The following is a 140165-nucleotide window of genomic DNA, read 5'->3' as shown; positions in this document are numbered from 1 at the left end:
GAATAAATGTGACTAAAATATGGGGAAAAATGCGAGCAGTAGTGATAAAACACGTAAAAGCAAAGGTCATGCTCGTATAAATACCAGAAAAAGTAAGAAAGAGAAAGCTATGTAAGTATAAATTTCAGGATTGAAACCTAGCAATGAAGTACAATGAGAAGTTGAAAAGGCTAAAGTTGAGTATAAGTAGGGATATTCTCCTCAGTTAACCTCTCATTAAGGGTAAAATTAGAAGATCGACTTGGAAATTTCGTTCTCAAAATTTCTTTAAAGAGAGGGAGAATTGTAACATCCTAAATTTGGACTCTAGAAGTACCACAATTAGCTTGAAATGGGCAAGCTACCAGACCCCCTTTTGGCAGAAGTCTCGGAGGTTCCCTAGAGGGACAGAGGGATTCCAAAGATTAAATTGCAAAGGAAAAGTTTCTGAGACTGAGAGAAAAGAGAAAGTTAGAGACTCTAGTAAAATCTCAAGGTCCAAGAATGAGAAATAAAGATAAATGTAGGCCAAAAGTTATGCTGGAGGCCTCAATGAGGTGAATTATGGGGTTAAGCCAAACCGGGCAAAAATGTAATTTTACAAACTTTTAGGCAGGTGAGGGTAAAAATGGAAATTATGCCCGAAAATTCTAGAAAATCCAAGAAAATGAGAAATGGCATATTAAGGCCTGTATGTGAAGGGGTCTAGTATAAGGAGTTGAGGTGATTAAGGATCAAAGGTTGTACCAGGAACCTCAATAAGAGGATTCCTGAGGCTAAACCCAAGCAGGGACCTAAAACACAAATTTAGAAAGTTTCAGGTCGAAAAGGGGTAGTGATGGAAAGTAGGCCTGAATACTTTAAAAAAATTTCAGAAAAATAGGAATGAGGTCCAGAGGCCTGTATAAGGCTAAAAATGACAAAAATACTCCTGGAAGGAATTTGTAGAATTCCCAGGGTTTTGACTAATTTTTAATATTAGGGAAATTGAATTATTTAAAATATAGGGAGGTCTCAGATAATTGGAAGAAAATGGAGAAAAAATTTGAGAACTTATCACAGGTTTTAAAAATAATTTCGTCCCTAGAAAGCAAAGAGGTTGACTTTAATAGAATTTAAAGCCTATTTATACACTATTCAGGAAAAGTCAAAGTAAACTATCTAGAGGTTAAATTTTGACTTAAGAAAAATTAGAGAAATTCCCTATGATGAATAAATAGTATTAGTACCTAGGTACAGATTCTCAGAATCGTGGACTGGTAGAAAGAATTTGGTTAAGTTTACTCTGAAATAAATATTATTAATTGTTTTAATGGAAGAACAAGGGAAGGGCATCACTTCCTATTTAGGCATATTATATAATGGCATATGAACTTATTTGAGGTGAGAAAATGGTCCCAGAACATGTCCCAGTGGTTCTGGAAATGTCAGGACCTAAAAAGGTACCCGATACAATGTAGAATAGCAAGTTAGGTAGAGGAATGCCTATGGGCTATATTTTGCACAAATTTCTTATTTATTTCCTCCCTATTTTAATACTAAAATGATCAAGGGACATGGAAGAGACAAGTGTATGGTTAGACGAAAGACACGTGGACGATTGGATGCAAGACACGTATACGGTTGGATTAAAGACATGTGGCTTGATGATGTAAGCATGATATCATCAAGATAATGTAAGCATGGTGTCATAAGGACACATGTCATCACAAGACAAAGAGGGAAAATGAACAATCAAGATTAAGCCACCTATCTACATGATCAAGGGCCAAGATTCAATCTTGTTTTGTGTATATACCCCTCCCCTCCCTTCCCCTAATTTCATCCAAGCCTATAGAAACCTTGGGAAAACTCTCCTATACTTAACAATTTCTTGCAGCATACCCCCTTAAGGTTTCAAGCTCCCAAAAACTATTAAAATCCATAACAGGCTTAATAACAACAAGGGTAATGAAAACTACATCAAACCATGAACATACCTTATTTTAGAGCTTGATCTTGTATGGGATCACTTGGTCTTTCTCTTCGCTTCTTCTTTCTCTCTCTATAATTCATTTTGCAAGAATGACGAGAAGAAGATAGAAATAAATATTACATAATGTTATGTAATATGTTATGATGGTATATTTATAAATATGTTATGGATGGTACGCATTTATGTATGATGATATTGACATGTATGACTAAATGAGATAATGTAGAGGAATGGCTAAGGCATGAATGGAATGATACTATGCATGGAAAGAATTAATCATGAATTGTTAATACAAGTTAGGGAGATAAAGTATCCTTAAAGGAGCCACAAAATGGTGACAGAGTGGAAGTGAGAAAAATGATTGATTCTACCAATGAAATTTTGGCATGGTTAAAGCACACGTCCTAAGCTTTAAAACAAGTAGTTGATCACTCAAAATAGATGTGTGTGCTAAAAGTTATGCTTGATCAAATTTGGGACAGAGAAATTAGAAAGTACAATTTTTACTAAATGAACAATAAACTTCAACGAATAAACTATATGAATTGGAAAGTGTTAAGTCTAGTTTTATATTTTTTTTCCCTATAGAGAACTCAAAGAGCTTCAAATAGGAAATTGAACCACCTCAATACGAGTTTCCTATAATTAGTTATGATTTTTCAAACTTGGACTGATAATATGAAATTTAACCAATGAACAGTAACCTGAGAATTAACTTTTAAATTTTTAATCCACGGGCTTATTTCATGATCTGCTTAAGCTGTAACACTTCCAAATTTATACTCTAAGGGGTTAAAGGAGGGATGTTTCAACCAGCATCATCTTTCATGCTTTTTTAGCATCTTTCTAGTGTTCTTTTATCCAGCTTTGCCTTTTGTCCTCACTCTATAATCTTTCTTCTTTCATCTACTTTTCAATTCCTTTTAGAAATCAAATTCCTTATTGTAGAAAAAAATAAAAAGATGGCACTCTGTTCACCAGAAATATGGATACGGTTTCTATGAAGGATAAGGTTTCTATCAATATCCTTTGTAGAATCGAATGCCTTTTCGAAATCAAATTCCTTCTTGGGTTTCCAAAGTCTTTGATTTCAAACAAGAAGCAAAATTTCTATGAAGGATAAGGTTTTTATCAATATCCTTGGTGATGTTACTCTATTCACCAGAAACGTTGCATATATGGCACATGCATAGCCAGACATGTTAGCCATTTTGGCAAGAATGCACTAAGTTTAGCAAATCATAGAAGATGAAAGTTAAGGAAGCTGTTAAGCTACCAAGTGCCCTAAGCAGTATGGTTTCAGACTAAGACCTGAGATTTACTTAAAGTTTTGGAGGTCCTTATGAAAGAATGGACACTACTCTCAACTTCAGTATAGCCTATCATCTTGAGACGGACGAGCAGACACAAAGAATGTTATGGATGTAGAAGACATGATATATGCATATGTGCTTGATTTCGGTGGTAACTAGGATATGCACTTACCATTAGCCGAATTTGCTTAAGATGACAGTTTCCATGTAAGTATCTGAGTGGCACTATAAGAAGCACTCTATGGGAGGAAGTGTAGATCTCCCTTGTGCTAGATAGAGTTCAATGAAAGAGGTAAGTATAGTCCTAATATAGTGGACCAGATTTCCCGGTAGACTAAAGTTATTTAGCAAAGACATCTAACGACTCAAAGTAGACAAAAGAGCTACTTAGATATTAAAGGAGACCGTCAAAGATTGAGGTTGGTGATTAAAGTGTAACCAATAACGGAAGTCGGTCGATCCCTAAAGCTTAAGAAGTTAAGTTCAAACTACGATGGACTGTCTCAAATTTTGTCCGGGACTGGACCAGTAGGTTATAAGTGACCAATCCCCCGAAGGTAAGTCAAATTCATGATGTCTTCCATGTCTCCCAATGAAAGAAGTACCATCTAGACCTGACATATGTCATAAGCTATGATGACATTGTGCTCTAAGACAACCTGTCTTTTAAGATCAGACTAGAGCGAATCATTGATCAGAAAGCCGAACAGCTGAGAAACAGGCAGTTTTAGCTGGTCGAGGTTGTCTAGAAAGGTCTTACATTGGAAAAAGCTATGAGAGAGATGGAGACTAAGATGGAGGAAAAGTATTCTGAACTTTTCCAATAAGATATGCTTTAAATTTCGAGGACGAAATTTATTTTAGAGAGGGAGAAATGTCACATCCAGAAATATGGCATTTAGGGAATAGGAATATTCCTAAATAATTAAGGGTCAAAATGACAAGGAGAAATAGAAGAATTTTGGTGGAAAATAATTATTATAATTTTCCAAGCCAATTATAGAAAGTTTGACTAAGTAAGGAAAATTGGTCAAAAGTAATTATGGAAAAATATTTCCAAGCCTTCAAAAATTAAGGAAAAATAAGGAAAATGTTCCTTGAGAATTATATGGGATTATAAAATTGGTTTTATGACCAATTTGCCCTTAGAGAAATTACAAAAGAATTTAAGGGCGATTTAAGCTAGTTTAAGGTCCTTTATTTGGAAAATTCCAAATAAATATTTTTAAGAAGGATAAAATCCCAAGAAAATTCCTATGATATCCCAAGAAATTATAAGAGATTATGAAATTAAAAGAAAACCCTCAAGTATCCAAGATTTTCCCCAATTCCTTTGGAAAGAGGAAAAATCACTAAAGAGAAGGAAAATAGTTTTCCTTTTTATTTAATTATTGGGAAATTAAATGTGAGACAAAGAGGGCAATTTGGGAAGATAAAAATGAGGAGAATAATTTATGGATCTGACAGAAAATAATTACAGAGGCCAGAGCACTGTAATTATAGAAAAGGAGTTAAACCCGGTGTAAAAGTGCACCGATAAAGTGTTAATCGGAGTCTTGCACTTTACTTGGCCTACAAGTTGCCACTTGTCAAGCCTTTAATGGGTGGTGATTAGAGCTTTCCAAGTGTCAAGTCACCATTGGAGAGGATCTTGACTTTTGAACTTAATTTCAATTGTCATTAAGTTAATTAAGAGGGAAAATTAAGAAGGAATAGGCACTTGACACTTGGCTCTTCATTAATTGTGGTAGATGGGATATTTTGAGAGCATTAATAAGCTTATCTCTCCCCCTAAATCAGATCTAAGGTTTGGCCAAAGGAGAAAGGTGGGAGAAAAGAGAGAACTTCAAGGAGGAATCATGAGAAAGGGAGCAACTTTGATCATTTAAGTGAGATTTAAGGTTAGTTGTTGGTTTCAAGTTGTTCCTTGTCTTGTTTTCATGCTTTTTATGGTTGAAAAATCTGTCTCCTCCTTCTCTTGTTGCTGGCTGAAATACTTTTCTTGGTGGGGAGGGAGTTTGGTTGTTAGATCTTGCTAAGACACAACAACACAAGTTAGATCCTAGTGTTTGCAAGTGATTATAGTTGGTTTTGAAGCATTTTTCATGGTTATTTCCTTAAGTGTTATTTTTGGCCAAAGCTAGATCTAGACCCTAGAATGATTTTTTCAAAGTTTTGAGGCTTCCATTGTGTTCAAAATGGAAAATAATGTAGGGTAAACCTAAAGAACAAGTGTTGGAAGCTATAGAATCAAAGTTGTAATTTTGGAAAATGAACCATAGTGGTTCGGCCAAGCTGAAACTGAAAGGGGGAAATTTATTTTGTTAAATCTAAGTAGATATTTGGAATCTACATGAAAAAATATGTAGGAAAAGGTCAAGAGGGAATTTTTAGGGTTTATGGAAAGTAACTCTAAAAATTCAAAAACAAAGATGGAAGCTTTAAGGGGTTAGAGGTTACTTGATTTATGTTGTTAATTTTTCATGAGGAATGGTTGATGATTCTTGCTGCCATTTTTGTGGATTGCCATGTTAGGATTTGGCTTTTGTGGAAGCAAGAGAGAAGAACAAGAAAATCAAAGAGCACTGGATTAAGGTAGTAAGATTTAATTAGCCTTAATGTTGATTGTTGCATTGATTGCTATGTAATTTCATGTGCTATTATGTGGTTGAACTAAATGATGAGGATGATGATGATTGTGTAGCTATACTCCTTGCTTTATGTGCCTTGGCTATTGCATGTTAGAGTGCTACATGTATGAGGTAAAGTAGTTCGCTATTAATAGCAAATGGTTGGAATGCTTGTAATTGATGCATGTTAATGTTTTGGTTGATTGATCTTGCTACTGGGATTTTCAAAAATCTCATCCCCCAAATATAATGTAACATTTTAGGGTCTGAAATTCTCAAGAGCAAGCTATAGATTGGAGGCTAAATTATGGTGATACACCATAAAAATTCGTGGACATTTGGTTATGTATAATTATCAATGGTTGGTACTGTAAACCCTAAGTAGGACGTTAGATTAGAGCCACGATTTATTTAGTTACTGAACGAATTTCTGCACAAGATTTGGCATGGTTAGATTTGACGTCTTGAGATTCAAATTGATAGGCAGCATGTTAAAAATGGCCAAGTATACAATTTTTAATGATTTTTCAAAGTTAAGGTTCAGAATCTGGAAAAAGGATTTTTGCCAAATAGATAGAGGTGAATTTCACAAAAACCTGATGCTTTTTCCAATGGAATTGCATCATGATATTATTTTTCATTGAAAGAGGACTTAAAGAGCTTTAAATATAATTTTGAACCACCCCATTTTGATTTTTTTAGAATAAGTTATCAATTTTTGAAGTTGGATCAGAAAACTGGATTTTTACCCGATGAACAGTAAAAATGTGAAACTCAGCGTTTTTTAAGAATTTTTGAGTCCAAGACCATCCAATGTGGTCTAAAATGGTTTTAATTAAACCCTAAGTAGATCCAATAGTAAGGTGTGACACTCATTCTCTATCCTTTAACTTCAATTTTTTCAAAGGCGTGTGAGGAAACATTCTAGTAGCAACGACTTTCTCCTTCTTTTGTATAATTTTTGCTTGGAGTGAAGTCTAGATCTCTTTGGATGATCAATGCTGCTCTCAACTTGTAATAAGCTTTATCTTAACTACTGCAAAAATCATTACTTGTTCCTTAAAGTGGTTGATGATCACCATATACATGTATCAAACGTTTAGGCACTTATTTATCACTATTGGCAAGCTAGGAATGTTGTTCGAGTTATTCAACAATTCTAGAGTTATTTTGTAGTGTTTTTTAAAGGTTCGCTTGATTGGCTAATGATTTTAAGACAAGGTACCTGGATACTTCAAGGCTTAACTCTTGTAGTTTTTCCATGGCAGCCAGATATGCCTTTAAGAAAGATTTCTTTTAATGTTATCCATGTCTAAGTGTAAATTTTTAGCCTTCCTATAAACTATTACTCCTTGAATGTTGCACAAAAGCTTGGTAATAACATGGGATTTTTCTTGGAATATGACTGGTCTAGCTCTTCTAAAATAGAAGCACTCTATATCAAAGTAGCAATTCCTGAACAAAATCCATCTTTTCATATTAAGTCCTTACAATTAGATTCTAGTATAAAGTTAAAGCTTTCAATTTTAATAGCATGTTGGTCATCTATGTTCCTATTGCTGGTTTGTTGGCCATATTAATAGATGTTGCACCAAGGTTGAAAGTTCTCTAATTTTATGGTTCAATGTTTTGGATCCAAATCAATTCCAATATTTTTGGATGGGAAAAGATATTTTTTAATAGAAAAGCAAGACTAATAGTCATTTTCAATTCAAGGCCATCATATTCTCCTCATAGGCACTTCGGTAGAAGAAGAACCTTTATTCTTGCTCAATCAGAACAAGGCTTGTTACATAATGATTTGTCTTTCTTAAGATTTGCCTTTAGAAAAAGAAAGTTTGTCACTATTGATTTGCCTACTCCGCCCAGAAAAAAGCCTAGAATATAGCATATTGACCCCCTTTTTTCCTTTAACTCTTCTTCAAATGGTTGCATTTCAGTTGGAAAGCTCATTACTTATTACCCTAATTAGTCTTTTTCTGATGTTAGGAAATGCAAATACGATTTGTAATCAAATACTACTACCTTGCTTTTTAAAAGGGTTAGAATTTCTCTAAAAGATGTTCAAGATTTTGAGGACATAATAATCTTATTAAGGTTTTAAATCGCAGTGTCATCTCCTTTTTCTTTCTTAGATCCAAAATTTCATCTTGAAAGTGATCTTGCTAAAATCTTTCTTCTCAAATCATCTAGTCGCAAGAGGCATCTAGAAGTGACTTTTATTTTTGAATCTATCAAGAAGAGAAAGAGGACTCTAGCATTTATTCGAGAAGCTGCCCTAGCAAAGCTTCCTGAGCAGCCATAAGGATTGTAAGCTAGAACTGTCATGGATTTAGGAAAACCACAGTAGCTAGTAGGTTATCATAGTTTTTTAGGTACTAATGCAATTAATCGTGGGAGTGGCACTTTTGTGCGATAGAAAAATTCATTTGCTGTTAATATTTTAGATATTTCTCCCTTTTTCTATTACTATTTGATTAGTAGCAATAGAATAGAAGTTCTATCTCTTACTACATTACCTTTGTTTATAGATCTCTTTATTCAAAGCTTAAGTATGTTTTGTGGGATTGGATTCAATTGACAAGTGAATCAATTAACCTTCGTTGGCTTCTCACTAAGGATTTTTTTTTTAACAAGATAAATCTAATTACGAGGGATCTTCATCTACAATAGATTTTTTTTTTTTGCTGTGCATAAATGAGGCTAATATGATCCAACTAACTCAAAATGGCCCTTCTTTCACTTAGACCAATAATAGAAAAGGAAGTGATAGTGTTATGGGAAAAATTGATATGGCTTTCTGTAGTCTTGAATGGATGTAAACCTTTCCATCTTTCTTTATCAATACCCTTCCACTAGCAACTTCAGATCATAATCTTTTATTTTTTTCCACTTTAAATAATGAAAAGGAAATCCAGGAAATTTGAAAACTTTTGGTCTAGTTTTGCTAATTGTTCTCTCATTATTCAAGAATACTGGTCACAACCTCTATCGAGATCTCTACTTTTAGAGTTCATGGGAAGCTTTATAGGATATTAATTAGAGAAAAAACAAAGATCAGTACCCTTGCTCATAGAATCCTATAAGCAAAAAAAAAAACTCCAAGATATCTCAAATTCTATTAATGTTAAAAAGAAAGCCAAGATTCTGCTATTTCTTCCTTCTTAGAGGCAAAACATACCATTGAATTTCTTTATGATTGTGAAGCTAGTTATTGGTCTCAAAGAGCTAAAATTTATTCGACATTAAAAAGGAAAAGGAATACAAGGCTTCTTTTTTTTCACGCCATAGTCAATAAAAGAGCAGTTATTAATCATATTTAGTGCCTTCAAACGAATGATGGCGAGTAGTGTTGTGATGAAAAAGGGCTATCAAATATGGCTCCAAGTTATTTCCAAGATATAGACAAGGATAGAGACACGATATGGACTAAGCATATTTATCAATGGCTTTTACATATTCCTATTTGTTCCTTATTGCAAGAGGATTGTAATCTAATCATGCATCCCATTTCTTTAGTTGAAATAGGAAATGCAGTCTTTAGACTTCCTAAAGATAGTACTCCAGGTCCTGATGGATATAATGCTAGTATTTTTTAGGAGTATTGGGATATAGTCAAGGATGATCTTTCTTATATGGTACTTCATTTTTGGCTCTAAGCATCTTTTAAGAAATTTAAATGCCACTCACATCATACTCATACCTAAATTAGATAGACCACAGAGTTTTAAAGATTTTAAGCCCATTAGTCTTTGTAATGTGGTCTATAAGATCATCTCTAAGGTACTGAGCAATAGACTCAAAAGAGTCCTTAACTTTGTCATTACACCAAATAAATGTGCTTTTCTTAAAGGAAGATTGATCTCAGATAACATTTTAATGGCAACAAATCTTCTTTCTTAAATTCATAATGCCAGAACAGGTAGAAAGAAGATTATTTTTTAAGGCTTTTGGTAAACTTTCATGAAATTTCATAGTTGCTGTCTTGAAAATCATGAAATTTACTAACAAGTGGGTCAATCTTATCATAGAGTGCATTTCAATAGTTTAATACCAGATTTTGCTTAATAGCAAGTTTACATACCTGATAAAGGCATCAAATAAGGTAGTCCTTTATCACCTTATATTTATATCCTCTCAGCCAATATATTGTCTTCCATGATCAATAAACTTCAGCTCTTAAGGCTCTAACATGATATAAAAGTTCGTCAAAAGGCACCAGAAATTTCTCGTCTTTTATATGCTAAAAATTCTCTACTTTTTCTTCAATGCTCTCAAATGAATTTCTATTCTACTCAGCTTGGTTTAAACACTTATGGTCTTTAGTATGGCCAGATTTACAGTAGATCTAAATCTTTCATTGTTTTTAGCCCTAATGTTCTCGGCCATGCAAAATATCATTTGTCTAAATTTCTGGAATTTCGATTTTCTTCACGATTAGGTAAAATAAATGAGAACTTGGATTGGTCTAGAAAGATGTAAAACCCCAATTTATCAATAGGTCATTGATTCTGTGGAAAGAAGAATTACTGCTTGGTAGTCTAAACTTCTCCCATAAGCATCTAGGTTAACTTTGATCAAATTTGTTCTTGCTTTGGTAATCATTCACATTCTCTCTTGCATAAAATTGCCTTGATATATCTATGATAGAATAGAGGAAAATTGCAAATAAAGACCCCCCACTATATAAAATAGTGATTAAGGACCTTGAATTTGGAAAATAGCTTCAGAGGACCCGGTCCCAAATTGCAAATATCAAATTATGGTGGAATATCCAAAATGCCCTTCTGTTTTTTCTCTTTCTTCCTCTCCAGATCTTCTTCCCTTTCCTTCTTCTTTTCCTCTCTCTCTTCATCTTTCTCTTTCCTCTGGTTCTATCATAATTATTTAACACACCACATGTGTTCTAAGCTTGTGATTGGGAAAAAAGTATGATGATTGTATTTCAATGGCTAAATCAATTAAGGTGTGGGATGTGAGGAACAAATGAGCTCTAAATACAGTTCTAAACAAATAAAGTTATCACCTTATATGTGGAATTTGATGGTTTCTTGTTCATATGATATGACAGTTTACATGTGGGATTTTATAATTGAGGATGCACTTGTGAGTAGATATGATCATCGTAGTGCATTTGTGGCTGGTGTTGATATGAGCAAGCTTCTTGAGGGGCTTATGATAGTTCTGATGCTATAGTTTTATACATTAGGAGGAAATGAGAGGTAAAGTTGATGATGAAAGATGTTAATTAGAAGTGGTTGCTATCAGAAATCTGCACATTGTTATTTCAATAGAGAAATTTACAATTGTTTGACAATGTTATGGGAACTTGTCATTTTACATACTTAACTTGTCATTCGCTATCATGGACTTGCCATTTACTATTTATCAGAAGTGGTTGCTATCAGAAATGTGCAACTTGTAATCCCAACAGAAAAAGTATAAAAAGGTATGAAAACCTTATGGGAACTTGTCATTGGCTATAGTGAACTTGTCATTTCATGTTTATCAGAAGTGGTTGCTGTCAGAAACGTGTAAATTGTAATTCCAGTAGAAAAAGTATGAAAACATATGAAAACCTTATCAGAACTTGTCATTAGCCGTAGTGAACTTGTCATTTCATGTTTATCAGAAGTGGTTGCTGTCAGAAATGTGTAAATTATAATTTCAATAGAAAACGTATGAAAACATATGAAAACCTGATGAAAACTTGTCATTGGCAATACTTAACTTGTCATTGGCTATAGTGAACTTGTCATTTACTGTTTATGAGAAATGGTTGCTGTCAGAGATAAAACCTAATGGGAACTTGTCATTGGCCATAGTGAACTTGTCATTTCGTGTTTATCAGAACTAGTTACTATCATAAATGTGCAAATTGTAATTTCAGCAGAAAAAGTATGAAAACGTATGAAAACCTGATGGGAACTTATCATTAGCCATACTTGTCATTTTGTGTTTATCAGAAGTGGTTACTGTAAAAAATGTGCAAATTCTAATTCCAGCAGAAAAAGTATGAAAACATATAAAAACCTAATGAGAACTTGTCATTGGCCATACTTAACTTGTCATGGCCATAGTGAACTTGTCATGTATTGTTTATCAGAAGTGGTTTCTGTCAGACATATGTAAATAGTAATTCCAGCAGAAAAAGTATGAAAATATACGAAAACATTATGGGAACTTATCATTTGTCATACTTGTCATTTTCTATTGTGAACTTGTCATTTCGTGTTTATCAGAAGTGGTTGCTATCAGAAATGTGCAAATTGTAATTCTAGCAGAAAAGGTATGAAAACATATGAAAACCTGATAGGAACTTGTCATTAGTCATACTTAACTTGTCATTGGCCATAGTGAACTTGTCATTTTGTGTTTATCAGAAGTGGTTACTGTCAGAAATGTGCAAATTGTAATTCACTATCGTGGATTTGTCATTTATAGGAACTTGTCATTTTACATACTTAACTTGTCATTCATTATCGTGGACTTGTCATTTACTATTTATCAAAAGTGGTTGCTATTAGAAATGTGCAACTTGTAATCCCAGCAGAAAAAGTATAAAAATGTATGAAAACCTTATGGAAACTTATCCGTGGCCATACTTAACTTGTCATTGGCTATAGTGAACTTGTCATTTACTGTTTATCAAAAGTGGTTACTGCCAGACATGTGCAAATTGTAATTCTAGCAGAAAAAATATGAAAATGTATGAAAACCTTATGGGAACTTGTTATTTGTCGTACTTGTCATTTTCTATTGTGAACTTGTCATTTTTTGTTATTGCTGTCAGAAATATATTCATATTGTAATTCCAGTAGAAAAAGTATGAAAATGTATGAAAACCTGATGGGAACTTGTCATTTTCTATTATAAACTTGTCATTTCGTAAATCAATATGGAAATTCAGTCATTTTAATAGAAAAAGTATGAAAACCTAATAGGAACCTATCATTTGCCATTAACGTCTTTCATCATCAACTTCACCTCTCATTTCCTCCTAATGTATAAAACAAGTTCCTATCAGGTTTTCATATGTTTTCATACTTTCTCTGCTAGAATTACAATTTACACATTTGTGACAGCAACCACTTCTTATAAACACGAAATGACAAGTTCATTATGGCCAATGACAAGTTAAGTATGGCCACGAACAAGTTTCCTTAAGGTTTTCATACATTTTTATACTTTTTCTGCTAGGATTATAGGTTGCGCATTTTTGATAGCAACCACTTCTGATAAATAGTAAATGACAAGTCCACGATAGTGAATGACAAGTTAAGTATGTAAAATGACAAGTTCCTATAAAGTTTTTATACAATTGTAAATTTCTCTGTTGAAATAACAATATGCAGATTTCTGACAGCAACCACTCCTAATTAATCAAATGAACTAAAATTGGGTTGCAAATAAACAATGTTGTCTTGTCCCTCCCAATTTGTAACTTGTTTATTTGAACATGGTACAAATTGAGTCTTTCTTCTCTACTCAATTCTCCTTTTTGTCTTGTGGCTTGTCGTGTGACCTTGGTTCTACCTTATCCTTTGTACTTGTTGAATATTCCCGTATCATCTCTAGTTCCGATGACGTTGTGGGGTTGTGATCTTTGAGGCTCTGCCCTTGCTTTGGTCACTCAATTCCCCTCCTCTTTGAAGAGATGAGTGCCACTAGGGATAAGAGTGTAGGAAGCAATAATCAGCTGGGGATTTACATCACTGATTGGGAGAAGCAAAGAGATGGATGATGTTAATGTTGTTATCCCAAGGTTCGGAGGGTGCACGACTCCTTGCTTGAAATCCTCCCTGAAAATCTTCCCCGTTCATTTCTTTGATGAGAATAACGGCCATGTGGATCTGAGGTACAAACCCATTCAGTCTTTACTCGGTAGTTTTTCCATTTGGATTTTTGAATTTTCTTCTTATACATTTCATCATTATCCTTCTGTTATTTTTACAAAAATATTTGAATATCTGAAAGAACTTGCAAATGACGTTTGAGTCATAATCTGCTCTTTATTTATCAATAATGATTCTTAGTTAAGGGGAGGTGTCCAATTCTTTGTATGTGCGATGGCAAGAAATAGGCTTGTTTGCTTCTTCATATGTGACTACGCACATTACCAATGGTAGCGAAACATTAAATCTGACATGTTGGTAGCTGAAATGTTTTGTAATAGATACAGGTTAGTCAAAATCACTTGTCTATCCTAATTATGTTTGAAGTAATTACATGTATATGAATCATTTGTAGTTCTTAATCAGTTATTGATTCTAATGGATTTCCTTTGCCTTAACTGTTAACATTTTGTATAATAATTTCAGTGACTAATTGTGTTACCAATCTTCTAAAAATTATTTGAAACTTCAAAGGAGAATTTTTGACAATAGTGTATAATTTTGAAGCGCATTTTGCTGCATAAAGGAGGGAGAGGGAGATAGCAACAACTAATCTTGGGTTCAAAAGGCCATTGAACAAGGAAGAAGAAATAATGAAAAGGAGATTGTTTTGGCCTAGGATTTGGAGAAGCTACTTTTTTTATTTTTTTTTTTCAAACAAGATTTTATTTTGGTTAACAAAGGTATCTGGCCCTACTGTGAAGAAATTCTATTGCTTAGCAGTAGCAGAAAAGTTTTCCTTTCTTTACAATCCTTCAATAAGCCACGGCATTGTAATTATGGATGAAAATAACATTGTTAGGAGGAACTAGAAAATGAAAAAAGCACTTGCAACATGATAAAAAAAGCAAGAACATGCACTAATTTAAATTATATTGTTATAAATGTGATTGCGTTGTCTATGTTTTTGATGATTTTATTTATATCTAGGTGTGAAAAGGCAGAAGAGACCTTTGAATCATCTCAAGAAGCCTTCAAATTTTCTTCATGATTTTGCATGGAAAGTGATCAAAGTTTCTACAAGAAGTTACAAGAAATTGCATTGATAGTTTAGTAATGTAATTACCCTAGGCCATTTAGATTAATAACCATAAGATTTATACATTTTTTCTTTTCAATTGAAGGCAATACCTTCAATTTTTTTGACTTTGATTTCAAATAGATATATTTCCTCACATTGATGTTTATGTCTCTGTTATAATTAGTTTTTCAATTCTTAGTTGCATTTTGGCATGTCTTCTAATGTTTATATTGAAAGTTGTTATATGAGATTTTGTACTCTTCTAGAGGCTAACATGTAATTTGATCTTGCCTCTAATGGTGAGTTTTGACATAAAGGGCGATTGAACTAATAATGATTGTGTATCATGTGCTAGGTGAAAGAGTAACCACTGGATTTAGAGTTTTCAAGAAGGAAAATTGCTGGTTTCACTTGATTGCAAAAATCATGCTTCATTTTATTGGATTTAAATAATGGGAAAAAAAAGTTCTCTATTTGTATCAAAAAGAAAAAAGAAAGAAAAGAAAAGCTCTCTATTTGAAATGAGTCATGGACGAAGAAAATATTCCTAAACTTGTACTTATAGCTATGCATTCTAATTGTACATTCAAAGTGAAAAGGCAAAAATATTATGAACTAATAACAGTTGAAATTGGAGAAAGGTGGGCAAAAATAAACTTTGGTGTTTGTTTGTGTGATTGATAATTATTATTAAGATTTATAACTTCATTTTGTAGTTTTTGAAGTTAAACTATTATGATCTATAGAGAATGGTTGGGGGTTGTAGCATGAAAGCTAGGAAGATTATTGAGTGGAAAAAAAAAACTTAGAGCATGTATAAGATTTGATTCAATACAAATTTGTTATTTATTTCTCTCAAGCAGTTTACTTTCTCAGGTTATGCATTTTTACTTAATAGTTTCTAAAAAGTGGCTTTTTTATCCATAATAAGAAGGTAAGCAACGCTTCAAAGTTGAATAAAGAAGAGAGAGGATTGTAATTTCAAGTTATAGGAAATAGGTAAGGCGTGAAAGAAAAAACTAGTTTTTTATGTAGTATTAAATTAAAGATTGCAGCTTTACAAGGGGGGCAAAAAGTAGTAGTTTGGATGAAAGGAAAGAGTAATAACTTTGGTCATTCATACCTCACAATTACCTAATATAAGAGCCTAAAATTGGGAAGATATATTATATATAGATGAAAAGAAAGTAGAAGAAGAATGCATTTGACCTTTATTTATTAATGAGAGAGGGATTATTTAAAGGAAAAATTTTCTTGGCGACAATAATTTCACAAGTATTTAGAAGGAAAGAAATTTCGTTAGGTTTATTCTATTGATGTTTCTCAATTTTGTATTCATATTATTATGCTTTTTTCTACTCAATACTTTAATAAACCCTCTTTATTTATCATTTATGTCCCAGGATAATGGGTAGGATGTGGTTTCTATATATTAAGTCAATTTTTGGTATAAAAAAAAAGAGTCAATTTATGAAAACATTTCAAATCATTGACTGATAGAAAAATGAATTGATCTCTCATATGAAATTTACTCAGAATACTTGAGTAGTACAAGGCAAGAAAAAAGAGAGTTTGGGCACTAAAAATATAAATTCCAGATTTATATGCTGCCTGTATAATGCACAAGAAGTACATGCTAGTTGATATTAATATTTATACTACTAAGGAAGGATTTTGAATTGAAAGGAGACCAAGATGAGTTTGATTAGAGGTGAGAGACTGAGAAGAGTTTGATTAGATGTGAGAGAAACTGATGCTTAGATAACCATCGAAAATATGCCCACACTACAACAAAATGTGTTATTTACCTCCCTTATTTATGTCTGTTTTAAAAAACAGAAAAGACTTCATGTCTGTTTTAAAGAAAATAGATGTGAATTCATGTTTATTTACGTCAACCAGACGTGAAGTCACGTCTGTTGATAAAAAAACAGACGTGAATTCACGTCTGTTTACTCAAAACAGACATGAATTCACGTCTGTTACTTAAAAACAGACGTTAACTAACGTCTGTTTCTTCATAAAAGACGTTAGTTCACGTCTGTTTAGAAGAAACAGATATTACTTCACGTCTGTTTTTAAGTAAACAAACGTGAAGTGGCTTGATTTAAAAAAAAAATTTGCTTGCAGCTAGCATCAGCTTCATATCAAATCAGTACCGCGAACCTCCAACCTACAGCTATCTTGCGTGGCAACTCTGATTTTTCGGTCTCTCCCTCTCATTTTTGTCTTCTATGTGCGGCAGTTGTGAGCTACTCTAAGATTTTTTGATCTCTCCTTCTGAGTTCAGCTCTCTCAAGGCCGTAGCCCTCCCTCTGTTTCCGTCACGTATTCTGCATCAGCTCACCATCAATTACCAACTTGAATCCGTGAATTCACACGCACAACAGCTCACTGTCCTCGTCCTCTCTCCAGGCTGTGATAGTCTTTGATTCGAAGGCATGCCAGAAGTAAGTTCATTCAACCGTTGCATTGTGGGTTTAGTATGTTGTACGTGGGTTTGAGTAGCTTAAGGAGTTTTGAATTGGTTTCTAAGGTTGCTGTTTAAATTTTTATTAAAGAATTGTGTTTAGATAGTTTTAAATTTGTACATATTGATTGGGTAGAAAATTTAAAGATTTCAAGCCTTGTTAATACTTGTTAGAAAAATAATGCATACAAGGTGTTTGTCAAAATGCCTAAGAGGGATTGCATTTAGATAGTTTCCTATATGTATTGAATTTAGATTAAGGATTGGGTATACATTAAATTATTAATGAAAAAATTGCATTTAGATAGGTTAAAATTTGTTTACATTGATTGGGTAATGGATTTGAAGTTTGAAATCCTTATTAACTAACATGTTTGAAAATTAATATATAAAAAGTGTTTGTCAAAATGTCTAAAAGAAAATTTTCCCATATGTATTGAATTAGATGTTGATTACATTCAAGAGGAAGCTTTAAAAATTGGATGTTTATTAATTGGATAATGGATTTGAAGATTAAAAAGATTGTTATGCATTAATTAGTTGTCAATGGAAAGCTTTGTTCTCATAATGTTTGGATTTTTGTTATGTAATATGTAAAATCTCCACTACTTGTAAAAGTAATTTTTATGTCTTTTTAAATTTTAGGAATTGGCATGATGATATAGTTATTATGAGATGTTTTATGTTGTAATTGGAATGAATCAGATTCAATTGATATCATTAGTTTTGAATTTGGTTAATGTTTATTGGGACTGTGCTGAATGGAATTAAATTGTTTAAAATTCCTTAGGTAGTAACGGAATGGATCATAGTTGGATGAATGCTTTGAGAACAAGTGATGAATATGAGAACGGAGTAGAACGATTTATTGAATTTGCTAAACAGAATGCTCCTAGCAATAGCGGAATGTATTTTTGCCCCTATGTCAAGTGTTTAAATGAGAGGTGACTAAGTGTTGATGATATTAGGGATCGCCTACTTTGTGATGGTATAAATCTTCGATATACAAGATGGATATGGCATGGTGAAGTAGGAACAAGTTCAATACTCGAAGAAGAGGAAGTTATGGATGATGTAAATGATAGAATGAGCGATATGATTCGTGATGTAGGGGTAGAGTTCTTTGTGCGATCACATGCAAATGATAACTTGAAGAGTGATACAGAGATGCCTTTGTGCCCTGGGTGTTCTAAGTATACACGATTGACAGCTGTATTGAAATTGTTCAGTTTAAAAGCAAATAATGGGTGGACTGACAAAAGTTTCACAGAGTTGCTTCAATTGATTAGTGATATGCTTCCAATTGATAACGTTCTTCCAAATTGTGTGTATGAGGCAAAGAAAATCTTGTCTCGGATGGGTATGGGCTATGAAAAGATACACGCTTATCCTAATGACTGTGTTATATAGAAAAGAGTATGCTGGTCTATGTGAGTGCCCAAAATGTAAAACTTCACGATATAAAGTGAAAAAGAACATGGACTGTGCTGGTAACTATGATGGTGATGAGACAAGTGAAGGGCAACCTTTGAAGGTGTTATACCACGATTTAAGCGCTTATTTGCTAATGCAACAGAAGCGAAGAAGTTAAGATGGCATTTTGATGAGAGAATATCAGATGGAAGATATCTTCGGCACCCTACTGATTCTCCTCAATGGCAGAAAATAGATGAAATGTTTCCAGAATTTGGTCTTGAACCAAGAAATCTTCGCCTTGGGCTTTGTACAGATGGAATCAACCCTTACGGTACTCTTAATAGCACACATAGTGCATGGCCAGTACTGTTGGTGATTTACAACCTACCTCGCTCGTTATGTATGAAGCGCAAGTACATGCTGCTTTCTATGATGATTTCAGGACCGAAACAACCAAGAAACAATATCGATATCTACTTGGCACCTTTAATTGAAGATTTGAAGATGTTGTGGGAAGAAGGCGTGGATGTGTTTGATGCATACAAGCAGGAGTCCTTTAAGTTGCGTGCTATGATCTTTACAACGATAAATGACTTTCCTGTATATGGAAATCTATCAGGATACAGTGTGAAGGGGCATAAAGCATGTCCTATATGTGAAGCAGACACATACTTCCATCAACTTAAGCACGGAAGGAAGACAGTTTACCTCAGTCACAGGAGGTTTCTTGATCGGTTCCACCCATATCGGAGATTGAAAAAGGTTTTTAATGGCTCACCAGAGCATGACATGGCTCCGAAGGCATTAACTAGAGAGGAAGTTTACCGGCGAGTAGAAAGAATGAATGTCATTTTCGGTAAGACTCAAAAAGCTGCAAGTGAGAAAAACATATGGAAGAAGAGGTCTATTTTCTTTGATCTTCCATATTGGCGCAGTCTTGATGTAAGACACAGTATTGATGTGATGCATGTGGAAAAAATGTGTGTGATAGTCTTATCGGTACTCTTTTGCACATACCTGGAAAAACTAAAGACGGAATTAATGCAAGACTTGATCTAGCTGAAATGGGAATACGAGAGCACTTACATCCACAATTGAAAGAGGGTGGTAAGCAAGCTTATATGGAACCTGCGGCCCACACATTGTCTAATATCGAAAAGACAAGCTTGTGTCGATGTTTGCATGACATCAAGGTGCCCCAGGGATATTCTTCTAATGTGAAAAGGCTTGTGAGGAGCACTATAACTAGATTATGTATCTTCTTCAATGCTATTTGTAGCAAAGTCATTGACATAGAGAAATTGGATGAATTGGAAAATGAGGGTTATGTTATTTTGTCTCAACTAGAAATGCACTTTCCTCCAGCATTTTTTGATATCATGGTGCATTTGATCATTCATTTAGTGAGGGAGATAAAGCTTTGCGGCCTTGTTTTTCTAAGATGGATGTATCTATTTGAGAGATACATGAAAGTCTTAAAAGATTATTCCAAGAATCCTTATCGACCTGAAGCATCAATTGTTGAAAGGTACAAGTAAAGGAATAAGGGGGCTGAAGGTAAAGAGTATGGGTCGTGAAGAAGTGTTACAAGCGCACTTATACATATTGAATAATATGGAAGAAGTGCAGTCGTATTTAGATGATCAAAAAAAAGTTTAAAAGAAAAATATCCAAAGAAAAGTGATATGCAGATAGCTAATGAGCATAACAAAACATTTATAACATGGTTCAATGAAAAAGTTTTGAGAGAGACCAATGTGTCTAATACAATAAAATGGTTAGCTTGGGGTCCTTGTTTTGAAGTTTTTACTTGAAGTGGATACGACATAAATGGATATTCCTTCTACACAAAAGCTCAAGATGACAAAAGTACTGTGCAGAATAGTAGGATAATGGTAGTTGCTGAAGTGATGCATTTTTCGAGTTCGAAAGATAAAAACCCCAAATTGGCATCTATGGATTATTATGGAGTTATTAAAGAGATATGGGAGGTAAACCACACCAATTTCAAGAGTCCTGTCTTCAAATATAAATGGGTCAACAACAATGGTATTGAAATAGATCAACAATTTGGATTTACATTAATTGATCTTGGTAGGGTTGGTTATACAGATGAGCCCTTCATTTTAGCAAGCCAGGCAAAACAAGTATTTTATGTTACTGATCCAGCGAATAAAAAATTGTCTATTGTCCTTCAAAGTAAAAAGCAGAAGGACAGTGATCCAACCATGAATCTTGAGGAGGCACCACCTTTTGCTTCAAATCCGCCTAGACCAAGTGAAGTTGAATTGGTAGATAATGATGAATATGCTGCAAGAGATGATTATTGCGAAGGGATATGGGACAATGCGTAGAGTCAGATTAAGTAATGTAATTTTGCAATGTACCTTGTGTTATTTTCTTTCATTTATTTCATTACAATGTACTTAATATTATTTATGTTAATGCATCTCATTATAATTTACTTATTTATCTAATTTTGGTTTTTCAACAGGCACATGGAGGACGATTCTAATAGAAATATGGAGGAGGATTGTGATAGAGATATGGAGGAGGATTGTGGCAGCGATGATGTCAATGAGCCGGAAGGAAGGAAGGGTAGAGGTAGTACAAGGCTACCGAAGTTAGCAGTACGTCATGGTCGTATTCAGAAGAGGCATGTGGATTTTGATGTCAATATAAATCCAATTGGTGAAGAGAAGGACAGATTCATTAGCTATATAGGCTCTGTAGCCCGAAGCAAAGTTAACATTCTATGGCCTAATTGAAAGTCCATTTCTAAGGAAACAAAGGATATGATTTGGGAATATATTTTGGTATGTCACTTTCTAATTTTATTTGATTTATTTTTTTTAGTAAATACTGTTATAACTGAGATCTTTAACTCAAACATATATATTTTTTTTTACAGCAAACGTATGACATCCCTCGTACTAAGCAAATGAAAAAGTATTTGATGCAGCAAGTTCGTCAGCGCTGGAAAGATTTCAAGCACACACTCACGAGTCAGTATGTGCGAGGGCCTAAGAAAGATGATGACCCGTGCCAAAAATACTCCTTCCTTGATCCAGATGATTGGAGGAGGTTTGTGGCATCATGGCATGATCCTAAATTTCAGGTACCTTGCCTTATAAAACATTTAATTTTGATTTAATTTACTTCACTTACTCAATTTACTTTGTTTTCTTTTCCACAGGAATTAAGTGCGATGAATAAAGAAAGGCAAGCTAAAAATTTATATCCGCACTATTTATCTCGTGGAGGTTACAAGATGCTTGAGGAGAGGATCATGCAGAATGACTTGAAGGCGATGCAAGACGTTGCAAAATCTGATCCTAGCATTGTTGTTCAGACCCCACCTCCTTCTCCACATCATAGAAAATGGAAGGAAGCAAGGATGAAGAAGGGTCAGTATATTAATCCAGCAGTTGCTGAGATTGCTAAAAAAATTGTAAGTTCTATAATTCAAATAACTTTAACTTATGGTAATAGTCCTTATACTTTGTCATTAATTTTTTATCATACTTAAAATGTTATAGGAGATACTTGAAGAGCAAAGTAGTGAAGGTTCATTTAGTCCAAGTGGAAGGATGGATATTTTAGTGACGGCGATTGGGAAGCCTGATCACCCTGGATGTGTTAGAGGAGAAGGGAGGACAATTGGTCTTACCCAATATTTTGGACAAACTTCACGAGCTTGCCTACGAAGTCAACGCACTGATGAGATGATAGCTAAACTTTGAGACCAAGTTCGTGATGAGCTCCAATCTGAGCTAGAGGTCAAGATTGAGGCCCAGTTACGCCAGTCACTTCGACAAGAGCTTATGGCTGAGCTTCGTGATGAGATGAAATCTATGGTCTCTAGCATGCAACTTGGGACAGCTCAACAACAATGCACACCTTAGGTTTGTAATCAATTTCACTTAAATTAATATTGAGTTTTACCAACGTTTTTCATATTTAATTTACTACTTGCATTTCTCTCATTTAGGATTCCCTCGTCTTTTCTAGCACTAAAGACAGTTGTAATCCACCGGGGGCATTAGGAGAGCATGATCCTAGTAGTCCCATGCCGGACTTTGGACAACCTTATTGTCTTCATTTAGAGGTCCCAAGGATGTGTGTTGTTGCTAACGCTCTCCTCTACAATCATGGGAGCACTATCCATCACCAACAAATTCCAGAGGACCAGGTGAGGTTACAGTTACCTAAATCGATCATTGATCCAATTTGAGTACCTCTTATTGAGAAATCGATGTCTTACTCCATGACATTGCTCGAGAGGGAAAGACAGGAGCAGATGTGCCATTCCTAACTACTGAAGTTGTGAAGTTAGGTCAGGCAATTGGAACTTTCATTCTTTGGCCTAGACACCTTGTCGATGAGGAGATAATACCTTTGATGGTAAGAAAATGTCATGTTGTATTGTGTGACTTTTTTTTAACATAATACTTATAATACTTATTATGTTTATCTGATGTTTCATTAGGACCAGAAAGATGTTGATAGATATCCTTGCTTGGCACAATTATATGAGGAATATAAAACAATTAACAAGGTGGACATAAAGATGCCTGTAGAGATTGTGGGTGAAGAAAAATCATATTTCTTTGAACTTGACAACAACGATATTAGGGAATTCTTATCTTTGAAGGAGTTGGACATAGCATGGCTTCAATTAGCAATTATGTAAGTTTATTTTTTTATTTCTAACTTAAACTTCTAATTTCTTACTTTGCACATGCTAATAATTACCTTATTCAATGATAGCTTTTTCCTTAACAAATGCATGTCATCAATGGAGAAGAGAAATTTGTATGGATATTTATGCCCTGCAAGTGTCCAGAAGAAGTACAACCCACTAGATAGGAGAATCAGATATGTGGGCAATACGATTAGAGACACTAAATTACCTTGTTATTTGGCACCAATTATTGAAGGGCAAGTAGCTTAATTATATTTTTTTTAGACATACTTAAATTGCTAAGAATTATTGTGATATCCAATAATGTATAAGTCTTATTCTATGATGCAGTCATCATTGGAGTTTGTGTGTTTCTTGTCCTATCGACAATGTCATCTACTGGTTTGATCCCTTGGGTCATTGTCCAAGCACTGAGATGAGGGGCGTTTTCAACACGTAAGTACCTTAATGTAGATCAATAATTTTGTTTTTACTATAAATTATTTAACTTGTGTTTTCATTTGCTTATAGGGCTTTAAAGACTTATTATATAACCAGTGGGAAGCGTTCTGGCAAAAATGGCCCAACAACTTAGGTCTATCCCAACGTGAGTACTTTGAATTGAAGTTTTTTCATTGATGAGTTATTTTATATATGAATTTAGATTATCATTTCCTTGTGATTTGCAGTGTGCTAAGCAAGAGGGTCAACAAAGTGCGAATATTACATTATCTGTTATATGTTTGAAATTATTGAGAGTGGATGTACTACAAAATTTGATGAGGTAAGTAAATATAATTTTAGTTTTGTAATAGTTGTTGAATTTTTAAATTGAATTGTTATTTATTTTATTTTCTTCATATGTTTAAATTTGTTCATTTGTCAATTTACAGATTTTTGATAATGACTGCTCTTATATTGTTGATGATATTGACTTCATTGAGACCTTTTGGCACAGTAACTGCTTCAAGAATGGTGGTCTAGGGATTGATCAAGTTTATGTTTATAGACATAATAGGTTATCAATTTTGACTTTTGCAATTTGTTCTTCTTTTTTGACTAGTTAGTTAATGTGTCAATATATTGATGAAGTTGTGATGTTGATATGTCTTGGCTGAAAATATTGACTGGTTTATTCTATTTCAACGTGTTGGAAAGTGGCTATTATGGCTATTGTGGCTGTAGGGAAGTGGTACATACGAAGTGAATTTTTTTTTTAAAAAAACGAGCACATTCACGTCTGTTTTAGGAAACAGAAGTAAAAAATCATAATATTAATCTCTGTTTTACACCAAAACAAACGTCAATTTACGTCTATTCTAACAAAATAGATGTAAATTCGCGTCTGTTTTAAAAAGACCAACGTGAATTCACGTATGTTTTTGCGTATGTTTTTGCAGACGTAGATAATACCATTATTCGCTTCTGTTCAAAACAGAAGTAAAAAGGGGGTACTTTTTATGTCCCTTCTTTTCATGTCCCCTGCAAAACAGAAGTGAAAAGTCATGCAAAACAGAAGTAAAAAGTCTTCATTGTAGTAGTGCCAGAAAATATAAAAAATTTGCTTTGGACGAAGCAAAATATTGATGTTAAAATATTGGAAGCTAGAATAAAATCCAAGGAAAATCCCATATAAATACCTATTGAATTCTAAAATCCTAAATAAGTTACTCTAATTTCACAAAAGACAAATAAGTCTACAGGTATTAAATTGGAATTTACAACTTTTGGCAAATTATCTCGATGCCCTTTTTCTCATTTTCTTATCTTTTCTCTCTTCATCGTCTTTTTCAGGGTAGAGACACAGCTTGTATGGGAAATTGCTTCATGCCGTGGCTGCATCATTCTTTCAATGGGTTTTGTTAGACATTGGAGACGCAGTTGAAATATTTTAGGGTAGAGAAGAGACATCACCATTGATTTTGGGAGCACACCATTCTACAACAGATCATCTTCTTTTTCAAATAGCGGCCATTGCGAAGCTTTGTTGCTTATATTTATGAATCAAAAGAAGCCATGGGAACCAAAGTATAACAATTATGAGTCATCTTCTTTAGAGAGAGAGAGAGAGAGAAGACACGACTAGATCTTCTTTTTCCTTAGTCATGGGTAGCACTAAATGTAGTTACTGTCATAGAACATTCTGGTTTTTGGTAAATGTTATTAGTGCAGTTGTCAAACCCATTATAAATGTTGTCAATCATATTATTTTGCAATAAATTGACTTTTGTAGTCTAAATGACAAGAAAATATCATAGATACTAATTTAATCTTAACATTAACTTGTTATTTGAATATATTTAATGTAGCATCTGTCATAAGCTTATTGGTTTTTCATAAATATTGTCGTTTTAATTGTCAATTCCATTACACATGAAGTAAATTATGAAAGTTATTGATATCATGTTTATTATGATGTTTTTCTAGTGTACTTGTATACTAATTTGTTAACACATTTTGACCCTCGTTTTATTCCCCTAAAGGCTAGACTTAAAACAGGTTGCAAAAATTGCTATGCATTTAGTAATTTTCATTATGCAAGTTATCATTCCCATTACATGTTTAATAAAATAAAGTTGTTCACAAATAAACTAAAATTGGATTGCAAATAATCAAGTTACAAGTCACTTGATGGAAATGGTAATTTGCATTATGCAAGTTGTCATTTTCGTTACTTGTTTTGTAAAATAATATGTAAATGACTTAAAACAGGTTGCAAAAAGCATTATGCAATAGGTATCTTTCATTTATGCTCTTCCTAAAATAAAATAGGAAAAATCTCATATAAATACCTATTGAATTCTAAAATTTTAAGTAAGTCATTCTAATTTCATAAAGAACAAATAACTATAGGTATTAAATTGAGATTTGTAAATTTTGACAAATTACCTCCATGCCTTTTCTTTCACTCAACTAGGGATTCATACAACTTGTGTAATGAAAATTATCAGTTGCATAACAATTTTTGCAATCTGTTTAAAGTTTTACAAAACAAGTGACATAAATAACAACTTACGTAAGGCAAGTTACCATTTCTATTAGAGATCTGCAACCTGTTTATTTGTAACCCAATTTTAGTCCATTTAAAAACAATTTTATCAAACATATAACACGAATGACAACTTATTATGTAATGAAATATACCAATTACATAATGATTTTTACAACCTATTTTAAGTCATTTACATATTATTTTACAAAACAAGTAATGAAAATGACAACTTGCATAATGCAAGTTACCATTTCCATCAAGCGACTTGTAACTTGATTATTTGCAACCCAATTTTAGTTCATTTGTAGACAACTTTATTAAAGATGTAATGGGAATGATAACTTGCGTAATGAAAATTACTAAATGCATAGCAATTTTTACAACCTGTTCTAAGTCTAGCCTTTGGGGGAATTAAACGAGGGTCAAAATGTTTTGACAAATTAGTATACAAGTAAGTTAGAAAAACATCATAATAAACATGATATCAATAACTTTCATAATTTACTACATATGTAATAGAATTGACTACTAAAATGACAATATTTACAAAAAACTAATAAGCCTATGACAGACGCTACATTAAATACATTCAAATAATAAGTTAACATTAAGATCAAATATTATCTATGATATTTTCTTGTCATTCAGACCACAAAAGTCAATCTCTTGCAAAATAATATGATTAACAACATTTATAATGGGTTTGACAACTAAACTAATAACATTTACTAAAAACCAGAATGTTCTATGACAGTAACTACATTTAGTGCTACCATGACTGAGAAAAAAGAAGATCTAGCCGTATCTTCTCTCTCTCTCTCTCTAAAGAAGATGACTCATAGTTGTTATACTTCAGTTTCCATTGCTTCTTTTGATTCATAAATATAAGCAACAAAGCTTCGCAATGGCCGCTATTTGAAAAAGAAGAGAATCTGTTGTAGAATGGTGTGCTCCCAAAATCAATAGCGATTTCTCTTCTCTACCCTAAAATATCTCAACCGTGTCTCCAATGTCTAACAAAACCCATTGAAAGAATGATGCAGCCACGACATAAAGTAATTTCCCATAAAAGCTGTGTCTTTACCCTAAAAAAGATGACGAAGAGAGAGAAGATAAGGAAATGAGAAAAAGGGCATGGAGGTAATTTGTCAAAATTCACAAATTCCAATTTAATACCTCTAAGCTTATTTGTCTTTTGTAAAATTAGAGTGACTTATTTGGGATTTTAGAATTCAATAGGTATTTATATGGGATTTTTCCTGAAATCTATTTCTTTAACCATACAGTATTATTTAACTAAAAATTTTATGTATTGTGGTGTGGTATTTTTTTACCAGCTGGTATGATGTTATTATTTTGATATAATATATTTGAATACTATTATATCTTATTAAATTTTTATTTAGCTATTATATTACCTGACCAATTCACTGTGACTCTAATCTTTTCTGACTTGTATGTCTAATTTAAAAACGCGCAGCCATTCAAAAACCAAAAAATAAAAATAAAAGAAAAACGCGTTACCTTATTAAACATTAAAATAGTGAACTGAAAAAGAGTCAAACCAAAAATTGGTTGTTGTGGGGAAAGGAAAATTTGGAAGACTGGAAAATTCCCAATCCATGTGATCGAACTTCGAAGAAGTCGAGTTGCACAGACTAATGCTTGTTTAAAGACTTGGGGGACACGCTTTCGTTGCCGGAACAGCACAGGTGGATTTCCGTGTTTCTTCTTGTGGAAAGTGTCTCATTTCAATCACAGCTAACAGACAGAGATTAATTGGCCCTAAAAAAGAATTACAGAGATAAAGAGACAACAATCGTATTTGTCCCTTTCATATTCTCGTCGGTTCGGCATCGATTTTTCCTTTGCGGAAGACGTTGTAGGATAATCTCCTTTCTGAATTGGCGAGTTTTAGGGTTCAATTGGGCCATCTTTTGTTTCTTTGATTTATCTGGTAGATTTTTCTTAACTTGTCTGGTGAATCGAGTAGGGGGTTGGAATCTAACTGCCGCAGGTATTCTTCGACCTCGGAGTCTATCCATGGTTACGCAAGTAGTTGATTTTGGATTGATGATGTGGGGGGTATTTTTCTGGTGTGTTTCAGAAGAAAACAAGCTGCGCTTTTTCTTTCTTTCCTTTTGTTTTTGGGCCTGCTGGGTACGCTTGTTCGATTTCGAGGACACGTGTTAAAAGTTTCGAATGCTCTTGCTATTTAAGATAATAAGATAGAATTTCCAAATTGTCGAAATTTGCCTGGCTTGCAAACTAATATTTTTTTTGTTGACATAGAAATTGGAATTTTTGGCAGCATTATAGTACTCAGTTCCTGTTCTATTTGCCCAATAAAATTCATTGGAATTTAGCGGCAAATTCTTTGCTTGTATTGTATTTGTTTTCTAGGTGAGTCTCACTGCAGTGCTTTTTATAAGGATTTTGAGGGTTTTATTAAATTTAATCTCAGTGCAACTAGGATTAGATCATCTGTAGAGTGAAGGGTTATATCCTTATTTCTTTCTTTAGGTTGGACCTCCTGATGATTGTCAAGGTCTGTAACTTGCAGCTATGCAGAGTCAGCTTGTGTGTAGTGGGTGCAGGAGCGTTTTGCTTTACCCTAGGGGAGCCACTAATGTTTGTTGTGCATTGTGCAACACAATTACCTCTGTTCCTTCACCTGGTAAGCTTCTTTTCTGTAGTCTCGCTATATGCCCGATAGATTGAATTAGGTGATAACATTGTTGATTTAATTTCTAGTACTCACAGTGATATTTTGTTTTGGACTTCGGAGACTAATAATTTTAGGGATAGGAAAATGCATTACTGGATATGGAAGTGCATGATGGAAAAATGTGTTTTTTTAAATTGATTGTTCTAATTGATTACTAATGCTAGTGTGATGAGGGGACTAAGAATATTGAAAATAAATTCTTTTTTATCAAAATGATTTGCATGTGAAAGGTTTTCAGAGATTGTTGGGGCAAATGTTTTTTATTATTGCCATTGTTTTATGTCTTTATATTTGTGAGTAAATATGAGATTATAGTTTAAACCAGAAATAGGTTCATATCATACATGTCTCACTTTCTAAGAAATTGACATCAGTATTTGAATTGATCTTTGGCATTATAGCACTGAGTTAAAATAGTTAAATTAGTACAGTGCTGCATTGTGAAACTTAAAATCCTCGTAGGCCTTCAGGTGTGAAAACTCTGAATAAAAAATGTCGATGGTAGCAGTGACTCAAAAAAAACAAAAAAAATGATAGTAGCATGTCTTTTACAAAAGAACTTCAGCTCAATCTTTTGGCTGAGTTTATTGATGATAAATGTTGCAACACCACCTATCTACATTTTTTTGGGGTAGCTTGTAAAGTATATTTTGTCCCTAAGAACTAATTAATTGAAACAAAGCAACTGAGTAACTAGAACCCGAAAATGAAACCAACTTGGGAACTTGTCTTTTCACTATTCTATTGAACAAATATTATGCTTTATGATCATACAAGATCCAACCCAACATCTCTATCACACCCAAAATGCAGAAGTATAACAGCAAATACAGAATAATGCAAAGGCTATTGGTAAAGCTCTGCTGCAAAATACTGAACAGCTCAAAACATTATGATAGGTTTGATAGAGAATAAGGCTGGAAAAATACTGGATAATGTAGAACTGTGATTATAATCAAAAGAGACTCCCCTATTATGATAAGGGAACACTGAGCTAATACTCAAAATCAACAACAATGCAGCTGGCTCTCCTGAGGCCAGTGCCCTCACTTCCTCTCACTCAAAATACAAAAATGATCCGTGGTCCAAAACCTAGAAACAGCACGCCTATAAGTATTTCAAAAGGTATATCACAGTAAATAAAACAACTACAGGAACTCTAATATGACCTAAACTTACCCCAAAGTAGCAGGAGATTCTAAGTTAACCCTCTGACACACCAAGAGGTGCTTTACGATTCCCATATATGTGTCTAGGCCCCCTTTTGTATTGTCTAGCAGCAAAGTGAATGTACCACATCACAAATGACCCTTGCAAATATGAATAAATAGACCATGGTTGCAGAACAGTAGAATGTCAGATGAACAGAAGGGTTAAACACACACTACAAGCACAAGCACATAGCAAGTTTGTTGATAGGATAGAATAAGAAAAGAGAAGATAGAAGAGAGTTCAGGGAAGAAGAAAGATGGGAAAGATAGAGATTAGGAGAAGAGAGTTAGAGAAGAGAAGAGATGAGCAAGAGAAAACAGAGAGAAGACACAAGTCATATCTGAATAGTGCACTGTATATTCTTGGAAATCAAAAACTGCACAATGGGGTACCCTGGTTATGTCTATTTATAGGCCTAATTACAGAACTAATTACTACCTAAATACCTCTCTTAACGGTTAGTGATTGTTGCTTCTCCTAATATTTAAAAATAATTATAATAATACATCAATACCCCCCCTAAAGATCCTTGTCCTCAAGGATCTGGAATAGCAAAATCTGGAAATTGCTGCTGAAAGCTATAGAGGGGCATCCAGGAGGCTTTTTCGTCCGGTAATCCTTGCCACTGAACAAGTATATCAGCTATTAACTTCCTTCTTTTTTTGGCATTCCTTTTCCCCAAAATCTTCTTTGGAACTAGTGCTGGTGGGACTTCAGGAAAATTAGGAGGTGGATGTCTAGGTTTGATAGAAGGATTTGGGCACAATTTTAATAGAGAGACATGAAAAGTAGGATGAATTCTTGAGTCAGGAGGTAGGTCTAATTTGTAAGCAACAGCCCCTACCTTGCGAATCACCTTGTAGGGTCCAAAGTGCCTAGGAGCCAATTTCTGAGAACTCCTAGAAGCAGTAGAGATCTGTCTATAGGGCTGCAATTTTAAGAAAAACCCATTGCCCAATAGCAAATTCTCGATCAGTTCTGTGATGATCAGCCCTTTGCTTCATTATATTTGCTGTCCTGTGGAGATGATGTTTTAAAGGTCCCATTATTTCCTCTCTTGCTATAAAACTCTTGTCCACAGTATCTAAAACTAAACTATGAGGTAAATAGGGAGAATGGATTGGAGGTTTCTGTCCATAAAGCGATTCAACACCTCTGATTGACCATCTATTTGGGGATGATAGGCAGAAGAAAGCTTTTGATCAACTTCCAATACCCTTAAAAACTCCTTTTAGAAATTGCTCACAAGCAAAGGGTCACGATCACTTATGATTTCAGTAGGCGCTCCATGTAATTTATAAATTTGATCCATAAAAACTTGAGCTAATGTGGCAGCAGCAAATGGGTGAGAAAGAGGAATAAAATGAGTATATTTGCTCAAACGATCTATAACAACCCAAAGGGTGTCCTTGTCAAATGATTTAGGAAGTCCCTCTACAAAATCCATAGTCACACTCTCCCAAACTCTACTTGGAATAGGTAAAGGTTGTAGTAGTCCAGAAGGTGCAATAGCTTCATATTTGCATCTTGCACGTGTCACAAGCTTTGACAAATTCTGTCACATCATTAATCAACTTTTTCCACCAAAACAAAGCTTTAATGCGTTTGTAGGTAGCTTGTATTTCTAAGTGGCCTCCTTGAGGACTAGAGTGGAGCCACTGTAGAATTTGTGTCCTAAGGGACTGATCCTTGCTAATGACTAGCTTCCTCTTTCTTCTTAGTAATTCACCATCCCAGGTGAAATGCCCCCAAGTTCCATCATGCTGCTGCATCTTATTGAGGAGAGTGGCAGCAAAATCATTGTCCTTCCAACTTGTTTTTATTTTCTGCAATAACACAGGAGAGGATGTATCAAAAGCCATCTGCATGAGTTGTTGTCTAGGCATTCTGGACAGAGAATCAACTACAGAATTTTCATTCCCCTTTTTATATTGAATCTCATAGTCAAATCCAGCTAGTTTTGTCACCTAAAACCGTTGAAAAGAAGTGTTTAGGTTCTGCCCCAAAAGGTATTTTTATACTTTGCTGGTCTGTTTTAATGAGAAACTTCTGCCTCTCTCGATATTGATGCTAAGCCAACACAACCAGCACTACTGCCATAAGTTCTTTTCCATAAACTGAAAGTTGTTGGTGTCTTGGAGCTAATCCTTTGCTGAAAAAAGCTATGGGCTGCCCTTCTTGCATTAATACAAATCCCAATTCCAGTCCCACGTGCATCTGTCTCCGCTATAAATTACTTAGAGAAATTTGGAAGTCTAAGGACAAGGGCTGAAGTAAGAGCACTTTTGAGTGTTTGGAAGGTTTGAGTTGCTGAATTTGACCACTGGAAGGCATTCTTTCGTGATAATAGGGTCAGAGGCCTACCCAAGTTACCATATCCCTTGATGAACCTTCTATAGACCCCAAGAAGCCCCTTAATTGTTTAATGTAGCTAGGGATAGGCCAATTGACTACAGCTTCTATCTTTTGTGGATCTGTAGAGACTGTGCCATGCTTGATAATGTGTTTTAAGTATTCTACAGCAGTTGCAACAAACGTACATTTGCTCCTCTTAACAAAGCAGCAATTCTCTTGCAAGATTTTGAATGCTATCCATAAGTGTTTTTGATGGTTTGCAAGAGAAGAACTATAGACCAATATGTCATCAAAGAAAACTAAAATAAATTTTCTAAAAAAAGGTCTAAAAATGTTATTCATAGCTCTTTGAAAAGTGGCTGGTGCAGTAGTTAAGCCAAAACACATGATCATCCACTCATAGTGCCCAGAATGGGTTTTGGAGGTTGTTTTATGGGTATCCTTTGGTTCCATACGAATTTGAGGGTATCCAGCCCAAAGATCCAACTTAGTAAACCACCTACTTAATTCATCAAAAAGATCTTCTACTAAAAGAATGGGGTACTGATTTTTGACAGTGTACTTATTGAGCTCTCTATAGTCCACACACATCCTCCGTGTCCCATCCTTTTTCTTCACTAAAACTATAGGGGCTGAAAAGGGTGAACAACTATCTTAAATTACCCCATTCTCCTACAATTCATGTACAATCTTTTCAATAACATCTTTTTGGGCTGCTGGGTATCTATAAGGTTTCAAACTAATAGGATTTGTTCCTTTTTTGAGAAGAATAGGATGATTATGGCCATTTCTTAAAGGAGATAATCCCTTAGGATCCCCAAAAACTCCTTGAAAATCGTTGAGGACCCCTTGAATTTTAGAAGGAGTACTGTTGTCCACATCTGAAACAGCAAAACATTGGACTTTTGTTCCTTTTCTGGTGACCAACTAGAGCAGGAAGAGCTGTTCTTCCTTTAAATGGGCAGTTTCAATCCTTGTTGGTTGCACCATTTGGTAGGTGTTTGGAATGTTGGCTTGCAACTTCTGCAACTTCCCTTCATACCAGAGAAACATAGTGAAAGTTTCTTGATCCCAAAAAGCATTTTTAATACTTTTAAGCCATTTTAGACCAAGAACTAAATCATAGGTTTTAAGATCTAAAATTCTAAAATCAAAGGCAAACTCTAGGCCTTGTATTTTCCAATGGAGTCCTTCCAAAGTCCATGAACTTTGAGTTTCTTGCCACCCGCAACTGATACAAAGGATGCTTCTTTTGTATTAGTTTCCTATCCTAACTTCTTGGCAAGCCCAAGGTCCATGAAATCATGCGTGCTACCACTGTCAATAAGGATTTGAATGGCACACTTTTAATAGTTTCTTGGACCCTCATGGCATCTACACTGTTTGTCCCTTCAATGGCATGTAAAGGGATACAGGGAGTGGTCTCAGCTTCATCCACTTCCTCGGTCTCTAGGTTTTCATCTACAACATTGTCTTCTTCCAAACGGACAAAATAGAGTTGCATTTTTTGACTTTGTGGGCATTTGTGATCTTTGAAAAATTTCTGGTGGCAGAAAAAACAGAGATTCTTCGCCTTGTGTTCTGCTTCCTCGTCTGCAAATAAAAGCTTCAACGGCTTCAATGGTTTCTTTAAGAAAGAAGAGGAATTTTTTATTAAAGGAAGGAAAACTTATCTCTCTAGTGGGACCCACTACTCATAGGAACACTCTTAGGGTAAGACACAGTGTGAGAAGCAGAAGGCGCCACCTAAGTTGCAACATACACATGCGATGTCAATTTAGAAGACACGGTTTTTATATTTTGCTTCGCTAGAGCTATTTATTGGATTCTTGCTAAGCGTTGAGCCTCCTGCAATGACCTAGGGTTGAACATCCAAATAGAGACCTCAGTGTCCGGTTTAAGAGCAGAGACGTAGGCATCCACTAAGTAGTCTTCGGAAAGATCGAGCTTTGTAGTAATGGCGTTGAACTCTACGTTGAATTCCGCGAGAGACCCAGTTTGACGCAGGTGAGTAAATTCGGCCATGGGGGTGTCGAGCAAGGGGTCGAAAGTGTCACTGAGTAGGTCGACATACTCCTCCCATCCTATTGTTCGTCCCCTACGCCGTTTTTCTACTGCAAGATGCCACTTGAAGGTCTTATTATCCAAATACAGAGATGCGACCTTCCCTTTTGACGCCTTTGGAGTTTCGTCAAATTTGAAAAATCGCTCACATCATGCAATCCATGTGAGAACGTTGATACCGTTGAATTTGGGAACTCCATTTTCGTCAGTTGGGTCAGTCGTTGATACCGATTTTGGTTTCCCCTTTGATCTTGGTCATTGCGTCGCTTGTGGTCGTGGTTTTGGGCTACGATGGTACCCTCACGAAAATCCCGAACAAGATTTTGCAATTACATATTGAATCCCAAGACTGTTTCTTGGAGATTTTGCAATTACGTATTGAATCCCAAGACTGTTTTTTGGAGTTCATTGATTGTGCCCAGGCGTTGTTCAATCTGGTTCAAGTGTTCCTCCATAATTCTTGTTTGGCCGCGGGTAAGTACCATGCACCGAGTAAGAATTTGTGAATCATGCCGAGGAAAACCTGACTCTGATACCACTGATAGGATAGAATAAGAAAAGAGAAGATAGAAGAGAGATCAGGGAAGAAGAAAGATGGGAAAGATAGAGATTAGGAGAAGAGAGTTAGAGAAGAGCGAGAGAAAACAGAGAGAAGACACAAGTCATGTCAGAATAGTGCACCATATATTCCTAGAAATCAAAAACTGTCCAATGGGGCACCTGATCATGTCCATTTATAGGCCTAATTACAGAACTAATTACTACTTAAATACCTCTCTTAATGGTTAGTGACTGTTGCTTCTCCTAATATTTAAAAATAATTATAATAATACATCATTTGTCAACTTTGGAGAGGCATGGACCAGGGTTGGCTCTTTCCACCAAAACCTGGACCAATGTTCTCCTACTGCTTGCTCCTCAGTTTTTGTCACTTTATATACTCCCATCAACAACTCTTTGATTGCTCAGTGCTATCTCTTAGTCATGACTACCTTGATCTACTCCTCTACTTTTCTGTCTAGTCTGCTTCTTAACTTTTGTGCTTTCTTTTGGACCAGTAGTCCCCTATTTTTGTCCTTTGGATGCTCCTATATATCCTTCTATTTGCTTTAGTGGGTTGGGGCCCATCAGAAATTTTAGAGAGTTGTGAACTCATCATAATCGTTATGATGTTCAATATTTTTAGCACTTATTGCTCCTATTTGCCCTATTTTTTCAATGTGGAACTGGAGATCTTTAAGCACTATGCTCTGGTGGGTAAAATGGTTACGGCAGTTTCCCTTGGAGCATGATTGACTTTTGTACAATGGAATTTGTTTGAACGTTTTCCATCAGAATGCTTGGGACGATATGGTTCATAATTAATTCATTGCATGAGACCCCAGAAATTCACATCGTTGTCAGTGATGCTTGTGGCGTTTTTGTTTATGAGGAACTATTTGATAGTTGCTTCTCTTGTTTCTCACGTTTTCCTTGTCTTAGATGGCTTTAATGCTCATTATCCTTCCATTTTGGACTTTTTGGTCAGAAGAATAATTTGTTCTATGGAAGTCTATTGCTGTCTTCGGTGAATTTGCAATTTTTATGGCATGAGAATGATCTTTAATTTTTTAAGCTGATATTTCTGCAATCACTACTGTTATGAACTCGGGGCTGTTTTCTTGGATTCCCATGATGGGTGCACATGGATTCTTTGCTGATGCTTTCCTTGTTGATTTGGTTGAGGTTTGAAGAATTCTATTGCATTAATTATATCTATTTTTCCTCTTTTAGACGTTGGATTTCTTATTCTACTTCTATGCATTTCTCACATCCTCCATGATAGATTTCCTTTTATAAAAGATACCAAAGAAGTCTTATTCATGCCATTATTCCAAAGATTATTTAAGAGACAGAGGAAAAGGAAAAAGAATGGTATTGAATATGAATAGCGTACTGCACTTTAGTATGTTTACATTTACCTGTGTCTTTAGCTGGGAAGTGGGGCTGTTTTCATGCGGCACATGCTAACATGTCATAGATATGGTTGATGTAAGGATACATCTCATGGAATTACCTTTGCAAATAAATTGCCATACAAAACACCTGGGATTTTTACTTGTCATGCATCATTGTTACTTCTCCGCTCCTCTGGTCTTTAATATAAGATTTACTTAATTAATTTGAGTAAATTGAGGAAGTTAAATAGATTACTTAATTCTAACAAATGTAACCTGGTAATATCCTTGTATAACATTAGATTGTGTATGAGCTTATAAGTTAGATAAATTAGTTTGGGGAAAAATAATAAATATGAGAGAAAAAAATGAATTAAGGTCTTACACTTAGGTTCAAAATCAACTCTTTAATTAGCTCTTACATTTAGGACCAAAGAGTATTTTAAAAAGAAAAAAAAAAAAAAGTCCTCTAATTACTTGTATTACTTTCTGTTGCCAAGGTAAATTAGATTCTTGTCTAATCAGTGATTGGTTTGTGTTACGCTAAATCTTATTTCGTTTGAAACATGTATCTCCCTGTTCACATTTCAGGACTTATTTATAACATGTCCACAACTCTAGGTATCTGTATAAAAGACGTTGAGTTAAACCTACTTTTGGTCTCTATACTTTTAGTAAGTTTTTGGTTTTGGTCTCTATACTTTGTTTTTGTTGTTTTTCGGTCCAATATTATTCTGTCTAAAAAGTTAGTCCCTATAGCTTTACAAGGACTGACAACTTAGTTTAATGGCATTAACTTCATTAGCACCATGAATGAAGTATATGGACTAAAACAAAAACTCGTTAGAAATATAGGAACAAAAGATAAAACTTGTTAAAAGTATATGTTCCAAAAGTAGGTTCAACCCAAAGATTTTTTTATAAATTTGGATTCATAAGTCACAAAAGACAAAACTAGTAAGTTCTGTGCAATTAAAAAACTTTGTCCTATAAAATACAAGTTTGATATTTGTGCTGTGAGATTTTGAGTGATATTATTGATTTGCATCCTATGCCCATGCGTTATATGATTGTTGACTCTGTGCATGTTAGAGACTTGGTAGAAACTAAAAGCTAACTTTTCTGAGGGCAAGATAAGAATATTCACGTGACCAGACTCTAATTGGATGCTTTCTTCTTAACACTATTTTCCCATGATCCTAGGGATGGAAATGTCTCAACTTTATTGTGGAGGATGTAGGACATTGCTGATGTACACACGTGGAGCTACAAGTGTTAGATGCTCTTGCTGTCATACGGTGAACCTTGCACCAGGTGCTGTAGATTTGTATTTTACTGGATATGTCTTAGTATGTCTTTATGAATTTTAAATCATTATGTTTTGATAATTTGATTTGCTAGATAATGTTGCTGATATTTTGATATTTCAACTATGGTGTTGGTTTTAGTTGTATGCTTGATCATTGAGTATTTTGAATTCTGTTGACCCTCTACATATCTCTATACTTGTCTTCCGTCTACAATCTGGAAAATAGTTTAATCTTAGGCTGTGTTTGGTACATGAAAAACGATTTGGTGAAACGAAAAAGGTGAGGGAAACTGCTTTGATTGTGTGTGGTTGATGGTAAAATAACTTTATCGGAAAGAGAACTTCCCGTGTTTATGGGAGAGATCTTTCCCATTTCTATTCCCTTTTTTTTTTCCCATTTTGTGCCAAACGGGCTGTGATGTTGTCCTTTTTTATGTTTGAATGGTTGCCGTGGGACTTAAAATAGGGTGGGATAATAGATTGAGAAGTAAGTTGGCTATTACTTTGTAATAATCCACTTTTAAATCTGCACCCTGTTTAATTTTTTACATTTTGTTTTGCCTTAGCTATGGAAGTCTATTTATTACCTATCAATATATTTGAATTGCAAATGAAAATAATGCTGATCATTTTCTTTGAATTGCTTTACTTTTGCTACAATATATGTTGCTTATGGAATGTTGGTTTTGTTGGCTCCCCCATATTCACCTTATGTCATTCAATTATTATTTCCTTGGGATATTTAATAAATTGATGACTATCCGTCATTTACTTGTGTCCGGATTTTAACTGATATTCTGTTGTTGTTTTGTCTGCATCAAAAGCATCTAGCCACTTTGCCCATATACACTGTGGGAACTGTCGGACAACTTTAATGTATCCATATGGAGCTCCATCAGTCAAATGCGCAATTTGCCAGTATATCACAGATACCAGTGTAAGTACACAGCAAGTAAAGCCTAAGAATGTTTACATACAGATGCTTGAGAAATTCTGAAACCAAAAAAAAAAAAAAAAAGATCTATTGCTATGTTTCCGAGATAGCTAGATATGATCAACTCTATGCGCCTTGATTATGTGATATTTTCTCAGCTTAATATTCAGGTGATTTCCTGTGGTCAAGTGCATGTGGCAAGTTTCCACAATTGATTTTTTCTGTGTTAAATCACTCTTTCATTTATTTATTTTTATTCTTTTCCATAGCAACTACTTGTTCCCTCGTCCTCATGTAATGGATCTGGATGATTGATTGTAAGTGTATGTTAGACTTTAGGATTTGTATTTCATGGTCTGCTTATTTTAGTATTCATAGTTTGGTGCTCATCTAAAATGACCAATAGGGATGAAAATTTAAGCTACAAAAATCATGCTTCTCATCAATACATCTCAGTTTCTATTAGGGGAAGAATAGAATCATGTGTATAAATGCTGTGAAAATTTACTTTTCTTGACTGAGTCTTTTAATGGAAGTTGATAATCTTCCGGTATTAGACTCAAGCATACAATGTTGAATAAGGAAATTTGGCACTACATAGTTATTTCTTTTACTAGTTTTGTCCATATAAGGTTGAATAAGGAAATTTGGCACTTCATAGTTATTTCTTTTACTAGTTTTGTCCATATAAAGAGATAGTGCATTGTATTTCTTTATGGTTTCAGCTCTACTCGGTTGGTATTAAGAAATTTCTAGGTTCTACAATCATGAAGACCACATTTAATTCTTTTCTGAACAACCATTTTCTACTATATAATTTTTTTAATTAGATTCTCATGATCATGATCATCATTATTATTTGCTTTCTCACTAAGATCACAGAAATAAAGGATTGTGTCTTTTGATTTTACGCTCTCTCTACTCTTCATTGCTTGCTTATTATACTCATAACCTCTCTGAGAGCTCATAGGTAGGGGAAAATAGGCCAATATAGAGAAGGGACTGGAGGGATAAAATATTCACTACGAGTTCCCATTTGTTTATCTTATTGTAATGGCCACAAAATTGCCTTTTTTTGGAGATGTTTAAAAATAATGCAAAGCCTCATTTTGGCAGTTTCAGGGGACATGGGCATTTACCACGTAGTTTATATTGTGTGCGCTTTAGCTGATCGTACCTGTTCTGCTTGTCTTTTTCAGAGGACCAATGGAAGAGTTCCCAATACTGTCCACAGACCACATGGAACAACCAACTCTGGAACAGTACCTTCTACTTCAACAGTAAGTTGTTTTCTTTTGTGATTATTCATACTTGGAACCTTTCAGAAGTTTTCTGTGCTTGTATCAATCTAACATTCATCTTATTGTGTTTATTATCCCAGTCAATGCTCCCTTCTCAAGGCCAAACTGTTGTGGTCGAAAATCCTATGTCTGTTGATGCAAGTGGGAAATTGGTAACTATATTTTCCTTTCATTTTGTTCCATGTGTCTTACCTAATGAATTTGACAATTTCTTCCAGTACTTGTGATTAATGCAAGATTTTATGGACTTTGAAAAATGCCCCAGGTAAGCAATGTTGTTGTTGGCGTAACAACAGACAGGAAGTAATGTCCAATTGTCCATCCCATTATTATGTGGTATTAAACGGTACGCTGTTTGAGGCATCGTCATTCTGTCTGGCACCTGATGATGGATATTTTATGTATATGAATTTATTGTTTTTCAATTGTGTATGTATATCTGCAGGTCAAGTGGGAACGGCAAGGAATCCTCCATGTGTGTGATTATGGGATTCCTCTTTTAACCAGATCAGTTGGTTCATTCAGATTATTTCTTGACTTCTGGGGTTTGTGATGACTTGATCAGCTTGTGGTTTTTCTTGATGATTTTTTGGTTTGTACAAGTTTGGTCGTGTATTGTTTGTACGGATGTGTTTATGGTGACTATACAGCCTAGCATTGCGTGGTAGACTTTTCTCCAATATAGTGAAATCTTCGGGATAAAGCCCAGGTTTATTTAGCCAGAGGAAATACTCAGCGTGTAGCCGCCAGGCATTAGCATCTTTACACCACTAGACTACAAAGTCATTAGTTGAAAATAGTGTTTAGCTATGTACTAATATATTATCTTGTTGAGCGCATGTGCCCAAGTTTAGATTCCTGAAAATGGTTGATGTTACGATTTAAGCTAGTATTCAGTAAACCCAACAAAATCTGATTTGAAGGTGACTTCTCGAGTTCACTGGGGCAAGGCTGATGGGCATATAGTAAGAAAAATGTATAGCTTTTCGTGGCCTTCTCTGCCATTGTTTACTCGTTAACAGTTTTAATTGAAAATGCCATTTCAGATCAATGTTTATGGACATTATTTTGAGCTGTGAATAGGTGTGTATCTTTTAGGGTTGGAAACAAGTCAGGTCAGGCCTCACCCATAACAGGCCCAGCCTGTGGTGAGGCCTGTTGGCCTAGGCCTGGCCTGTAGCTTGTGAAAGGCTTTTTAATTGGCCTGAACCTGACCTGTAATCAAGGCTGGCTTGGCCTGTAGCCTGTTAAGAGGCTGTTTTTTTTAACAAATTTTAAATACACATAAATCAATTCAAAATTACAATAATTCAACCCAATTTATCTAAAATACAAATAGAAAATATGAAATTATCAAATTAACACAATTTGTAAAACATGTTCCCTTAGACCCAAAAAAAAATCAAATATGAAAAATTATTGGAGAAGATAATTTCACTCTAGTATAAAAATATCACTTCATTCTATCTCTAGTATAAAAATTAATTAATGACTAGATTTGGTTTAAAATATGAAACATCCTTAATCTCTTTTATATTTTAAATTTATCATTTGTTCAAACTAATTTACTAACAAAATGATATCTGATCTTGTTGTTACACATGGTTGTTTTAAAAAATATATATTACATTTGTTATAATTTATTTATTTATTTAAATTAATTAAGTAACTATTATAATAAGAATTGGATTAAGCACAAATATATACGGTTTAAAATATATATATTCTCTATGAAAAGCATGGATCAAATAAATGAATGATGCTTTTATTTTTTTTAATACACTTATGTTTTCTTTTTTTGTTCAAATATGTGTTATTATACATCCATCAATTATTTTTAGTATAGAGAATGGAAATGAAATGAAGCATACAATAAGCTCTGGATAACATGTTTATGTGGGTGGAATTTTCTTAATTAACCAATCAAAATAACATATTCCCTCCTGTCCATTTACAATTTTAACCTCAAAAAAAAAAAAAGATAACAGGCCCAGGTCGCCTGATAGGCCTAACAGGTTTATTATCAGGCCTGAACCTGACCTAATAAAGTAAACAGGCCTTTTACAGGCCTGAGCCTGTTCTGATATTTAAATAGGCCAGGCCACAGGCCCCTGACAGGCCTCCTGGCCTATTTTCACCTCTAGTATCCTTTTAAAAAGCATTTGAATTTGAGTACGATTTTCTTTACTATTTCAAATATTATTATTAAAAATGAAATGAAAAATTAACTTTCAAGTCCTTATATTTTACATCAATTTTGAGTTAGATCTTAGCCCATTTTTCATTCTGCCAAATAGGGAGACAAATCACAACCTTGGTAGAGCTACCAACTCATCAATATAGGTCGATTAACATTAATGATGTTAGATGTTTAATAAGTTGAAATGCAAGGTGTAACATCCAAACTTTTAGGCCTAGAAGTACCAGAAATAGCCTGAATTGGATAGGCTACCAAACTCCTTTTGAGCAGAAGTCCCAAAGATAAGAAAGAAAGTCAAAGCAGTTTTAGGGACTAAACTGCAAAGTGAAAGTTTTAAGGGGCTAAAGTGTAATTAAAGTTAGAGGTTCCAGTAAAGTCTCAAAGGTCCAGAGAGAGAAAAGAGGCTAGATACAGGCCAAGGGTTAAGTTAGAAACCTAGAAGAGAGGATTATATGAAGTTAAGTCCAAGCAGGGACTAAACCATAAATTTAGAAAGTTATGATTAATAGGGGTAAAAATGGAAGAGTATACAGAGAATTCAAGAAAATCCAAAAAAATGGGAAATAATATTCTAAGGCTCTTCTGTAAAGAAAAAGACGAAAATACCCCTAAGACAGCTTAAATGGAATTTTTCAGGTTATGACCGGTAAAAAGTATACCGTTTGAGGTAATTATTTGAGATAGCAAGAGACCTCAAAAATGTATACAAAAATGAGATTAAATGGTTAAAAGATTGTACTAATTTATAAAATTAGTCCCGCAACCAAAAGGCCAGCAGAATGGCTTTAATAAATTAAAAGTCGTTTATGCCGATAAAAGGGTATTTTAGTAAATAAATTTTTATGTAAGGCTTAAAGGAAGTGTTATGGCCTAAGAAAATTCATAGATATTCTCTAGAATTAAAAGGAATTTATGAAGTACACAGAAGAATTTTTTGAGCTTCGGAAGGCCATAAAGAAAGCTGGAGAAATGTGGGCCAAGTAAATTCGGAGGAAATTTAGGAAACAAGTTTGATCCAATGGTTAGGATATAATCTCCCTTCTCCTCCACCACATTTGTGACACTTGGCATCTTCTAGAAGGTTGAGGTAAGCATGATGTAAGAAGATGATGCAATGATGATGCAAAAGTCAACTTGAAGTTCCAAGATTGCCCTTACCCTTTCTATTAGCCACCAAAGGGCATTTTGGTCATTTCAAGCCAAAATTTTGGCTATAAATAGGCACTCCTCCCCTCACATTTTCGGCCAAGCAAGGAACCATAGGGGAAACTTTTCCGCTCTTGCATTTAGAGAGAGAAAGAGCTATTTCTAGTGAGAGAAAGTCCATCTAAGTTCAAGCTTCAAGATCAAGGTATGTGGTGGTTATAGCATCTGATTTGATGCCTGTTTCGAATTAGTTTCTCTTTGAATCTGATTCTGAAATTTTGCATGATTAAAGTACACTCTGTGACCTTTAAATCCGTGGGTAGAACACTTCATTTGGATATGTGTACAATTTATGGTGATTTTTCAAATTTAGGGTTTGAAATCTGGAAATAGTATTGAACTTTTGGAAGAGTGTCGAGTTCCGTACAATTCCGGTATTGTTCATCATAGAATTGGTTCCTGAAACTATTTTTCGTGTAAATTTAATGTAAGGATATTTCAGTGAGACTTGGAACCACTCAATTTTGATTTTTCTAGAATTAATTATGAATTTTCAAAGTTGAGCAAAAATTCTGAAATTCCTGCGTGAACAGTACCCACGAGGCAAATTTTCCAGATTTGATCTTCTTGAATCTAAGGCCATCTAAAGTGGTCCTAATTGACAAGAAATGGATCTTAAGGATGGGAAATGATGAGATTTATGTTAGAAAGGCTAGAAAGAAAACCCTAAAAGCAAGAGAAGGGGTTGAGGTTCAAGAGAGCTAGTCTTGAACTTTATATAATCTAGTGGTCCTAATGGATTGTATGATCAATGTGACTATGTTTAGGACCTTTGGAACATCCAAGAGGATGTTTGGTGATGTTCATCCGAATGCCCACATGGTTGGAAAGTCAAGGGAGTCATAGGAAAAGTAAGAGGAAAGCTTGATGTGCAAGGTAGTGAACTTATCTATTGTCATTGCTTGATGTTGTATGCTTGTGTGTTGCCGTGTACATGTTATTGAATATTATTGTGACATGTTTTAGCTTCTGTAATTGCTATTCATGATGAGTAGATTATATCTCTATGGCCATGCATCAAGAAGTTAGCTTTGAGCATGCTAATATGTCACTAATTAACAAGAAAATAAACAAGTTGCGTGTAGTGCATTAACATCCATCTAGCATAATTAATATGGTATTGTTTGCTACTGAGATTTCTCCGAATCTCACCCCTCCCTAACCAACCATTTAGGTCAATCATCAATGGGCAATAATGGCATGAGAAGCAAGGAGAAGAAAGTAGAGAATTGTTCATGTTAATGAATGATATTATCATTCAATGTGTAATTCTCCTATTATGTAATTTATGTTATGGATGCCTATGATGCCATGTAATTAATTACAAAGCTTACGGCATGTATAGAAATGTATGAGCATGAATGGGAAAGAGTAAGCCCATGTCATGTATGCCAAAGAAATAAAAAGAATTAAAGTAAAGAGATGTTAAGGGATAAAACGTAGGGCTTAGAGCAGTGAGATTGTAGCTCCAGTTTGACCTATCAAACGAATGAGTTAGGTGATGAGATTTGGCAGACTCATAGTACACATCCCAAGCTTTAAAATGAGAGATAGATCATCTCAATTGGATGTGTACACAAAGAGATATGAATTTCCAAAGTTGAAGCATAGAATCTGGAAGTTCTAGATTTTACGAAATAAACAGTAACATTTATTAATTAAACTGTACGAATTGGGCAAGGATAAGTCTAATTGGATATTTTTCTCTCCAAGAGAATCAAAATAGCTTTTTGGAGAATTTTAGAACACCTCAATACGATTTTTATGGATTTAGTTATGAATTTTTGAAGTTGGACCTGTAGTCTGGAAATTAAACAGTGAATAGTAACCCGAGCAGTTATGTTGGAATCTTTAAATCCACGGGCTTGTATTGTGATCTGCTTCAACTATAACGCTTATGAATACGTACTCTGAGGGGTTAAAGGCAGGACGTTTCACAAGGTTTAGGGACTACTCTCACAAAATAGACTATAAGAGTCTAATTCAAAATTGATGTGAGTTGCTTGAGATTTGTTTTCCCAAACTGAAGCAAGGGTGAATATATGTTGATTTGATAGAGTACGGTTCTTAATATGGAGTTAGGTAACTAATTTAGGAATATTAAAAAACTTAGTTAAATTGGTTATTTGTCATAAATGTGTGTTGATTTCTCTAAATTATATTCTTTTTAATTATATGCTTTGAATAATTAGAATTATCCCTTCGTATCAACTTATAATTAATAGGGATATTTCGGGAAAGGATGAGAGACAAAATGAATTGATGTTTTATATCTATGACTAAATGTAATCCTAACTAGCTCTTATATTAAGGACAAGAAGAGATACATAAAATCTGAATTTTTAAAATTTTGGGATATGATATTGGCATGTGTATAAATATATATGGCTATAAAATAAAAAAATGTTAGATATGCCAGAAAATTACAGGATCCATGTTAAAGCAAATCACATGCATGAATATAATACAACAACAACAATAACAACAAGCCTTATCCCACTAGGTGGGGTCGGCTACATGAATCACACGATGCCATCGTGCTCTGTCAACAACCCAATCCTTAGATATGTTGTTGACTAGGAGGTCTCGTTCAATGACCTCATTCAACGTTCTTCTCGGTCTTCCCCTGCCTCTTTTTATGGGACTCCATCTCGTTTGATCCACCCTCCTCACCGGGGCCTCCAAAGGCCTTCTCTGCACATGTCCAAACCATCTTAAGCAATTTTCAACCATTTTCTCTTGGATAGGTGCCACACCGACTCTTGTCCTGATTTTTTCATTTCGAATCCTATCTTTTCTTGTATGACCACACATCCATCTCAACATCCTCATTTTTGTTACTCCGACTTTATGCTCTTGTTTTCCCTTTATTGCCCAACATTCACTACCATACATCATAGCTGGTCTTATAGCAGTTCGATAAAATTTTCCTTTAAGTTTCTCAGGTACCTTCTTATCGCAAATAACTCCGGTAGCTTTCCTCCACTTTAACCAGCCAGCTTGTATTCTATGAGAAATGTCTCAATCAATTTCCCCATTCTCCTGTATAATGGATCCTAGGTATTTAAACTTTGATACTTGAGGTATAATTTGCTCTCCCATCCTCACCTCCAAATCCCCATTACCTTGCCTCCCTCCAAAATCACAATGCATATATTCTGTTTTGTTCCTGCTCAAACGGAAACCTTTTGACTCCAAAGTCCTTCTCCATAACTCCAAACTAGTGTTAATCTCTTCTTTTGATTCCGCCATAAGGACTATATCATCCGCGAAGAGCATGGACTTGGGGATTCTTTCTTGAATAGGTTCAGTTAGAACATCCAGAATAATATTGAACAAGTACGGACTCAGAGAGGATCCCTGATGTAGGCCAATCTTAATAGGGAAGTCCTTTGTCTCCCCCCCAGGCGTCCTTACACTGGTAGTTACCGCCTCATACATATCTTGTATGGCTTTGATATAAGCAACCCGTACACCTTTCTTTTCCAAAGCCTTCCACAAAACTTCTCTTGGCACACGATCATAAGCCTTTTCCAAGTCAATAAAAACCATATGTAAATCTCTTCTTTTACTTCTATATCTCTCCATTAACCCCCTTAGTAAATAGATTGCTTCCGATGTGGATCTCCCTGGCATAAAACCAAATTTGTTTTCTGAAATAGAAGTCTCCAACCTCAACCTATATTCCATTACTTTTTCCCATAACTTCATTGTATGACTCATAAGTTTTATCCCTCTGTAGCTTGCACAGTTTTGAATGTCTCCTTTATTCTTGTAAATAGGAACTAAAATGCTTCTCCTCCAATCATCCGGCATATTTTTAGAGCGTAGAATTTTATTAAAAAGCTTGGTTAGCCACACCTCCCCCTCATCGCCCAAACACTTCCAGACTTCAATAGGGATACCATCAGGCTCAACGGCTTTTCCATTGTCCATTTTCTTGAGAGCCGCCTTAACCTCTCCGATACGTATCCTGCGGTAGAAAGCCAAATTCCGATCATCTTCGTTAATTAACAAGTCCTGCAAGTCCTGAGTCGCATAATTGCTTCCCTTATTAAACAACTTGTAAAAGTAAGCTTCCCATCTGTCCTTAATATCACCATCAGTAACCAACACTTTACCATCTGCATCCTTTATACACTTTACTTGGTCCAGATCTCTCTTTTTCCTCTCCTTTTGCTTCGCGATCTTGTAAATATTTCTTTCTCCCGTCTTTGTTCCTAACTCCTGATAAAACCCTTCATAAGCTTTAGTACGTGCTTCGCTCACTGCTCTCTTTGTCTCTTTTTTAGCCAACTGATACTTTTCCCGGTTCTCTACACTATTGCACAAGTGTATGGCCTTAAAACAATCTCTTTTCTGTTTGACTTTCTCCTGCACACTCTTATTCCACCACCAAGTCTCCTTATCTCTTTGACCAGGACCTTTAGATTCTCCCAAAATTGCTTTAGCTACCAAATGAACCCTTGTAGCTATCTCTTCCCACATCATGTTTGCGTTTCCCTACAACTCCCAAATCCCTTCCTTCAAAAAAGTCCTTTTGAATAACTCCCGCTTTTCCCCTTTTAACTGCCACCACTTAATCCTGGGTTTTGCCACTTGATGGTACTTTTCCTTGGTACTCTTAAAACGCACATCAAGGATAAGTACTCTATGTTGGGCAGTCACCCCGTCTCCTGGAATCACTTTGCAATTAGTACACAATCTTCTGTCCAGATTCTTAACCAAAAAGAAATCAATCTGTGATTTCGAGACACCACTTTTGTACGTGATTAAATGCTCCTCTCGCTTCTTAAAACAAGTGTTGACAATCTTAAGATCGTATGCAAGAGAAAAATCGAGAATAGATTGTCCTCCACTATTAAGCTCCCCAAAACCAAAACCACCATGGGCCCCACTGAATTGTCCTACTTCCTTACCAACATGTCCATTAAGGTCCCCACCGATAAAATTTTTTTCTTCAAGTGGTATGCTTTGAACCAAACCCTCCATATCTTCCCAAAACTTATCTTTAAGATGTGTCTCTGCTCCAACCTGAGGTGCATAGGCACTAATGATATTGATAGTATCCTTCCCAACAATTACTCTTAACGATATTATTCTGTCCTCAAACCTTTTAACCTCTACCACATTCTTTTTCCATGTCCCATCAACGATGATACCAACCCCATTCCTTGCGCTCACCTTTCCTGTGTACCAAAGTTTATACTCTCCAAGTTCCTTGGCAGCTTCTCCAGTCTATTTGGTTTCTTGGAGGCATAAGATATTAATCCTTCTGTCCCTCATAACTCCTGCTACTTCCATAGATTTCTCATTCAATGTCCCAATATTCCAAGTGCCAAATATAATCTCAGTCTCATGAACTAACTTCTTTAGCCGCCTCCGTCCAAGAGAGTGTGGTAGCCCTTGCTCATTTAACACTACATCCGGGCGACGATGCAGCGGCTCTAGCTCATTTCTCACTGTACTCGAGCCATACAGCGCGTCACTTCTGGGCAACGACCTAGCATTAGCATAATTACTTCGTTGATCCATGTTCATGAGATTCGACGGGTTTTTACGTTGGCTGTCAAGGGCCTAACACAACCCTCCTCCTTTATCCGGGCTTGGAACCGGCTATACAATACATGCATGAATACAATGTTTATATTCACAAATAAAAAATCACGCTTAGATTAAAAAGTAATGCAAAAATATTATTGCAAACAAACGGAACAACAATGAGATTATGTTTTTTATTTTATATTAAAAGCTCAAGAAAGGTCATACTTTATTATTAAAATTTGAATATAAATGCAAAACTTTATGGATATGCAAATAATGTTTACTTTTTGAAGTATCAATACAATAAATTGCAAGAGACTGTAATTTTTAATTTACATCCATTTGTAAACTTAGCTGTATGGATGTCTCCCAAGTTTTTTACTCAAGGAGTATTTCAAGTTTAGTCACATGTTTTCTTAGTCCAAACAAATAGACACCTTTTTTTCAAGAAAGTATTAAGCCAAAAATGCACTTTTATTCTTTTAACTTGATACAGTGCTTCATGTTCATCTCTTTTTTTTTTTTTGGATACACTGGAAATCTAAACAAAACAGTAGAGCACAGCGTAAAACACTAATCCTCCGTGTCCAACAGCAGGAGAATCCATGGCATCGGGTCCAAACAGCTGCAGGCCTTTGCCAGCGGCTAGGCCGTGTTTAGCTAGTAGATCGGCTCTTCTATTCATATCTCTCTCGATGTACTGGAGCGTTACCTTCCAGTTCTGTTGCATCATGTTCTTGATCTCAGAAATCAGTGCGAATTCCTCATGCAAGTCAGTGTTCTCCATCTGCACCAAGCTAAGGGCTTCTTGAGAGTCACTTTTAAGCACGATACTTCGGAAACCACATTCCCATGCTCTTTTGAGGCCTAAGAGGCAGCCCCATAACTCTGCCGTAAGAGCATCCCCCGTCGGCATGTTGAACTGGAAACCTTCAGTGACTGTTCCATCTTTGTTTAACAGTACACCACATAAGCCTCATATTCTGTAGACCTAGAGTTAGACATGAGACTAGTCTGATTGCTGTTGCTAAGGTTGGTTCCCCTCAGTTTGTCTTGTGCACTTCTCATGCTTCTTAGTATGGCCGTAGCTCTCGCATAGGTTGAATTCAGGTTCGAGGCCGAGTATGAATGGGTAATCTCATTTCGATCTCTCCATATTAACTAGCAAAGTATGATAAAGAGATCCTTCCAGTGGTCGTGGGTAGGGCCCACTTTCTTCCTCATATTGAGTTTGAACCAATCCGACATGGAGCTGGAGAAGAAACTAGTATGATAATGGGGCTTGATGATCTTTTCCCAGTTCTTCTTGACATCTTCGCAGTCTCTTAGTGCATGCATTTCATCTTCTGACTCTGCCTTGCATCTGTCACAAATTCCTGAAACATGCAGGTTTCGTTTATGCTTTGTCACGTTAGTAGTGAGCCGTTCATGCATATCATAAGCCAGGCAAAGGTTTTGCAACGTTGCGGGACTTTGAGACGCCAGATTTCCTTCCATCTAGTCGTGGGGGTCTCCTGAGTCGTGTTCAAAGTGTGATAAGCGGACCTTATCGTGAACTTGCCACTTTTTTCCCATTTCCACCTTTTACATAGGTTGCCATTTCTATCCGGGACTTGTTGGATGCCTTCATAGACCGTTCCCCAATTCCGTTTGATGCCATTCCCTATGTTGGACCCAGGTTTATTTGGGTTGATAGCTGGAATTAAATCGTTTCCACACCCATATTTTGCTCTCACCCCCATAACCCAGAGAGAGTTTCGATCATTTACCAGCCCCCATCCAAGTTTCATCATGAAAGCTTTCTTTTGTTGTTTGATATGTCTCATGCCAAGTCCACCAAACTTTTTCTCACTACAAACTTTATCCCAAGAAACAAGGTGCATCTTCCTCCTCTCATCAGAGGAGCCCCATAGGAAGTTCTGAGCTTTCTTTTCAATGTTATTATAGATAGAGACAGGGATATTAGCTGTCTGCACAGCATAGATCGGCATTGCTGCTATCACCGATTTCACAAGGGTATCACGGCCAGCAAAGGAAATTCTAAAAGTATGCTAGTTGCTCAATCTAGCTCGAACCTTATCAAGGACAAAGTTGTAAGTCTCTGATTTGACACGATCATGGTGTAGCGGCACTCCTAGATATTTTCCTAATCTTTTGATCTCTTTAGTATATATAGAATTTTTCTAATCTTTTGATCTTAACATCGTTAACAAAAATATAGACATTAAAAATTTAAATGTTAACAAAACATTTTTAAATACTACTCTTTTCAGTTCTTATTATAATCTTCAAATAACTAATTCATGACTAACAAACAATTAGTTAAAATTACTTAAAAGCAATAAATATATTAGAAATATATTTTTGTTTTCAAATATGCCCTTATAATAATAAAAAAGAAAAAATGTGTAGGAAAATGTGATAAGAGAAATTATGACAAAACAGAGAATGAATAATTATAGGTAAAATTGAAAAAAATATATTAAATGTTAAGACAAACCAAATTGAAACTTATAAATAAGACCAGAGGAAGTAATATATTAAGTTTAATTTTTAAAATAATGATAATTGTTAAAAAAATCATCATTTGAGTAACAATGTTCAGAGAACTGAAAAGATAATTTATAAATTTTAAGGGATCAAACTAAAAGTTTCTATGAAGTCAGAGGATTAAGGTGTACCTTTTGCCAAGTATAAAAGATAAAGAGGGCAATTTTTTATTATATGAATATTATTATGACGCAGGACAAATTCAATAATTCATGCGACAGCCACAAAAAGCCTAACTGAACATAGATACAACGGAACATACATTTCTAGTAGGTGAACAAACAACTACCAGACCACTACTATGCTAAAGTTCAGCTCCTGCTTTCACTCACAAACACTATAAACAATCTAGAGAGATATATCTTTATAACCATTTTATGAAGGTAAAATCAGCATTTAATGGGACAATTTTCATCATAGCACGCATAATATTTTATAGACGTTTTGCAAGGATACTAGTATAGCACTATTTTATACATTCCTTAGCAGTTCAAGATTATCTCATATTCGACGAAGCGAAGCAAGCCTCTTTTCAAGTTCCTCCACATCTTGGGTTTCAGATCTGCATGCGTTCAGAGAAAAGCCACAGGAATCAGCAGCAAAAAAGGGCCCCATTTCTTCAGCTTATTTTATGAAATATACCTTCTTTTTTTGAAAAGTACTTGTTATAAATTTTAGGGAGTTTGTATAAAAATAAGGGCATTTGCCGAAAAATTATCAGAATATTAAAAAAAAAAAAAATCATATTTCCAATTATTTTGGAAAGCTACTCAGAAAAGATTTGAGTATTTTGTTAAACACTTTCAAGACCAGCTGTCCAATGTTTAATTATTTCAATTATATCAAATGACTTTGACGTTGATAATGCATCCATACACTTGTAACAATGCACTTATGAACAAACAAAAACACCCAACAAAATTTTGGTGGGGACAACTAAGAGGCCTTCTCAAAAAGGAATATTAAAATTATTTACCCTGTAGCAACATTTTCAACATTCCTTGAAGCAATATGACCTTTTGGAGCAGAAGATAACTGCCATCAGAAAAAGTCAGAATCAATACCAACTGTTTAAGAAATACGTAGGACGGGAAAAAGTATGAAAGAAAACAGAAGACTATAATTATTCATGAATTTAAAAACCAACCTGTGATGCAATGTCCACTCCAATCTCATCAAGAACCTGCCAGGGATGAATAAAAAGTAAATATCGCGAAGCAAACAAGGACCTGGACTATCAAAGCTAACTACCGTCTATTCAGAGTTATATTTACCTGGTTGGTGAGCTCTTCTGTTTCCTCCTCAGCTTCGTCTTTGTCTAAAGTTTCATCAATAGCTTCTGACATCATCTCAATCTGCATTAAACATAAAATAATATGAATATCATAATGTCGAACCACAAACCCAAAAAAAAAAAAAAAAGTATTAAAAGGACATTCGTAGAAATTGCTCTAATCAGGCAGGAAGGCAACTGCTTGTTCATTACTTGTAAATGCTTCTTACTTTGCGGATGGGAAAGGAGGAGGGTCAATAAAACCATAAGACAATCAATCAACAAATAAGACAAAGAACAACTTGATCAGCAAACTTTTGCACTCAACAAAGTCATAGTAATCCTGTTCTGCCTCCTTTTTTAATTAGATGTTTGTATTTTTTCTTCTGAACACACACGCAAGATTGCCCAAGTCACAAGCTCTTGCATCACTCCATAACTCTCTGGTGCATCCCTTTGTTCAAGCCTTCTTTCATCCATTTTACCCTTCATTCACACAACAGCATAACTGCATGGGACAACATCAGAAGAACACATGCTAAAAAGAAAAAATATTACCGTCATGTCCATTTGTGCTGACTGCTTTTGGAATTCTTTGATCACCTTTGCCTGTTTTGCAGGTTCCATTTGCTGAAAAGACAAGTAGGATAATGATTACTGAATAATTGAGGTATTAGCAAGTCTGGGAAAGCACTCAGACGGTAACCCACTAGCAACATGAAAATTTTCTCTTTGGGTTGAATCACCAGCATATGATAATCACAAACATTTTGCATATTAGGTGAATATACTATTGATTTATGAATAATTCAGTCCTTCCTACCCTCATTCTCATAATTAGAATAAACTTTAAGGTTTAGTTGGCACGTACTTTCTTCATGCTTAAAGCATGAGGCTGAATAGAAGATAAAAATAAAAAGAATGATTTCGTCTACCAATAATTATGCTATAAGGAAGGTTGTGTCTCGGCAAGTATAAAGAAAGGTTGAGTATCTGAAACATTACAGTATTCCTTCAAAATCACTAACTATGAGCTAAGTAATGGAAATTATCGACTACATATAAGATCCATATTTTGTTTGACTCTCTTCATGCAGGCCTTGCATATGACATTGTCAAAAAAGCAGGGGAGGCTGAAGGTGTATATTTCAAGAGTTTTAATAAATCCAATGACGAATCAGATATGAAACATACCTTGTTCATTGCTGCCATTGCCTTAGATGCACCTTTCATCCCAGTAGACATAGACGTGCTTGCATATAATGCCTGAAGAAGACGTATTGTCAATCTAAAAATTAGAAAAGAAGCAGTTTATTATCATCATAAGAACAAGGCTCCGTTCTAACCTGAGTATGAGTTGCAACACCCCTGATCTGAGCACGACTTCCCTGTAAATTAGTTATCTGCTGGCGTAACCGAACAAGCTGACGAGCCAAGATCCTTGTAGCTGCCTGTAAGCAGACACTTGTTCAATCAAGGTTGTCGTATGGTTAATATCGTACACAATCAAGCATGCTCTATTGACCTCATATCAAGTGAAAGAAAACAAAAGAGGAAAGCTATAATTAGAGTTTCAAAGAAAGAAGAAAACAAGGTTACATTCACAAATGATTCAAGTAGGGCAGCTCCTAAAATAGTAAAGCATCTTTACATTAGGCATGCATTGAACTGCCCTGCCCCTAAAAAATAAAAACCAGTTAGCATTCTTCAAATATCTTTACTTCTACATTGCCAAACGCTTAAGAATTTCTTCTACATTATTATGATCCTGACCTTGTCTCTCACATCCATGTTATCTTGACAGTGTTTGGAAAGCTGTTATGTGTGGGTGGCATCTGAGATATCAGCTTAAAGCAAAAAGGGTTGGATGGTTTGATTTCTCCGATTTCTACTGCTTTAAGCCACTTCAGAATTTCTTCTGCATTATTATGATCTTGACCTTCTATCTCACACGCATGTTATCTTAAAAGTGTTTGGAAACCTATTAAGTGTTGTTTAATAAGGTGATGTCTGAGACACACCTTGACATCACATTTTAGGGAAAAATGAGTTACTGGATGAAAGCAAAAGGGGTTGAATGGGTTAATTTTTTCCCCATTGCTACCACTTTAAACCTTGTCTTTCTTTGGTAAGTGACTCCGCAACAAAAATTATGTGAACAGTTGTAAGGATGTAAAGTATAAAACATAAATTAGAAAATTTTTTACATGAAGAGGGAATAAATTACATTTGAATTTCAAAATTTTCACTTTCTCTGAATTATATTTCCATTAATAAATCGTAAAACTAATCCAGAAATTTGAGATGTAAGTTATCTAAGCATAATCAGGAAGGTTGAGGCCTCTCAAAATTTTTAATTCCTCTGGATTATATTTCCATTAATAAATAGTAAAACTAATACAGAAATTTGAGATGTAAATTATCTAAGCATAATCAGGAAGGTTTCTTATGAGTCCATTTGCAGGTCTCATATGTGGAATACGATCTCTGTTTTCTCAAGTCATAGAATTCCTCAGTGTTATGCCAGTTGGACTTCTGTTGTTCTCTGCCTAGATTAGCTGAGACAATAACAAGTTTTTCCTTTAGGCATTTCTCACCTGCAAGCTCCTTAGAGCTCAGGAACTTTTTAACTCTCAGCACATCCTTTTGGAAATAATAGTTACAAGACACGATGATAGATTACCATTGTGCCAATCTTACAACCACTGGGCATCATAATATCGATACTTTAGGATGCAAAGTGCACTTGTACTGTTTAGCAACATCATAAGTAGAATTATAGAGAAAGAAGGGCTTTTAGAAGGAAGTTATGGAGAACACACGCACTTTTATTGGCATCGATGTAAAACAAAGAAGGAATCCCTTATTGTAAAAGCAAGAGAGGTGAAATACAACAGGACACATGCTCGACTAATACAAGATGACTTTTACATTGGCACACTTAAGCATGATTTCTAATGAAGTCATAGGCGTACCTTTGAACCATTCATCGTCATGAGCATGCATGCCTTTAAAGGATAATTGCTAAGTTGGCATAAAAGTCTTATTATCAGGATCTAGGTCATTTGAAGGTGACATGCTGAAAATAGACTCTTAATAGGATTAATAGAAGATCTTGTTTTTCTCAGTCAAGTTTTATTGTGCCCTTAAATAAACCTGCTATCATAAATTGAGGTACTACTTTATGAATATGTTGAATTATAAGTTGTCTAGTAGGACAACACCTCAACCCTCATAGTTTCCTCTTTTTTGTACCAAGCATCTTTTGTTTTATAAAATTATTTGGTATTTGGTATTAACAAGTCAAATTCGCATCAAGCACATTGTCATGAGCGCCAAAAAAACTATATGCCAAAAACTAGTAGAGGACCCAATGTTTTCTTTTATGCAAATATAAATCACATTTGTTATGATGTCTCTAAGTCCTTTCTTTTCACTTACTTCAAAGTTCAAATCATCCTCCATTGATAACAAGCTAATCATTGTGTAGAATTGCAAACATAGTACAAGCAAAGATATTCTATCTCTAGTGCATCACACAAACTATTTGAACTAAAGATAGTTTTCTCCCACTTTGAAGTTCCCAATAGACCAAATTTGGTACGGAGAATACGTCTACTGCGATTCTTCTTGGAGGACAGCTTCTGGATTCTCCAGGTGGGCTTCTTTGTTCTCATAAGAAAGAGGGACCAGAAATGAAATGCTCCGAGAGGAACTTAAAGCACTTACGCATAGACCAAAACTATTACTGATTAGCATAATCTTCACGTTAAATTAACTTGCCATATTCTTCCACGACTTACTGATAAATCACATCTATCTAAGTGAAAAGAAACTTGCCTCATTTCCCGTTTTAGCTTCTTTTTTAATCTCTGCCACCAACTTCTTCTCCTGTAATTAACAATGCAGTTAAGGTTTGAGAAAGTAGTAAAGAAGAGGGCCATCTTGATTCTAGTAAAGAGAAAATGTATCTGTTGACAGTACATACCTCCATTTGAAGAGATGCTATCTCTCGTTCAATGCCTACACAGAACATATAACAAGATGGAATTAAATAAATTAGAATAATGTCAGCACATAAAAACAAAAGAGAATGGAAAGTGCCACAGAGAGGATAAAAATATATATTTTTCATCAATTTACAAAGAAATAAGAAAAAACCATCAATATAAACAATTCATAATTGCTTATAAGCTTTATTTCGTTGCCAGGAAAAAATCTAAACAACCCAAATAAAATTGATAAAATAACTTTCTAATTGAATCTGGATGCAAGTGCAATACCGTTAAATCAGTAACCTCTCTTACTCTTTAACTATCCAGATGGGAATTTGGAAAGCTCGCAATTCTAGTCTGTCTATCAAAAGGATAATTTTAGGTACAAAATTTGTGACTTAGATGATCAATTTAAAATTCTCTCAAATAATAAAGATGATGAATTTAAAATTCTTAATTACTAATCGGACCCGAAAATTCTCAATTGCTATTAAAGTAAGAAGGAATCTTGCAGCCAAGTATATACCTCTAGTTGCAACAGCCATTTCTCTCTTACTTGTTCGCAGAGCTTCTGTTGAACAAACAGATGTCAATGAGTACCTCAAATAAGCGGATAATCTATACCAGAAATTTCATTTCATTTTTCACAAAGATTAGCCATAACTGATATCTAAACACCGAGCTAGCACAAAAGCTCCAATTTTGCCTATGAACCATAAAAAATGATTTTTTTTTTCCGCTAAAGAAAAACCAGATCGGGTTAGCGTCAATAAAAAAAATAAAAACAGAAGGTTTGATTCGACTGGAGCGGGAAAAAACACTGATGCCGCTGCTACCCACAATTTTCCCCGGAAAATACCCAAAGTCTGAAAATTTCCCAGAAGCAAACCCTAGTGTCAAGGTTGGAGAAACAATTAGGGCAATGCATCGGCCTAATTGAAACTGGTTAGGACGAAGAATCAAAGATAAGGAACGGAATGCACCTTTCGGAGAGGTTTTCCTCTTGAAAACGTTCTTCAAGTTCATGTTTGTATCTACAAGAGAAGATTAGACGCAATGGAAGCAGCTGAGGCGAGAGTATTTGCGATTTCTTCTTTAGTTCTCGAACCTCCCGAGATCTTTTCTCTCAGAAAGAAAGAAAATCACAACTGGAAGCAAAGCCTCAAGGAGCGTGCAGCGTCTCCACGTCTGAGCCAGTGATGATCGTCCAAGTAGTTGTTCCATGTGGCCCAACAAAGTAGCCGTTACTACTTTCTTTAATTTTTTTTTTTTCAATTAATAGTAGTTTTATTCTATTCTTCTAACGTTCAAATGAACTCCCAAGTCATAGCAGCGACTCTTCTTTTTTTTAAACAAAAATGATTACTTTGATTTCTTTTCCATTTAGATTTTAAATTTAAATTTTTATTGATAAAATTAAATTAAAAAATAAGGCAAAAGGTGTGCTTTTGATTTTTTTTTTTTTGCATATAAGTATTTCTGATTCTTTAATTTTATATAAAACTTTAATTCTTTCCCTTCATTTTATAGAGTAAAATACTCTAACCAGCGTTTAAAAATATAAACTCAAATCCATACTGTTATCCCCATAAAAAAAATCTAAAAAGATACTTTTTTATTAAATTTTTTATTTAAATGATTTATATTTATTAATTTACCCTTCATAATACTGAATCCCTAAATTTTAGTCAAAAAATTTTGCAAAATATTATTTATTCAATTTTTTTATGATATTGGGATATAAAATTAATAATTTAGTTAATGTGGACATAAAAAAACTTGAATGGAAAACTTAATTAATTTTTAAATAAGTTATAAATGTTTCTAACAAAATATTTATCTAAAAATTTATAATTATAAATTTAAATGATTTTTATAATCTCTCAAAACTAGATAATCTATGTTATATAATGAAAAAATTATGTATTCAATATATTTTATAGCTATTTAAAAGAAACTTAAATAAATAAGTTTCAATATATATGATGAAAAATTAATATTATAATATTTTATAATATAAAAAATTAATAAATTTGATTACATTTTAAAATTTTTGAAAACGCTTGTATTAAAATTAATTTTTTCTGTATCAAAAAATTATATTTTTTTACAAATATAAATGTTTAAATAGGTTTTATATTAAGGAGTGATATTTTGGTAAAACAAAAGTATAAAAGTCAATTTTAACAATTTATTAACGGTTAGGTGGATGAAAATAGAATATCAAATATATAAGAAAGGTTTATGAAACATATATTTTAGTTTCAATGGAGGTTTATATACATTTTCAAAATGATAAAAAGATTTCTGTAATTTAGATAAAATAGAGAGATAATTAATATATTTTACTCTTTTATAAAACATCTTTTCAATCTAGATGTGAATAGTATTCTTTAATAATAATTATTGTTATTCTAAAACTTAAAGTTGATAGTTGGAAAAAATAAATTAAAGTTGATATATCAGCATTTAAAAATACTTTGTTAGTATTTAAAATTTAGATATTAGTATTTCTTGTTAACAATATTAGTATTAAAATACTGAAAATGCTTCAATAAATTAAAAGATCAAAATAAAAATTTTATGTGCTTAAAAGACCCGAAGTGTAATTTTGCAATATAACTAAAAGAAATAAGATGGTGGAAAATAAAAATAAGGATGAACTGTGAATTCCTCCAAATAACTTATGGGAAGAATCGCAGAAAAAGACCCTTGAAATAAAAAAAATTGTAAAAAATGACATTTGAATTAATAAAATTACAGTAAGAGAATATGAATTTTGAAATATTAGTGAAAAGAATAAAATACCCTCATTTGTTAAAAAAAAATCAAAAATACCAAAATGACATTCTCCTCTTCCTCTCTCATGTCATTAATTTTTTTCTCTTCCCTTCCTGTTTTCTTTCCCGTCTCATTTTCTCTCTATTTCCTCCTTCTCATCCCCTTCCCCTTCCCCTTCCTTCCCCTTCTCCTTCTCCCTAAACCCCCTTCCTCCTCTCCCCTACCGCCTCTTCCCCCCTCAACTCCTATCACAAATAGTGTTGGCAGAATCTAAAGAGCAAGTTTTTAAAACCAAGTAGAAATATGCTATCTTAGTTAAGTTCTGGAACATTCTTCCTCTTAGTAAGTACCTTCAACCATAAATTATAAAAATATTCTTTTGCATAATTAATGGAAGAGAAGCAATGTCACTCCTTTGACATTTTGACTAAATAAAAATATTTTGAAATCATAGCATTATTTGCTTTGTTTTATTTTTTGATGCCCCTAAGATGACTAGTGAATCCCATTAAAGGGTTGGGTTTTACCTTTTCCTGAATTTCTCTTTCAAATTTCAGTTCTCACTTCTCACTATTGTTAGATGGAATGTTGTGCTACTGCTATTCTCTCTTTGCAGAAAATTCTTGTACAGGGATCTTGCACAAATAAGGCATATACTTCCTAAAGCCCATACATATAGAGAAGGTATTATTTTAGATCTGTAATTTTTTTATTGCAGACTTGCATTTCTATATTTTAGACTTGTAATTTTCTCTCTTAACTTATAATTTTCTATTTCAAACTTGCAATTTCTTATTTTAGACTTATAATGTCCTATTTCAAATTTATAATTTTATTCTTTCAAACATGTTATTTCTTATTGTATACTTGTAATTTTCTATTTCAAACTTGTAATTCCTATTACAGACTTTTATTACTTATTTCAAACTTGTAATTTTTTCTTTTAGACTTGTAATTTTCTATTTCGGACTAGTTATTTCCTATTGCAGATTTGTAGTTTCCTATTACATGGTAATATGAAATTGTTAAAATAATGTCAATTTCTGCTAACTTATAACCTCTTTTTCGTAATTAATTATATATCTAATTGCAATTTTTCTAAGTGATATTCCCTACGTTCTTCATTATAGTGTCATTTTAACTACTACTTAAAGATTGAGAAATGTAATTATTTGAATTAAAAGTAATAAACCTGCCAATAATTTAGATCATCTTATAAAATTGAGTTGTGTATCACAAACAAATGACCTTAAGTTGATTTACTAATGCCTATTAGAGTTAATATTTTTCCATCAAATCTTGTCATATGTAATGTTCATTATTAATAAAGGTCCAGGAGAATTTTAAATTTTTATTAGTATTAATTTTTTTATTAGGAAATGCCCATATGCTCAGATTTAATTAGGAAATTGAATCTAATAAATAAAAGTACATGGGCTTAAATTTTGTCCATGAAGAAATGGTCAATTTTCAAGTCGCCTGAACATTTCATACCCTATTGGTCATTTTAGTGTATGGATGGTAAAGTTGAAGGCAAGATTCATAATTCATCTAGTAAGTGTAAATAATTAGCATGTGTGGGACATAGGGTGGCAAAAAAAAAAATTATTGAAATAATACTAATTTTTGCATACATTTAAATTTGATGTGAATTGTTTTCAGTTTTGCAATTTTTCATACTAGATTTATTATTGGCAACTAAATTGTTGAAATAATGCGAATTTCTACTGAAACTTAAGTTATTATGAACAACTTATTAACACTTGTTATTTCCCACACTATACTTGTCATTGGTAACTAAATTGTGAAAATAATATCAATTTCTACTCTATATTAAATTATTGTGAATAACTTTTTAATATTTATCATTTTTCATATTAAACTTGTCATTGGCAACACTGTGATCAAAGAAGTGAGAAATTCTTAGGTACTCCCAATATGCCAACTCATCTGAACTCTGTCCAATATAATGAAAATGTTCCGGCTTAAATAATTTTAATCCACCTATCACCTCACTCATTTCCATTATTTTATTGTTTTAAAAAAATAAAAATGCCTAGAGTCTTGTTATTCCTTTACTACCCCTCTTCTCTCCTTTTCAGTTTCTCAATCTTCCCCATTTCAAACTCCATTCCTTCCTCCCTTCATCTCTTTATTCTCTTCTCACTCTCAGACACCAGTGGCATCTTCCACCAGTGCTGGTGGAAGCATCTTCTCCTCCTACGATATGCAACAGTAGTGAGACTCTCTACCAGTGATAATGGCAACAATCCACTCTACAAATCTAAATCAACAACAGTGAGATTTTCCACACAACTTCCTCTCAATCCTCTCCACTAACAGCGACAGTGGGATTCTTTCTACTCTGTAGATCTAAATCGATGAAGTTGCTATTTCTTTATCCTCACCTCCGCAACTTGTGATGTCAATCTGAACCTGCTGTAAGATTTTTTTTTCTTGTTAATTTTGTTGGGTTCTTCAGAGTTTATCGTGCTCGAAAATGGCTTCTTATCTGTATTTGCTTTTTGATTTTTTATTCTTCCTATAATTAGATTTCTGGGCTGAAATAAGACCTATTCTCGCTTACACCTTGGGGTTAAATTCAAAATTAAAACCAAGGATTGCACTATAGGCACAATCTCGGGTCGTCTCACTTGTTAGAACCTTAATCATTGATACTAAATTACCTAAATGCCATAAAAATACAAATTGACTAGGAAAAAGTTAGGGGGTTTTTATTAAAACTATTAATTGAGATGGAATGCAATATAAATATCTTTTTTTAGATTTTTAGGAAATTAGAATGGAATGGATGGAAAACAATTTGAAAACAATTGATGAAACCTCTTGAAAATAGATCTTTGTTGGCAATCATCATCCAAAATGATTTTAGGAGTAGAAATCACTAAGTTTTCTAAATAAAAAAAAAACCTTAAAGGACCCTTTAAGTCTAGGATCTTAATCAATGGCTACCTATCTCATAAAATTCTATTAAGCTTACTTAGTGGGTGTATTAGGATTAATTAATACACTTGGTTCAATGCAAATCTAGATTAACTCAACAATCAAACAATAACATGCAAGAAAGAGAGTATCAAAAGAATTGCATAGAAACATATATGTAACCATATATATATTGAAGCTTAAATTTAGCAAACAAGATAATAGTCCAAAATTGATTACAACCATAATTAAAATAGTTCGACAATAATTTACAAACCCTAAGACTTAGGAATTCATAAACAAACAACTAGAACTATGGATGAAGCTAATGCCTCTTTGAAGCTCTTGGAATTAATGCCAATCAACACATCTTCAAGAGAACAGATGCTTAGCCACACATTGGAGCAAGAAGCACTACAACTAGTAGTAATTTTGAGCTACCCTTTGTGGAAAATGAAGGAGAAATGGAAGAAGATGGAGATTTGTTGAAGGAGAGTGAAGAAGATGAGAGAAAATGAATGCGAGAGGTTGTGAGTGAGTGAATATGGCTAAGTTTTCAAAAATGCCTTAGTCTTGGCCTCTTAGGGTGTTCTGGCTGGGTCTAGGTCAGATTTTGAGTGTGTAAACTGTTTAGAGTCAGATCTCATAAGTAAAAAGCATAACTACAAAATCATGGCAGGTGCCGTATAGATTTTACAGAACCACTCTTCTTGTATTTGGTGTTATGTTGTTCTTTGGTCTTTGATCTTGGCTTCATTTTTTGTGTGTCCTGCAATCAAAATTAGTCTAAATAAAGTACCAATTGTTCTAAAAATTAATTAATAATAAATTCTTTTCATGATTATTATCATTCCATATATGCACTAACCAAACAATACATCATCACAGCCAATTATACATGCCATCATCATTATTTAACATCACATCACATTAGTGGCATGTTCATAACATACATTGATATACAAATTACACAATGTAATATAATACATTTCATTAATTCTTTTCACTTTTCCCTTGCCTCCACTTCATGTATTCTTTGCTTGATCATTATTATCATACCTTACTTTTAGACCTCATTTTTACTTCTATTAGGACCATTTAGAATCATTTCTTATGACCTTTAGTTGGAAAAATTTGAACTTTAAAATTTCATAAATTCATATTACTGTTCATTGTAATCCTAACAAATGTCAAACTTTGAAAGTTCATAACTAATTCTAGAAAAATCAAAATGAATTGGTTCTAAGTTCTATTTAAAGCTCTTAATGTAATCTTTAAGGAAAAAAATACTCATTGATATCTAGAATTCACCAATAACTCCCAAAATCAACGAAAAGTGATACTATTCGTATAATCATTTTTTAATTTTTTAGAATTTATGTCCAACTTTGGAATGACATAACTTTTTGTACAAAACTACAAATTTAATGAAGTACCAGTTGTTTTAAAACTAAAATACATCTATAAGTCTATCAAATTTTAGCCAAATTCTCAAAACAATTGTATAGAATCTCATTGGTCAAACGTTAGTCTTAAAAAGTCAACTTTAACCCTTTTAATTTCCATTCTTGGTTATTCTTCCCTTTTCAATCCATATAATCATTCAAGTCACATAATCCATGCCAAAACATGATTTCTTAATAAAACATTAATATGCATACCACTCTTTGATCATTAATACAAATATTCAATATAATCTACAATAATCCATAACAATTCATAATAATTACAAATATAGTTTCAAGAGGCATAACAACTATCTCCCAAAATGGTCTCCTTTCCCTTATCCTTGCTTGATTCAATCCCTAGTTGGTGAATATTAAATATGAAAGAATGGGTTTCATAAGAAATCTTAGTAGCAATGAATCATAATAATCATGCTATATAAGAATGTACTATGTTATCAGAAAAATAACATTATTATGCAACATTTCATATGCATATCATTTGCCATGGAAAAGAGAGCAATAGATCAAGCCATTATACCATTCATCATAACATATTGCCAAGGCATATTTAACATAGAATTCCATACATAATCACCTCATTTGCTCAATCACATCATGGCACATAAATCAAATAATACAAACACATTTAAACAAGCAAGAAATCATTTAAATTATGAGTTTAATGCTACCTCTTGTTTACTTATTCAATTCGGCCTCTTTGGTATAATTGTGCTCCTCTTTGATTTCTTGCAAAATGCCTATCAACTCAGGCATAAACACATTCTAAATTACCAATAATTCAAGTATAAACACCAATGCTTGACATTAAACTCAATTAAACCCCTTTTCCTTTATTTTTGACATAATTATTTTCTCTTTGTTTCAATCAATCTCTTCAAACATTCCTACACAATTTTTCATGTAGAATCCAAATATCAAATTAGATTTAACAAAATCACACACTTTGCCCTTCAAACTACTTTGGCCGGATAGAGTAGGTTAAGTTCCAAAATTTTTATTTTTGATTTCAATGATTTTAAACACTTTTCCTTAGTGTTTCCCTACACAAAAATACATTTTAAACTCACTGAAATTATCAAATCACATTGAAACAATCTCTAACATCAAAATTATATAGTGGCCGAAATACCTCATATAAACCTTAACTTTGGTTTTCTTCCAAAATTTAATCTAAACATCAATTAAACATGCAATTCCAAGCACATATTCATGGTTTCTATCCTTCCCTAAAGCTTCCTCATGGTGACCGAAAATGGGCAGCACCACACTTGAGGATTTGTCATGAAATTTCAATCAAAACAACCCTTAAATCTAACCAAAATCAAGCTTAGACATACCTTGATGGATCCTTGCCTAAAACTTGATGATTTTCCCTTGATTTGAAGGGTTTTAGGTGCTATTTAGAGGTGAGTTTTCAATTTGACAGAATTTTTCTAATTTTTCTATTTTGGCCAACTTTAGTGTATTTAGGGGGTATTTATAGAGGTCCAAATCTGACCCCAAGCCCTCCAAAATGGCACCATCTCCTGCTACCTAAGGGGCCATGTGTCTCTCATCATATGCTCTAAAATATATATCAAACCAAAAGTCTCTTTTTCTTTATCTTTCTTTTGAATTTTAGGCTTAAATTAGGCTTAAACTCTTTGGCAAGAGGAGGTGTGGGCTGCATGAAATTTTTAGGCCCTCTTTGGCCAATATGAAGCCCAAAATTGATTTAAAAAGGGAGAAGTGTGGCCTAATCATAAATATTAATTTCTAATCAAAACTCACTATTTCGGTTACTATTTTCAAAAATAGTTCTGGGCCTCCAAAAATTCATTTCTCTCCATAAAAAATCCTCTTTTAATCTAGGAAAGCCCCCTGAAAAATTTCAAAATTTATCTCAACCAATAAGATTTCGGTGATAAATATTCTAAAATTAATTCCTACACTTCCAAGGCCTGGAATTATTGAGGCCTCTACATAATTAAAATAATCATTTTTGCTTAATTTTCACTATTTTTCTTAAAAAACCTCTATTTTTAGAAAATTCTGTAGTAAGTTATTTTCTTGCCAATTCTACCTTCAGGGTCTCAATTAAGGTTCTAAAACCTTTAATTTATGTTTTTACTATTTTTTGAGAATTTTTAAGAATTTTTCTAAAAAATTTCCTATTTTGCCATTCCTGGATCGATAATTTCAAAAATATCAGTCTGGGCCTTATTTGGGTTTTATATCATGTCTGGCTTCGTTGGCCAATCTACTTTTCCTATTGACCCTTAACTTAATTTTTCACACCTATTGTCAGGTTAAATTTTACCGGACATGACATTTCCTCCCCCTTAATAAATTTCATCCTCAAAATTTAAAACATACCTCATTTGAAGAGCTCCGAATAATTGTTCTTCATATTGTCTTCCTTCTCCCATGTTGCTTCTTCTTATGTTAAGCCTTTTTAGATCTCCTTGAATGTTGGGATAGTCTTATTTTGCAGCTGCTTGATCTGCCGATCTACAATCTTTGACGGCTTTACCTTGAATGTCAAATTATCTTGCAGTGTGATATCTTCATATTCTAAGATATGAAAGGGATCTGGCCGATACTTTTTCAATTAAGAAATATAGAAGACATCATATATCTGACTGAGATTAGGGGGTAGGGCCAACTTGTAAGCTACGGGTCCTATTTTTGAGAGAATATGGAAGGGTTCAATGACCTTCATACTCCTGTCATTGGAGATACTTTTAAGAATACATGATGTCTAACTTTGAATTCCAGAGGCTTTCGCTGAACATCAGCATAACTCTTGTGTCTACTTTGGGCTGTAAGTAGACTCTGTCTAATTATCTTGGTTTGCTGTGTCGTTTGTTCCAGCATGTCTGGTCCATAAATTTTTCTTTCCCCTAACTCTGTCCAACATAGTGGGGATCTGTACTTACGCCATACAACATTTCATACAGAGCCATCTGTATACTGGAATGATAACTATTGTTGTACACAAATTCAGCTAACAGTAGGTACTTATCCCAGTTTTTTTTTGAAATCCAATACACATGTTCTCTGCATATCTTCTAGTGTTTGTATTGTTCGCTCCGTTTGCCTATCCTTTTATGGATGATTAGCTGTATTGAAACTTAACTTTGTGCTCATTGCCTATTGTAACGCTCTCCAAAATCTAGAGAGGAATTGTGGATCTCTATTTGACACAATCGTTTCTGGTACCCTATGTAATTTTACAATCTCTTTAATATATAACCTTACAAGCTTTTTTAGTTGGTAGTCCTCTTTTATTGCCTAAAAGTAAGCCACTTTCATCAGTCAGTCAACTATCATCCAAATCCATGGAGATATTGTTCCATTTCTATTTGGAAATACTCAAAGGTTATAGAGGTCCTAACGGTCTCAGATGTTTCCTCTTGATTTTCTAGTAAATGAGGCACTTAGATACACATTCTGTTATGTCTCTCTTCATACCAAGTCACCAAAATAACTCTCTGATGTCTCAGTATATCTTTGTCATGCTTGGATGCATCATGTACTTGCTTTTGTGTGCCTCCTCTAGAATTTGCTCTTTAATACTAGTCATAGAAGGAATGTACACTCTCCCTTTGTATTTCAGTATTCCTTCTGGAGAGATCTCAAAATCTCGAATTTCATTCCACAATACTTTAGCTTTCAAAGTATCTGCTTAATGATCTCTCTTCTGGGCTTCTTCTATCTATTTGATCAATTGTGCCTCTGCTTTTATCATTTCAACCTTTCCTATCATCAACTGTATCTCACAGATGGGGTTCCAATCTCTAATGCTTTCAATGAGTTTCTTTTCTTTGATCATTAATGATGGTACTTGCACTACCTTCCGGTTCAATGCATTAGCTACTACATTAACTTTCCCTGGATGGTACTTTATTTGATAGTCATAATCCCTGAGTAGCTCCATCCATCTCCTCTGTCTCATGTTTAGTTCTTTCTGATCTTGCACGTACTTGAGAATTTTATGGTCATAGTACATTCAATAGTTGCCCCATATAAGTAATGCCTCCAAATCTTCAAGGCATAAACAATTGCTACCAGCTCTAGGTCGTGTGTGGGGTAATTCTCTTCATGAGTTTTAAGTTGTCATGAGGCATAAGTAACTACTCTACCTTGTTGCATCAACGCACATCCTAATCCTTATTTACTTGCATTAGTATACACTACAAACAGTAGCATAGGATTGGGGATAATCAGTATGGGAGTAGAGGTCAGCTTTTGCTTTAATTCCTAAAAGCTAGCCTTGTACTTTCCATCCCACACGAGCAGTTGATTCTTCCTAGTGAGCTTAGTCAGCAAAAGGGCAATTTTGAAAAAGTCTTGAATAAATCTTCTATAGTAACCTGCTAGTCCCAGAAAGCTTTAAACTCCTGTCACCATCTTCGGTTGTTACCAATTCAGTATCACTTTAACTTTACTTAGGTCTATCACTACTCCTTCTTATAAGAATGGCTGATCACCTAAGAGGGGGGTGAATTGGGTGTTAATTAAAATCAAAAATCTTTTCACAATATAATAAAATTCATAATAAATTTTGTGTATAAAAACAATGAATTGACATAAGCATAATCACATTAGTAAAATGGTTTAGCTGGAAATATAAAGTGGGAAGGTAAGAGAAGATGCAAACTGTGATTTATCCTGGTTCGGTCCTCACTAACCTACGTTCAGTCCCCAGGCCCCTCCTGAGATTTTCAATCCACTATCTCCTTCAAGTTTAACACGAGTACTTGAGAACACTACAATCACAAGTTTGATCCGGGCACTTGTGACGCCACTTACAATCCTTAGACTAACCAGTCTATTCAACAGCAACCTCACACTAATTAAGGTAAACACTCCCCCTTACACACCGTAAGGATACAATCTGATAATGATAATGAAGATTGAATATTTCTTCTCTTAAAGAAGTGATAGATGAATCCTAAGCACGTTTAGGAAACTCTCATCTCTATCTTACGAATACATATGTAGTCTTTGAAGTACAGAGAAAGGGAATTTTCTCTCGGAGCTCTAAATAAGAATATGTTGAATCAGCATTTTCGCATTTTATGTTGTAAGCTCAGACTCTTCTCTTTTTTTTCTGAATGCTCTTCTATTTATAGATGATGTTGGGTACTTGACCGTTGAGCATTTTCTTCCCGTTTGGCTCGAAGAATATGACCCTTGAAACTAACTGTTGGAAGCTTCTGACAAAAGTTGATTCTTCACATCATAAATTCATTGTGGCTCTTTACCTGAAATAATCCTTCTCAAATCAAGTGATAAGTATCTGATAATCTTAGAAACAATAAGTTGGAAAACCTAGAATCAATCATCAGATATTCAAATATTCAGAAAGTAAGATGAACTTACTTGATCGATGTCTTGATCGATAAAGCTTCGATCGATCAAGTTATCAATTAATTATATGAAGAAAAGATATAGTAGATATATGCAATTATCGAATAGATTATGGATCATATGATGCTCGAACAAATGATCGATAAATGATGAAGCATGAACATAGTGAACTCCAAATGAAATATGCAAGGTTAATCCCTTTTAAGTTTTGTTTGCCTTTGTGTCTTTTCAATAGAGAGTTATGTGTTAAAGGAAGGCTGAGAAAAACTTGAAGGTAAAGATTCAAAAGAATTTGAAGATCACCGTGAATAGTTGTTACGAAATGAGCTGGATCAATGATCGAAAATGTGATCGAAAACTGTTTGATCAATTAGGTTATCGATGAAGCTAGGTATGAGAGAAATAGATTTTTAAAGAGTATTGATTGAATACTTTATTGATAAAGGGATGACAGAAAATTTGATCGATAAAATGAAGTTTAACAAAGATATTCATAAAGAGCACTAATCCTAAGATGATCATGTAAGTGATCAATTAAAGATTAAACGATTAAGTGATCGATAAAATATCATTGAAATCTCTTTTTCAGAAAAGACCAGGAAAGACTTTGATTGATCATGTTATGAGAAAACAGAAGATTTAGGGATTTGAATGATTGATCATTTTATCAATAAATGAGTGATCAATTAGGTGATCTGAAAATGGCTTAAAACAAGTAAGTGCAGTGAAGGTAATAATGATCGGTCATTTGATCGAGAAACAATTGATTGATCAATTGATCGATTAAAGACCTTGAAAGAAAATTTTGACAGAACACATTATCGATTAATTAGAAGTAAATTACCATACAATGTTCGAACAAGTTATTGGTAAAATAATAATCGATAAATTGATTGATAACAAGCGAACTGTTCAATATAGTAAATAAGTGAAGGAAGCTTACCAGATTATCTGAGTCCTGATCGATAATGACTTGATTGATCAGGTGATCGATATTCCTATTATTACACAAAATGAAGTTTATTCCTTTTTCTTGATAGCTTATCAATCAACCGATTATTGATTAAATGATTGATAATTTACTGCAAAATCTTACACTTAAACAATTCTATCAGTGATCGAATATTTGATCGATTAACCTTTAATCGATAATGTTATCGATTACTTGTGCTTTCATATTTTCAAAGATGGATTATAGCTTGAGCACCTTAGAAATGTATGTGAAGATATAAGAGAAGAATTGAAGAGATAGTACCAAGAACTCGATAAAGTGATTGCGTATGTAGTTGCTTGATCATCAACTCGAACATCAGTTTACTTGATAACTGGCTTCGAGTAACATCTAATAATGGCTTTTTATTTCTTCATTTCTTCTAATGGTTTTACTCAATAACATGTTTGAGTAGCATGTAGCTCGAGAGCATAATTGGTCAATGTAGAACTTCTGGTCTTTGCCTCAATAAATTCGAATTCTGATTCAAGCAAAATGAAGGTTAACTTTGACTGATCATAAATCTTCCAATTCAACTCCAAATTTTGCAAATGACCTATGCCCATAAAGCTCTTTGAGTTTACTTTCTAATGCAACAAGGACAACCCTAAAATTCATTGTATTCACAAAGTTATCTTCATCATAGTAACTAAAGGTCAGAATAAAGGTGTTAAACCCAACTGTAATGTTTTGAGCAATATATCTCCCTCATATGAAACTCTTTGAAGTTGATTTTGATGTCCATAAACCGTGTTCTGAGTCTAGTTTCATACAAATCAAGTTTTACCTTAAATAGATTTGTGGTTTAGGAGATATTAGAGAAATATCGAACCTATGTCAGAGCTGAATGAAGAATAGAGCATAACAGAGTATGTGTTTTATCGATAAATTGATCGATAAGTGGCTAATTGAGTTATTGATAGATAAATGCCCTTGAAAATCACCTTTGAAGCTTATTTTCAATGTTTATATGAAGGGTGACTCAATATATGATGATATAACTTCTGGTTTGTGCATTTTAGCTTCCGATTGAGCCATACAAACTTCTAATTGAGCATAGCAACTTCCAAGATCAAATCTATGAATTTGAATCTTGATATTTCCATTTGATTTTACAAGTTCTTCTTTTCTCAATCTCTCTTCTTCTTCTTCTTCCTCTTGGTCATTTTTCATAACTCAAAGTTTAACATAATAACTTATACAAAGTATGAGACAAATAATTTTGGCAAACTTTTTTCCGTATTATTTGACATCATCAAAACTAATCATATCTACCACTTCTCAGGTAATCACATGACCTAAGATCCTTACTTTATTCAGCCAAAATTCACATTTATTAAGTTTAGTATACAACTACTTTGCTTTCAAGATATTCAAAATAATCCATAAATGTTACTCATATTCTTTTGGTGACCTTGAGTACACCAGGATATCATCAATAAAGACTACGACAAATAGATCTAGGTACAACCAAAAGAATCTATTCATATAGTCCATAAAAATTGCAAATACGTTCGTCAATTCAAAAGGCATCACTAAAAACTTGTAATACCCATATCAAGTTGAGAAAGCAGTCTTCGATATATCTTCTACTTTTATTCTTAGCTAGTGATAGCCTGATCTCAGGTCAATCTTAGAAAACATAGCAACACCAGCCAATTAATCTAGCAAATCATCAATCCAGGTTAATGGGTATTTATTCTTGATCGTTACTTTGTTCAATTCCTGGTAGTCAATGCATAATTGCAAGTTACCATCTTCCTCCTTCACGAGCAATATCGATATGCCCCATGGAGATACATTGGGTCGAATGAAACCCTTCTTTAATAATTCTTCTAGCTGCTTCTTTAGCTCCGCCCTCTCATTTAGAGCCATTTGATACGAAGCATTAGAAATTGGTCATGTTCCTGATACTAGATCAATGGCAAATTCCACTTCTCTTTCTGGTGGTAATCTACTAATCTCTGGAGGAAAGACTTTCAAAAAATAACATACAACTGTTACTTCTGCAATCCCTTCTTCCACTTCTACTTTCACAGAGAAGAATACTATGTACCCTTGGCAACCCTGTCTCAGGTATCTACTCGCCTGAGCCTCCATAATCAAATTCAACTTTACTTCTGTGTAAGGAGTTAATTCTTGGGTAGGAAAGATTAATGTTTTATTCTTATAGTTGAGGAGTCTATTATGCAAGGATAACCAGTTCAAGCTAAGGATAACATCAATATCATAGAAAGGCATGCATATAAGGTCCAACATAGTGCAACAATAGGCATACCAGACAATGCAGTTTATACAAACATTGAAAGTTAAAACTTTAGCACTAGTAGAAGTGGAAATGCAAAGATCATATAGCAATATGTTAACATTGATGTTAGGATTATGGTTTTGATGATAACAAAGTTAGATTAAAATGATTAAGTATGTTGATCGATCAGCTGATCGATCAAATGATTATCGATAAGCTGTCAGATAATTGTTCAGTATAAATCAGATTTATATTAACTATTTTAATTGATGAGATGTTCGATAATTCATCGATCGGTAAAATGATCGATCATCGCTAACGTAAAAGCAATAGAAGGTAATTGTCGGTTATCGATAGTTTAATCGATAATCCCAGATGATCGAACAAGTGACAGATAAAAAGAAGTGAATCTGGATTGATCTTATCGATCAAATGATCGATAAATGAGTTATCGATAATGACATCGATAAATGGTAAGACACTCTACCTGTTTTAATAATGATTCTGGCATTGTTTATCGATCACATTGTCGATCTTTTTATTATCGATAATATGATCGAACATTGAGCTCTAACCTTCTTAAATGCAAGTACTGATTATAGACTATTGATCGATAACTTTATCCATCATCAAATTATCGATAACATGATCGATAATCTATGTGCCAGTTGCTTCTACTTAGTTTTCTTTAGAACTAAATTATCGATAACCTTATTGATAATTAAGCTTTTCTACTTAATATTTTTTCAGATAACATGATCGATAAACAACTTTAAAACAAACTTTTCATTTCACCGTTTATCGATAATTTGATCGAACATGCCTTGATCGATCACCCATTCGATAATCCTTGAAATCCCTGTTTCTCACTGAAAGTTTCACACTTGACTCTTATCGATAACATTATCGATCACAATCTTATCGATAATGTGTTCGATCAACATGCACTAAAGTTTCAATTCGGTAACACTTGAATTATCGATAAATTGATCGATCAACCTTTACTCGGTAAACTAATCGATCATTTGATTTCTGTCAGTTTAACTTCAGCAAGCTATAACATTTCTCATACTCACTTCCAAGATTTTTTTGCTTGCACAATCCTCATGATTACTTTACCAAGTGGTGTATATTCAAAGGAACTCTGATTTACATATTAACCTAAGATTTCCTGTTGCACTTTATCGATCACTTGATCGATAAACCATTGTTCCATCATCTGATCGATAAACTTCTTCTACTAATCGAAAATTTCTCTTTCTGTTTTTCGATAACCAAATCGATCAACCAGTAATCGATCACCACTTCGATCAACCATGTCCAGAGTATCTTTCTGTACCTTTTACGGATGATTCATTCTATCTAGAATCATTGAGTAATCAATTAGTTATTCCTCCTGATCCATGACTAAAGCTTACACCGCTTTATTCTTACTTATTTAAGTTTAAAATATGGATGCAGATTACTAAGAGAAATTACAACGGCTCTTCAACAGGATTACGTAACCTGTAACCTACAGTGTCAGAAAGCTCAGACGCATTAATGGCAGAACTGTTGGAACTGACTAAACACTCAAACGGAGTCACAACGGCTAGAAGCTCTTCCGTCTAACGGTTACTTAACGATCTCAACTATAAAAGGCGCGAAGAAGCATTAATGAGGAGATTGAATACCGGAGCTACCATATGTGATTATTAAGTCTAGCATTCAATACTCTGTTTCTTCAATACTACTGAGCGTCAGTGTTCATCATTAAATTTCACTCTGTAAGAGAGTCGATTTCTATCCTTTATTAATCACTATTGAGTGATACTCAAGAGTTTGGACTCTTGAGCGGGTTTGTATCCTTACGGGAGTAAGGGGGAGTGATTGAGTGATTCAATTACTGTACTGAGGCACCAAGAGCCCGATGAATCTTGGAAGATAGTGAAATACTCAGAGGTGTTCTGAGGGCTGGACGTAGGTCAAGTGGTTAAGACCGAACCAGTATAAATCCTGTGTCTTCCCTTCTACGGTGAAATCCCTCTTAACTCTAACTATTTGTTTACGATATTGTCTCGTTTTAATTCAGCAATTTTTTTATCTTACCCAATTCACTCCCCTCTTGGGTGAGATTGCTTCTAACATTTGGTATCAGAGCAGGTCTCTTCATTAAAGATTTAACAGTTCGAAGAGAGATCTAATGGCAAGATTCGGAGATAGCGTGCTACTGGAAGGATGCTCAACGTCCAAACCGCCAGGCTTCAGTGGAGAGAATTACACCTTCTGGAAAATAAGGATGAAGATCTTCATCAAGGCCGCAGAGTATGGATTGTGGGACGTAATAGAGCACGACAACTATGTCCCAATGAAAACAGTAGGTGGACAGCAAGTACGCAAGAGTCCCAGGGAGTTCGATGAGGAAGACAAGAAGCTAGTGACCCTAAATGACAAAGCTATCAACATACTCATATGTGCACTTAGCCAGAGGGAATATTTCAGAGTTTCAAGTCTGGAAACTGCAAAGAAGATGTGGGAAGCCCTGGAGATAGCTCACGAAGGAACCACCGGTGTAAAACAGAGCAGAATCAACACTCTGCACTTGGAAAGAAATATAGTCAAGAAGATCAAGTGAGGAAAATACTGAGCGGTCTCACAAAAGAATGGGAACCAAAAGTAACAGCAATTGAAGAAACTAAAGGAGAGTCCATTGGTTCTATTGCAGCGCTGTTCGGAAACCTTGCTGAATACGAGAGCAAGCAAAAATACAAAAAGGAGATGAACGAGAAGAACCGGAAAAGCATCGCTCTTAAAACTCAAGAGAGCGAAGATGACAATGAAGATGATCTTGAAGATGATGAAATGGGCCTGATAGTCAGAAGGTTCAAGAAATTCTACAAGAACAGAACTGGAAAGAAGTTCCAGCCGAAACGCAGAATCTCAACATATCAGAATGAATCAAAGGATCCAATCATTTGCTTCGAATGCAAGAAGCCAGGACATATCAAGGCAGAATGTCCCCAACTATCCAGAATGAAGGATAAAGAAAAGAAGAAAGAAAGATTTAGAAAGAAGAAAGCCTTCGTTACATCAATCTGGGGAGATAGTTCTTCAGAGGAAGAAGAAGAAAGCGATGATGAAGAAACCGCTAACATTTGTCTAGTGGCCCAAGAAAACGAAGAATCAGAGACAAATGAGGTAATAATTTCTGAACCATCTTATGATGAATTACAATCCGAATACAATGCATTACATTTAGAATTAGTAAGAATTGCAAAGGAGTTGGTAAGCTCCAAGAAAAGAATAAAGTTCTTAGAAGAACAACAATCAAAGGTTGAAGACAATGTAGATTCGCTCTTAGCTTGCAAAGATTGCAAAATAAACAAAAAGAAGATTAAGGATCTTACCAAACTTTAGAAAAATTTACTAAAGGTAGTGAAATGCTTAAAGTAATCCTAGGAGCTCAACGATGTTCAATGGATAAAACCGGTATAGGATACGATCCAACTCAGGATAAGTTAAAGGGAAAGAAAAAGAGTAGTGATAGATCATATCTTACATATTTTAGAAATTCTGTGCATTCTTCCAATCCATTTGCACTATGTTCTTACTGCAACCGTAAAGGTCATTTAACTTCTTCTTGTTACCATAAGAAGAAGGGGACCTACGGAACATTAAAATGGGTGCCCAAAGGTACTTATGTACTAAAGACAACTCATACTAACCAAAAAGGACACAAGAAGGTATGGGTACCTAAAACATGATTGTGATTTTGCAGGTATGTCTCAATGCATCCATAACAAACAAATGGTATATTGACAGCGGGTGCTCCAGACACATGACGGGTGACACTGGGAAGTTTACATCACTCATACCAAAAGAAGGAGGAAAAGTAAGTTTCGGAGGAAACCAATCGGGAAAAATTGCTGGAATTGGAGAAGTCGGAAGTAACATGGGTATGAGGGTCAAAGACGTATACTACGTGGAAGGTCTATGTCATAATCTCCTCAGCATCAGTCAAAGTGTGGACAAAAACAACTGGGTGATTTTTGATTCTGAAGAATGCTTAATCATAAGCAAAGATGATCTACCTCTGAAGAAAGAAGAATTGAATACAAAGCTGAGAGCTCCGAGGGACGGTAACTGTTATACACTTCAAATTGATTCTAAAACCTCTGAAAACTGTTTTATTAGTAAAAAGGAGGAAATTTGGATTTGGCACAAACGACTTGCACATGTTAACATGAATCAACTTTCAAAATTAACAAAAAGGGAATTAGTTGTCGGTTTACCAAAAATTCAGTATGAACGTGATATTATTTGTGATGCATGTCAAAAGGGTAAACAAACAAAGTCTTCGTTTAAATCAAAGAAGACAGTCCCAACTAAAAGACCACTTCAAATGATTCACATGGATTTGGTTGGTCCATCAAGAGTAAAAAGCTTCGGTGGAAATTTGTATACTCTTGTGATAGTTGACGACTATTCGAGATTTACCTGGACTTTGTTTCTTTCCTCTAAAGATGAAACGTTTAATGCATTCATTGTTTTTGCCAAAAAGGTCCAAAATGAGAAAGGTATATCTACTATGTCAATCAGGTCCAATCACGGAGGAGAATTTGAAAACAACGAATTTACAGATTACTGTGAGGAGCATGGAATTGACCACAACTTCTCTGCACCAAGAACTCCTCAACAAAACGGAGTAGTTGAACGAAAGAATAGAGTACTCACGGAAATGGCTAGAGCAATGTTGAATGAGAAGGGAGTCTCACAAGTATTCTGGGCAGAGGCAATGAGCACAGCTTGCTACATATCCAATAGAGCCTACATCAGAATGCTGCTCGGAAAGACGCCATATGAATTGTATAAGGGGAGAAAACCGAACCTGACTCATCTAAGGATCTTCGGGAGCAAATGCTATATTCACAACAACAACAAGGAAAATTTGGGTAAATTCGATCCTAAAGCTGATGAGGGTTTGTTTCTCGGTTATTCTAATCGTAGTAAAGCTTACAGAATTTTCAATAAACGAACCTTTACAATAGAAGAATCAATTCATGTTGTGTTTGCTGAAATTGAACCAATTTCAAAACCTCTAGATGATGATGCTGAGGTCGTTCAAAACTTTCAAAAATTGGATATGAACGAAAATTCAAACAAATTAACTTCAGAAACCGTTTTAGAAACAGAGATGATTTAAGTGATCCTTCTTCACAAGAAAATCTAGAACAGCCAAAGGCTTGGAGACATAACCGAGATCATCCACTGGAACAAGTCATTGGTAAAGTCAATGAAGGAGTCAAAACCCGGAGACAAGTGTTCAATGAAGTTTATTTTTCTGCATTTTTATCTCACATTGAACCCACCAATATTGACGAAGCACTATCCGATGAATTCTGGATAGTTGCAATGCAGGAAGAGCTTAACCAATTTGAGAGAAATCAGGTTTGGGAATTGGTACCCAGACCAGATGATCATCCGGTCATTGGCACCAAATGGGTATTCAAAAACAAGCTCGATGAATGCATACAAATCGTCAAAAATAAAGCTAGATTGGTAGCTAAAGGTTATAATCAAGAAGAAGGTATCAATTATGAAGAAACGTATGCTCCAGTAGCCAGATTGGAAGCCATACGAGTTCTTTTGGCATTTGCCTACATCAAAGATTTCAAACTATATCAAATGGATGTCAAAAGTGCATGTCTGAATGGTTATATCTTAGAAGAGGTCTTTATCGAACAACCTCCTGGTTTTGAAAACTCAAATTTTCCTAATCACGTTTACAAACTTAAAAAGGCATTATACGGTTTAAAGCAAGCTCCTAGAGCCTGGTATGAACGTCTTAGCAACTTCCTAATAGAAAAAGGATTTGAAAGAGGTAAAGTGGATGCCACACTCTTTATTAAAAGAAATAAGAAAGATCTTTTGATTGTTCAAATTTATGTGGATGACATTATTTTCGGTGCTACTAACGAAGATCTTTGTCAAGAATTTGCTAAGCTTATGCAGGGAGAATTCGAGATGTCCATAATGGGAGAGCTAAATTTCTTTCTAGGATTACAAATCAAACAAAAGAAAAACATCATATTTATATCCCAGATGAAATATCTGAAGGAGTTACTGAAGAAATTTAGAATGGAGAATGCCAAAAATGTAAAGACTCCTATGAGCTCAACCTGTTCGCTTGATGTAGATGAAGACGGCAAAAACATAAATCTAACAAGATACAGAATGATTGGCTCATTACTATACCTCACTGCTAGTAGACCAGATATTCAATTCAGTGTGGGAATGTGTGCAAGATATCAATCAGCTTCAAAAGAATCACACGAAGAAGCTGTCAAGAGGATACTCAGATATCTTGTAGGAACTCAAAATTTAGGAATCTGGTATCCAAAAAGGGGAACTAAATATCTAATGGGATACTCAGATGCAGATCATGGTGGATATAAGACGGACAGAAAAAGCACCAGTGGACAATGTCAATTTTTCGAAGGATGTCTTGTCTCATGGTCAAGTAAAAAGCAGAATACCGTGGCCATCTCCTCAACGGAATCAGAATATGTAGCCACTGCCTACTGTTGCGCTCAGATCTTATGGATAAAGCAACAAATACAGGATTTAGGAATCAACTTACGAGAGATTCCAATCCTATGTGATAATACGAGCACGATAAGTCTGTCCAAGAATCCAGTCCATCATGCCCGAACCAAACACATCGATGTCTGACATCACTTCATTTGGGACCATGTTTAAAAGAAGGATGTAAAGGTTGAGTTCATTCCCACTGAATATCAAATAGCCGACATCTTCACAAAACCTCTAGATCAACAGAAGTTCAACTTCTTTCAAAGAGAATTGGGAATGGTAAATCCCAATGAATTGTAAGAAATCTCTTGTTATTTATTAAGATTAATTGTTTAAATTTAATGTTTTGTTGATAAAATAACTGACTTAAGCATCGGAGTATGTAGAAATTTGTTTTGCAGGAAGCTCTGTTTTGATGAAGAAAAATAGAGGTAAACAGAGTATGAGATTATCGATCACTTGATCGATAATCATGAAGGCGAAAAGAAAGTAATTTATCGATCACCTGATCGATAAATCCAAGTCGTAAGAAAGGAAGGCACTCCTACACAAAAATTATCGATGACTTGATCGATAAATGCCTTATCGATCAAAACATCGATCAGGTGCTTCAAGGTTTCGAGTCCTCTCCTTCAGTATTGGTAAGCATTAATCGATAAGCCGATCGACAAATAGATTATCGATTAAATGATCGATAAACAAGACCAGGTATGCATCTCTTTTACTGATTTTATCGATAACATGTTCGATAATTGTATGATCGATAACGTGATCGATAATTCTGTTCTGTGTTCATGTGTGTTCTTCATATTTATCGAACACGTGATCGATCAAGAGTTGATCGATAACTTGATCGATAAATTCTAAAGATTATAATGGTATTTTTTGAAACCCCTCTGTCAGTTATCGAACCCTAGCTCGAATACTACCCGTCCCCTGTTTTCTCGCAACGGTCAAAAATCACTGTTCTATTAAATTTCCAACCTCTCTTCCACTCGAATCCATCACTACTACCTTTTCGACCTTCACCGAGCTCAAAACACACTGTTTCAACCGTTCGATTTCTCAGAAATTTCTCAATATCTCGTAAATGGCGCGAGTAAAACAACCAAGTGCGGAAGGGGAAGAAGGGTCGGAGAAGCAAATCCAATCGAGTGACACAACTCCTTCGGGCACTCGGAAACGATATAGACCGAAAGTAAGGGAGGAACCATCAAGGAAGAAGGGTGTTCTAAAAATTCATGAAAGTCGAGCCGAAGAGCAACCGGTCTCTCTAAGAAAATCTCCCCGGTCCAAATCAAAATTACCGATAGTCACTGAAGAATCAGAAACCGAGTCGGATGATGGTGCTTCAGTTCAGAAAGCTGTGGAGACCGCATTGAACATATCCATCCACAAGCAACCGAGAAAGAAAAAGCAAAGGGCAAGTGAAGGAGTCGCATGGGAAATTCCTCCTGAAGGTGTATCAACTGAGTTCTCTGAGTTATTAACTGGCAATCTTGATAGTGAAGTTAATCTAGCAAAGTATAAAGCTGATTTTGCCAATAGAAAATTCTGTCCTGTGGTATCTGTGGACTTAGAGGGTCGGAAGAAAAACAAACAGATTGCTCTTGACTTAAGTGACCCAATGCAGCATTATTCAAACTGGTTAATCATTGGTGGTGAATATTGTCCTGAGGTAGTTAAAAGAGTCTACTATAATATGGAATCCGTAGAAGAGTATGATGATCAAGATAATCTTATAGAGAACTACTTAAAGGTCACACTGAGAGGCAGATCTTTCAAACTCACAAGTATCAAGTTAAATGAATTACTTGGGACTCAAGAATTTGTGAGAGGTAGCAACATGAATGAGGTAAAAGCCTATAAAATTTTAATGCAGAGTGATGACTACCCTGGAGAGCTGAATTTCCCTCCTATGCAGATGTGTGATTACTATCGGATCATACATTACATCTACTCTAGGAGTATGATAAATAAGTCTGGAAGCTTCTCACACCTCACTCAGGATGACTATTTGCTCTTAGCAAGAATTATCAGTGGAGAGAAGCTCAATATTGGGGACCTTATCTACACTGAGATGAAGGACTTCGTCCTTAACAAATCCAAATACACCCCAATTCCCTACCCTCAGCTGGTCACCTACCTTCTTCAGGCATATAGTATTGCCCCATTTGAGCCCAGAGAACTCAAGACCAAGGTACCAGCTTTTGGTCTCACACAGCTCCACAAGATGCGGATCTCTGTTCCCTTCAAACCATCACAGAAGACTTCTCAGAAGGATAAAGGGAAGCAACCAGCTGTCAGTACCTCTCGCACTCAGGATGAGGCTGAATCCACAGCTGCTCCATCTCATGCTCCTGGTCCATCTTTTATGGAGAGATCACTCAGGGAAATGTTTCAGGCTGAGCTTCAAGCATTTGAAAATCGAGTATACATCACTGCCAGAGAATATGGGGAAATTTCTGATAGAAAGTTTGATGGTATTTCCAAAATCTTGGATCTTCACCGATAAGCCATGATGGTTCTGGAAAAAGAAGTCTCAGAGCGATTTGATTCAGTGGACAAAGAACTTAGAGAGCTCAAAGGGATGGTTACTTCTCTTTGCAACAACTTCACTGCCCCCAGCACAAGTTTCAACTATGAGGATCTCTTATCTCATCCACCCTCTTCTCCTTACCCTGAGCCTGCACCTACTTCCTCTCCCTTACCCACTTCTCCTATTTCCACTTCTCCTTCTGTCCCATCTACCTCTGTCACTCTCCCTACCACTCTTGCTCTTATCACAGTCCCTCAACCAGTTCCCTCCTTCCATTTTCCACTTTCTCGCCTTCCTCCTCTTCCTATTCCCTTGACCATTCCCTCTGTTCCTACTCCTTCACCCTCATCTGATGTTGACAAAAAGGGGGAGAAGAAAAATGATGGTTCTTAGTTGTTTTTATTCTATTTCCTGTCACTTCTTAGATTGTTTTTATTTTGTCACTTTTGTACTTTGACTGATATATACGTTGGCTACTAATGTTTAGAGTTTACAGTTTGCATTCTCACTGGTTATCTACGGCTGTGAATCTATTTAATATTTTGATTATTGTTGATTCTAATGCTATCTGGTTTATATCTCTTACTTATGTTTTGTCATCATCAAAAAGGGGGAGAATGTTAAGATTATGGTTTTGATGATAACAAAGTTAGATTAAAATGGTTAAGTATGTTGATCGATCAGCTGATTGATCAAATGATTATCGATAAGCTGTCAGATAATTGTTCAGTATAAATCAGATTTATATTAACTATTTTAATTGATGAGATGTTCGATAATTCATCGATCGGTAAAATGATCGATCATCGCTAACGTAAAAGCAATAGAAGGTAATTGTCGGTTATCGATAGTTTAATCGATAATCCCAGATGATCGAACAAGTGACAGATAAAAAGAAGTGAATCTGGACTGATCTTATCGATCAAATGATCGATAAATGAGTTATCGATAACGACATCGATAAATGGTAAGACACTCTACCTGTTTTAATAATGATTCTGGCATTGTTTATCGATCACATTGTCGATCTTTTTATTATCGATAATATGATCGAACATTGAGCTCTAACCTTCTTAAATGCAAGTACTGATTATAGACTATTGATCGATAACTTTATCCATCATCAAATTATCGATAACATGATCGATAATCTATGTGCCAGTTGCTTCTACTTAGTTTTCTTTAGAACTAAATTATCGATAACCTTATTGATAATTAAGCTTTTCTACTTAACATTTTTTCAGATAACATGATCGATAAACAGCTTTAGAACAAACTTTTCATTTCACCGTTTATCGATAATTTGATTGAACATGCCTTGATCGATCACCCATTCGATAATCCTTGAAATCCCTGTTTCTCATTGAAAGTTTCACACTTGACTCTTATCGATAACATTATCGATCACAATCTTATCGATAATGTGTTCGATCAACATGCACTAAAGTTTCAATTCGGTAACACTTGAATTATTGATAAATTGATCGATCAACCTTTACTCGGTAAACTAATCGATCATTTGATTTCTGTCAGTTTAACTTCAGCAAGCTATAACATTTCTCATACTCACTTCCAAGATTTTTTTGCTTGCACAATTCTCATGATTACTTTACCAAGTGGTGTATATTCAAAGGAACTCTGATTTACATATCAACCTAAGATTTCCTGTTGCACTTTATCGATCACTTGATCGACAAACCATTGTTCCATCATCTGATCGATAAACTTCTTCTACTAATCGAAAATTTCTCTTTCTGTTTTTCGATAACCAAATCGATCAACCAGTAATCGATCACCACTTCGATCAACCATGTCCAGAGTATCTTTCTGTACCTTTTACGGATGATTCATTCTATCTAGAATCATTGAGTAATCAATTAGTTATTCCTCCTGATCCATGACTAAAGCTTACACCGCTTTATTCTTACTTATTTAAGTTTAAAATATGGATGCAGATTACTAAGAGAAATTACAACGGCTCTTCAACAAGATTACGTAACCTGTAACCTACAGTGTCAGAAAGCTCAGACGCATTAATGGCGGAATCGTTGGAACTGACTAAACACTCAAACGGAGTCACAACGGCTAGAAGCTCTTCCGTCTAACGGTTACTTAACGATCTCAACTATAAAAGGCGCGAAGAAGCATTAATGAGGAGATTGAATACCGGAGCTACCATATGTGATTATTAAGTCTAGCATTCAATACTCTGTTTCTTCAATACTACTGAGCGTCAGTGTTCATCATTAAATTTCACTCTGTAAGAGAGTCGATTTCTATCCTTTATTAATCACTATTGAGTGATACTCAAGAGTGTGGACTCTTGAGCGGGTTTGTATCCTTACGGGAGTAAGGGGGAGTGATTGAGTGATTCAATTACTGTACTGAGGCACCAAGAGCCCGATGAATCTTGGAAGATAGTGAAATACTCAGAGGTGTTCTGAGGGCTGGACGTAGGTCAAGTGGTTAAGACCGAACCAGTATAAATCCTGTGTCTTCCCTTCTGCGGTGAAATCCCTCTTAACTCTAACTATTTGTTTCCGATATTGTCTCGTTTTAATTCAGCAATTTTTTTATCTCACCCAATTCACCCCCCTCTTGGGTGAGATTGCTTCTAACAATTGAGGCCTATAAGCTTAGCGCAATCATACTATATAAAGGAGTGGCTGGTACCCAAGTCAAATAGTGTATGCACAAGGTAATTATTTGCACTGATTATACCTTGGATCATTTCAGGTGACTTAATTGCCTCTTTCTTGTTGAGGGTGAACATTCTATCTTAAGCCTGGGGCCTCGAACTATCTACATTTTGTGGGCACTCCCTGCTAAAATATCTCACCTTCCCGTATTTGAAGCACACATTTTGACCTATCAAGCATGGCCAATCTCCATGATTCTTATCGCAGATTTCACATTCTTTTCCTTGGCAAGTGTTGTCAAATCCTCCTCGCCTTGCTCCCCTTCTCATTGAGGCCTTCTTGAAAAATTGGGTCTTCTCCTCTTCTTACTACCACCATAGAGGCTCCTTCTTGACCCGACTTCATTGTGGGTTTTTCAGTTCTCAGGGATTGCCCTAGCCAAATAGTTATGATTTTGGCTGCTCTCCGTGATACGACAAACTTCCACTACCTTATTAAACAGCTCAAGATGTCACGGGGCTACCTTCTCTCTCAGCTTGGGTCTCAACCCCTTAACCATTATCTCAATAAACCAGTGTTCGTCATTCATATGCTGGGGATATGTGGAATAACGAGACAACTTGATATATTTGGCAAAGTACTCATCAAAAGATTTATTGGCCGGTTGCTTTATGGTGAGGAACTCAGCTTCTTTCTCATCCCTCACAGATTGAGGAAAGTACTTTAAGAAAGATTGCTCCTTAAACACTTCCTAGTTGACAGGGGTCTCATTAGCCTGGAGGACTAGCTCCATGTTCCCCTACCATCGGTTTGGCTCCCTCTCTAGCTTATATATAGCCATCTGAGCCTTTCTCTCTGATGAGTATTTGAGAATCTTAAAAATCTTCTCAAGCTGAGTTATCCAATCCTTGGCCACTTGTACATCCAGGGTTCCTTCAAAAGATGGGGGATGGTGCTTGCTAAAACACACTATCCATTGCTACAGACTATTAGGTTCTGTAGCAGGTTGTGCCTGTTTAATAATCCCTGCCTGAGGTTGCTAGGGCTGTTGGATTGGTTGGGTTGCCCCAGTTGTTCGTTGCCTGGGTTATTGTAATTGTGCTATTGCTGTTACTGCTACTATATGTCACATCCCGAGAAATTTCATATGGACATAGAGAATTAAAAGTTAGGATGAGGGCCAATATGAAAACTAGACGGGGAGATAAAATAACTTTTGATGTGAAACCCTAATAAGGTCCGGGCTGGCATTTTTGTAATTATTGGTCTAGGAAGGGTAAAACGAAAAAATTTGAGAAAATTCTCAAAAAATAGGAAAAATACAAATTAGAGGTTTTGAAAACTCAATTGAGACCTGAAAGGTGGAATTATTATGAAAATGAATTATTATGAAATTTCCCGTAAACAGAGGTTTTTCAGGAAAATATTAGAAAATTAGAGGAAAATAATTACTTTAATTAGTTAGAGGCCTCAATAATTTTAAAAAAATATAAAAAAATTATATAAATATTTTTTTGAATTTTTAAAATTATTTTTAGGCCTTGGAAGCTTAGGAATTAATTATAGAAAAATTATTTTCCCGCAGTGACACTAATAAAGGCCTAATCAGGAAAAATTCAAAATAAATACCTAGAGGTGGAGAAAAATACTAAAAATTTTCAGATCACATCCTTATATGAAAAAGGGATTTTTCATGAAGAGAAATAAATTTTTGGAGGTATAAAATAATTATAAAATGTTACTAGTGAATAGTAACTGATAAAGTTTCGGAATGTGATTGTGATTTGGTTTGTGAGCCATCTTTTTGGGCCATCCTAAACTATTTATGGGACCCACTTTGAGCCTAATTCAGGCCCAATTTTGTCTAGCCTCTGGACCTTACTATTTTAATAAAATAAAACCCATTTTTCATGTGATAATTTGAAATAATCTAGTAAAAAGGACACTTGGACAAATCTGAAGCTATCTTGCATTTGATGGCTGCCAACTCACCCCATTATGTGGCATTTTAGGTGTCTAAAATAGGGAGAAAATGGCAGATTTATTTACTTATAAATACCCCCTTGAAATACAAGAAAATGGTAGAAAATTGGAAAAGCAAGAGGAGGTGCTGCCACTTTTAATTCCAGACCACTTGACTGAATTTTGTGAGGAGTTTGGGCAGGAAGTTGTCTAGCTTTTATCAAAGAAACATCAATGTATGTCTAAGCCTTGCTATACCTAAGATTTAAGCTAGTTTAGTTAGGGTTTTGGCATGAAAATTTAAGGGAACATGCTGTCCATTTTCGGTTGGAGCATGCAACTATTAAGGAAGGATAGAAACTTTAAATATCAAGTGGAATAAGCTTGTTTAAGTGATGTATGGAGTGGTTTTTGAAAGAAAATCAACCTAGGGTCCTATGCGTTCAATTCAGCCAAGGATTGTTTATGGTGCAGGAATTTGTTTTGTATTGATTTGATGATTCCAATGAGTTTAAAATGTATTTTTGTGTAGGGATATACTAAAGGGAATTGTACAAAAATCATTGGAATCAAAAATGAAATTTTTGGAAAGTCATATACTCCTGTTCGACTAATGTGATTTGATAAGGAAGGAGTTGGAATTTTATAAATCTAATTGGATATTTGAATTCCACATGAAAGATTGTGTAGGATTGAGCCAAGAGATTATTAATTCCAAAGGAGGAACAATATTGTTAAAATCAAAGAAAAAGGGAAAAATGCATAGGTTGAAATTAAAGTGTTATGTGTAAGTTGTTTAGTTGTTAATATAGTTTGCATTTATGCTTGAATCAATAGGTTTTGTGAGGAGGAATCAAGGAAGATCATAACTCCCTTGAGGAGACTAAAATTGTCAAGTGTTAAAAGGTAGCAGTGAATTATAATTTGATTGTTTATCTTACTTGTATGTGATTATGTTGTTTTCTTGGATTGAGGAACTTGTGTTGTGGTTAATGTTGATTGGATGATCTTGATTTCTGCTTTGGCCAAATACATGGAATTATGTCAATGTGGAAGTGTTGATGTTCCTCTCCTAGTATGATGTTAAATATGATTTTCATGCGACTTGAGGATATCTTCAAGTTCTAAAACATGTCACATTATAACTTGCTCGATTTGCATAAGAATTATAGTTCATTACTAGGAATTCTATGAAATCTCATTCCTCCTATATCAATTTATGTACTAAATAGGGAGTGGCTCATCCATGGATAAGGGCAAGGAATGGATATTGGGATGAAGGAACATTATGGATTATGAAATGTTATATGATGTTATGTAATATTTTGTCAAACTATATGATGATGTTGTAATGGATTATGAATGATATTATGTTATGTCTATATTTGTATAATGTGCTTGGATGCTGGAAAATATGGATCATGGAATGCTTAAATGGATTAGCACATGAACAAGGGAAAGGAAATCCAAGAAATAAAGAGTTAGGGGATAAAATTGCCTAAAATAGGGACAAATTATGTCACATAAAATAATTGGTAGATAGTTGAATGTGGATATGAAACTTGGCATTTTTATAGAGCTTATTTTTAGCTTTAAAACAAGTGGTAGATCACTAAATTTGTGCTAAGAGTTATGCCCTTCCAAAGTTAGGCAAAAATACTGAAAATTAAAAAATTTACCAAATGAACAGTGCAATTTGTTGAATTTTCTGGCTTTGTTTTGGATGGATACGAGTCCAATGATATTTTTCCCTTATAGAGGGCACGACAAGCTTTAAATAAAAATTAGAACCACTCTGTTTTGATTTTTCTATATTTAATTATGAATTTTCAAAATTGGCCCAGAAAGTTATGAACAGTGTACAGACGCACGTAAGTGGAAAATTTTAAACTTGAAATTTTCATTCTTGAGCTATGGAAAGTGGATTATAATGGTTCCCATTAATGTATAATATGGTAACAAAAGAGGTGTGACATTGTAGCTATAGCAGCATTTCGACCCTGTTCCTGGAAAACTTGTGCAGCTTGCATCCCTTACATAGTCTGCTATTCTTCCTCGAAGCTATTCATTATAGTTTGAATAGGGTCAGTAGGGGGTCTAGTAGATGCTTCCCTTGCATGGAATCCATGTCTTGTTCTTGCTATTTTATTTTATCTTATTTAACTGCAAAAAGAAATAGGGACATTGTTGATATGCAAAAGACACTTTATATATTTATGCAACTATTTACAATCTTTGCATAGTCAGCATAGTAATTATAGTCAACCAATCACAACCAAGTCATATACAATCATCCAAGTCAAGGCACAAAAGAAAAAGGAAAAATGTAGAGGTAATAAAGATCTCTAGGTTGTCCAGTAGCTGATCGAAGGTGCTGAGATCTAGACTATCACAAATCCTGTGGACCTCAATCTGTAACATACAGGTCTTGGGTAGTGATTCTATCAGTGCCTGCCCCTATAAGGTCTCATCAGTGTTCAGGGGGTCCTCCTCAACTACCTCATTATGCAGTAGTTTGACGTAATAGAAGTAGTCCAGATAGATAAATGCATACTAATTCTATAACCTATCAATGTGCCTCCCTAGCTCTATTAGCTCCCTGAATATGTCATCATAACTCTTAAACTCCTTTTTCACTAGCAGTTGCCTCTTCTTAATAGGTAAGTCCCTTGTCTTGATATTGCTGGGGCCTGCTTCATCTTTGGGTTTGGCCTTAACCCCGCTTGGACTTGCCTCATCAGGATTGGGTCTAGGTCCCATAGTACTCTGAGCATTATCTTGTAACTCTCCCTCTCTGATCTTGTTAGAGGCTATATTGGACTTTGCCCTATCTTTAGGCCTGTTATAGTATCTAGGAGGAGTTGTAGGATCCTTCTTTGATACTAGCCATCTGAGGAACCACCAATTAGGAAAATGTTCTTCTAGCATTCTTTGGTTTACGGTACCCCCTGACTTGTTGTCTTCACAACATGACATCACTATTCCTATACTTAAATTATTTCATAATACACAATCCACAAATATGTATATATATCACACAATCAAGTTTAGGATGCACAGCAAACAGTAACATAATGCAACAAGTAGCAGTCCAGAACCTTTACTCTAATACCAAAAATGTCACATCTTAGTTTTAAATCTCATTTTTACTTCTATCAAACACACAAGAAAGATAAGTTTACTACCTTTTATTTCTTAAGCTTTCTTCTTGTTCCTTTTACTTTCCAACTGTCACACCTCCTTATTTACCTCATTATATATTAATTGGAACCATTTGAAGTCATTTCCCAAGGCTTAAGGATGGAAAAATTTCAACCTAAAAATTTTATTTTTCGGATTTAAGTACACTGTTCACAACATTTTGAGCTAACTTTGAAAATTCATAACTAAATATAGAAAAAAAACAAAACTGAGTGGTTCTAATTTCTATTTAAAGCTTTTCATACCCTCTATAAAGGAAAAATACCCATTGGACTCACATCCATCTGAAACAGAGCCAGTAAATTCGACAAGTTGTACTGTTCCTTTGGTCAACTTTTGAATTTCTAGTGTTTTTGCCCAAATTTAGAAGGCCATAACTCTTAACACAAAACTCCAAATTTAGTGATCTACCACTTTTTTTAAAGCTAAAAATAAGATCTATTAGCCTGTCAAATTTTAGATCCAAATTTGTCTATTTGCTCATTATTCTATGTAGTACAAAATTACCCTTGTTTTAGGCATTTTTATCCCCTAATTCTTTATTTCTTGAATTTCTTTTTCTTTTTCTATGTGCTATTCCATTTGAACATTCCATGATCCATATTTTCCAGCGTTAAGCACATTATATAAACATGGATTCAAGGCAATACAATCCATAATTCATTACAACATCATTATAAAGTTTGTTAAAATATTACATAACATTATGCAAGCATTACATCATTCATATTAATCCTTTAACCCAACACCAATTCCTTGCCTTTGTCCATAGATGAGCCACTTGCCCACTTCCTATTTGAGACCTAAATGGCATAGGATGAATGAGATTTTATAGAATCTTTGTAGCAATGAACTATAATTCTCATGCAAATCAAGCAAGTTATAATTTGACATGCTTTAGAACTTCAAGACATCCTCAAGTTATATAAAATCATACTTTGCATCATAACAAGAGAGGAACATCAACACTTTTAGATTAACTGTCACATCCAGTAATATGGCAATTAGGAATAAGAATATCTCTAAATATTTAAAGGCCAAAAATAACAAGGAGAAATAGAAGAATTTTGGTGGAAAATAATTATTATAATTTTCCAAGCCAATTATAAAAGTTTGACTAATTAAGGAAAATTGGTTAAGAATAATTATAGAAAAATAATTTCGAGTCTCAAAAAATTAAGAAAGAATAAGGAAAATGTTCCTTGAGAATTATATGGGATTATAAAATTGGTTTTATGACCAATTTGCCCTTAGAGAAATTACAAAGGAATTTAAGGGCAATTTAAGCTAGTTTAAGGTCTTTATTTGGAGAATTCCAAATAAATATTTTTAAGAAGAATAAAGTCCCAAGAAAATTTCTATGGTATCCCAAAGAATTATAAGAGATTATAGAATTAAAATAAGACCCTCAAGTGTCCAAGATTTTTCCCAATTCCTCTGAAAAGTGGAAAAATCACTAAAGAGAAGGAAATTAGTTTTTCATTTTATTTAATTATTGGGAAATTAATTTTGAGATGAAGAGGGAAATTTGGGAAGATAAAAATGAGGAGAATAATTTATGGATCTGACAAAAAATAATTACAGAGGCCAGAGTACTGTAATTATAGAAAAGAAGTTAAACCCGAGTAAAAGTGCACCGATAAAGCAAGACGTAGAATCTTGCACTTTGCTTGGCCCACAAGTTGCCACTTGTCAAGCCTTTAATAGATGGTAATTAAAGCTTTCCAAGTGTCAAGCTACCAATGGAGAGGATCTTGACTTTGGAATTGAATTACATTATGATTTAAGTTAATTAAGAGAGAGGATTAAGACTAATTAGGCTCTTGACACATGGCATATCATTAATGATGGTTGGTGGGATATTTTGTGAGCATTAATGAGCTTTTCCTCCCCTATAATCAGACCTCATTTTGTGCTAAAGGGAAAAGAGAGAGAGCAAGAGTGATTTTGTGAAGAAATCAAGCAAAAGCAAGCATATTTGACCTTCCAACTAAGATCCAAGCTTGGTAAGTTGTCTTCAGATGTTGCTTGCTTTGTTTTATTGATTTGTATGGTTGGAAAAATCACTTCTTTTCCCTTCTTGTTGCTGGCCAAAATGGGTATAGTGTAGGGAAGGAGGTTTTGTTGTTAAACATAGTTAGAACACTATGATTTAAGATGGTTTCAAGTGGTTTAGTGTTGTTTTGAAAAGATTTTCATGGTTGAACTTCAAGAGGTTTGGTTCGGCCAAGACCAAAACTGAACCCTAGGATGTGTTTTCCAAAGTTTTGAGGCTTCCATTGTGTTCAAAAGGAAAAATGGTGTAGGGCAAACCTAAAGAACAAGTGTTGGAAGCCATAGAATCAAAGTTGCAATTTTTGGGTTTTGAACCCTAATGGTTCGGCCAAGCTAAAACTGAAGAAAGGAAATTTATTTTGTTAAATCCAAGTAGATATTTAGAATCTACATAAAAAATCATGTAGGGTTGAGCCAAGAGGAAATTTTTAGGGTTTATGGAAACCAACTCTAAAAATTTAAGAACAAAGATGGAAGCTTTAAGGGGTTTAGGAGTTACTTGAGTTATGTTATTGATTTTATGAGGAATGGTTGATGATTCTTGCTTCCCTTTTTGTGGATTGCCATGTTAGGGTTTGGCACTTGTGGAAGCAAGAAGGAACAACAAGAAAAACAAAAAAGCATTGGATCAAGGTAATGGGATCTAATTAGTCATTAATGTTAACTTTGCATTGTTATTTATGGCATGTATGCTTGCTATTATATGGTTGAACTATGATGTTGTGATATGGTTGCTCCTTGCATTTGTTGCCATGGCCTTGCATGTTGAGGTTGCCTATTTATAAAAAGATTAGTTCTCCTATGATAGCTAATGTTGAAATGCTTTATAATGATGCATGTTAATGTTTTGGTTGATTGATCATGCTACTGGGATTTCTTAAAATCTCATCCCCCAAATATAATCTAACAGTTTAGGCCTGAAACTCCTATGAGCAAGCTGCAGATTGGAGACTAAAGTATGGTGTCTTGCCATAAAATTCGTGGACCCTTTTTGGTTATGTATATATTAAGCTAATAGTGTTGTAAGCACACTAACACTGCCATGTTCATGTGACTTTTTGATTATGCTCCTGAACGCTTTTAATCACAAATTTTGGTATGATTATAGATAACATCCTAAGTTTCAATTTAATATCTAATACGTTAAAAATGGCCAAGTATACAAATTTTAATGATTTTTCAAAGTTAAAGGTCAGAATCTTGGAAAAAGGGTTTTTGGCAAATGGATAGTGTTGCATTTCACAAAAACCTGATGCTTTTTCATAAGGAATTAGATCATGAGATTATTTGTCCTTGAAAGAGGACTTAAATAGCTTTAAATATAATTTTGAACCACCCCGTTTGGATTTTTGTGGAATAAGTTATGAATTTTTGAAGTTGGGCCAGAAAAACTGGATTTTTACCCGATGAACAGTAAAAATCCGAAATTTAGCGTTTTTAAGGTGAAAATTGAGCCCAAGACCATCCAATGTGATTTAAAATGGTTTTAAATGAAACCTAAGTGAATATAATAGTAAGGTGTGACATTAACACATTTCCATGCATTTGGCCAAAGCACAATCCAATGTCATCAAACCAACAATAATCACAACACAAGTCCCTCAATCAAGCAATCAACATAATCACATTAAACAACCATGATAAATACTCAAATTATAATTCAATGCTACCTTTCTTTGCTTGAATCAATTTGGTCTCCTTAAGGTAATATGCTTCTCCTTGTTTCTTTTTCTCTAAAGCCTATCAATTCAAGTATAATTGCAATCCACATTAGCAATTATACAACTTAAACACATTATATAACCATAAACCTACTTAATTCCCTCCTTTTTCTTTGATTTTTGACAAAATTATCCCTTCTTCACATTCCCTAATCTCTTGACTCAATCCCACACAATTTTTCATGAGAAATTCAAATATCCAATGAGCTTTTTAAGAATCAAACTCCTTCCCTCTCAATCTTCCATCACCGAATAGGGGTATATAGTTTTTCAAAAATTTTATTTTTGATTCCAATGATTTTAAACACTTCCATTTAGCATACCCCTACACAAAAATACATTTTAAACCCATTGAAATCATCAAATTATAGCAAAACAAGCTGCTGCATCAAGTTCTCCCATTGGCCGAATTTATACACTTTGAGACCAAAATTGATTTTCTTCCAAAAATCAATCAATACACCACTTAAACAAGCTTATTCCACTTCATTATTGAAGGTTTCTATCCTCCCTAATGGTCACATGTTCAAGGCGAACAGGTACAGTAATTTCCCTTAGGTTTTCATGCCAAAAATCTAACCAAAACTAGCTTGAATCTTAACTATACCAAGGTTTGAACATACCTTGGTGTATTCCTGATGAAAGCTAGATGATTTCTTGCCCAAACAATCTCAAGAAAATCAGTTTACAGGTCTGGAATAAAAATGGCCGAACCTCCCCTTAATTTTCCAATTTTCCTACCATTTTCTTGTATTTTGGGGGGTATTTATAGGCAAATAAATCTACCACCTCTCCCCCATTTTGGATGACCAAATGCCACCTAAAGGGGGGGTTATTTGGTAGCCATCAAGTGTAAGAAGCCTTCAGATCTGTCCATGTGTACATTTACTAGAATTTTTCAATATTATCACATGAAAAATAGGATTTATTTCCATTAAATTGAAGGGTCCAGAGTAGTAATGAAATTGGGCTTCATTCTAGGCCTAATATGGGTCACACACATCATTTAGGATGGCCCACAAACAAAAATCACAATCCCAAACCATTCCAAAACTTCATCAGTTACTATTCACTAGTAATATTTCATAATTTTTCTAGACTTCCATAAATTCATTTCTCTTCATGAAAAATTCGTTTTTCATATACGGATATGATTTGAAAATTTTCAGAATTTTTCTCCACATCTATCTATTTATTTTGAATTTTCTCTGATTAGGCATTTATTAGTGTAACTGCGGGAAAATAAATTCCCTAAAATAAATTCTCTAAAATTAATTTCTAGCTTCCAAGGGCTAAAACTAGTTTTATAAATTTAAAAAATATTTATATGATTTTTTTCGGCATTATTGAGGCCTCTAACTAATTAAAATAATTATTTTCTCCTGATTTTCTAATATTTTCCTAAAAATTCTTCGTTGACGAAAAATTCTATAACAATTTATTTTCACAATAATTTTACCTTTCATGCCTTAATTGAGATTCCAAAACCTCTAAATTTTTTTATTTTTTTGTATTTTCTATAATTTTTCTCAAATTTTTCTTTTTTGCCCTTCCTAGATCGATAATTACGGAAATGCCTGCCCGGACCTTATTGGGGTTTCACATCAAAAGTTGTTTCATCTCCCCGCCTAGTTTCTACATTAGCCCTTATGCCAATTTTTCACTTCCTATGTCTAGATGAAATTTTCTCAAGATATGACAATTCTTTCCCCTTCTAATAAATTTCATCCTCGAAATTTAGAAACATACCTTATTTAAATAGTTATGGGTATTTAGCCTTCATGTTGTCTTCATTCTCCCACGTAGCTCTTTCCTGAGTTAGATCCCTCCAGATGACTTTAACCATCAGAATAGTTTTATTCCGTAACTGGTTGATCTGTCGATCTACCACTCTTAATGGATTCACCTTAAAGGTGAGGTTATCTTGCAACTCTATATCTTTGTATTTTAAGATGTGAGAGGGATCTGGCTGGTACCTTTTCAGTTGAGAGATGTGGAAGACATCATGAATTTGGCTCCAATTAGGGGATAGGGCTAATCTGTATAAGCCACTGGGCCAACTCTTGGTAAGATTTAGAAGGGTCTGATGATCTTAGGTGTCAGTTTACAGGCTTTGATTGACCTTCCTGCACCAGTAATTGGAAATACTTTTAGGAAAACATGATCTCCACAATTTTAGAGAGAAACCGTGGGTCCCTATCAGATATGATCGTTTTGGGTACTCCGTGCAACCTCACAATTTCCCCAGTGTATATCCGTGCCAATTTCTTTGGTTGGTACTCTTTCCTTATGGCCAAGAAATGAGCTAATTTCATCAGGTGATCTACAATCACCCACATCGCATTTTAACCTGATCTGTATGAGGTAGTGCCATTACAAAATCCATGGAAATGTTGTCCTGTTTCCATTCTGGAATACTCAATGGCTATAGGGGTCCTGATGACTTTTGGTGTTCTGTCTTTACCTTTTGACAAGTGATGCACCTTGACACATGGTCTGTCATGTCTTTCTTCATACCAGGCTACCAGAATGATTCTCTAAAATCTGGATAAATCTTAGTCATGCCTGGATGTATGGTATATCAGCTCTTGTGTGCCTCTTCTAGGATTTGTCCCTTAACTTCTAATTTTGGGGGAATATAAGTTCTTCTCTTGTATTTCAGGATCCCTTCCAGAGTTATCTCATGGTCTTGTGTTTCATTTCTTAGCACTTTAACTTTAAGGATATTGGCCAGTTGGTCTCTTTGTTGGGCCTCTTTTATTTGTTTCATAATTCGTGCTTCAGCTTTCACAATTCCAACTTGGCCCGTCATTAATTGTATTTGACCGATGAGATTCTAATCTCAAATATTTTCAATTAGTTCTTTTTCCTTGATCATTAAAGGCACCACTTGCACTGTCTTTCGGCTTAACGCATCTGCTACTACATTTGCCTTTCCTAGATGGTACTTTGTCTGATAATCACAATCTTTAAGCAATTCCATCCATCTTCTCTGTCTCATATTAACTTCTTTCTACTCGTGTAGGTACTTAAGACTTTTATGATCACAATATAGTTTAATGGTTGCCCCATAGAAATAATGCCTCCAAATTTTTAAGGCATATACAATCGCTGCCAGCTTGAGGTTGTGCGTGGGATAGTTCTCTTCATGAGTTTTTAACTGTCATGAGGCATAAGCAATTGCTTGACCCTACTGCATCAGTACACATCCCAATCCCTACCTACTTGCATCTGTATATACCACATATGGCCACGTAGGATTAGGGATTATCAGCACGGGAGTCGAGGTGAATTTCTGCTTCAACTCTTAGAAGCTAGCCTTACACTTAGCATCCTAATTGAATGATTAATTCTTCCAAGTAAGCTTGGTCAATGGTAGGGCAATCCTAGAGAAATCCTATATAAACCTCTGATAGTTCCCTGCTAGTCCCAGAAAGCTTCTCACCTCAGTCACTGTCCTGGGTCGTTCCTAGCTCAACACGGCTTCTACCTTACTTGGGTCCACAACTACTCTGTCTCGGGTAATTACATGACCCAAGAATTTTACTTCATTTAGCTAGAACTCACATTTGCTCAACTTAGCGTATAGTTGCTTTTCTCGTAACATGCTTAACATGATCTGCAGATGCCCTCCTCTGATGATTTAGAATACACCAGGATATCATCTATGAATACTACTACAAACTGATCCAGGTATGGCCGGAAGGTTCTATTCATGTAATTCATGAATGTCGCAGGTGTGTTTGTCAGTCCAAATGACATTACCAGAAATTCATAATGTCCGTACCTCGTTTGGAAGGCATTCTTCAGAATATTTTCTGCCTTGATCCTCAATTGATGGTAACCTAACCTCAAGTCAATTTTTGAGAATACAGTGGCTCCTGCTAACTGATATAACAAATCATCAATCCAAGGTAACATATACTTGTTCTTAATATTCACTTTATTCAGTTCCCAGTAGTCTATGTATAATCTCAGGCTATCGTCCTTCTTCTTCACAAATAATACTGGTGCACCCCATGGAGACATGCTAGGGTGTATGAACCCTTTTTTAAATAGCTCCTCTAGTTGCTTTTTTCAGTTCTACCATTTCATTTTGAACCATTTAGTAAGGAGCTTTTAAAATCAGATTTGTTCCTGGGACTAGGTCAATAGCAAATTCAATTTCTCTTTCAGGTGGTAACCTGCTAATTTCTATTGGGAAGACTTTGGGGTAATCACGTACCATCAGCATATCTAAAATTCCTTCTTCAATCTCTGCCTTCACCAAGAAGAACACCATGTAACCTTGGCAACCATGTCTTAACCATTTATCCGCTTGAGCTGCCATAATCATACTCAATTTCACTTCTGTCTGAGGGGTTAACTGTCACACCTCCCTTTTAAACCCCATTATACATCATTTGGAATCATTCGGAATTGTTACATGATGCTTAAAGTAGGTAAAAACCAAGATTTAAAATTTTGATTTCGATTACTAATCATGTAACCCCTAAAAATCAGGTCAACTTTGAGAAATCATAACTAAATGTAGAAAAATCAAAACAAAGTGGTTCTAAGTCTCACGTGAAGCTTATGAAATGCTCTACATAGGAAAAATATTCATAGGTATCATTTTCTCACAGATCAATGCCAGTTTCCACAAAATTATGTACAGTTCATTTGGTAAATTCTGGAATTTCAGTATTTTTGCCCCACTTTGGAAGGGCATAACTCTTTCCACAAATTTCCAAATTTAATGATCTACCATTTGATTTAAAGCTAAAAATATGATCTACAAGTCTGCCAAATTTCAAATTCAGATTCGAACATTTACTATTTATTTCATATGTACCAAGTTTGGTCTTTTTTAGTCAAAGGTTATCACCTAATTACCTTTGTTTTGGCTCTTTCTTAACCTTTTACCCATCCTTAATCATTTGGGGCTTAACACAAGCTTGAACATACATTCTACTATATTTTCACATGTTTAAATATAGACATACATGCTTGGCTTCCCTTAGGAGCTATTATCCAACAAACATTTCTAAAGTCATAATATTACATAACAAGTTCCAAAATTTACACTAGGGTACATTAATTGTTCATTAGGCCTCCAGGACAATTTCTTTGCCTTTCCCTTGCTTGAACTCCCTCCTAGGTGGTGTTAAAAATAAGAGTGAGATTTCAAAGAAATCCCAGTAGCACAGAATCGCAATTATCATGCATTCCTGCAAACACTACGTGCAATGCTTTTGTGTATTTACTTGTTTATGTGTTCATGCTTTTATGCCATGGAAATTAAGCTATCATATACATATTCAATGGACATAATGCCAAGGCAACATAATTCAAACATTGCAATCAACATTTGCAAAAAGCTTAGTCACATCATGGCACACATTGCACACATACACATTGACACATCAATGTAAGCAAGAAAGCAATCAAATGTAATTCAATGCTACCTTTTGGTACTTGGTCCTTGATTTCCTTTAAGTTCAAGATGTTTTCTTGAGGATTTGGCAAGGTGCCTATTAAATCAACATCAATGCCAATCATTCAACAATTATTCAAACACATTCTCCATTACTTAAACATTAAACCCTTTTTCTTGGGATTCTTGGCCTAATTGTTTTTCCTTTGATTTAAGAAACCTCTTTGGCCATTCCTACATGGTTTTTCATGTAGAATTCAAATATCAAATCAAATTTTACAAAATCAAATCCATTCCTTAAGTTCTGATCAAAACAGAAATAAACTTTTATAAGGGAAGATGTCAAAATTTCCAACTTTGATTTTTAATGCTTCCAAATTCAATTCCTCCACATAACCCTACACAAAAATGCCCAAGGAGTTCAATGGAAGTATCAAAACCATTAAAATCCAATCATAAGTCCATGAATTCAAGATGGCCGAACACCTCCCCTTAGGTTCATAAATTTCCACATTTGATTCCAATGAATTTAAACATACTTCCATAGCATAATCCTACACAAAATCACATATTCCATAGCATAATCCTACACAAAATCACATTTTAAATCCATTGGAACCATTAGAACTTATTGAAACAATTCCTACCCTTAAGTTCTTGAGTTGGCCGAAATGAATACTCATAGGTCCTAGGGTAATTTCTTCCATAACCCATTCAAAACCGTACCAAACATCAACAACACAAGCTCATACTCAATTTGCTAACCTTTCCTAACACTTCTAGCATAACAGAAATGGAGCAACACTTCCCCCTCAAATTAAGTCACGATTTGGCCATTTAAAATGCATCAAATTAAAGCCTAAACATACCTTAAGGAGTCTTGGATTAAAGCTTGCTGATTAGCCTTGGGTTGGGAGTGATTTGAAGGGTGTTTGGAAGTCCAGAAAAATTTGTGCAGAACCTCCCCTATTTTTCCAAATTTTTGCACGAATTTTTACTGAATTATGGGGGAATTTATAGACCTTATTTGCTGCCCCAAAACCTACCCTTGAGCAGCTATTTCTACCCTTAACTTAAGTGTGTAAGTCGGCCAAAATGAGGGAGTAATCTCAGCCACACATCCTTTGACTCAAGTTTCAAGAGAGTTGATCCAATGGTTAAAAATTTGCCCAGCACACAAGCCAGCTATTCTAATCATGATGAGGACAAATTTGGGCCTTGTTGGATGCTAACTAAATGGTAAAAACTAATTAGGAAGCAATGGAATTGGTTAGGGTAATTTTAAAAATTATTTGGTCACATAATACCCCATTTCTTGCCCCTTATTAGAGAAAAATAGCTAAGGGCTTCCAAAATTCCATATATTTTCATGAAAAATCCCCATTTATTCCAAAAGTGTGATCTGAAAGTTTTGGGAATTTTTCAAGACCTCTAGGTTTTTTTTTCTCACATTTTCTCCAAAATCGGGTCTTTATCGATAGGAATTTGGGAGTAAATTCCCCATAAATTATTTCCTACATTTCCAATACTTGGAAACAATTTTATAAATTCATAAATATTCCTAGGGAGTGTATCCATATTTTTTCTTAAATTTTTGGAGTCCTTAGGTAATTAAAATAATTATATCACTTTAATTCCCCTTTATTTTTCCCTATTTTCCCAAAAATTATTATTTTTCTGGGAATTTTCACCAAAATTTATTTTGGGCCATTCTCACTCCCAAAACATCATAGGTGACTCAAAAATCCCTAATTCCACATTTTTCTATTTTTAGGGAATCTTTTAGAACTTTTCTAAAAATTACTGTTTTGCCCCTAGGGACCTGATAAAGTCAGTTTCATCCATTTTGGGTTTCCATGCTTTACTCATACCTTATGCTTATCAATCATATCTCATTTCTCATATTCCCATTTCTAGGGTTTCAAATTTTGGGATGTTACATTAACTCTTAGGTAGGAAGGATTAATGTTTTGTTTTTACAATTAAGGAGGATATTTTGTGAAGATAACAATTCAAGCCAAGGATAATATCAATATCACAGAAAATAGGGTCTGGCATAGTGTAACAATGGGCATACTAGACAATGCAGTTTAAACAAACAACAGAAGTTAAAATTTTCACTCTGGTGGGAGTGGAAACACATAAATCATACAGTAATATGTCAGTATCAAGACCTAAGCACCTAGCACAATCATACGATATAAACAAGTGGTTGGTACCCTAGTCAAACAATGCCTCCACAAGGTAACCATTCGTAGTAACCGTACCTTGGATCATCTCGGGCGACTTACGAGCCTCCTCTCTATTGAGGGCAAACAACCTGCCCTGAGCCTGAGGTCTACCCATGTTGTTGGCACTATGCAAGAACTCCCTAGTAAAATGTTCGGGGCTTCTGCATCTGTAGCACACATTTTGACCTATAGTGCACAGTCTACCTCTGTGATTTTGACCACAACGCTTGTACTCTCGTCCTTAGTGAACGCTCTCTGCACCTCCTTGTCGGGTTCCTCGCCTCGACTTCTTGTTCCATTTGAACCTTCTACTTTTCTAGCTACCACCAAGTGAGGTACCTTCCTAACTCATCTTTGCCCTGACTGCTCAGCTCGCGGGGTTACCTGAGCCTGTTTTGTATGATTCTGGCTGTTCTCGGTGATATAGCAGACTTCCACTGCCTTGTTAAACACTTCCAACTACCACGGGCCACCTTTTCTCTCAATTCATGCTTTAGCCCCTTGATCATTTTCTCTATGAACCAGCGCTCGTCATTCATATGCTGGAAGTAAGTGGAGTACTTGGGTAACTTGATGTACCTGGCCAAGTACTCATCAAAGGGTTCATTTATTGCTTGCTTAACTGTGAGGAATTCTGCTTCTTTCTTATCCCTCACAGATTGAGGAAAGTACTTAGGAAAAACTACTCCTTAAACACTTCGCATGTAATAAGGGTTTCGTTGGCTTAGAGGACCAGCTTGGTGTTCCTCCACCATCTATCCGCTTCGCCTTCCAGTTTGTATATTGCCACCTGAGCCTTCCTCTCAGATGGGCACTCTAGTACGGCAAAGATCTTTTCTAGCTGAGTTATTCGATCTTCAGCCACTTACACATCAAACGTCCCCTCAAATACAGGAGGGTGGTGTTTCCTAAATTTAACAATCCACTACTACAATGTATTAGGTTCTATAGTAGTTTAAGGTCTTATAGGAGCCATGTCCTGTTGTTGTTGTTGTGGTTGTGGTGTGGACTAGGCTACCCCAGCTATACCTTGCCTGAGTTGCTGTAATTGTACCAGCACTACTACTACTACTGTAGCTATTACAGTGTCTCTTTCTTATTCTTGTCTAGCCTAATTAGCTTGTATCTTAGCCATAGTTCTCTGCTATTCCTCTAATCTTTCCATAATCCTTTTGATGGGATCGACAGGGGGTCTTGGCGATTCTCTCCTCGCTCTAGATCCTCATCTTGTTCTTACCATATTGTTGTTTCTTCTTAACTACAAGAGGAACATGATTGTCATTTTACTGAAAAGATACCTTATATTACTTTTCTATTCACATATATAGATATGGCATAGTGAGTAAAACATTATTCAGGGTTTTATACAGCCCACCACAGCCACATAGCATAATATAATATAGTCATCCTAGATTTACATCACAGAAGCAGAAAAGGGAAACAAGGTAGCCATAAAAAGTTCCTAATCATCTAGCAGTTGATCAAAGGTATGTGACATAGAGGATCTGCTAAGCTGCCAAAGCTGTTATTGCTAAACCCAGGTAGTCGGTAATGTTTCTATTAGTACCCAGCACTAGAGAGCATCATCTATGTATTGACCTTCCACAAATACCTCATTGTGCAGTAACCTTAGATAATAGAAGTAGTCTAGGTATATAGAAGCATACTGAGTCTGGGTTTGGTCTATAGGCCTTCCCAACTCAACAAACTCCCAGAAGATGCTATTACGCTCTTTAAACTCTTTCTTTACCAGTAAAGGTCTCTTCTTGATCGGAGGTCCATAGCTTTGATTTGCTCCGGTTTTACAGTCCTAATAGGTACCGCCCTAATTGCACTAGGGCCCGCCTTATTTGTATGTGACCTAGGCCTTGTGCTACTCTGTGCATCACCCTTATATAGCTGTATAATCTCATTCGAGTCTTCTTAAAATAGATATCCTCTATCTCACTTAAGAGCTGGTAATACCCTGATGGTAGAGTTGGATCATCAGGGTTTGAGATATGTAGGCGGTACTACTCCAGGTACGACTCCCTTGGCATCCTTTGATTTATTATCTCCCTAGTATCACTGCTTTCACTGGAGGCTATACTTTGCCCTGCACTTAACTCAATCTATAATATCCAACCTAACCAGAGCAGTCTAATTTGCAAGCCATAAATCACAACCAACATAAACATTTTATCACATTTCACAACATATAACAGTCAAAACAATGCAACTATACAGAGCCAGAACCTTTGCTCTGATACCAAAAAGTATCACACCTCCTTATTTACCTCATTATATATCAATTGGAACCATTTAAAGTCATTTCCCAAGGCTTAAAGATGGAAAAATTTTCAACTTCAAAATTTTATTTTTTAGATTTCTATACACTATTCACAACATTTTATGTTAAATTTAAAAATTCATAACTAAATGTAGAAAAATTGAATCTAAGTGGTTCTAATTTCTATATAAAGCTTGTCATACCCTCTATAAAGAAAAAATACCATTGGACTCAGATCCATCTGAAATAGTGCCAGTAAATTTGACAAGTTGCACTGTTCATTTGGTCAACTTTTGAATTTCCAGTGTTTTAGCCCGACTTTGGAAGGGCATATCTCTTAACACAAAACTCCAAATTTATTGATGTATAACCTGTTTTAAAGCTAAAAATAAGATCTATTAGCTTGCCAAATTTCAGATCCAAATTTGTCCATGTGCTTATTATTTTATGTGGCACAAGATTGCCCTGTTTTAGGCATTTTTATCCCCTAATTCATTATTTCTTGAATTTCTTTTCCCTTTTCTATGTGCCATTCCATTTGAGCATTCCATGATCCATATTGTCTAGTATTAAGAACATTATATAAACATGGATTTGAGGCAATACAATCCATAATTCATTACAACATCATTATAAAGTTTGTCAAAATATTACATAACATTATGCAAGCATTACATAATTCATATTAATCCTTCAACCCAACACTAATTCCTTGCCTTTGTCCATAGATGAGCCACTTCCTATTTGAGACATAAATTAACATAAGAGGAATGAGATTTTATAGAAATCTCAGTAGTAATGAACTATAATTCTCATACAAATCAAGCAAGTTATAATGTGACATGCTTTAGAACTTCAAGACATCCTCAAATTACATAAAATAATGCTTTGCATCATAACAAGAGAGGAACATCAATACTTTCACATTAACACATTTCTATGCATTTGACCAAAGCACAATCCAATGTCATCAAACCAACAATAATCACAACACAAGTCCCTCAATCAAGCAATCAACATAATCACATTAAACAAGTAAAATAAACATTCAAATTATAATTCAATGTTACCTTTCTTTGCTTGAATCAATTTGGTCTCCTCAAGGTAATATGCTTCTCCTTGATTTTTCCCCCCAAAGCCTATCAACTCAAGTATAATTGCAATCCACATTAGCAATTATACAACTTAAACACATTATATAACCATAAACCTACTTAATTCCCTCTTTTTCTTTGATGTTTAACAAAATTATCCCTTCTTCACATTCCCTAATATCTTGGCTCAATCCTATGTAATTTTTCATGAGGAATTCAAATATCCTATCTGGTTTTTAAGAATCAAATTCCTTCCCTCTTAATCTGCTATGGCCGGATAGGGGTATATAGTTTTCTAAAAATTTCATTTTTGATTCCAATGATTTTAAGCACTTCCCTTTAGCATACCTCTACACAAAAACGCATTTTAAATCCATTGAAATCATCAAATCATAGGAAAAAAAGCTACTGCATCAAGTTTCCCCCTTTGGTCAAATTGATACACTTTGGGACTTAAATTGATTTTCTTCCAAAAATCAATGCATACATTACTTAAACAAGTTTATTCCACTTCATTGTTTAAGGTTTCTATCCTTCCCTAATGGTCATATGTTCAAACCAAAAAGGTGCAGCAATTCTCCTTGGGTTTTCATGCCAAAAACCTAACCAAAACTAGCTTGAATCTTAATTATAACAAGGTTCGAACACACCTTGATGTATCCTTGATGAAAGCTAGATGATTTCTTACCCAAACACTCTCAAGAAAATTAGTTTACAGGTCTGGAATAAAAATGGCAGAACCTCCCCTTAAATTTTCAATTTTCCTACCATTTTCTTGTATTTTGGGAGGTATTTATAGGCAAACAAATCTGTCACCTCTCCCCCATTTTGGACAACCAAATGCCACCTAAGGGGGGTTATTTGGTAGCCATCAAGTGCAAGAAGCCTTCAAACTGCACCTAATGTGTGCATTTACTGGAATTTTCCAATATTATCGCATGAAAAATAGGATTTATTTCCATTAAATTGAAGGGTCCAGAATAGTCACGAAATTAAGCTTTATTCCAACCCAATGTAGGTCCCACACATGGTTTATGATGGTCTAAAAAGTTGACTCGCAAACCAAATCACAATTCCAAACCATTCCAAAACTTTATCAACTACTATTCACTAGTAACATTCTATAATTTTTCTAGACCTCCAAAAATTCATTTCTCTCCATAAAAAATTCTTTCTTCATATAAGGATATGATCTGGAAATTTCCAAAATTTTTCTCTACCTCTAACTATTTATTTTGAATTTCTTTCGATTAGGCCTTTATCAGTGTAACTACAGGAAAATAAGTTTTCTAAAATTAGTTCCTGAGCTTTCAGGGCCTAAAAATTATTTTATAAATTCAAAAAATATTAAGATGATTTGTCTACAATTTTTCCAGAATTATTGAGGCCTCTAACTAATTAAAATAATTGTTTTCCCCCTGATTTTCTAATATTTTCCTGAAAAAACCTCTGTTTACAAGAAATTCTATAACAATTTATTTATCAATAATTCTACCTTTCGAGCCTCAACCGAGATTCCAAAACCTCTAATTTATATTTTTCTCATTTTTCAGGAATTTTCTAGAATTTTTCTCAAATTTTCCTATTTTGTCCTTTTTAGACCGATAATTACAAAAATACCAACCCGGACCTTATCGAAGTTTCATATTAGAAGTTGTTTCGTCTCTCTGTCTAGTTTATACATTAGCCCTTATCTCAATTTTTAACTTCCTATGTCCAGATGAAATTTTCTCAAGATGTGACACCAACCACCACGATTGCTTGAATAATCTTGCCATTCCTCTTTCTTGATGTCATATGGCCCTAAATTCATAATACATATTAATAATCAACCTATCAAGACCATAAAAAACTATTAACCATCTTAACTCTTAAACCTGTTCCTCTTTAACATTAAATTTTACTTTCTTAATTTTGATTCCTAAATCCATTCTCCTGGCCATTTCCCACTCAATTTTTCATGAGGAATCCAAATATGAGCTTGGATTTAATAAAATCTAACTCCTTCCCTCATTTCTTTTATTGGCTGAATCATAGGGTCTTAGGATCCAAAATTTTCATCTTTAATTTTAATACTTCCAAACATGTTTTCTTAACACAACCCCACACAATTTTTCATTCTAAACTCATTGGAAGCATAAAAATTATCAAAATCTAGTCCTAACACTAAGAAATAGCCTTAGTCGAATAGTCCCCTTAAATTACATAATCATGAAATTCAACCAATTTCAATATAAAACCACTTGATTCTTATTCTTTTCAAGCCTTTAAACATTATTCTAACATCAATTTCATCTTCCCTTTAACTTAAGATTTTCATGCATCATACCCCTTAGGGTTTCAAGCTCCTAAAAACCATCAAAACCCATAACCAAGCTCAACAACAACAAGAGTAATGGAAACTACATCAAAAACTATGAACATACCTTATTTTGGAGCTTGATCTTGCATGAGACTTAGAGTTCCCCTGATTTCGGCCTCCCCTTTGCTCTTCGGCGCTTGGCCAAAAACTTTGGCCAAATGGGAGGGTAAGGGGTATTTATAATAAGTAAGATTAAATCTTGGCCATTGATCTTGCGTATGGGCGGCTTAATCTTGGCCATTCATTTGATTCTTCCTTATGATCTTGCCAAGTGTAATCAAGATTAACAAGTGTCCTCATGACATCATGTTTACATCACCTTGCTTACCTTATGCTTACATCATCAAGCCATATGTCTCTTATCCAACTCTACATGTAATACCTTCTCCTCCCATCTAATCGTAGATATAATCTCTTACATGTCCTTTTATCATTTTGGCATTAAAATATGGAAGAAATTAATAATAAATTCATGCAAAATATAGGCCCTAGGTATTCCTCCACCTATTTTGCCCTCCTGTTCTAGTACCCTTTTCTCATCTCAAATAAGTCAACATATGGCACCATCTTAGAGGATTGTAGAAGAAAATAGTTAGCTCCACTGACTGGCTACTTAGCTTCACTAAGTCACATAGTAGAAATTTTGCTATATTAGGTAGATAGAGGACTGTCTAAAACATACCCATACTACATTCTGATTTTTCTACTGTCCATAAATATCTTTTGGTGACTCAACACACTAAGTCAAAAGTGTCATAATTGTGTCATAAATGCAGTTAGCGACTCAGTATGCTAACTCAACGCCGTAGTAAATGTGATCTATTCTCTTTGTTTCCTATTTAGGAGACAAAAATTATTTAATATTTGACAAGAGTATTATATTCAATCCAGAGCTTCAAAAATTCATCCATCCATACCATAAACTTCCTTTAATTTTGGAGAAAATCTGTAAATTTTCTCAAGCCATAACTCGACCTATCGTATTTCTTTTTGAATTTCCCACAAAATGTCCCTAAATTGCATAATTGGCTTTTAAATATTCTTAAAGCCATTCTACTGGCCTTCTAGAAATGAAACTAATTTTATAATTTTCTATAGCTTTTTAAATCTTGATTCCCTATTTTTACTTACTTTTCTAAGGCCTCCGCATGGCTCAAATAATTAAATCTGACTATATACTTCAAAATGAGCCAACAGTTTCAAAATTGATTTAAAGTCAAATCAAGGGCATTTTGTAATTTTGACCTTAAATAAGCCTCAGAATCTCATTTCCCATTTTATGAGAATTTTTTGGAATTTTTTTGGAATTTCTAGGCTTATTTTTCAGTATTGCCCTTTCCAGCCCGAAACCTTTCGCCTGCTCGGACTTAACCCAAGAATCATTCCTTTAAGGTTCTAGCACAACTTTTATCCTACATTCATCTCTATTTGGTATTTTTTAGGCCTCAAGACTCTTTACTGGAGTCCTTAACTTTCTCTTATCTTAGTCCCAAAAAACTTTCGCTTTGCAATTTAGTTTCTGGGAATCTTTCTGTCTTTTCAGGGAAACTCTTGGACCCTTGGCACAAGGGGTCTAGTAGTTTGTCCATCTCAAGTTATTTCTCGTACTTTTAGGTCTAAAATTCGAGATGTTACATCAATATTAGTATTAGCAGTTCGAGAAAAGGGTCCACCCAAAATTAACGTTCCATCTACACCTTGTTCATTAGGCATATCCAACACATAGAAGTCGACAAGTATTACTAAATCTTTTACTTTCACAAGGATGTCTTCTAAGAAGCCATATCAGTACCTCATGGTCCTGTCAACTAGCTGAAGTATCATGGTAGTAGGTTTAAGGCTTTTGATTTGCAAGGACTCATACATTAACTTAGGCATAACATTAATCGCAGCACCTAAATCAAGTAAAGCCTTAGGAATAGTTGTCCTACCTACAGTACAAGGTATAGTAAAAGAATCAGGGTCCTGGCACTTAATTGGGAGTTGTGGCATAAATAAGGTAGACGCATTATAGGGTAATTGAACTCTTTTATTAGGTTTAAACTTCTTTTTGTGTGTGCACAACTCTTTCAAAAATTTGGCATACTTGGGGATTTTTTTAATCAGCTCAAGCAAGAGTATATTAACTATAACTTTTCGAAATGTTTCAAGAAACTCATTATCTTGTTTTTCATTAGCAATTTTCATACTTTGCAAGTAAGGGTGAGGACAAAGGAGTTCATTGAGATTTTACCTCTTTACCCTCATTGCTTAGGGCTCTATGAGTACTTGTCTTTGATTGCTTTTTATTCTCCTTGCTTTTATGATCTTTACTGGGCTCCTTCTTAAGCAGCTTAATCTCTTTCGAGCTTTTAGACTCCTTGGGTAGACTTTCAACCTTAATCTCTCTATCCACCTCTTCATCATCATTACTCGAGGTTTGAACTAGTCTGACTTTCTTTCTATTTTGTAAGGGTATCGCATTCAAAGACTTAGGATTAATGACAGTGTTAGAGGACATAGTTCCTGAATTTTGAGCTTGTTAGTCACTTATATTATTAGATAGTTGAGTAATATAAGTATTGAGGTTGTTAGCTCTAGTCTCCATTTGCTGCATCTTACTTTCAATGGAAGCAAACCTTGCTTTGGCTCTAGCTTGATCCTTGGAAATATTGTCATTCATCACTTAGATTGTAACATCCAAAAATTTCTAACCTAGAAATAGGAAAATATGTCACACCCTAATATTTTTAGCATGATTAATAAAAGATTTAGGGTTGACCAAGGCCAGGTAAGATAAAAGATAGATAAACAACACAACAATTGAAGTGAGAACTGGAAAAGGACCAAATTGTCATTTTTAAAATGATTGGTCTATAAAGGGTATTATCGTAATCAGTGTCTGAAAATCCTAAAAATTTTCAGTAAATCATGGAAAATAGAATTAATGCTGTAGAATGGTATTTGAGGTCTAGAAAGTAAATACAGGTTGAAAATAATTTATTAAAAAATTATTTGAATTATTAATATTCTGTTTAAATTAAGGAAAATTAGCCAATATTAATTATTAAAAATATCTAGAGATCTCAGAAAATATGAAAAATTAAAGGAAATTTATTTAGGAATTATGGAAATTTATAAGATTATTTACAACCCTAAATGATGAGGAGGTTAGCTTTAATTAAATTTAGAGCTAAATTAATATCGGTAGATTGTCTGTTTTTACAGAAACGACAATTTAAGGAGTTATAGAGGGAGAAAAATTATGAAATTAATCAAAAAAGTTTTCTTTATTGAGATATAATTAATGGTGAGCTGATATAAGAATTTTGAGATACTAGAATTTTTCGGCTATCAAGTAAAATAAACCAGTACTATATTAAGACTCAGAGGACTATCAAGACAACAAGGGTGATAAAATTTCCTACAGATTGCCAAGGACACATGGCACGCCCAAATTGGCCAAGAAAGGGAAAAAAATAAAAAAAAGGAAAAGGAAAAGAAAATAATAAATCAAGTTAGATTAAAATCTAATTAGGGATAAGTAAGATGATTAAGGTTAAGCCATCTTCAATAAGATCTTGACACATGGCAAACATGGTTCATTGGATGGTTAGGATTTAACCATCTCTCTTTGAAAAGTCAAAAGCTTCTAGAAGGGTAATTGGCCAAGTTAATCAAGGAATTAAGAGAGTTAACCTTGATTAAAGCCTAATTAATGTTGATGGATAAGAAGAGATAACATAAGCCCTAATAACTCATCATCCAAGTGTCAACATACTAAGCCACATAGCTTAAGATTTGTACATTTGGAAAGAGGTAAAAATTGGAGGGCCGAGATTAAGTCTTATGCAAGAAGGGCATATGTGGAATTAATGAAATTTGAAGCCTACAAATACCCCCTCCCACATGTTCATTTCGTGCAAGACCAAATGAGTGGGGAACCTCTTGCAAAATTTCATTTAGAGAGAGAAAGAGGAGTTCTTATGAGAGGTAGTCATTTGGAAGCAAGGTAAGCTTCTACAACTCTTCTATTTCAAGTTATAATGATGATATGTTGGTTTTAGACTATTTTAATTATGATGGAAAGTCATTTTTCTAAGGGGAAGTGCTGCCTAAATTTTCTCAAAATGGATAGGAAGGGTTTAGGTTATGTATGGTTAAGATTAAGCATGGTTAAAGGTTAAGGATTAAGTGATTACATGTTAGTTTGGTTGAAAATCCTTTTCCCTATAATTATATATATAGTTCGGCCAAGTCAAGCTCAATGGGAAGGGATCAGATTTTCATAAAACTAATATGATAAATGGATTCTACATAAAAAATTATGTAGGAAAGGCTAAAGAAAGTTCAAGAATCAAAGGTAGAAAAATAAACCCTAAAAATCAAGAAAAAGGGGTTTAAGGAGTTATGTTAAGTTATGAAGTTGTAATAATACTTAATATTGTGTCATTGGTTACCTAATAGGCTATACACAACAAAGGGGCAAGGATCTAGTCAAGAGGAAAAGTTCAAGAGGGAGGAAAGAAATCAAGGTAGCTTTTGCAATTCATTATATTAGAGTGTCACCTTACTTTGTATGATTATGGCTATGTGTTTTGCTAACCTGTTATGCTATGAGGTGGATGAGAATATTATGTTATATGATGTTGACTCCATGCAATTTATGCCTTGGCTTATGCTATGTTGAGTGCTATGAATGTTATGATTATATGTCTTTGCCGTAGCATGAACATAAAGTTAAAGTACACATGCATATAGCTTGATTTACAATGTATTGTGTGACCTTGATAATGCATGCAATTGCTACTAAGATTCCCCAAGAATCTTATCCCAATATTTAAACAAACCCTAGGGCCTTCAATAACCAAGGGCAAAGGAAAGGAGTTGGCTCTTACCTGAAGAGGTAGTAAGCCATAGTAACTTTATATGACTTTGAACCTTTTTATTTTGGAAGAATGTAATATTAAGCATGTTTTAAGTTTTCAATAGCATGATTAAGATTAGAAGTATACAAGCATGATTAGAATAGTCCAAGCATGTTAGAGATAGCTAGTATAGCTAATGAGATTATGTATGATGTTAAGTAGACAATTAAGTTCAGTTACCCTTTCAAAGGGGGTAAAAAGTCAACTAAAATGGATCAAAGTTTGACCAATGACTATTTGAATAAACGAGTGAGTTAGGTTATGAAATTTGGTAAGCAAAGAGATCCAATTTTTCTCTTTAAAATGAGAGGTAGTTTGCCTGATTCTGATAACCGACCAGAAAGTTATGCCTTTCTAAAGTTAGGTAAAAATAAAGTAGAAATCTGAAAGTGACCAAATGAACAGTAACTTTTTCAAAGAAAATTGGGCTCAAATTTCAAGGAGATTAGTCTATAAATTATTTTTCCTCAAAATTTTATCCAAAGAGCTTTTCATAGAACTTGGAATCACTCAATTTTGATTTTTCTACAATTAGTTATGAATTTTCAAAATTTGTCACATTTTAGGGTGACAATGAATAGTATCTTGTAAATGAAAATTTTCAAACTTGATTTTTGATCACTTATAGTCTTCAAAAGTGATTACAAATACTTTCGTAAGGAAAGTTATTTGGTATAAATATAAGGTGTTACATTTTTGGTATCAGAGCCTGGTTTTGATCTTGAGACCTGTGGGTTATGGGCCCACCATGCTTCCACTGCGATAGGTGAAGAGAGGCTAGAAAATGGATAAATAGATAAATAGGACCCCTTCAGGATTATAGCATTAACCCTTCCTATCCATTTTTGAAACTATTTTTCCTCAAATGTTTCATTTTGGTATTATATAAGTAACCTTAAGAATTTGAGCAAGCTTATCATCATCTCTAGAGTGTTGCTCTTGAGGAAACATAGGTCTAGAAGTACTCCTTTTGAAGTTATTATTGTTGTTGTCTCTATTGCTCCATCTGAAATTTGGGTTAACCTTCCACCTTTTGTTGTAGGTGTTAGAATAGGGATTCCATTTTGGATCACGGCTTGGTCTCTATTGAAAGACAGTAGATATCTCTTCATGAGTGTTAGGGCATAAGCTAGTGACATGTATAACAGATCCACAAGTGTCACAGCTTGTAGCAACTAAAGCTTGAGAAGTAGAAGGAGTCTTCTGAATGTTCAAATTCTTCAATTTAGCAATAATTAGAGAGACATAAGATATGACCTTGGATTCAAGAGAGTTCACCTTAGGTTCAAGAGAATTAATTCTATTAGCATGTGCAGTTGAAAGTCCTAGTTCATGCACAGCTCTTGTATCTCTAGGCCCATATTGTTGGTGATTCAATGTCATTTCCTTTATTAAGTCCCATGCCTCTTAAGCAGTTGAATCAATTAACGATCCTCCTGACACAGCATTAAGCATACCCTTCTCTTGATTTTTTAATCCATTATAGAAATAATGCACTAGTTATTCCTTTGATATCTGATGGTGTGTGCATCTTCAAAGAAGATCTTGAAATCTATTCATCATAGTCTTGTTTGGCTGAATAGATCTCTTTTTATCATTGATGATGTATGAGAAGCTAAAAAGTATTTCTCCAAAAACACTTTCCTTAAGTTTTCCCAACTATGATAAACATGACCACATGTTTGGGAAGATTCATACCATTCTCTAGCTTTTCCTTCTAATGATAAATAAAAGACCTTCCATAAGACTTGGTCTAGTGATGCTCTCACAAGCTTCATACTTTGACACACCATAGAAAGAGATTGCAAATGGAGGTATGGATCTTCTCCTAACAAGCCATAGAACTTTGGAAGTGAGTTAATCAATAAACCATTAATTTCAAAATTTACTTCAAAGTTAGGACAAGCAGCAGTAAATGGATCAAAACTAATATCAAACGTTATGGCTTCCTTAATGGTTCTTTTTCTAGGGTTGCCATTATTATCTCTAACCCTCTCATGCTCCTCATTACCTCTATTTCTACCATTTCTGAGTAGGATACCATTCGGGCTACGGCTAGGTGGATTAGGTAGGATGTTAGCCATAATCTCTTCGTCAACTAATTCACTCTCACTACTAGAAAGGCTAGACTCCACAGAGATATTTTCGTCTTCAACTACTATCTCACTTGTCCTCTCAAAACTCTTTTCATTTCTTATCTTCCTTAAACTCTTTAATTGTAGGGTTAAAGGGTACAAGTTTGGCCTTTCGAGACATGTAAGAGAGTAAAGCAAATAAAAATAAAAAAAAACAAAATAACTTACAAGCACATAAGGTCAAGTAAAAAGATGAGACATGATGGATGCAAGTGTGTGGAGATATGTATAAGATGTATGATATGTGTGGTATGTGCGTGTATAAGGTGTATGGACAAGAATAAATAAAAAAGAAAAAGATTTTTTTTGAAAAGAGTGCAAGCGCCACAACAGATTTGCTAAGGCATTGTGGCACTTTTAACAAAGAGAATACGCTGCAGTGGATGGACCAAAGCGCCGCAACCTCTTTCACAGAAGTGAATTTTCTATGTGTTGGAGATAGGTGCCACACCGGATTTCACAAAACCATTAACAGTAATAGTGAAAATTGTAAAAAAGTTTAAGATTAGATGCCAACTTGAATTTTTTGAGCAACCAAAGTTCCAAACCAATCAAAACAAGTTCTAAGAAGTTAAATACACTTGAATATGAACAACTTCCATGCAAAAAACCTTTGGAAACAAAATTGAAGGTATTGAACCAAAACTTTTCTCTATACACTCCAAATTTTTTAGCTATCAAAATCCATTTTGAGCAAATAAGTTCAAAACCAATTTCCTAATTTTAGGACCTTTAAAACCAATTATAAGTGATGTGGAGAGGTGGTGTTCATCTAAATGGGTTTAAAACCAAAATTGCACATTCATAAGATATCAAACCATAAGTTAAAGCAACACAACCAACTATTGGAGCAAGAAGCACCACAACCAGTAGTAATTTTAAGCTACCCATGGTGGAACATGAAAGAGAAATGGAAGAAGATGGAGATTTAGTGAAGGAGAGTGAAGAGAATGAGAGAAAACAAATAGGAGAGGTTGTGAATGAGTGAATGTGGCTAGGTTTTCAAAAATGCCTTAGTCTTAGGGTGTTCTAGTTGGGTCTAGGATGGATTTTAAGTGGGTAAACCATCTAAAGTTGGATCTTATAAGTAAAATGTACAACTACAAAAACGTGCCAGGCCCCATGGCCGATTTGGCCATCCGCCATGATGGATTTTACAGAACCACTCTTCCTCTATTTGGTGTTTTGTTGTTCATTGATCTTTGATCTTGGCTCCATTTTTCTTGTGTCCTCCAATCAACATCAATCTAAATGAAGTATCAATTATCCTAGAAATTAATTAATAATAATTAATCACTAATTATGAGAATTTTAACCCCAAAAGACATTAACTCTAGCAAAGGCATCTAAATCATATCAGACACAAACATGCATAATTATGCTCATAATAACCCATAATAACCCATGAAATGATATGAAACAATATATAACAAATGGGTTAGATCATGGGCTCTTTGGGTGCTTTAGTTTTTGGAATTGAGTATAAAAACTATTATTTCAATTTTATAATGCAAGTAAAATAAGCTACCAAAGAAATAGCACATTCCAACTAGTAGGTAAAATAATTCGCAGCCTTCTTTCTATATAAGTTTAAGCATCTTGAATAGAAATTAGCACTGCTCTCTTGTTTCTCAACTTCTGTTTGAGGAGAGATTTTAATTCAACATATACACTTAAAACATAAAAGCTAAAAACCATTCATCCTTTGAAAATCGAATTGATAGTTAAGACAAGACATAAATACAAAAGAATATGAAAGTAATATAATGAGAATATGTAAGAGCCACTATGAAACATCCTTCCTTTAACCCCTTAGAGTACATGTTTAGAAGCATTACGGTTCAAGCGATTCACAAGATAAGCCTGTAGATTGAAATTTTATAATTGGTTCTTAGGTTATTGTTCACTAGTTAAACTCCAGACTTTTAGTCCAATTTTGAAAAATCATAACTAATTATAGAAAAATCATATTGAGGTGGTTCAAAATTCTATTTGGAACTCTTTCAATTCTCTACAGGGAAAAAATATAAAACTGAAACTTAACCTTTGCCAATTCATATAGTTTATTCATTGAAGTTTACTATTCATTTGGTCAAAACTGTATGTTTCAGTTTCTCTGCCCTAACTTTGATCAAACATAACTCTTAGCACACACATCCATTTTAAGTGATCTATTCAGGATATGTACTTTAACCACACCAAACTTCACAAGCAGAATCAATTGTTTGCCTCCCCTCCACTCTGTCACTAATTCGTGGCTCCTTTAGGGATACTTTATCTCCCTAACTTACATTAATAATTCATAATTAATTCTTTCCTTGCATAGCACCATTCCATCAATCCATAACTATTCCTATGCAACATCATAGCCAATTATACAAGCCATCATCATCATTTATCATCACATGCTATCAATGTCACATTTATAACATACATTAGTATACAATCTATGCAATGTAATGTGATAACTTTCTTCAATTGTTTTCCTCTTTCCTTGCTTTCCCTTCATGCATTATTTGCTTGATCATTATCACCTATTATGGTTGATTAAGAGAGGGTGAGATTCGGCAGAATCTCAGTAGTAAACATTATCATCAATGCATGCAAGATGGAAGCAAGTGTATGACATGCTTACTGGATCTAACTCATGCTTCTCATAACATATTCTCATGCTCAATGTTTCATACTAACATGCATGGCCATAGAAAACATCATTGAAATAAAGCATCGTGCTAGCATCACCATCTCATAACATCATCTAATCATATAATGCACATGAACACACAAACATGCACATCAAGCATACAAGAAAGATAAGTTTACTACCTTGTATCCTTAAACTTTCTTCTTACTCCCTTTTGCTTCCAACCATTAAGGTTGCATGCTCAACCTTTGCTATTCATTTTCCTTAATGTCTCATGGCCTTAAATGTACTAACACATCACTTTCATTCATTCATTAGTGTTAGATATGATTAGTTTTAATGATGTCAAATAGTAGAACAAAAAGTTTATATAAATTATTTATCTCATACTTTGACTAACTAGCGTACTTAATATCTTGTGTAGTTTCTTCATGAGAAGAAAAAAGTTATTGTGTTGAACTTTGAGTTATGAAAAATGATCAAGAGGAAGAAGAAGAAGAGAGATTGAGAAAAGAAGAACTTGCAAGATCAAATAAAAATATCAAGATTCAAATTCATAGATTTGATATTGGAAGTTGCTATGCTCAATTAGAAGTTTGAATGGCTCAATCGGAAGCTAAAATACACAAACCAGAAGTTATATCATCATATATTGAGTCACCCTTTATATAAACATTGAAAATAAGCTTCAGAGGTGATTTTCAAGGGCATTTATTGATCAAGAAACTTATCGATCAATTTATCAAGTAAACACATACTCTGTTATGCTCTGTTCTTCGTTTAGCTCTAACACATGTTTGGTATTTCTATAATATCTCTTAAACCACAAATCCGTTTGAGGTGAAACTTAATTCATATGAAACTAGACTCAGAACACAGTTCATGGACACCAAGACCAACTTTAAAAAGTTTCATATGAGGGAGATATATTGCTCAAAACATTACAGTTGGGTTTAACACCTTTACTCTAACCTTTAGTCATTGTGATGAAGATAACTTTGCGATTACAACGAATTTTGGAGTGATTCTTGTTGCATTAGAAAGTAGACTCAAAGAGTTTTCTGGGATAGGTTACTTGTGTAACATCCTAAGTCTTATTGGGTTTTAATGGCCTCTTTTGGGTTGATTTTGAGGATAGATTAGCAATTTAATCTTGATCTGGGTGGTTGGGTTGAATTTGAGGTTTGTTGGAGGAATAGGTGAACGTACCCCTCTCAGGGTATGTTCGCCGCGGTGAAGTTTACTTCGCCGCCGCGCACCAGGAGTTTCAGAGGGGAGTGTCTTCTCGGGAAGGTTTGGCCGCGGCGAAGTCTAGGGGACGCCATGGCGAAGTTACTCTGGTGAGCGAGGCTTCCCTTTCGGGAAGGTTTCGCCGCGGCGAAGGTAGGGGTATGCCGTGGCGAATGTTTTCTGGGCGAGCGAGAGTTTCCTCTCGGGAAGCCTTCGCCACGGCGAAGATTGGGGTTCACCGCGGCGAAGTCAGGTTTTCAGGCGAGTAATCCCTCTCGGGATTAGTTCGCCGCGGCGAAGATGGAGTTCGCTGCGGCGAAAGGTCGCGAATCTATATAGTCGCGGGAGGGTTCAGCGTGCGAAAATAAGAAAAATCTGAAGGAGGAGAGAGGAGCTCTGCTAGGGTTTCGAACTTTTGGCTTGGAGGAGACATTTCTAAGGATCCATTACCTCAAGTAAGTGATTTTAACCTCTAATCTTCTTTCTTTATTGGAATTTCTTGGAATTTTGAGGATTTTTGGTGGAACCCTAGGATTTTCTAAGTTGTGATGGAATTGAGGTTTTTGACCGATTGTTTTGAGTTTAATTGATTGCATTGGGTTAGTTTAAGTATTTAATCGGTGTAGTTTCCTTGGATTTAAAGAATCTTGAGTTTTTGGAGTTAGGCTTTATGGAATTGGATGATTTGGGATTGAGGATGATAATGTAGAGATTGATTTTGAGTTTTGTGAATTGGGTTATGTTAAGGAGGGTTAAATTGGATGTTTAATCGGTTTAGAATTGTTGTTGGAACCTTAATTGCTCAAATGAGATGTTGGAGGTTGAATTCCTATAGTGGGTCCTTGAGGTTTGAATTCTAATTGATGCTTGGAAGGAGACTTGATGTTTTAATAGACTTTGAGGACTTTGGAGTGTTGTTTTGATAGTTATACCCTTTGAGTTGGGTAGAGTTTTGATGGGAGATAGGAATTTTGTGTCCCCAAGTGTTGTTTTGGCCACATTATTAGTTTGAAAGCTAATATATGATGGTTGTGTGTTTGTGTGCTTGTGTAGACCGGTTGTGAGTCTTGGTAGTGCACGGGGCCACATCGTTGGTTTGTTGTTCCTTGCTCAGGCGAGAGGTAACCACTTTCCAATCCTTAGTACTTGCTTCTGTGGTATTGTGAGTAGATTTGTGTTTTGTGCTTCAAATAGTAATTGTGTTCAAACTATATGTTGTATATAAAAAGGAAAAACCGTCTTGTGGGGTTTTGATTTATGATGAATGTATTTTTGGAATTGTGAAAGATATGCCACTGAATGAGGTTAATTGTGAAATGATTATTACTCTTTGATTATGATTTGAGCATGATGCATGATTTGGGATTTGGTGAGAGTTTGATAGTTACTACCACGTGGTAAGGCCTCCATTAATGCATGATGGTTGGCTTAGTACGTCCCCCATAGTGAGGGATAGGCCTTTTGGCTCCCTACGTCCCCCAGAGTGAGGGATAGGCCTTTTATGGCTCCTTACGTCCCCCATAGTGAGGGATAGGCCGGCTTCGGCTCCTGAAAATCCCCCAAAGTGAGGGATTTGGTTAATGGGAATTGCATCATTTCACTCGCATGATTTATTGTGGCTATCTTGTTATTCTATTACTTGTGAACTGCCCCACTTGACACCTCACGAGCACCTATTTAGTAGTACCTAGTATTGGAAAGGTTGGTTACTGGGACTTTGTCTCACCCCGTGGTTTACAATGTTTTCAGGTGAAGGTTCCGGGCGTGCGCCTTCGGGAAGAGACACAGAGGCTTGAGCTTGGTTAGCTTTAGGCCTCTAGCATTTGTATATGTATGACTAGTATATATTGCCACATTTAGGACTGCTTTTTGATATATTTGATTACCCGGCCTTGTTGTAAACTGGAGAGAATGTATCTCCTTATTTTGATTGGCCGGAGGCCATTGCTAGTGTTTGATGAACTCTGGATTATATAGTTGAAAACTTTTTAGATGGGCTGACTTTGATGTATGTGTTACCCGGGCCGGAGGCTCGGAGGCCCAGTAGATATGAATGGATTATTTTAGTTGCATGCAACGTCTATCGGGTTGACCCGAGTTTGAAAGTCAATTTCTAAAACTATGAAATTTTCCTTCTACTATGGTAGCTCGTTTTAACAGCTTTCCTTTTCTACCATAGTAGTGGACTTTATGATGATTTATGATGTTTTTAAGGTTAAGGGTTTTACAACTTGCAAATTTTGGAGTTGAATTGGAAGATACATGATCACTCAAAGTTGAACTTCGTTTTGCTTGAATCAGAATTCAAATTTATTAAGGCACAGACCAAAAGTTCTACATTGATCAATTAAGCTCTCGAGCAACATGGTACTTAAACATGTTATTGAGTAACAACACTAGAAGAAATGAGGAAATGAAAAGCTATTATCAGATGTTACTCGAGCCTGATCAAGCAACTATGTACTCGATCACTTTATCAAGTTCTTGGTACTATCTCTTTAATTCTTCTTTTTTATCTTCATACGCATTACTAAGGTGCTCAAATTATAATCTATCTTTGAAAAATCTGAAAGCACAAGTAATCAATAACATTATCGATTCTTTAATCAATAAAGTTATCGAGATACTAAGGAATATTGTATTTTTTACATTTGAAACTTTATTAATAACATTATTAATAACACTGGTTGAGCATAAGTTGTTGCAGCAAATTATTGATAATTTGATTGATAATTCATTGTTCAATAAGTTGTCAAGAAAAACGTTGAACTACCTCACTCATAATAAAAGATTTACCGATCACCTAATCGATAAACCTGTTATCGATGAAAGCTTAGATAAATGGTAAAGTCTTTACATTTGCTTTACACTCTGAACATTTTGTTATTTATCGATCATTTAATCAATCAAACTTTTATCGATAACCTGTTCGAACATTATATGTTAATTTACTTCTGGTTAATCGATAAAGTGTTCTCTCAAAGATTTCACTCAAGGTCTTTTTATCGATCAATAATTTATCGATCAAATGATCGATCATCATCACCTTCACTGCACTTACTTGTTTTCAGCCATTTTTGAATCACCTGATCGATCATTGATTTATCGATAAAATGATCGATCATCCAATTTTCTGAAACTTCTATTTTTTACATAACATGATCAATCAAGCTATATCCTGACCTTTTGAACTAAATTTTCAATGATCATTTATCAATCACTTAATCGATTCATATTTAATCCATCACTTACTCAGTCATCATATATTTTGTGACTACATTGTGAAAATCTTTGTTAAACCTTTTTATCGATCAGTTTTCCTATCAACCATTTATCGATAAAGTATTCAATCAGCGCTCTTTGAAAATCTATTTCTCTCATACTTAGCTTTATTGATAATATGATCGATTAAACAGTTTTCGATCAGTTGTTCGATCATTACACCAGTTCATTTCACAACAGCTATTCACAATGATCTTCAAAAACTTTTATCTTTTTATCTTTAAGCTTTTCTCAACCTTCTTTTTACACATAACTCTCTATTGAAAGGATATGAAGGCAAACGTAACTTGAAAAAGATTATCCTTGCATAATCCATGTAAAGCTCACTGCATTCATGTTTCATCAGCTATCCATCATATGTTGATCCATAAACTACTCAATAAATGCACATATTAGTTTCAATCCTTTTCCTAATATTTAATCGATAACTTGATCGATCAACCATTCATCGATCAGGACATTGATCAAGTAAGTTTATCTTATTTTTTGAATATCTTGATTTCATGTTTTCCAACTTATTGTTTCTAAGATTATCAAATATTTATCACTTGATTTGAGAAAGATTATTTTAGGTAAAGAGCCACAACAAATTTTTGATGTGAAGAATCAACTTTTGTTGGAAGCTTCCAACAGCTAGTTTCAATGGTCACATTCTTCAAGCCAAACGGGAAAAAGATGCTCAATGGTCAAATGCCCAACATCATCTATAAATAGAAGAACATTCAAAATAAGAAAAAAAAAAAGGAGAGTTTGAGCTTTCAACATCAAATGCTAAAATGCCTAATCAACATGTTTTCATTTAGAGCTCCAAGAGAAAACTCCCTTTCTTTATACTTCAAAGACTATAACATTTGTATTTGCAAGACAAAGAGGAGAGTTTTCCAGATGTGCTTAAGATTTATCTATCAGTTCTTTAAGAGAAGAAATACTTAATCTTTACGGTGTGTAAGGGGGAGTGTTTACCTCAGTGTGAGGTTACTGTTGAATAGACTGATTAGTCTAAGGATTGTAAGTGGCGTCACAAGTGCTTGGAGCAAACTTGTGGTTATAGTGGTTCTCAAGTACCCGTGTTAAACTTGAGGGAGATAGTAGATTGAAAATCTCAGGAGGAGCCTGGGGACTGGACGTAGGTCAGTGAGGACTGAACCAGGATAAATTATAGTTTGCATCTTCTCTTCCCTTACCTCTTTATATTTCCAGCTAAACTATTTTACTACTGTGATTACGCTTATGTCGATTCATTATTTTTATACTCAGAATTTCTTATGAATTTCCTCATATTGTGAGTTTTTAATTATAATTAACACCCAATTCACCCCCTTCTTAGGTGATCAGCCATTCGTACAATTAGAGCCATGGTAATCAATAACATCAATACTTTGTTTCCTTTGAGCTATATTAACTTCTAACTTTTGAGCTTAATTTCTAACCTTTCTAAAATTAATTCCACATGCTATTCACACACAATTTCACATGTAAAATCCATTTCTAAGCTTAAAATAATCAAAATCAAACTCCTTCTTTTAAACCAGCCTTGACTGAAATACTACTTAAGTTACATAATCATGAAATCCAACCAATTTCAACATAAAACCACTTGATTCTTGTTCTTTTCAAGCCTTTAAATATTATTTTAACATTAATTTCATCTTCCTCTATTCTTAAGAATTTCGTGTAGCATTCCCTCTTACGGTTTCAAGCTCCCAAAAACCCTTAAAATTTATAACTGAGCTCAACAACAACAAGACTAGTGGAAACTGTAACATCCCAAATTTTAGCTCATAGATACAAGTAATAGCACAAGGAAAGGATGATTACTGTAACATCCAGACTTTTAGGCCTAGAAGTTCCAGAAATAGCCTAAATTAAATAGGTTACCAGACCCCTGTGAGCAGAAGTCCCAAAGATGAAAAAGGAAGTTAAAGCAGTTTCAGGGACTAAACTGCAAAGTAAAAGTTTTAAGGGGCTAAAGTGTAATAAAGTTAGATGCTCCAGTAAAGTCTCGAAGGCCCAGAGAGAGAAAAGAGACTAGATATAGGCCAAAGGTTGAGTTAGAAGCCTCAAAGAGAGGATTATATGAAGTTAAGTCCAACCAGGGACTAAACTGTAAATTCTGAAAGTTATGACCAACAGGGGTAAAAGTGGAAGAGGGTACAAAAAAATTCTAAGAAAATCCTAGAAAATGGGAAATAATATTCTAAGGCTCTTCTATGAAGAGAAAAGATGAAAATACCCCTGAGGCAGCTTCAACGGAATTTATGAGGTTATTACCAGTAAAAAGTATACCATGTGAGGTAATTATTTAAAATAGCAAGAGACCTCAAAAATGTATACGAAAATGAGGTTAAATGGTTGAAAGGTTGTACTAATTTATAAAATTAGTCCCGTAACCAAATGGCCTAGTAGAGTGGCTTTAATAAATTAAAGAGCCGGTTTTGCTGATAAAAGGGCATTTTGGTAAATGAATTTTTATGCAAGGTTTAAAGGAAGTGTTATGGCCTAAGAAAATTCATAGATATTCTTTAGAATTAAAGAAAATTTATAAAGCAGACAGAACAATTTTCTGAGCTCCGAAAGGCCATAAAGAAAGCCGGAGAAACGTGGGCCAAGTAAATTCGGAGGAAGCTTATGAAACAAGTTTGATCCAACGGTTAGGATCTAATCTCCCATTTCCTCCACCACTTTCATGACACTTGGCATCTTCTAGAAGGTTGAGGTAAGCATGATGTAATAAGATGATGCAATGATGATGCAAAAGTCCACTTGAACTTCCAAACTTGCCCTTACCCTTTCTATTAGCCACCAAGGGCATTTTGGTCCATTCAAGCCAACTTTTTTGGCTATAAATAAAGCCTCTTCCCCTTCATATTTTCAGCCAACATGAGTTTAAGAGGGGAAACTCTGCCAAAATTTAGAGAGAAAAACGTAGGGGTGAAGGCCAAGAAGAAGGAACAAAGTTCAAGCTTCAAGATCAAGGTATGTGGTGGCTGTAGCATCTGATTTGATACCTATTTCGAATTAGTTACTGTGTGTATCTGATTCTGAAATTTGGTATGCTTAAAGTACACTCTGTGAGCTTTAAATCCATGGGTAGAAAACTTCATTTGGATATGTGTACGATTTATGGTGATTTTTCAAAGTTAGGATCTGAAATCTGGAAACAGTGTTGAACTTTTAGAAGAGTGTCGAGTTCCGTAAAATTCTGGTGCTGTTCAGCATAGAATTGGTTCCTGAAACTTTTTTTCCCTAAATTTAACTTAATTAGCTTTCAGTGAGACTTGGAAGCACTCAATTTGGATGTTTATAGATTTAATTATGAATTTTGAAAGTTGATCAAAAATTCTGGAGATTCTGCGTGAACAGTACCCGCGAACCAAAATTTCCAGATTTGATATTCTTGAATCTAAAGCCATTTAAAGTGGTTCTAATTGACAAGAAATGAATCATAAGGATTGGAAATGATGATATTTATGTTAGAAAAGCTAGAAAGAAAACCCTAAGACTAAGAGAAAGGGTTGAGGTTCAAGAGAGCTAGCTTTGAACTTTATGTAATCTAATGGTCCTAATAGATTGTATGATCATTATGACTATGTTTAGGACCTTTGGAACATCCAAGAGAATGTTTGATGAGTTGACCAAAAGTTAACATGGTTGGAAAGTCAAGGGAGTCAAAGGAAAAGTAAGAGGAAGGCTTGAGGTGCAAGGTAGTGAACTTACCTATTGTCATTGCTTGATGTTGTATGCTTGTGTGTTGCCGTGTACATGTTATTGAATGTTATTGTGACATGTTTTAGCTGCTGTAATTGCTATTCATGATGAGTAGATTATGTCTCCATGGCCATGCATCAAGAAGTTAGCTTTGAGCATGCTAGTATGTCACTAATTAACAAGAGAATAAACAAGTTGCGTGTAGTGCATGAGCATCCATTTAGCATGATTAATATGGTATTTTTGCTACTGAGATTCCCCCGAATCTCACCCCCTCCCTAACCAACCATTTAGGTCAATCAATGATGGGCACTAATGGCATGAGAAGCAAGGAGAAGAAGTGGAGAATTATTAATGCTAATGATTGATATTATTATTCAATGTATAATTCTCCTATGCTGTAAATTATGTTATGAATGCCATTACTTCAATGTATATGCTTAGGATGTTTATGGCATGAATGAAAGTATATGAGTATGAATGAGAAAGATTAAGCCCATGCTATGTATGTCAAAGAAATAAAAAGAATTAAAGTAAGGAGATATTAAAGGATAAAACGTAGGTCCTGAAGCAATTAGTTTTGATCTTCAGTTTGACCTATCAAATGAATGAGTCAAATCACGAGATTTGGCAGACTTATAGTGCACATCCCAATCTTCAAAATGAGTGGTAAATCACCTCATTTGGATGTGTATACAAAGAGATATGAGTTTTCAAAGTTAAGGCGCAGAATCTAGAGAGTCCAGATTTTACCAAACGAATAGTAATCTTAATCTAATAAACTGTACGTTTTCAATGAGGATGAGTTTAGTTGAATATTTTTCCCTTAAAGAGAATTGAAACAGCTTTCTGTAGAATTTTGGAACACCTCCATACGATTTTTCTAGAATTAGTTATGATTTTCCAAAGTTGGACCTGTAATCTGAAAACTAGACAGTAAACAGTAATTTTTTGAAAATTAACGTCCAAATTGAAATTTTCAAGTTTAAGACCATCCAAAGTGGTTTGGAATGATTCTAAATGACTGCTAAGGTACTATATAAGTAAGGTGTGACAATTACTAAGTCCAATGCAACGAAAGCCCCGGAGATCCCTTGGAAGGAAAAAGAGATTTTCCAAGGGCAAATGTGTAAAACAATAGTGTTCGGGGACTAAAGAATGACAAACTGGAAACAACTAAGGGCCAGAGGTTATGTCAGAAACTTGTAAGAGATGGTTCCGAAGGTTAGGCCTAAAGAGGGACCAAATTGCAAAGAAAAAAAAACTTCCTAGGCCAAGTAGGGACCTAATTGTAAATAATAAAAGTTCTAGTCAGTCAATGCTCAGAGTTAGCGAAAAGGGCCCAAATGATTGAGAAAAATTCCAAAAAAATAGGAATAGGATCTAAGACCCCGATATAAGGTTAGAAATGATGAAAATGCCCTGAAGTCATTCTAGGGTTTTGGACAATTTGAGATAGTAACTTAAATTGAATTATGTAAGCTATGAGACGGCCTCAAATAATAAGGAAAAACTGGGGAACAGTAGTTGAGGAATTTACACAGATTGTAAAATTAATTCCGTCCCCAGAAACCGACAAGGTTGGCTTTAATTAAATTTAAAACCTATTTATACCATATCCAGGGAAAGTCAAAATAGCTGTCTAGAATTTGACTTTTGACCCGAGAAAAATTAAAAGAATTTCCTATGATGAAAGGGAAAGAATGAAACCCAGACACAGATCAATGAAGTTACAAGCCGATAGAAAGAATTCAGAGAAGATAGCCCTGATTAAGTATTATTTAATAATATTTTTGGGAAAAGGAGAAAGAAAATATCTAAAGACAATCATGATGGCACTGAGTCAGCATGCTGAGTCACCAAATGCAATCATGACACCTACGAGTCATCACGCTGAGTCAGCAGAAAATATTTATGGACATCATAAAAATCAGAACGCAGTACGAGTATATTTTAGATAGTCCTTTGTCTACTCGTTATAGTGAAATCTCTACTATGTGACTTAGTAAGGTTAAATAGCCTATTAGTAGAGCTAATTATTTTTGTCTATGCTCCTCTAAGATGGTACCATCTACATACTTAATTAAGATGAGAAAATGGTGCCAGAACATGTCCCTGTGGTATCGGGTATGTCAGGACTCAAAAAAAAAAAAAGTACCCTATACGGTGCAGAATGGAAAAATAGGTAGAGGAATGCCTAAAGGCTATATTTTACACGAATTTTATATTAGTTTCTTCCTTATTTTGATACCAAAATGATGAAGGGATATGGAAGATACATTGGCAATGCTCAGAAACCCAGAAGGGAGCCGGACCGACAATGTCGGGTCCCTTAAGGGTCAAAATGGTAAATTTATGAAAAATTCTCAAAAATTTCCTAAAAATAGAAAAAGGATAAATTAGGGGTTTTTGAGTCATATATGATGTTTTGGGAGTGAAAATAACCCAAAATAAATTATTGCGATATTTCTCAAAAAATAGCGATTTTTGAAGAAAATAGTGAAAATTGAGGAAATATAATTATTTTAATTATATAAGGGCCTCAATAATTCAAGGAAAAATATTTGTAAGTTACTTGGGTATATATTTGAATTTCTAAAATTGTTTCCAAGCAATAGAAATAAAGGAAATAATTTATGGGGAATTTACTTCTGAAATTCTATCGGTAAAAGCCCGATTTCGGAGAAAAATGTGAAATAAATAGTTAGAGGTTATGAAAAATCCCCAAAATTTCCAGATCATACTTCTATATTAAATTGGATTTTTCATGAAAATAAATAAATTTTTGGAGGCCCCGAGCTATTTTTCCTCATAAAGGCCCAAAAGGAGAAAATCGGATAACGGATTACGGTTGGGATTGAACTAGATTAATCCCATTGCTTCCAAACCGGATTTGGGGCACTTAGTTAGCCCAAAGAATCAGAGGATTTCGTGTTCCATAAGCCCATGCACATGGTTTAGTTGGTTGGATAAGGTTTAATCATGACTTTGCAAAATATCTCAAGCAAGCTTGTGAAATAAGCTTGCATATGTGGCTAATTGTTTCCCTTCCACTTGGTCCAAAATTTTGAAGATATTTTGGGCAGGAAAATGCTGACTAATAGGAGAGAGAGAAGGCAGCACATGTGGCAAACTTCTTGAAGAAGAAACGAAGATCAATGGCTAGGATTAAATCAGAACCGACGGCCAGGATTTGTTCTAGCTTTCTATAAATACCCCTCCCCACCCCTCCATTTCGTCCAAGCAACTTGAACCCATGGGAAAGCTCTTGAAAAATGGTGTCTAGAGAGAGAAAGAAGAGGGAGAAAGAAAGGCCAAGTGATCCCAAGCCAGATCAAACTCTAAAACAAGGTACGAGTGCCGTTTTTGATGTAGTTTCTACCTCCCTTGTTATTTTTGAGCTGGTGGTTAGTTTGATTGGATTGTTGATGATTGAAATCCTATGGGGAGGTGCTGCACGAAATTTATTGGAATAGGAGAAGATGATATGGATGTTAGAAGCATGTTTAAAGGCTTAGAAACAACAAGAATCAAGTGGTTTTGTGTTGATTTTGCAAAATGTCCAACTTTTCCTTAGTTTGTGATTCTGGTTGGCCTTGACTATTGTGAATAGTTAGGATTGGATTTTGATTGTTTTGATCCTGGAAATGGATTCTACATACAAAATTATATGGGGATAGTATGTGAAAATAATTTTAGGGAAGGTTGGAATTGAAACTCAAAAGTTAGAGTTCAAGTATGTTCAAGAAAGAATCAAGTAGACATAAATTGATAACTTGATTCTAATAGTCATTTTGCATCATATATTGATGTGTTTAGGATCTGCGAACATCCAAGAGGATGTTTAATGGTGTTGATCGAAAATCCATAGGGTTGGAAAGACAAGGGAATCAAAGAAAAAGAAAGAGAAAAGCTGTGTTACAAGGTAGTGAACTTACCTATATTGTGTGCTTGATATGTATGCTTGCATGATGTCGTTGTGCTGCCATGATGTGACTAAGCTATGATGAAATGTTTGCAAATTTATATTTGCAAGTTTATGTTATGCTTTACCTTGGCAATATGTATGAATGTATGAAATGCTTTAGCTTACTTTCCATGGCATCCATGTATTAATGTTATAACATGTCATGCATGTGCATTATGTCTTGCATGCTTATGGGTAGTGTTTGCTACTGAGATTCTCCCGAATCTCACCCCTCCCTAACTAACTTTTTAGGTCAATTAATGGTGGGCAATAATAGCATGAGAGGCAAGGAGAAGAAAGTGGAGAATTATTAATGTTAATGAATGATGTTATTATTCAATGTGTAATTCTCCTATTATGTAATTTATTTTATGGATACCAATAATGTCATGTATTTAATTACAATGCTTATGGGAGGAATAGAAATGTATGAGAATGATTGGGAAAGTGCAAACCCAATTTATGTATGCCAAAGACATAGAAAGAATTAAAGTAAAAAGAGGTTAAGGGATAAAACGTAGGTCATGGAGCAGTGAGTTTGTAGCTCCAGTTTGACCTATCAAATGAATGAGTTAAGCCATAAAATTTGGCAGATTCATAGTATACATCCCAAGCTTTAAAGGGAGAGGTAGATCGCCTCAATCAGATTTGTACACAAAGAGACACGATTTTTACAGAATTAGTTATGATTTTTTAAAATTGGACCTAAAATCTGAATTTAAATAGTGAACAGTAATCCGAGTAGTTATGTTGAAATTTTAAATCCATGGGCTTGTGTCATGACTTGCTTGAACCATAACGTTTACAAATATGCACTCTGAGGAGTTAAAAGTAGGATGTTTCAGAAACTATATCAAAAACTATGAACATACCTTGTTTTAGAGCTTGATCTTGCATAGGATCACTTGGCCTTTCTCTCTCCTTCTTCTCTCTCACTCTCTAGAATCCATTTTGCAAGAGTTTACCTATGGTTTCCTTAAGCTTGGACAAAATGAGGGGAAAGGGGAGGGGGTATTTATAGAGTTTAAGAACAAATCCTGGCTATTGATCTCAAAATTGCAAGATTAAATCTTAGCCATCCATTTTTCTCTCTTTGTCTTGTAGTGACAAGTGTCCTCATGACATCATACTTACATCATCAAGCCACATGCCTTTAACCCAACAGTACATGTGTCATGTATCTGACCATACACGTGTCTTGCAATTGTACATATGTTTCTTCCATCTAACCATACACTTGTCTCTTCTATATTTATCTATCATTTTGGCATTAAAATAAAGAGGAAATTAATATATAATTCGTGCAGAATACATCCTTTAGTCGTTCCTTCATCTATCTTGCCATTCTGCATCGAATCAAGTACTTTTTCGGGTTTTGACTTACCCGAGACCACTGGGATATGTTTGGGCATCATTTTCTCGCCTCAAATAAATTCACATGACATTATATAACATGCTTAAAAAGGAAGTGATGCTATTTCCTTGTTCTTCCATTGAAATAAATTAATTACTAATATTTATTTTGGAGTAAATTTGACTGAATTTCTTCAACTGGTATGATTGAGAAATTGAGAGAGAGGGGTAGTGAAAGAATCACAAGATCCCAAACATCTTTATTTTTTAAAATAACAAATTAGTGGAAATGAGTAAGGTGACAGGTAGATTAAAATTATTTGAGATGGAACATTTTAATCAGACAGAGTGTAGGTGAGTTGGCACAACGAGAGTATCTAAGAATTTCTCCAAAGAAGCAATAGGTAGACACTTGAAATGTATAAATTCGCCATAACAAGATATATATTCGGCACACAAAGAGAAAACATGCATATATATTGCAAAATTTTATTTCAAAGGCTCATCTTATTAAAAGGGTTTACATCATTGATGAAAAAGGACGCCCAAATAATTGGGATGGAAATAAGTAATATATACATATAGTAATGCGTGGTAGTCTGGTGGATTCACTCGCTTCTTCGGCTCCAGAAGAAACCGAGGTGGTGACAACAAGAAGCCCGATGCCCTACAGGCCTGCACCAATCTCACACGATTTTGAGAGCCTCCCTTCCGTGATGTTGTTACTCTCATGCCTAGCTAGCTCTGATACTTTCTTGTGTGCCATTGCATAATCCTTCAAGAAAGCACTATTGTACTGTACCAAGGTTTCAACTAATCAATTCACCATTCATATTTCATTCATTATATTCAACATAACTTCTGGGCTTTGGCACCGCATCATAATTCATATCAATAGTTACCTTTGTGTAAGTGTCTACCCACTTTCCGAGTCCTTTCCTTTACTAAAAGGTTATGTGGGCCCCTCTTCTCCAGATCTCCGTTAGAGTAGCTATGATCATCTACTTCATCACAATCAGCACAGGTAACACTATGATTTGAGAAGCAAAAATCAAAACCACAATTGGAATGTATAAAATCAAAACCCCCTCAAGAGAAAGCAAATAAGTAATTGAACCCACAAATTAAACTAAAAACACAGCTTGATTTAAAACTCAGATTCAAAAATCAAATAAAAAGCATTAGAAAGTAGAAAACCAAGAAGCATAAGCCCCGACAACCACCTTAGAGCCATTAGTGGCCACATCGAAGCGCTGACAACCACCAGCAATCATAAACCTCATTACTTTTATAGAGGAGAATGAGTCGTTGGCCCCGAGAGAAAGTTCACAAAGCACGTGAGAAAGTTCTTTTTTTTGGGAGAATGACATTGAGGTCCCACAGAAGCCAAAATACAGCAAAAAGGTCCCTTGAAATGTCATAATTTTTCTGAAGTCCCAAAGGGACTTAGATGCAATTTTCAGAATCTATAAATTACTCTCTTGCCCTGCCCTAAGCCATCAGAAACGAAGAAGCAGCATTTCATTTTGGGTGAGACTTCTCGCGCAATATGCTTGAGAAAGAAGACATTGGGAAACAGGGAAGGAGCCATTGATGATGAAATATCCTCTCTATTACCATTAGTGAACTCCAAAGAGCTTCTATGTGAATCTCCACAAACTTTCAGGTGTGAAACTTTCTTTCCTCTTCTCTCCTACCTTTCTTGACAGATTATGCTTTTGTTTGGAATGGGAAATCAAAAAATCATTTTTGTGTTTTTGGGTTGCTTGTGGGTGGTTTTGGAAATGAGATTTACAAGTTAATCAATAGAAAAGCTGTGTTTTTGGTTGGTGGGTGTTGGTGATTTAAGTTGGGTGTGTAGGATAATCATGGGTGCTCTGTTTTTGAGTTGCTTGTGGGTGGTTTTGCTCTGTTCTGATGCTAGTTCAGTGGCAAAGGAAGAAAAAGATGAAGGTTAGTGAGGGTAGAAACCCTTAGCACGAAATGGGATTGTGTTGTCAATCAGGCTGCGATTGTTGTCAATGTGTGCCCCTACACTTGTCAATGTAGCTCCTTAAGTTGTCAATGACAGTTGCGTGTTGGTTGATGTAGGTTTAAGTTACTGATGGTATTTCAAAGCTTTTGTTTTTGGTTTAGGATTCAGAAGTTAATGAATGGAAAAGCTGTGTTTTTGGTTGGTGTGTGTTGTGATTTAAGTTGGGTGTGTAGAATCATAATGGGTGCTCTGTTTTTGGGTTGTTTTTGGGTGGCTTTCCTCTGTTCTGACATTAGTTTAGTGGCAAAGGAAGAAAAAGATGAAGGTTAGTGAGGGTAGAAACCCTTAGCACGAAATGGGATTGTGTTGTCAATCAGGCCGCGATTGTTGTCAATGTGTGCCCCTACACTTGTCAATGTAGCTCCTTAAGTTGTCAATGACAGTTGCGTGCTGGTTGATGCAAGTTTAAGTTACTGATAGCGACTACGTCTAGAAAACATCTATTTTGCTTTGTTCACATAGGGTGAAAGTTTATAAATGATGGAGAAGATAATATGAGATATGTGGGAGGTAGTGTAAGAACAACCAATGTAAAGGAGGGCACAAGTTATGAAGAATTGAAGGAGATTATATCATCATTTACTGGAAAAGAAAGTAACTCATTTCTTCTGAAATTCTCTGTTGTGTTTGATAAAAAAACTTTTGTGGAGTTGGTAGATGATGATGGGGTGGAACATTTGATAAAGTTCAATGAAGAAAGCGGTCATGTGTATGTAGAAGAGACTGGAAATAAGGACCACACAGAAGCAACAAGGGATAATACAATGGAGGAGCAAGATGTGTAAGTTTAGTTTAAGAAATCTGTTATTGCCATTTCTTGGTATGTCAGTTGTTACTGTCTTGCTATCAACTTGTCAATGCATGCACCCTGACTTGTCATTTCCTGCAGGATTGATCAATCATTTGGAGGTGTCAATGAATTGTCTATGTCTCCACCTACCTCATTTGATGTGATTGGGGAGCCATCATCAATTCCTTGTGCTGTTGAAATGATCCCAACACCTACACCACAAATGAATTCCACAAAATAGAAGGATTTGATTATTGGAGAAGGACAAATATTTCCAAATGCCACTGCTCTTCGAGAAACATTATACATACAAGTACAGCCTATCCCAGAAGTTTTCATACCTTTTTATTAAGAATAATCAGCAAAAGATCATTGTGAAGTGCAAGGTTGATGGTTGTCCATGGTATATGGTTGCATATTCAATGGGAGCACATCAAGATACTGAGTTTTTAACTATCATAACATACAAAAGTGAACACATTCATCATGCACAGGACACCTTAATTGTTTCCCACTCAGGAAGGTCAAATTTAGCTGCTTCAATTGTCATTGATGACTTGAGGTGCAATGTTGACAAGAGTCCTAATGAAATTAGAAAGGACTTGTATAAAGAATATGGAGTGCAATTGAACTATACTCAAGCATATAGGGTCAGGAAGAGAGCACTAACAGAATTACATGGTCGAGTAGAAGATTCTTATAAGGTAAATCCCTTGGATGTGTGAGAGACTCATGGAAACTGATCCTGACACAGTTGCAAGATGGGAAGGCTCAGATAGCAACCGATTTGAGAGGCTCTTCATTGCATATGGATGCTCAGTTAAAGGCTTTGTGCAAGGTTGTAGACCAATTATTTATATAGATGGATGTCATTTGAGTGGTCCTTATAAAGGAACTTTATTATCTGCTTGTGCATTTGATGCAGACAATGAGTTGTTTCCCTTAGCATATGGTATTGTTAGCGGAGAAACAATTGATGAGTGGACTTGGTTTCTACAGAATTTGAAGGAGATAACCAGATCAGCACAAGTGACAATTGTCTCAGATCGGAGTAATGCTATCATCGGTGCTGTTAGAACAGTATTTGATGGTGAGAGACATGCTTTTTGCTATCAACATGTGAAAGAAAATTATAGTGCGCAGTATGTGAAAATCAATAGAGGTGTGAGACGGACCTCAGAAAATAACAAGGACAACGCACTTAATTTACTTGATGGAATTGCATATGCAAGGCATGACAATGAGTTTAATGTTGCAATGGGAAATTTAAGATTGTTTTGTCCACAATTGGCACAATGGGTTGAATCTGATGGGGATGTGAATAGATGGGCGCAAAGTAAATTTCCTTTTAAGAGATGGGATAACATCACCAATAATCTTGTTGAGTCTTTTAATGCATGGATGTTAAAAGAAAGGAAGCATGCCTTGCCGGTTTTGATACAAGAGCATCAAGAGAAGTTGGCCAAGAAGATGGTTGCTAGCAAAATGGGGATGAGAAGCTGGAAAAATAGTATAGGGCCTAATATTGAATCAAAGTTGTCGGAACAAATAGCAAGAGGTGCGTATATGGAGGCAACATATTATGGTGATGACCATATTTCGGTGCAAACAATGCGTGAGGGACGCATCATCTATGTGACTGTTGATCTTATTTCTCATAGATGCACATGTTTGGCATGGCAAATGAGTGGAATACCTTGTCCACATGCATGTGCAGCAATCAAGCTAGTTCACCGTAGCGTGTATGATTATATAGATGACTGTTATAAATTGTCCACACAGGAGAAAATATATGAAAATAGCATGAGGCCAATTGCAACGCATGATTGCCCACAGCCGGATGCGCCTACTGTGACTCATATGCTGACTCAAACATTCTTGCATCCACCCATAACTAGAAGGCCTCCAGGAAGGCCAAGGATTAATAGAATAGAATCTCAGTTTCAAAATAAGAAGGTTTATCATTGTGGAAGATGCAAAGAGCCTGGACACACTGCCAAGACATGCAAGAACCCAAATCCCATCTGAGAACATAATGAAATCAGCTCTTTTTTGTATATGAATGTGAAGGGAATATTTTGTAAATGGGTGTGAAGGGAATTTTTTGTAAATGGATACACACCAATAGTTAGTTTCTCGTAATTACATGCAACCCCTATGTTTTTTTGGGATGGGTTGTGAATTAGGTGTAGTTTCATGTATATGAAGGTGTAAATGAAAGTTGACTATGAATTGGCATGTTAGATTCTGCTGTCATTTAAGTTGTCATTACCTGCACCTTGTATTGTCATTAGACCTGTTATGACTTGTCAACGGAGCACTGTCACTTGTCAATTAATTTGCTGATGTAAGTTGTCAACAATATGAATTCAAGTTACATAACTTGTTTTAGTAACATACGATATTCTCAATCACTGTGTCATATTATATTTTTGGTTATATTGTCATATATAATCATTATTAATGAAGTGTCAATGGTAGCACTGTGACTTGTCAATGGTGGCATAGTGACTTGTCAATCATGGCACTAAGACTTGTCAATGGTGGCACTGTGAGTTGTCAATGGTGGCACTGTGACTTGTCAATAGTGGCACACTGACTTGTCATTGGTGGCACCATGGCTTGTCAATGGTGTCACACGGACTTGTCATTGGTGCCAATGTGGCTTGTCAATGGTGGCCCTATGACTTGTCAATGGTTGCACACTGACTTGTCATTCGTGGCACACTGACTTGTCTTGGTGGCACTATGACTTGTCAATAGTGGCACACTGACTTGTCGTTGGTGGCACCATGGCTTGTCAATGGTGTCACACGGACTTGTCATTGGTGCCAATGTGGCTTGTCAATGGTGCCCCTATGACTTGTCAATGGTGGCGCACTGACTTGTCGTTCGTGGCACACTGACTTGTTAGTGGCACTATGACTTGTCAATGGTGGCGCACTGACTTGTCGTTCGTGGCACACTGACTTGTCGTTGGTGGCACTATGACTTGTCAATGGTGGCACATTGACTTGTCGTTCGTGGCACACTGACTTGTCATTGGTGGCACTATGACTTGTCGTTGGTGGCACACGGACTTGTCATTGGTGGCACACGGACTTGTCATTGGTGGCAATGTGACTTGTCAATGGTTGCACTGTGACTTGTCAATGGTAGCACACTGACTTGTCATTGGTGGCACCATGGCTTGTCAATGGTGGCACACGGACTTGTCATTGGTGCCAATGTGAGTTGTTAATGGTTACATAACTTGTTATATCACTTGTTATTAACTCATGTTATATTACTTATTAATATTACATAAATTTATCGATATCAATAAAGATATAAAATAACAAAAATAAAAATGTGACTTGTGCCCAAGAAATTGGTATCATAACATCTAATAACAAAGGTAATAATATTATAAACATAATTTGATCAGTTTGTTACAAAAGGACCTATTGACCATTAAGGTATTGCCACTCATGGCTTACACCCTTAGGTGCCAATCATCTCACAACACATCCTGGCATAACATAACAAAAAATTAATTAACTCCTCTATCTCCTTCTCTTGCTCTTGTTATAGTCCGATAGCAGTGACATCACTTCATCCCTATGTTCATTATGGGGATGGGTAACCAACCACCACAAACAGCCAACCTTCAACTCTTGCAATTCATCATTGGAGTATCGTGGCATGGTATATCCTGCAGTATCACGAGCAGTGCAATCCCACTCTTGTAGCCAAGAGAGGACATGAACTCCACATGAATCACTGCCAAGCAAATTCAATATGTAAGTAGCATGCAATTTTTATTGTGAACAAACACAACATAACACAATCAAACAGAAGAATTACACTTACGTATCATTCTGCACATAAACTTTAGCCCATTTCACTTCGTTGTCAATTTTCTCCTCATTGGCAAACAATTCTGGCTTAACAGCACGCAACATCGTATGGAAACAGTTCATCTGGAAAAAAATACACATAATCAAAAGGCTTTACTAACAACACAGCATCCAGTGACAAGGGACAGAGCATATAGTGACAAGTAATACAGCATCCAGTGACAAGGGACAGAGCATATAGTGACAAGTAATACAGCATCCAGTGACAAAGGACAGAGCATATAGTGACAAGTAATACAGCATCCAGTGACAAGGGACAGAGCATCCAGTGACAAATAACAGCATCCACTAACAACTAACAGAGCATCCAGTGACAACTAACAGATCATCCAGTAACAACTAACACAGCATCCAGTGACAACTAACATAGCATGCAGTGACAACTAACACAGCATCTACTAACAAGGGACAGAGCATCCACTAACAACTAACAGAGTATGCAATGACAACTAACAAAGCATCCAGTAACAACTAACAGAGCATGCAATGACAACTACGCAGGCTGCTAGTGACAACTATAAGAGTAGTCATCGACAAGTATAACAGCAACAAATAACTACACACAGTCTGTGTTGCCCTAAAGTGTTTGGGATTGAAGTGGCCTTTATTTGTCCTCTTTTTCTTCTTCACATCATGTTGCTGCTCACCCCCTTCTTCTTTGCTTCTTCTTCCTCTGCTTGTAGTCTCATAAACGTGATGCTATCAACCAAGGAGTCAAGGGTGTAGAAGGTCATGGTCTTTGTCTCCAAAACATAACAAAACCAATGATCTTCAAATAACGTAGGACCGAAAAGGAAATCGCAATCCCCTATGTTGTACCCAATATATTTAGGTAATATTTCCCTTTCATGGTCCTCCCATTTCCATCTTAAAGGATTGGCTACCATCTTTTGCATGAAATCCGCAGAAAATATATGCCGGTTCACCCTCCCCTCTTTATCCTTTTGATCTCCAACAAACGTCTTTGCCACCATAGTCATAAACTGAAATTACAATACAAAGAAATTACAACTCTTTACCATCAAATAACTCATTCTAATGTTAACTATATACATGTGACTTACCCTATCGTTAATCCATCTTCTACGTTGGAGACATTGCAGCTCACCACGGGTTAGGAAATATCCATACATCGATACAAAGTATCTAATGCAAATAAAACAATTATGAAGTCAGTAAATTCTGCAACATAATATAAATTTGGACACCAAAACATAATACTTACTGCTTTTGCTCCTCTTCATCACACCTAGCTGTACACATGTCAAATAAAGCTTGCCTGTCATCAATTGTTCTCTTGTTCCCAGGCTTACTTTTGATTTCCAGAAATGGAGACCTAAGAGCCTTACCCTTACTTATCACCCTTGTTGATTTTCTCACATATGTTTTCCCTTCCCCTTGGTTGTCCTCTTCATCCCCTTGTTCTTTTCTATTTCCTTCTTCATCATCTTTTTCCTCTTCAGCCTCTTCTCTTTTATTTTCTTCATCTTCTTTGTCCTCTTCTTGCTTTTTCTCCTCCTCATCCTCTTCTTCTCTTTTGTTTTCTTCTCCACCCATGTCCTTCTCAGATTGAATTTCTTGTTCTTCTTCTTGATTTTTATCATCTTCCGATTCAATTCCATCCTCTTCAGTTTCCTCTTCCTCTGACTCAGGTTCTTCCTCCTCATCTTTCTCCTCCTCACTTACATTATCACTGTCCTTCATTAGTCTTGACTGAAGGGACATCATTTCTTCTCCCAGCATTGACACTAATCGGGCATATGTTCTCTTGATCTCCTACACAAATTATATTCAAAACTTCAATCTCTAAGCAACAGCAAAAAAAAAAAAAGAAGTTCCATTAAGCCTCCAAGTCCACATACCGGGTGAGTTAAATTTTCTGGATCAAAACTGGTGGCTTGACTAGCTGGATGCAATAATCCTTGATCACTCTCCTTCTCCATGTTAACTGTAACACCTTATATTTATACCAATTAACTTTCCTTGCGGAAGCATTTGGAATCACTTTTGAAGGCTACAATTGATGAAAAATCAAGTTTGAAAATTTTCATTTACGGGTTACTATTCATTGTCACCTTAAAATGTGACAAACTTCGAAAATTCATAACTAATTGTAGAAAAATTGAAATTGAGTGATTCCAAGTTCTACAGAAAGCTCTTTGGATAAAATTTTGAGGAAAAATAGTTTCTGAACTGATTGCCTTGAAATTCGAGCTCAATTTCCTTTGAAAAAGTTACTGTTCATTTGGTCATTTTCGGATTTTACTGTATTTTTGCCTAACTTTGGAAAGGCATAACTTTCTGCTCGGTTATCGGAATCGGGCAAACTACCCCTCATTTTAAATAGAAACATCAGATCTCTTTGCTTGCCAAATCTTATGACCTAACTCACTCGTTTGATAGGTCAAACTGAGCTACAAATTCACTGCTCCAAGACTTACGTTTTATCCCTTAACATCTCTTTAATTCTTTTTATTTCTTTGGCATACATAACATGGCCTTACTCTTTCCCGTTCATGCTCATACACTTTCATTTATGCCATAAATATTATAATTAAATACATGGTATCATTGGCATCCATAACATAGTTCACAAAATAGTAGAATTATACATATATCAACAGTCTCATCCATTAACAAGAATAATTCTCCGCTTACTTCTCCTTGCTTCTCATGCCATTATTGCCCATCATTGACTGACCTAATTGGTTGGTTAGGGAGGGGTGAGATTCGGGAGAATCTCAGTAGCAAACACTACCCATAAGCATGCAAGACATAATGCACATGCATGACATGTTATAACATTAACACATGAATGCCATGGAAAGTAAGCTAAAGCATTTCATGCTTCCATAACATATTGCCAAGGCAAAACATAACATAAACTTGCAAACATAACTTTGCAAACATTTCATCATAGCTTAGTCACATCATGGCAACACAATCACATCATGCAAGCATACATATCAAGCACACAGTATAGGTAAGTTCACTACCTTGTAACATGGCTTTCCCCTTGCTTTTCCTTTGGTTTCCTTGTCTTTCCAACCATGTGGACATTCCGTCAACATCACCAAACATCCTCTTGGATGTTCCAAAGGTCCTAAACATAGTCACATTGATCATACAAACCATTAGGACCACTAGATTACATAAAGTTCAAGACTAGCTTTCTTGAACCTCAACCCTTTCTCTTAGTCTTAGGGTTTTCTTTCCAACTTTTCTAACATAAATCTTATCATTTCCATCCTTAAGATCCATTTCTTGTCAATTAGGACCACTTTAGATGGCCTTAGATTCAAGAATACCAAATCTGGAAATTTTGCTTCGCGGGTACTGTTCACGCAGAATTTCCAGAATTTTTGCTCAACTTTGAAAATTCATAA

The 140165-nt window shown here is 34.9% G+C and overlaps 3 protein-coding genes across 8 annotated transcripts; 1 reads left to right on the top strand and 2 right to left on the bottom strand.

The window, feature by feature from the left end:
• Positions 1-27950: 27950 nt before the first annotated feature.
• LOC114761076 (protein LSD1) lies at positions 27951-41278 on the top strand. Of its 6 annotated transcripts, none has more exons than XM_028950393.1 (8): positions 27951-28087; positions 28939-29052; positions 37875-37985; positions 38805-38917; positions 40114-40194; positions 40296-40367; positions 40481-40561; positions 40661-41278. In XM_028950393.1, the coding sequence occupies exons 2-7, from the start codon at positions 28941-28943 to the stop codon at positions 40520-40522; spliced, it is 531 nt and encodes a 176-aa protein (XP_028806226.1). In that variant the 5' UTR covers positions 27951-28087; positions 28939-28940; the 3' UTR covers positions 40523-40561; positions 40661-41278. The 6 variants fall into 6 exon arrangements, with proteins under 6 accessions (XP_028806226.1, XP_028806225.1, XP_028806224.1 ...); XM_028950392.1 differs by having other exon boundaries at positions 28010-28087; positions 40481-40551; XM_028950391.1 differs by lacking the exon at positions 27951-28087 and adding an exon at positions 28094-28257.
• Positions 41279-49706: 8428 nt separating this feature from the next.
• LOC114761073 (uncharacterized) lies at positions 49707-50081 on the bottom strand. Its single transcript, XM_028950384.1, has one exon. The coding sequence runs from the start codon at positions 50079-50081 to the stop codon at positions 49707-49709; it is 375 nt and encodes a 124-aa protein (XP_028806217.1).
• Positions 50082-51859: 1778 nt separating this feature from the next.
• On the bottom strand, positions 51860-58156 carry LOC114761075 (vacuolar protein sorting-associated protein 2 homolog 2-like). The gene is made up of 11 exons (XM_028950386.1): positions 57967-58156; positions 57510-57554; positions 56977-57011; positions 56829-56879; positions 54335-54439; positions 54183-54254; positions 53547-53618; positions 52990-53070; positions 52863-52898; positions 52692-52750; positions 51860-52277 (listed from the first exon to the last, which is right to left on the bottom strand). Exons 1-11 carry the CDS (start codon positions 58007-58009, stop codon positions 52217-52219), a joined length of 660 nt encoding a protein of 219 aa, XP_028806219.1. The 5' UTR covers positions 58010-58156; the 3' UTR covers positions 51860-52216.
• Positions 58157-140165: the final 82009 nt, after the last annotated feature.

Source organism: Neltuma alba, unplaced genomic scaffold (assembly GCF_004799145.2).
Source record: "Neltuma alba isolate B1F8T4 unplaced genomic scaffold, ASM479914v2 tig00011073_pilon, whole genome shotgun sequence".
In the NCBI taxonomy this organism is placed as follows: Eukaryota; Viridiplantae; Streptophyta; class Magnoliopsida; order Fabales; family Fabaceae; genus Neltuma; species Neltuma alba.
Note: the sequence above shows the minus strand (reverse complement) of the source record. Positions and strands in the feature narration are given on the sequence as shown.

Bases quoted from the DNA above. Each gene is read 5' to 3' on its own strand.
- LOC114761076 (XM_028950393.1), top strand. From the start codon at position 28,941: ATGCAGAGTCAGCTTGTGTGTAGTGGGTGCAGGAGCGTTTTGCTTTAC. The intron at 38,918-40,113 runs GTAAGTACACAG...TGTCTTTTTCAG, and splicing joins AGTATATCACAGATACCAGT to AGGACCAATGGAAGAGTTCC. The intron at 40,195-40,295 runs GTAAGTTGTTTT...TTATTATCCCAG, and splicing joins CAGTACCTTCTACTTCAACA to TCAATGCTCCCTTCTCAAGG.
- LOC114761073 (XM_028950384.1), bottom strand. From the start codon at position 50,081: ATGCCGACGGGGGATGCTCTTACGGCAGAGTTATGGGGCTGCCTCTTA.
- LOC114761075 (XM_028950386.1), bottom strand. From the start codon at position 58,009: ATGAACTTGAAGAACGTTTTCAAGAGGAAAACCTCTCCGAAAG. The intron at 52,899-52,989 runs GTAAATATAACT...CATCCCTGGCAG, and splicing joins CAGAAGAGCTCACCAACCAG to GTTCTTGATGAGATTGGAGT. The intron at 52,751-52,862 runs GTTGGTTTTTAA...TTCTGATGGCAG, and splicing joins GAGTGGACATTGCATCACAG to TTATCTTCTGCTCCAAAAGG.